This window comes from Cnephaeus nilssonii (genome assembly GCF_951640355.1).
Source record: "Cnephaeus nilssonii genome assembly, chromosome: X".
NCBI classification, from domain to species: domain Eukaryota; kingdom Metazoa; phylum Chordata; class Mammalia; order Chiroptera; family Vespertilionidae; genus Cnephaeus; species Cnephaeus nilssonii.
This window is the reverse complement of record NC_137071.1, coordinates 124,796,628-124,905,359: the sequence shown is the minus strand read 5'-3', so window position 1 is coordinate 124,905,359 and position 108,732 is coordinate 124,796,628. Positions and strand designations below refer to the sequence as shown.

The window sequence follows — 108,732 nt, the reverse complement described above, 5'->3', positions numbered from 1 at the left end:
GGAAGAACTAAATGGAATACAAACAAAATAAATGAGACTATTTCAAATGAATAACATTACACTGAAAGGGAAAAACAAAAAGGACTATAAACAAATATTAAACCCTAGTTAGTACCTTTATTTTTCACAGTGGTATGGGCTGGCAGTTCTGAAACTACTGAATGCATATGAACAAATAAGTAAATATATTGTGGATAATGATAATCCGGTTTCTCACTGTCAGAGAAGGGAAAGGGGGAAGGCTAGAATGAACCTTGTGGTTTGGGATTAAAATTGGAGTACCAGTATGAACTCATTTTTAAGATGATACAGAGATTAGGTAGATGATAGATAGATAGATAGATAGATAGATAGATAGATAGATAGATAGATAATGTGTCTATATGTGTATGTAGAAATGCATATAAGCGCCCTAAGCGGTTTGTCTCAGTGGATAGAGCATCAGCCTGTGGACTGAAAGGTCCCTGGTTCGATTCCGGTCAAGGGCATGTACCTTGGTTGCGGGCACATCCCCAGTAGGAGGTGTGCAGGAGGCAGCTGATTGATGTTCCTCTCTCATCGATGTTTCTAACTCTCTATCCCTCTCCCTTCCTCTCTGTAAAAAATCAATAAAATACACTTAAAAAAAAAAAGAAATGCATATAAGCTTTGCCCACTGAGGTCGCCTAGAAACAATGACCTCCTGGTTGTAGCATTTGAACACACCTAGTGCCTATATCTTGGTATCTCTACCAAAAGGAACCAAGGCTGGATTCTCAGAGAAATGGCTGATTCCAGAGCTGGGGCAGGAAAAGTACAAGATGAACCTGGAATAACTCACTGTTCCAGAAAGTAAGGAAGTGCTCAAAGAACGGTGGGCATATGAAAAGGACACAAAAGTGAGCTTGAAAGACACCACTTGTCAAATTCTGGGACAATTTTGGCATCAAAATAAGTAATGAGTGTAGCAGTTTATAACCCATTAAATAAAGGAAGAATCCACAAACCCACATGACAAAAATAAATATATAAATGAATGAATGAATAAATAAATAAATGGAGGAGAAGAGAAAGCTCTTCTTTATTGTAGATGAAGTAATGTAGAAGGAATAATGGAATTAGAAAATCACCATTTGGCAGCCACCAAAAGAATAATTGCTTCAGTCAAGTGCGGTGGGATTGGGCGAGAGAGAAGGCAAGCCATGGCTTGTTATTCCACACACTTCTGTGTCGTTCAGGCATCTCACAATATGCATGCTTTCATGCATTACTTGTGTAATTAAAAATATGTTTATTCTTTTGACATGCTGAGGGACAAGTGTTTGTCACTGTCAGTGCTCACTGCAAGATAGTGGGAGATAGATAACTTGCACTGAAGCGACACCCAGGAGCACTGTCTCCTGAGAGACAGAGATAAGAGCAGCAGCCCTAATTAACTGTAATACCGAAAAACACACTAGAACATGGTGATAAGTGGAATTGCTCTTGCCTGAGTACCTTAGCACAGTGCTGGGAACATAATAAGCACTCGATAGAGGCTTGCAGAAAGTATAAAACAGCATATCCAGTCCACTAACTCTGAGTAAGAAAGGGAGAATGCAAAGTATAAGTATTATGTAGAAGTATATATAGCCCTAGCTGGTTTGGCTCAATGGATAGAGCACCAGCCTGCGGACACAAGGGTCCCAGGTTCAATTCCGGTCAAAGGCACGTACCTGGTTGGGGCTCGTGCAGGAGGCAACCAATCGATGTGAGAGACACATTGATATTTTTCTCTGTCTTTCCCTCTCTCTAAAAATCAATGGAAACATATCCTCAGGTGAGGATTTTAAAAAACAAAAAATAAAACAAACAAAAAACCATGAGTTCATAATGACACTAAGAACAAGAAGAACCTCATTTGAAACTTTGGACCCATAGGGCATCAATTTCATCCTCTAATATTGGCATTTGTAATGACAGCATTACATCTTTACCTTGTCTTTCCGGTATGAACTGTATTTTGGGTAGCCTGAATTGATGAAGGAAAGTTTTTACTTATATAAGAATTTTGGTTAATAAATGTAGGAAAGTGAGAAAATTTTAGAAAAATTACCACTTTGCAAGTCCTAATAAAATAACTGATTCAGGCAATAATCATCAATAGATGAAAGGTGTATGGGGAAATTTTCCATGAAGGGATCAGGAGATTACCACCATAACCCGCTGATGAATCTGAACATCATTAAAAACAGAACCACAAGATATTATATGCTTCCTGGTGTGAAGAAATAGGAATGTCACAGCACCACCTATGAAGTGTTCTTGCAAAATATATACATACATACATACATACATACATACACATATACACACATAAATAAATAAATAACCTGAAGGCAATAGAGTCCTCAGAACTAACTTCCATATCCAGGAAAGATGGGGGAGTAAAGAACATGTTAAATGATACCACAAGGGAGCAAACAGACAAATTCAGGAGATGAGTTCTTCTGTAGCATAACTGCAACAAGTCAAGGGCATGACACAAAAACCGAGAGGAAAGGACCTGCTCTAGATTAAGGGACCCTTAACAGACATCAAACAATGCAGTGTGTGTATATATATATATATATATATATATATATATATATATATATGACATTTAATTATGAAGACAACTGGGTAATTGTGGACTTGCTTATTATTAAACACTAGAGGCCCAGTGCACGAAATTCATGCACGGAGGGGGGTTGTCCCTCAGCCCAGCCTGTACCCTCTCCAATCTGGGACCCCTCAAGGGATGTCCGACTGCCCATTTAGGCCCGATCCCTCTCACAATCCAGGACTGTGTAATGTCATAGTGGTTTTATTAAATTATGTTCTTTTTAAGAAATGCATGTTTGATTATATAGGAACGCAATATGGTGACTGGGATTTGCTTCGAAATACTGCAACAAAAGGAAAAATGGAATAGATGAAACAAACATGGTAGAATCTTATTTCTTGTCCAATCATGGTGGTGGTGGATGTGTTTGTTCATGCTACTACTCTCTGCTTTGTGTGTTTGAAATGTTTATAATTAAAAAAAAATAGTTTGTTGAGAGAATGACAGGGCCGACTAAGAAAAATTCCAGAATAAGTTGGAAAGAAGCATTTTTATTCAAGCTTAAAGTAAAAGCCTTGTTTAGATTCAGTAACTAGGACAGTTAAACATGGGTGAGAAGTGTACCAAACATTCTCAGCTGTTTAGACACCAATCTGGGACATTCGTTATGATCGAAATGTAGTCTTTTGTTTTTTTTTAAATAAAAGAATCTTTAATCTATGAGCTTCTGGATATTGTTAATATCTATTTCTTGAGCTTGTAACAGCAGAGAATTGTAACCCACCCCGCCATCTTTTGACATTGTTTCTGTAAATGCTGACTGAGAGTAATACATAGCTTGTAGATAAACAGCATTTTGTATAAGAATATTAGGAACTAACTTTAGAAAATACAGACTCTGACCTTCAGTCATTCCAGCTCTAAGAGAATTGCTGACCTTCAACCATAAAACCAGAATGACAAAGACCAGGATGATGCACAGCAGACCAGCACTTGAGATCCTTATCAGAATGGATTGTGCTGGCCTGCACGTAGAGAACTTTTCAACCCCTTTCCCTTGATTCCTTTGTTCTGTTTTCCCTCTCCCTTCTCATAAAATCCTCTGCCTGCACCGTGGAGAGGGGCTTTTTGACAAGAGTTCCCCATTCCTCAGGTGTCCAACATTTGAATAAATCTCTTTCCTTTTTCTCTAGCATCTGTCTCATGAGTTTGGTTTTTGTGGTGGCAGGCAGCTGAACTTGAGTTCCAGTTACAAGCTGAACAGTGGTTACATGGGTGTATAGTTTATAACTATTTGTTAATCTGCATGTATAAATCTTATGCACATTTCTATCTGTATATTACATTTCACACTTGAAAATGTTCTGGTGTGTGTTTTTTTTAAAGCCTAATTGAATGCTAAAACATGGCACGCTTCCTCCCAATTCAGTGCAACCTGGACTGGTTAAGTAGAACACAGTAGCCCCACAAAGGTGGTGCAGTGCTGTCATTTCAGAGAAAGAAACAAGAAGAAATAAGAAACTTTTAAAATCCTCTAAATGGGCTTATCTCCCCACTGTACAGGGGGGTAAATAGAGGGGCAGAGGCAAAAGGGAAACAAGGATTTCCCATTCCTAGAATGTTGGTTCAAAATAAGGGACTGCCCTAGCTGGTTTGGCTCAGTGGATAGAGCGTCCGCCTGTGGACTGAAGGGTCCCGGGTTCGATTCCAGTCAAGGGCACATGCCTGGGTTGTGGGCTTGATCCTCAGTGTGGGGTGTGCAGGAGGCAGCCGAGCAATGATTCTCTCTCATCATTGATGTTTCTATCTCTCTCTCCCTCTCCCTTCCTCTCTGAAATCAATAAAAATATATTTTAAAAAAATAAGGGACTGTGGCTACAAATGCATGACTCAGTTTCCCCTCTCTTCTCCTGCTGCAGCTCTGCCTATTGGTTCCTATGTGCTCATCTCATAGAGACAAGCCTTTTTGGAGAACCCTTTCTTCCCCCTGCCAGGGAAGAAGGTTGCTTCAGGGTGGAGGGTAGGGTGACGGGCTTGAGTCTAGCTGGCCTCTGCTGCCCTCCTTTCCTCATTGCTATTCCTTGCCATTCCAAGGTTCTCACCAGAACAATCCTTTCTCCCAAGGGCTTTAGAAAGACGTGGGTTGGAAGCTAACCGAGGGTAAACCAAGATAGCAGGAATCTCAAAGATAGAAAAATAGTCTGAGATCCTTAGCCTGTCATTCAGGGTCTGGCCTGTACTGGAGGAGCATTCCTCACCCAGACCACAACAAATTGCCAGAAACATCTGGCTTTCTGGAACCCTCACCCCACCCCCAAGCTTTTGTCTGAGCTGTTTCACTCACGTAGGCATCATTTTTATTTAATCAAGATGTGCATGGTACTCATTATATGGCTTGACATTATTATGAACACTTTACAAAGATTACCTCATATATCCTCACAGCTCTACACTGTAAGCACTATTATGACCTCATTTAATAGAGAAGGAACTTGAGGGGAAAGGAGAGGAAGAGGCATGAATTCAAAACCAAAGCAGCCTGGAGCCAGAGTCCATGTTCTTAACCACTACACTATATTGCCTCTTAAACATCTTCTAATTCACTTCCACTTCCCCCTACCTCTGCCCATATGGCCCCTGACATCCCCAAGCTCCCACAGCTCCCAGTTGCCACTTTTGCCTCCCGTTATAATGAAACAATCTACTTATTTGACTTTTTCACTAAATTTTTTTTCTTGCAGTATAATACACATAAAGAAAAGTATACCAGGCCTAAGCGCACAGCTCTCAACGAATTGTTACTAAGTAACCACCTGTTGAAATGATCGCATAATTTTTCTCCAATTCCCTGGAAAATTTTGTGCAAAATTAGAAAATCAGTGTTCTCTTTTTCTTTAAATATTTTGTAGAGTGCACCATTGGCAGCCTCTGGAGGTTTCTTTGTGGAAAACTTTTTAATTATAAATTCAATAACTTAATAGTTAGTGTTGTGGGGTCGAACCCTGGAGTCAAAAATAAGACCACCGGAGGCTGCTAATTGATTAAAAAAGCAGGCAAGGATTTATTGAAACTGGCCAGGACGGCCGCGAGGGCACCACACACAGGTGGCCACACTCACGACCGCGCTGTCCCAGGTGTAGGCAGTCCTTTTAAAGGTCCAAACCACAAGAATTTTCCTTTGTTCTAAATGCTAAATTCTAAATTCTAGACATTGGAATGCAGACTTATCTTGCGAAAGCAGATTGTACAAAAGCAGGACTGAGCAGGGTTAATAATCTCTAAATGTAGTCAACTCCTGGAGCCACTGAGTCAGTGTGAATCAATCTCCTGTGGTTCTGGTCCATAGGCACAGGAAAATTACCTTTGTGATGTGGTATAGATTAATGTAAGTTTCCAGGTCTCGATCTGGGGGCTGAGGTAGCTACCCTATTGTTTAAGCAAGTAAGTATGTGCAGACGTCAAAATAGCAGGGTTAAAGTTTAAACAGCAGTTTTTACCTGAGATGGATGTATGAATGTTCTCAAAGCCTTATTTCAGTTAGGACTGTTCTGATTTAATTTTTTTCTTATGTTTTAGTGAATTGCATTTCCCCCATTTTATCAAAATTTTCAGAAATCAAGAAATAGAACATTTTTAGCATTCTGGAAAGTCTCTTAGACCTCCTACTCAGACCCCAAAGACAATTCTCATGTCTATCACCCTAGATTAGTTTTACCTGGTATAGAACTTTATCTCAGTGGAACTATATAGTTATGTGCTCTTCTGTGTCTGGTTTATCTTGCTCAGTACAATATTTATGGAATTCATCCTTATGGTTGTATGTAGTTGTGAGGCATTTCTTCTAGTCAATGTGTAGTATTCCACTATGCAACTATACCACAATTTATTTAGCATTCTTCTGTTGATAGCATTTGGGTCGTTTCCAGTTTGGACTATTACAAATAATGCTTTTATGAACATTATTGCATATGTTTTGATAAACACAAGCTTTTCTGTTGGGCATATACCTAGGAGTAGGATTGCTGGGTTATGAGGCGTATATACCATCACCTTTTGTAGATATAGCTAAACAGTTTCCAAAGGGTTATATCAATTTATACTCTCATCAGCATTGTATGAGAGTTCCAGCCACTCCACATTCTCACCAACATTCAGTATTGTCTTTTCCTTTTTAGTCACTCTAGTGAGTGTGATTTTATATCATATTTCATTGCCTACAAATGAAGTTGCATGTTTATATCTTCCTTTCTAATCATCATGTCTTTTAGTTATTTGTCTTGCTTTAGTGCACTAGCCAGGACGTCTAGTATAATTTAAATAAAAGTCATTATAGTGAGCATCCTGGCCTCATTTCCAATCATAAATGAAAAGTATTCAACATTTCCCCACTAGATCTGATATTTGCTATAGGTTTTTTGTAGATAATGTATGTTAAATTAAGGACTTTCCCATATATTTATTGCAAGTTTAAGTTTGCTAAGTTTTTTGTCATGATGCGTTTTTTTGCACCTGTTGAAATGATCGCATAATTTTTCTCCAACTCCCTGGAAAATGTGCAAAATTAGAAAATTGGTGTTATCTTTTTCTTTAAATATTTTGTAGAGTGCACCATTGACAGCCTCTGGAGGTTTCTTTGTGGGAAACTTTTTAATTCTAAATTCAATAACTTAATAGTTAGGACTGTTCTGATTTAATTTTTTTCTTATGTTTTAGTGAATTGCATTTTCCCCATTTTATCAAAATTTTCAAAATTGAAGGTATAAAGTTCTTCATAATACTGTCTTCATATATTTTAATGTATCTGTGACCTATATTGTAGTACCCCCTATAGTGTTCCTCATACTAGTTATGTGCTTTCTACGTATTTTTTTCTGGATCAGTCTCAGGGATTTATCATTTTTTCTATTTTTTTCAAAGAAAAACTTTTAGATTTGTTGAGTCTCTCTGCTATAGTTCTATTTTTCTATTTCATTGATTTCTGTTCTTATCTCTGTTATTTTTTCTCCTCTACTTTCTTTAAGTTTAATTTGTTGTTTCTAACTTCTTGAGATAGATTTTCATATAAAAAATAATATATAGCCCGGCCAGTGTGGTTCAGTGGTTGAGCATCGTCCTATGGACCAAGAGGTTCTCAGTTTGATTCCTGGTCAGGGCACATGACTGGGTTGCAGGCTCAATCCCCAGTAGGGGGCGTGCACGAGACAACCAATCACTAATTCTCTCTCATGGATATTTCTATCTTTCCCTCTCCCTTACTCTCTATCTAAAAATCGATAAAAACATATATTTTTAAAGTAATAATATATAAATGTAAGCCTATAAATGTCTCTCTAAGCATAGCCTGAGGAGTATCCACAGGATTTCAGATGTAATATTTTTATTAACTGCCAATTCAAAATAAATTTTAATTTCCATTGTGAATTTATCTTTGACTCATAGGTTTTCCCCCCTCTTCCAAGTAAGGTGTCCAAACTTCAGTGGGCATAAAAGCTACTACCTGAGGACCTTGTCAAAATAGGGTTTCATCCCAAACCTCCTAGATTAGTACTTCTGGGAGGTAGGCCTGGGGATCGACATTCACAAGCTCTCCAAGGGATTTAGATGCAGTTGGACTGCAGGACCACAGTTGGGTAGCAAAGCAAGGGTTTCCTGAGGGCAGAGAGCAAGTCTGATTCACCCGTTTGTCAGTAGCCACCCCGGGGCCTAGCATAAAGCATGTTTAAAAAGTGGGTGAACCAATGGGTGCGGGGAGAAAGGAAGTAAAATTGCTTATATTGAGAGAATTGGGATTATTGAAAGCTATAAATTAGGGGACCCACTATGGCATCATTTGGTCCCAATTTAGTCCATTCAGGACAGAAATATTTTTTTTTTTTTGTCTTCAAATCTCTGCCTACCAGGCGGTCTCTTCACCTGTCCCGTTCTGCTGTCCTGGAACATGGACTTAAGTACGGGTGCCAGGCAGTCTAGCGGCCCCAAGAAGGTAAGGGTGGTACCAGAGATTTCCTGAGAGGGGTTGTTCAGAGCTGGGCAGCATTCCCTGCCCTGCCCACCCCCACCCCACCCCCAGCCCACCTCCAGGTCTTGGCTGGGAAAATGCCCATAGAACCCATTCTAAATAAGGTTATCTACCCCACCTCTCAAGAGCTCTAAGCATCCCTCCCATCCCCACGCCTTTGAAAAACTTCCACAGGACCTTTCTGCCCCACCCCAACCCCAGAGCCCCCACCCCTGTCTCCTCTGCACTTGTAGCCCCTGTGAGTTCCTCTCTCAGCAGCCTCTTGGCTACCTCTCCCCACCTCCACGCATGGCTCTCTCGAGCATCTCAGAAAAGCCCGAGTCTGACTTCCCCAGCCAGCTATTGTCCTGGCAGCACAGCCGCCACGCCAGCATCCCCACCCAGTCGGCCAGCCAGCCAGCCGGCTGCTCCCGGCCTCCCCAGCCCCCCCTCCCCGCCCCGCCCCAGGGAGGACCAGGCTGGCGGCTGGGAGTCTCCCTGCCGGCTCAGCCTCCCTCCTTCCCTCCTTCTCTCTCCTTGCCTCCCTCCCTCCTCCCTCCTCCGCCCGCCCCTGAGGTAGGGACCGTGCAAATCGAGGAGAGGGGGGACGGACAGTCAGAATGGGGTCCAGCTGAGGGCCCTTGGCTCCCCGTTGATGCTCTATTCAGGCTGAGTGTCCCGGAATCTTAGAACCTGGATTTGTGTGTGCCGCGGTGGTTCCTAGACCTGGAGGGTCCCTCCGGCAGGCCCGTGGTGCCCCCGTTTTGCACCAGGACCCCCCCTCGGATGCTCTGAGCCACCCTCCTCAACCCGGATCTAAAACCCGGGACACAGCTCTCAGGCCAGCCTCTCTCTCCACCCCAACCCCCCTTTCTGGCGTCCATCCCCTCCCCAACACCACCTTTGCTGCTGCCTCTGGCTGTGGACCTGCACCTCTTCCCCATCCCCGCCAGGCCCAGGGAGCAGGGGGAACCTGGATGAGAGCCCCCTCAACCTGGGGCTCTCCCAGGCCATGGCCCAAGTGCTCCCAGGGAGGAGCCCCGGACCCTGAGCATCTGCTAGAGGCTTGGCAGAGGCTCCGCGGGGACCGTGTCTTCTGAGGACAAAAGGCGGCGGCCAGCAGGCAGACAGGGGGGGTTGGGGGGGGGGGCGGAGGGACCGGCAGCCAGACGGGCAGACGGGTAGCAGGGGCCAGCGCTGGCCCCCTCCCAGCTTGGCGGTGGCATGAAGATGGGGGTGGGAGTGTGTAGTGGGGGAAGCACCTGCCGGGACCCCCACCTGCCAGCTAGCTGGGCACCCCAAGGCTGTGTGCTGCCCACCTGGTGTTCCCCAACACCCCCAGCCCTGCTCAGTGCACCCCTCCGGTGCCTGCTTCCCCTGATGTCTGCGATTTAGACCAGCCCAGCTGTATCCACGGCAACAGAAGCAGGAGTGTCACTGGCCGCCAGATCACGGAGGGTCCCACAATGTGGCCTGGGATGTGATTTATCCTGGGTGACACAGCTTGAGCTCCCTCCCTGGATTCCAAGACAGCCCTGCTGAGAGGAGCCCAGGTAAGTAGTCAGCATCCCTCCACCAAGGATGGGGGCTGGGACTTCTCTTCTGTCTCCCCACACAGATTTCAGAGTCTCCATCACTGCATGTTCTCTGTCTCTCTCTCTGACTGTTAGTCTCTCTCTCTCTCTCTCTTTCTGCTCCATCACAAGGGCTACTTGGACACCCAAGCCTGGAGATTCCTCTAGCCATCCCCATCTTTTCCGATCCCAAATGTCCCATGAGAAAGGGTACCACCACCTGTTTCCCCCGCACGGGGTCTGTTATCATCATGGTCGCATTTGGACAAGAGGCTGTGCTGACATTTCCTTGTGTGCTAGCTGTGGAAGGCATGCCTGGGAGCCGGTGGTGCTCTCCTCACAATGCCTGCACCCTGAGCAGGCTCAGCCTCCTGCAGCTGCCTCCTCTCCCTCTCCCTCCTCTTCCACTCTCCTCCAGGTTCCTTGGCCTGCATGCAGGGTGTGTGTCTGTCTGTGTGAGCAGGCAAGTGGGTAGACATGATAGGGAAGCTGCTCCCAGCCCAGACCACCCCCCACTCCTTCTTTCCTACTTCTCTCCCTCCCTCCCTCCCTCCATTCCTTCCTTCCCTTCTTCCCCTGTTTCTCCCCACAGGTAGTAGACTTTTGCTCACTCACACCGAAGATATTGCTCCGATCCCAAGATAGGGGGAGGAAGCCACACTGTAGGGCTAAAAGGAAGGTGAGGTGGGGGTGGGGAGCATTTCCAGACCCTAGGCTGTCTAATGGCTCTGTGGGCACAAGGACCACACCACACATCAACCTGCAGAGGCCAGACACAACGTGGTTGTCCCCACAGTGTGGACCCCAGCCTCCATCACAAGGCTGTCTGTCTTTGTTTCAGACATGCATGTTGTGTCTGAGACCCCAAGATCTTATAGCCTTGTGCATAGTGGCCAGTGTTCTCTATGTCTGGAGGGGCAAAAAGAGTATGGATTCTCCAGGGACACTTCCCCAAACTGCAACTTTAGTGAAAGCGGGCCCCTTACTAAACCTCAGTTTTCCCATCTGACAAAGAGACTGGTAACCCTTCCATCATGGGTGTGTGTAGTGACTAAATGAGTTGGTGCATGGAAAGAAAAGATGTGTATAGAAGTGGCTCTGAAGCAATGTCAGCAAAGCTCATAGTCAATACTGTTGCTGATTATTCATGATTAATATTGTTATTGATTATTCAGGGGAGACACTGACCCCTCTTCTCCAGGGTCTTGGTAGAGATCTGGAGAGGGCAGCAGGTAGGCATATGGGGAGTAGTAGAGTAGAGGCAGATCAGCTCTGTGTTATAGCTCCTCATTTGTAGGGAGTGATAAGTGGTAGCTGTGGGCAAAGCCTCCTGTCCCCACCCCACTCCAGGCTCCTTTTCTTGCACATGCCCCGTCCCCTGTCTGTGCAGAAACACACACACACAGACACACACACACACACACACAGGCTTGAGCTGCCCCCTCCCCCCTATGATCTAGCAGAGGCCTGGCTTGCAGCCTGCAGCATTCCTGGCCCTGGTGATGTATGCGTCTCCCTGTTGAGGGGAGACTTGGCAAGAGTTTGGCCTGTGGTCAGTGGTTGGCATGGCCTATAGACAAGGCTGAAGCTTCTGAGATCTCAGGGCTTTGGGTAGAGCTGGGGTGTGGCCCATGCAGCAGTCAGACCTGTGGGGGACGGGTCCCAGAGAGTTGCTAACCTAGAGCCTGGGCTGGGGAAACAGTGGGGTCTGCTGGCTGGTTTCTGGGTGTGGAGATGTGGTGGAACACTGGGTGATGGGGTGGTGGCTGGAGAAGGGTCCTCAAGGCTGGGGAGGAGGAGGATGGGAAAGACTGAGGCCCAGAAAATGCCCTATGTGGGGGCAGGGAAGGGTGGGGCTTTGAGGTCTGGAGTAGACTTTTCTGAAGATGCATTTGGTGCAGAAGGGAAAGGACCCAGCTTGCGGTCCGGCGGCATCTGGCCCTCAGTGTGGGTGTGTATGTGCAACTGAAAATGTGGCTGTGTGTGCAGTCTGTTTGTGTTTGTGTGTCTGTTCACGAGCACTGTGAATGTGTATGAGTCTGTATCTGTGAGCAGGCCACGTGAAGGTGTGTGCAATTGTGTGCATGTTTGGGTAGGCTTGTGTGTGTGTGTATAGGGGAGTGGGTATGACTTTGCATGTCTGTCTGGGTAAGCAAATGGGCATGTTTGATTCTGAGTCTGGATGAGGGTGTGTTGCTCTGAGTCAATAAGCCTGTTGAATGTCTGGTTGTGTGTGTGTGGTATCAATTTGTCTTTGAGTGTGCGTGTGTGAGTGTGAGGGTTTCAGAATGCCTGGGACTACATGTCCAAATAGGTGAATGCCTAGTTGTATCTGATCGTGTTTATCTGTATGTGCCCATGTGTGCATATGTGTGTAGGTGCATCTAAATGGTATGTTTGTGAGTGTAAGGCATGTGTATATGTCCATGCATGTATGGCAGGGTATGTGTGTACACATGCTTCTATATGGGTGTGTCTGTCATGTATATGTATGAGTAGGCCTCATGTGTATGTATGTGAATGTCCATGTGGATTCTCCAGTATTTTTAATTGTGTATATGTCTCTGTGCCTGCTTTAGTACATTTTGTTTGTAGACAACCCTATGGGTTTACATCTGATTGGGGAGATGTTAGTGTAGATGGCCACATTAGTATAAGGAGAGCTAATTGTGTGGGTAAGGGAGAGTGTGTGAATACATGTTTTGTGCATGGAAATATATTTTGTTTGTGCACATTTGATTATGTATATGGATGGGTAGGGCTGGGGGAGGTGTGCACCTGTATGTATATGCACAAAAGGCTGTGTGCAAGGTGAATAGTTGAATTTGTGTATATATCTCATTGTTTGTGGGTACGCTGTTATGCGTGAGTGCATGTCTGATTGTGGTATGCTTGAATAACTACATTTCATAATACTTGAGTGCACATGTCTCATGTTTTGTTTGAATTTCTAAGTGTAAATGTGGATATGTGACTGAATGTATATATGTGTCTATGTTAGTACGTGTGAACATCTGGCTGTGTGTGCATTTGAGTGAATATTTTGTACATTAAATATTTCCTGTGTCCATGCACATTTCCTGTGTCCATGCACATCTAAGTATATGCATGTGTGTGAATATGCCTGTATGTGTACCTAGCTGAATGTACAGATATGTGAATGTACCAGTTTTCACAGTTCCAATTATTTGCATATGTGTGTTGTGCTTATATACCATCATTTGTTCTGGAACATATGTTGTGGAACAGTGTAAATGAATGTGTGTCCATGCCACTATTGGCCTATAAGTGTGTTTGTGTGTGTGTATGTATGAGGACGACTTTGCATGTGTGTGTCGTGATGAGTGTTACCAATTCTTCTTTTGCAGCTGTACAAGTATGTGAGAATATGTGATTGTTCTTCCCTGTGGGCGTGTGTGTGGACATACCTTTGTGTCCAAGTCTATCTGGGAATGTAAGTGTAAATGAATCTTCTTTTGTTTACATACTTCTCATATGGATGTATGAACATGTGGGACCATACATGGTGTGCACATCTGTTATTTGTGTGTGTTTTTAAGTATATTTAGGTCTCCATGTCTGATTGTATACATAGAGAAATGAATGCTGTACAAGTCTGTGTGCATGTGAATATGCTCACAGGTGTACATGCTCAGTTGTGTGTATAAGTCTATGCGTGTTAGAATGTCTGTATATGAATACATCATCTCATTGACAAGCTTGTACACACCTGGGTATTTATATGTGTGAGTACACTCATGCATGAATGTGTGTGAATATACTTATCTATATAAATGATTTTCACAGAGAGCACCCAAATTATGCCATCTAGGCAGAAATCTAGATGTGAATGTGAATGTGTATGTTTAAGTGAAAGTATATCTGGGGAAAGCAGGGAGGCAGAAGGAGAGGGAGAAAGTATTTGCATTGTGTGTATGTAAGAGAGAGCCTTGGTGTTTCTGGTTAGAGTGTGTATGTGTGATATTTGGTCGTATAGGTATACCCCGCTTTCTATACGTTCTCATTAAGCCATTTCCCTTTCATGAAAGACCTATTTCAGTAAGGTAATAGCTTTTTTCATGAAAGCAAAGTGACATAACACAAACTTTCAGAAAGTGGGAGGTACTTCTGACTTTACACCATTTTGGCTTACAAAAGGTTTCATAGGAATGCTCTAGTTTTGGATAGAGGGGAAACCTTTATTTGGGAAGGATGAGTGTGAGTGTGGATGTATGTAAATGGTGTGTTTGTGAGGTACTATGAGAGTATCAGCCTATTTGGGTAGAGGATCATATGAGTAAGAGATTGGGTGTGGCTGGGTGGGAACATGTGTGAGGATGTGTATATTTGTGGGGTATGTGAGGATGGATGTATCTGGATGATGCAAGAGAGTGGGAGTATCTGAATGATGTATATGTGGATATATCTGTGTTGTATGTGTAAGAGGATGTGGGTATTTCTGGGTAGAGTATGTGTATGAGAGAGTATGGGTATAACAGGATGGGGGCATTCAAGTGAGAGCATACCTGGATGGTGTGTAGGTGGGTGAGAGCACAAGTGTATCTAGGCAATGGAAGTGTATGATGTAGTATATCTAGATGGTGTATGTGTGTCAGAGAGAGAATTTGGGCACATCTTGGTGAGGATGGGGGCGTATGTGAATGTGTATATAATTGGAGGGTACTATGGATGGTGTGTGGGGGTGTATTGAGAGAATATGGGTGTAACTGCATTGTGTGTATGGACTGTGAGTATTCTAGATGATGGTGATTAAGAGGAGGAGGAGGATCTGGATTGTGTGTATGTGTAAGAGAGAGTAGGTGTTTCTGAGTGTGGTGGGGGTCTGAGAGCACAGATGTGTTTGGTAGGAGGAGTGTGTGAGTGTATCTGGATGGGGTGTAAGTGTTTGGGTTTAATTGGGTTGGAGTGAGTGTGGGTATATTGGGGTGTGAGTGGGTGTATCTGGATGATGGGGGGGTACGCCTGGGCTGTGTGTGAGATAGTATGTGGGTGTATTTTGAGGGAACATGTCTGAATGTGAGTGTATCTGGATGATGGGTGGTTGAGAGCACAGGTATGTTTGGGTGGCAGGGTGTGTGCTAAGGTAATCTAGATGGTGTGCTGTGAGAGCTTTGGTTTTGTATCTGGGTGTGTATGTACTTGGGTATGTATGTGAGTGTGTGTATAACTGGATGGTGTGTGTGAAAGAGAGTTTGGGGGCATATCTGGGTGGGAAGCTTGTGTTTGGAGAGTGTGTGGGTGGTGTTGAGGGGTTGAGAGCATTGGATGTATCTAGGCAGTGGAGTGTCTGGAGAGGTGCACCTGGATGGCATGTGTGAGAGTTGGATACATCTCAGTGGGATATGTGTGTGAATGCAGATGTATCTAGACAGTAGTGGAGTGTATCTACATGATGTGTGTGGGGAGTGATTATATCTCAATGGTCCATATGGGAGGAATCTGGATGGTGTGTGAGAGGGTGGATGGATCTGGGTAGAGCCATGTGACTGGAGCTGTGTTGGGGGAGGGGTGAGAGAAAGACAGACAGACAGAAACATAGAGACAAAGAAAGACAGAGAAAGAACATGAGAAAGTCTGGATGTATATGGATAGGATTTGTGTGTGAGTAGGTGTCTCTGGATTATATGTAGGTGGGTATCTGTGTGTGGATGTATTTGGGTTGGGAATTTGTGAATGTGAGTATCTGGGTGGGGTGTGTGTAAGTGTAGTGACTTTGAATGGTGTGTGTCTCGTTTTGGGTGTGTCTTGATAATGTCTGTAAGAGATTGTAGGTGTGCTTGGGGCGGATATGAGGGCTCTGGGTTGGGGGGTGCATTTGAGTGTATCTTAATGTTGTATGTGAGAGTGTGGCTATACTGAGTTTGGAGTTTGCGTAAGTGTGGCTGTATCTGGGTGGAGTGCCTGTAACTGTAGGTGTATTTGAGGTGTGTATGTGTATAAGAGTGGGTGTGTTGAGATGGGATGTGTGCAAGAGTGTAGCTGTGTCAGTATTGAGTATGTGTGTGAAAGGGAGTGCATCTGAATAGTGTGTGTGAGAAAGAGAATGTGCAACTAGCTGGATCAGGGTGTATGAGAGTGGGTATATTTAAGCAGGATATGTGGGGTTCTCTCTAGATGGTGTACAAGAAGGAGATCAGGTTATCTGGTGAAAGAGAAAGTGTATCATGTGAAAGAGAGAGTGTATAGCTAAATCTGTGCAGGGTGTGTGAGTGTGAGTGTAACTAGGTCAGGGGGTGTGCTTGTGAGCAAATATGGTTAGTTTGTATAAGAGTGTTTAGTGTACTTGGGTGGGGAAGTACCTGAGAATGCGGGTGTATCTGTATGTGAGTGTGGACTTATCTGGATGCTGTGTAGGTGGTGTATCTGGGTATTTTGTGTGTTTGATAGTGTGTGTGTCTGTGTGTGTGATTGTGAATGTGTGTGTGTGTATGTGTGTGTGTGTATATATATATATATATATATATACACACACACATACACACATTATATATATATATATATATATATATATATATATATATATATATATATATATCCTAGGGCATCTATACCTCTGCTGGAGTGTCTGTGAGCACATACATGTGTATGTGTGAACGTCTGTACCTGAGCACGTTGGTACATGGCTTGTGTGTGCACATGCTTGTGCTAGGATGGTGTGTGTATATGTATATGTACATGAGGTGAATGCGTTTCTACACATGAATAAGTTGAATCTGCAAGGTCTCTGGAGCCAGACTCTGGGTTTGAATCCTAGTTCTGCCATTTTTTAGCTGTGCAGCTCTGGGCAAGTCACCTAACCTCAACTAAGCTCGTTTCTTATTTGTAAGTAAGGGTAATAATACAGCCTGTCTCTGAGGGGGAGGATTGGTTGTGTTAGTATTTGAAAAGTGCTTAGGACAATGCCTGGCACATAACGAGTCCTCTGTGCCAAATAAGGTGTTATCCTGTGCTGTAATTATTACATGTGCTGATGTGTAAGTAACATTATGTGTCCACCTGGGAGTGTGAATGGGATTGTTTCTGCGTGCACATTTACTACATCTGTATCCATGTGTATGTATGACAGAATGAGCAGATCCTGTGTATATGTGAGAGTGTTTGTACATAAAACTAGGTTTGTATTTTATGTGTCCCAGTATGTGTATACAACTGTGGATGTATGAGGAAGGAAGTGTGTGTCTAGTAGGTTAATGGCGGGGGTCAGTGCACAGACATCTGGTGTATGAGTACACACACCTGTATTTGTGGCAGTGTTGTGTCCATGTGAGTGCAGGTGTTACCTTCATTTCTGACGTGCCTGCATATGTGTGTGTGCATGTGTGAGAGTGTCTTTTTATCTGAATATGTAAACACGTTTGTAGTGGTTAGGATATAAATGTGTGCTTGTGAATCTCTGTTGTGAGTGTCTGTAAATGTAAGAATGTTGGTATCCACGCTTATATGTGATGATGTAGGTGTGTGTGTGTGTGTGTGTGTGTATAAAAGATTTGTGCCTATCTGGCCATGTGCTAGGATATGTGTATCTGTGTTGTATGAGTGTATGTGTAGGTGTGAATGGGTGTGTGCATCAGAGTGTTTGTTCCTATCTGTGTTTATAAGCATCAGTGGCTCTGTGGGTGTAAATGCATGAGTCTGCACTGCTCCCCATGCCTGCCTGCTTCTGTGTGTGTAGCAGTGAGCCTGAGCGATGTGCCTGTATGTGCAAGTATGCCTGTACTGTGCATATATGTGCCAGGGCTGATTTTTATACTGTGTGTATGTGTATGTGTATGTGTGGGAGGGCAGGGTTTGTATAATAGAGTGGGTTTTAATCCCTTAGCGTAAGAGCATAAGGTGGGGGAAGGCCTGGATCTGGAGGATGTGAGCAGGACTTGCCTGTGTCTGAATGTCAGTTCTGTGCATTCATGACTGTGTCTGACAGCGTGTGGGTCCATACAATTTGGTTTGTAGGTGTATGTGTCTGCATGTGTGTCCATGTGAATGGTGAATGTGTCTCTGCCTAGGCCTATATTTCTATGGAAGGGTGTGTGTATGTGAGAGCACTTCACTGCACTTATCGGCTCATATAAGTCTGAATGGGAATGCAAATTTGAATCTCCGTGTGTGTATGTGCCTGTGTGAATGTATCTATCTGTGTATGCTAGTGTGTCTATGCAATGTGACTCGATGTAATGTGCTAGGGCATTAGTAACCCACCACACAGAGAAGGTGAAATAGGTGTATGGCACACTGGAGTAAACTGAAGAGGATTTAATTTAGGGGTACTGGGGTTTGATGAAAAGAAAATCCTTACATTTTCTTGATATTATACAAATTGGTAAGAAAAACAAAAATGCAAAGTTTTAGGGAATTTATAAAATTTGATTACAACTTTGAAATGAAATTTTCTCATAGCACACTTGGCTCACTTCTGGAACTATAACTTTTTTATTCCCTCATGCAAATTAGTAGTGGTCAACATTCTTCTGAGACTTTGGTCATGATGGCCTTGATTTATTTTACGGTCATTTAATTCATTTATGGTCATTTTTATCATGACTGGTAAATCACTTGGTGCTGAGCATAGATCATCTACATCAAGTTATTTTGTTTCTTGGTAAACACACACACACACACACACACACACACACACGAAATAAATTAAAATGACTAGTTTTGACATGGATATAAGCTTCCATCATGGCCTGCCACTCCTTGATCTTGGAAGGCATATTGTTGAAGGTAAGATTCATTCCATGGAGGATGCTCAGGCACAATTTGCCCCAATGCCCTCAATAATTAGCTTGAATGTCTGAAACATAGATGCATAGTTCCGCAGGTCAGCAAAGCTCACCTCAAAGGCATGAGCTTTGGAGTCATCAAGTACCATTTTTGAAGCATCAGATGTAGTTTCTAGTGTTGAATATGGCTGATGATACCAATCTTTCTAAAGAAATGGAACAATTGTTTGTTCGTGCCTCCTCTTTTCACCTCCCTTTGATAACTCACTTGTTCTTGCCATGGCCAGGCAGAGACCCAGGTTTTATGCCCGAAATAGCTACATGATCGCTTCTATCTCTTTGTAGTCACCAACAACAGGAAACTGCTTGCATTAAGTAGGTGGCAGCAAATGGTCAAATAGTATTTTCTTTCTTTCTTTCTTTCTTTCTTTCTTTCTTTCTTTCTTTCTTTCTTTCTTTCTCTATTTTTTTGAAGAGTATGTTTTTAATTGGTAAAACTTTCTCATCAATAAGCAGAACTTGGATAATTCGTAGTATTTGAATTTTGTGCTTCAAAGGTGGGATCCTTCTTTAAATCTAATGCATTTTTTTTCTTTCAGTCAAATGTAATGTTGAAATTTCTTTCAACGAATGCTCATAAGTTTTGAATCCAACAGAAAATTTTCATTTTGAGTATTTCAAAATAATCATGAAGCTTTCCCCCTAAGTAGACCCAGACATTACTCCACTCATCTTAATAAATCTTTTTTTTTAGTATTCAGCTTCTAATGCTAACTAACCATCACCCAGGGAGCCATACTTGACCTTACTGCTTCTAACTTGAAGTTTGGCTTCGAATCCATAAACCTTGTCATTGTACTTAAAAAAAGCAACCTTGTCAGTACACCTTTACATATTTTTTAGCATCTTAAAATTTTTTTATGTAATTTTATTCATGTGCTCAAAGAGCCATTTGTTTAAACCAGTAAGCATCCAATATGCAAAGTGATAATCGTTCACAAAGAAATGCTGAAACTTCTTTTGGCTCATAAATCTTTTACCAGATCCTTACACACTTAGGTTTAAAGCAACAGAGAAGGGTGTACTGATCCCGCTGCTTCACAGAAAGCTGACATGCAGGTGGGTGGTGCTTTGAATTTAATTAAATTCACCTAGGATCATTTACTGTGGACATTAAACCTATAGGCAACTTTTAAAAAATATACACTGAGTGGCCAGATTATTATGATCTCTGAACGCACTCAGTGTATATCCTATATAATAAAAGGCTAATGTGCAAATTGTCCCCTCGACCAGGAGTTCGACCAGCAGGCAGGCCGGCCAACCGCCCATGTCCCCTCCCCCTGGCCAGGCTGGCCGGACCCCACCCATGCACGAATTCATGCACCAGGTCTCCAATATATTATATATACACACTGAGTGGCCATATTATTATGCATTCAGAGATCATAATAATCTGGCCACTCAGTGTATATTTCTATTGATTTCAGAGAGGAAGGGAGAGGGAAAGAGAGAGATAGAAACATCAATGATGAGAGAGAATCATTGATTGGCTGCCTCCTGCACACACCCCACCGGGGATCAAGCCTGCAACGCAGGCATGTGCCCTGACCGGGAATCGAACCCTAACCTCCTGATTCAAAGGTCGACGCTCAACCACTGACCCACACCAGCGGGCTACAGGCAAGCATTATAAGGTAAGGGCTCCTCGGTGAATGAATCTCGGTGTTTTCAGAACAAATTCCAGATATAAATTTCCTGCCATCACAAAAACAGCACCAGTCCACAGACTTATGCAGTTCCCACAATCTTTCAAAATATGTATCACTTTGAATATTTCAACCTTAGTTTTCTCAGTGCTTCTTGCATTTCTCTTCAGGGTTTCTGACTAATCCTATGAACCAAGACAGTTAATTAACATCCAGAGATGCATCAATGTAAAATGAAAATTCTTTGTTTCAATAGTCTTCTGGGTTAATGTCATCTTGATGTCCTTTGACCTGTCCATACTATCTCCTTATAGCAATTGAAAGTGGCCCCTTTCCTATTTTTACCTCCTGGGTTTCAAATATAGTGTGGACAATTTCCTGGCAGACTGCTAACATGTGAGATTCTACTGGGAGGGGCATCTTAGGTTTACTTGTTAATCATGTAATCCTGTCACTAGCTGGTTGAGCTCTATCTAAAAATGTTCTAATCCATCTCATACAATGAGTGGCCAGATTATTATGATCTCTGAACACATAATAATCTGGCCACTCAGTGTATATCCTATATAATAAAAGGCTAATATGCAAATTGTCCCCTCGACCAGGAGTTTGACCAGCAGGCAGGCCGGCCAAACGCCCATGTCCCCTCCCCCTGGCCAAGCTGGCCGTACCCCACCCATGCACGAATTCATGCACCGGGCCTCTAATATATATACATGCATACACACACTGAGTGGCCAGATTATTATGCATTCAGAGATCATAAATGAGCCTGGTTTCTTAATTTGCACTTCCAGTTGCTTTAAGAAGTCCAGATCTTTCTCTGTGTGATAATGTTTTGTGGTCAGTTGACCAACATAGCCTACTGAGAAATGAAGTTTCTTTTGATAACTTTTCCACACAAATCAGACATTTAGGCTGAGAAAGAAAGGACTAATTGGGCAGCTAAATGCAAATTTGAGACAATCTTCAGTAGATTTTTTAAATTAGGGACATCCCGGATATTTTTGGGACAGGAAATTCCTGTGTTTGTCCTATGAGTCTCCTGGTTTTCCAGCTTTACTAAAAAAGTCCATCACGATGGGGGGGAAATCTTAACAATTAAATTTACTTGAATATAAAACATTGAAGAGCCCCAGCCGGTTTGGCTCAGTGGATAGAGTGTTGGCCCGCAGACGGAAGGATCTTTGGTTTGATTCCCAGTCAAGGGCATGTACCTCAGTTGCAGGCTTGATCCTGGTCCAGTCAGGCCTATGCATGAGGCAACCAATCCATGTGTCTCTCTCACTTTGATGTCTCTCTCTGTCTGTCTCTCCCCTTCCCTTCCACTCTCTCTCAAAAAAAAAAAATATTGAAGGGGTCAGCTGAGCTTTGTGACTTCTGAAAACTGAGTTTTTCAATAAATAAATTTTAGGTCTTCTGCATTCTTAAGAAAGCAGCACTCTGAAACAGCCATAAAAGCCTAGCTTTCCCTTTAATGAATCAATTCCATTCAACTACAGTCAAGCTTCATTCATTTACTGACAAATATTTTTACCTAAAAACAAAAGATAATAACTAATTATGAAATCCCACCAAGAATCAGATTTGGCTAATTGTTAGTATTAAAAGCCAATAGCAAGTAAATGAATACTCTAAGAAATAATAAAAACTTATATTATTTTAATGTTTTTAAATGTGTTCTTTTAGAAATACTAAAATGCTTATGAATGAAATGGTATAATAGATATGCTTCAGAATATTCTGTAAGCGGGGGCAGTGTATGAGGTTATAGGTGAAATAAGGCCCTATGAGTTGATCATTGGTGAATCTGGATGATAGGTGCACTGAGGTTCATTACAGGATTCTTCCTACTTTTTTCTGTTTCAAATGTTCTAGAAGAAAACAGTTTCTTTTATAACAAAGCAATGATGAAGGAAATTAACAAGCTAATTATATTCCTCTTAGGAACACCTAATACCATATAATAGTAATAACAGCAACAACCACACAAACCTTCTGAAAAAGAGTTGTGAAACAATAAAAATGAGATCAAATTAAAAGAAAAACATTGTACACTTAGGGGAAAACCAAAATAACCTCAGTGAAGATGAACGAGAGCCCCATCTTGTTCTGGCCCCCTGCTGTGGCAAGTACCCACCAGCCTGGCAGATCTGCTAATGTTTCCACTTGTGTGTGCAGGGTTTGGCTTGTCTACACATGCGCAGGACTACCTCTTGGTGCATACCTGTTGCAGGATGTGTATATCATTTAAGTGCATCTGTATCGTGAGCAAGTTTGTGTGTGTACACATGTCTGTGAGTATTATTGTATACATGGGCTGTTTTTCTCTTTGTGTGTATGTGTATAGCAAGGTTCAAGTGCATGTGAGCATGGTGGCCTGTGTAAGTGACTTTGAAGTTGAATGTTAATGTGTGTAATAGTGGTTGTATATGAGATGATATAGGTATGCCACTGTTTGCATACCTGTGTTGCAAGAGCTTGTCTGAATATGTGAGAGGAGCTGGTCCGGAGGTAGTGACTTATCACAATTGATTGTACACAGTCAGTTACAGATTGAATATGTGAGAGGATTTGAATAATCAGGTATATTGATACAAAGGGGATATATGAGTCTATGTGTGACAGTGAGTAGGTTTACAGGTGTGTATCTGTCAGGATTTGAGAGTTCACGTGTGTGTGTGTGTGTGTGTGTGTGTGTGTGTGTGTGTATTGGGGGGTTTATAATTGTGGGTTTATGAACCATTGCATAAGTATGTGTGTGAGTGTGTCTGACTGTGTTTGTAATTCTCAGCCCTCATACCCAACACCCTCTTTTATGTAACATTTTGCAACGCCCCTTTACTATCTGTAACGAAGTTCTTAAATAATATAATCTTTCTCCACATATAATTTCAAAACAAAATCCATATAGCATTTTATACAATAGTCATATTGTATTAACTCTAGTACAAATAAATAAGGAATAAAAGGAAAGTGGTTTATAAGAAAATAATTTGTATTTCAGTATGTAAGTGCTTGGCTATAACCCTCCCCAGGAGATTCAATGAAGTAGTTAGAGGCATGTAACATCTTACACTGATTACGTGGATTAAGGAGAAGGGGGAAATCAGAAGCTGCCCTTTGCAGAAACTGCAGGAAAATGACAGGCAAAGGCTTAGGGCTGAGATTTTTCTGAACTAGTGAACAGCTCAAGGGAAGTGCTCCACAAAACAAAATACAGTCTCCTGTGAACTTAGCCCCACTCCTGGATAATTCCGGGTATAGTAAATCCTCGCTTAACGTCATCAATGGGTTCTTGAAACTGCGGCAAAATGACGTATAACCAAACCAGTTTTACCACAGGCTGATTGATGTCAACAAGAGTTAAGTTCCTAAACACTAAACACATCTGATCAACGTTACAACCAGACGACATTGAATGAAACCTTATTCGAGGACCTACTGTACATTAAAAACTAGGGAAATTGTGTTTCTCTCTGAAATAGCTAGGTTCAGTTCATTACAAATCCAAAGTCCCAGGGGATGCGGGACAATATGTTGGCTGCGTGGGACTGCCATGCACTTCGCTGGAATGCCAGTATCCTTACCTGGGACCCCTAAATGTTAGAATAACACCCTACACCCCAGCATGGTGACAACCAAAAATGCACCTACAAATTTCGAAAATGTCCCCTAGGGGGCAGTAACGCCTTAATTGAGGACGAAGCACGAAGCCTTAATTGAGGACGAAGCACTGGCGTTTAGGCCGGGTACACTGTACCTGTGCGACTGAGGCAGCGTACATGGTACGCCCTCCGTGTGTGTGTGTGTGTGTGTGTGTGTGTGTGTGTGTGCAGGCACAATGTCCCTATGTGTGAGCTGGTTGCTGTCCATGGGTCTCCATTGCAGTAGGCTGTGTGTCAGTGTGAGTGTGCAGGTGTCTTGTGTATTTGTGTCTAAAGGCGTCTGGGCACCAGGCTGAGCTTGTGCTCAGAAGAACTCTCTCCTCGGTGATTTATACAATTGCCCCAGCTTTCCAAGCAACACCAGGGTTTTGTTTCTTTGCTGCTATTGTTTTTTTCTTTTTGATTTAGTTTAGCATTTGCTTTTGTTTTCATTCTGGACTATGTACACATTATCCACCTTCTTGGTCTTAGTCTATCTCCCTGTCTCCCTCTCTGTATCTGTATCTTTATTTCTGCCTCTCTGCCTCTATCTCCACCCCCTCTCTTCATCTGTCTCTCACTCCCCACCCCATCTTTATTTCTCTAAATCTTTCCTTGTTTCCTGGTTTTATCCCTCCCCTGCTATCTCTCTACCTCAATATCTACCTATCTCCCTCCCTCCCTTCCTACATCCCTCCGTTCCCGGCTCTGTTTCTGGTTTTGTTTTTTTTTCTATCTCTTTCTGTCTATCTCTGTCTCTCTCCCTCTATTTTTGTATCTCTATCTCTGTCTCCATTTTTGTCTCTCTCTCCTCTGTCTCTCCCGCTCTTTCCTTTTCTCTCTGTGCACCTCTGTTTCTGTTGTCTCACTCTCCTTTTCTCTTCTTTCCCTTTCTGTTTCTATTTTTATCTCTTCCTCTCTGTGTGTAAGGCTGTCTTCCCCTCTCTTTGTCTCTGGCTCTCTCCCCCCACCTTTCGCTATCTCTGTCTGTCTCTCTCTGCTCCTATCTCTTTCTCTTCTCTGTTAACTCCGTGTGTCTCTTTGACTCTCTCTTACACTCCAGTTCTGTCTCTTTAACTTCCTACCCTGTCTCCTCTCAAGGCTAAGGTGTGTGTGTGTGTGTGTGTGTGTGTGTGTGTGTGTGTGTGCATTTACACAGAGCCAGCTGTCTGTTGGCTGGTCCACAGTTCTATGGGAACTATCAGGCTCTGAGGGCCTGCTGAAAGGGACCTGTCAACCCACTTCCCCTGTGTCCCTGCCCCAGCACCTTCTTGTGGCTTATTGCCACTGGCTCTGAGATTTCCAGGCGCCCTCAAAAAAGCCTGGCCCCGGGTAGCTGTGGCAAGCCAGGTTGGATTGAGCTGGAAAACAGTGCAGATGGGAGACTTTTTCCTGGGAGAGGAGGGGTTAGAAAGACACCCACTCAAACCCCGCCTTCCCCAACCTCAAGCTCATCCCAGCCTCAAAAGTAACTCTGATCTTTTCCGGTGTCTGCCTTGTCACCTTCCCTCTTGAACTTTCCCTGTTATCTTATCATACCCCACATCCTCTGCCCCAGCCAGGATTCTTCCTGTTTCCTGCCCAGTGTTGCCTGTGCCCTCCCACGCAGGCACTGCCCTGCTTTAGTTCTTTTCCTAGAATGTATCACTTTTAAAAAAATAAATATATTTTTGTTAATTTCCGGGGGGGAGAGGGAGAGAGAAATAGAAACATCAATGATAAGAGGGAATCATTGATCGGCTGCTCTTTCAGCAAATCCCACCAGGATGCTTCCAGGCAGCCCTCCCTGAGCCACCAGCCCATTTCGTCCCTCAGTCAATTGGAGAGTGTGTGAGTCTATAAGCCCTGCCATGTGGAGCTTTTGTTCTCATAGGGAGAGACAGGCAATAAAGCAAAATCTAAAGGTAAATTAAGCCCGGCCAGCGTGGCTCAGTGGTTGAGCATCGACCTATGAACCAGGAGGTCACGGTTTGATTCCCAGGCAGGGCACATGCCTGAGTTGCAGGCTCAAGCCCCAGTGTGGGATGTGCAGGAGGCCGCTGATCAATAATTCTCTTTCATCATTGATGCTTCTGTATTTCTGTCCCTTCCGCTCTGAAATTAATAAAAAGATATAAAGAAATTTTTTAAGTAAATTAATACAGTGTGTTAAAAGAGATAAATCCTAGCCTGACCAGCGTGGCTCAGTGGTTGAGTGTCGACCTAGGAACCAAGAGGTCCTGGTTAGATTCCTGTTCAGAGCATATGCCCGGGTTGTGGTCTCAATCCCCAGTAGGGGGCATGCAGGAGGCAGCCGATCTATGATTCTCTTTCATCATTGATGTTTCTATCTCTCTCCCTCTCCCTTCCTCTCTGAAATCAATAAAAATATATTTATTTTAAAAAAAGAGATAAATTCTAGGAAAAGAACTAAAGCAGGGCAAAAGGCACGGGGGTGCTCTTATTTTTTCACCCAGATTACTGCAAGAGCCTCCTAACTAGGCTCCCAACTTCCACACTTGTCCTCATGGTCTGTGCTCCTCATAGCAGCAAGCAGGATCCTGTTCAATCTCTAGTCATCGCATATCTGACCTCTGCTCACAGCCCCTCCTATGGCTCCGATCTCACTCAGAATAAAAGTCAAAGTCCTCACCATGCCTACATGATCTGGCCTTGCCATCATTCGGTCCGCACCTCACATCACTTGCCCCTTACTCTGTTCCACCCACAGTGGCCGCCTGTGCTTCTTCAAACGTACCATCTGTGGTCCCACCTCAGGGCTTTGCTCTGGCTGTTCCCTCTGCCTGGACTTCTCTTTCCCCAGATACCCACAAAAGTAACTCTCTCACCTCCTTCGGATCTTTGTTCAGATGACACCTCTATAAAACCTTCCCTGTCCACCTCATCAAAAATTGCATTTCCCCCACCCCTAACACTTCCTATCCCCCTTTCCTCCTTTTTTGTTTGTAGGAATTTATCATCATCTGACCTACTATACTTCATCCATGTATCTTCTTCTTTTTTTATATATATAGAATGTCAGCTCGCCGAAACCGGTTTGGCTCAGTGGATAGAGCGTCGGCCTGCGGACTCAAGAGTCCCAGGTTCGATTCCGGTCAAGGGCATGTACCTTGGTTGCGGGCACATCCCCAGTAGGGGGTGTGCAAGAGGCAGCTGATCGATGTTTCTCTCTCATCGATGTTTCTAACTCTCTATCCCTCTCTCTTCCTCTCTGTAAAAAATCAATAAAATATATATTTTTAAAAAACTGAAAAAAAATAGAATGTCAGCTCCACAAGGGCAGGGATCTTTTTCTCATTCACAGCTGCATCCACCATGCCTGGCATACAATAGATACTCAATAAATGGTTTCTCTTTTTTATAAAAACATTTTATTTATGAGAGAGAGAGATTTGTTGTTCCACTTATGTATGCCTTCATTTGTTGCTTCTTATATGTGCTGTGACTGGGAATCAAACCCGCAACCTTGGCATATTGGGATGTTGCTCTAACCAACTGAGCTACCCAGCCAGGGCAATAAATGTTTTTTTCAATGAAGGAATACACACAAGCATATCTACATCTTTATATTCACACACTCTCTGCCTTACTTAAACTAAAAACCCAAGTCCTCGTCATCACCCACAGCCCTCCATGACCTGGCCTTGGACACCTCTACGACCTTACTTTCTATCACTGTCTCCCTCACCTGCTCTAGTCCAACCACACTGGTTTTCGCACTGCTCCTTAAGCAGGCTAAGCACTTCCTGATCATGAATAAATACACCTATTTAATGAGTGGCTACCAGTATTAACAAGAAAACAAAAACAACCAAAAGAATGAAATAGAGTAGAAACTAATGAGAGTATATTAGACATAGATTCAGTACTGTTCTGTGAAACTTTTGATTCAGCCATGTGTGCACGTGTGTGTGTGTGTGTGTGTGTGTGTGTGTGTGTGTGTGTGTGTGCTGCATTGCAATGTAAAATCTTACTATGGATGGCAATAAAAAAGGGAGAAGAGCCCGGCTGGCATGGCTGAGTGGTTGAGCATGGACCTATGAACCAGCAGGTCACAGTTTGCTTCCCGGTCAGGGCACATGCCTGGATTGCTGGCTCAATGCCCAGTGTGGGGCGTGCAGGAGGCAGCCGATCAATGATTCTCTCCCTCTCCCTTCCTCTCTGAAATGAATAATATTTTTTTTAAAAAAAGGGAAAAGAGCCACATCAACATCCCTGCCCCACACAACCACCAACATAGCAAACAGGTAACCAAGGACACCTAGAGATATGAAGTGCGCTCACTCAGCAAGGATGGGGTAGAAGCAGCAGTGGCCAGGGCCAGGGCCTGACACCAGCCGAGGAGTAAGCAGGGTGGGGACATGAGGGAGGGCCTACACAGACACGCTAACACTGCCCTTTCTGTTTCTTCCTCACTTTTTCTTTCCATCTGTTTCTCCCTGTCTGTCTTGTTTCTCTCCCTCCCTCTTCTTCCCTCTCTCCCCTTCTCCCTCTCTCCTCCTCTCCCCTATCTCCCTGTCCCTCTCCCTCTCTGTCCCTTTCCTTCTTTTCCCTTTTCTGTCTCTCTCTTTGCATCCCCTCCATTTCTGTCTCAATTTTTTATCCGTTTATATCTTTGTTGTCATTTTCCATCTCTTTGGTCTATCCTTTCTCACTCCTTCTCTGTACCTCTGTGTGTTTTTTCCTCTCTGTCTCTCTCTTACCCTCATCTCTCTGTCTCTATGTCTGTGTCTCTCCCACTACCCCCATTTGCAGGTGCAGCCCAGCAGGACAACTGATGGAGTCCCCCAGAACCCATCGAGTACCGGACTGGCTGACTCCATAGGGTTGGGAGCAGCCCCTGCCCTTCATTATGGCCAACACCACTGGAGAGCCCGAGGAGGTGAGCGGTGCTCTGTCCCCACCATCAGCATCGGCGTATGTCAAGCTGGTGCTGCTGGGACTGATCATGTGCGTGAGCCTGGCGGGCAACGCCATCTTGTCCCTGCTGGTGCTCAAGGAGCGTGCCCTGCACAAGGCTCCTTACTACTTTCTCCTGGACCTGTGCCTGGCCGACGGCATCCGCTCTGCCGTCTGCTTTCCCTTTGTGCTGGCTTCTGTGCGCCACGGCTCCTCATGGACCTTCAGTGCGCTCAGCTGCAAGATTGTGGCCTTTATGGCTGTGCTCTTTTGCTTCCATGCGGCCTTCATGCTGTTCTGCATCAGCGTCACCCGCTACATGGCCATCGCCCACCACCGCTTCTATGCCAAACGCATGACACTCTGGACATGTGCAGCCGTCATCTGCATGGCCTGGACCCTGTCTGTGGCCATGGCCTTCCCACCCGTCTTCGATGTGGGCACCTACAAGTTTATCCGTGAGGAGGACCAGTGCATCTTTGAGCATCGTTATTTCAAGGCCAATGACACGCTGGGTTTCATGCTTATGTTGGCTGTGCTCATGGCAGCCACACATGCTGTCTATGGCAAACTGCTCCTCTTTGAGTATCGTCACCGCAAGATGAAGCCAGTGCAGATGGTGCCAGCCATTAGCCAGAACTGGACATTCCATGGCCCTGGGGCCACCGGCCAGGCTGCTGCCAACTGGATCGCTGGCTTTGGCCGTGGGCCCATGCCACCAACCCTGCTGGGTATCCGGCAGAACGGGCATGCAGCCAGCCGGCGGCTGCTGGGCATGGACGAGGTCAAGGGTGAAAAGCAGCTGGGCCGCATGTTCTACGCGATCACACTGCTCTTCCTGCTCCTCTGGTCACCTTACATCGTGGCCTGCTACTGGCGAGTGTTTGTTAAGGCCTGCGCTGTGCCCCACCGTTACCTGGCCACTGCTGTTTGGATGAGCTTCGCCCAGGCTGCCGTCAACCCGATCGTCTGCTTCCTGCTCAACAAGGACCTCAAGAAGTGCCTGAGGACTCACGCCCCCTGCTGGGGCACAGGAGGTGCCCCGGCTCCCAGAGAACCCTACTGTGTCATGTGAAGCAGGCTGATAGGCAGACAGACAGGGAGAAGGTCATGGCCACCATGATGGGGCTAACAGAAAGGGAGGGGTAGGGCCCCATACAGGAGCCTTTCTTTCTGAGCTCCAGCCCCAGCCCCTCAAACCACCCGGAATCTAGGCACCTTTGCCAACACCTCCCCAGGGGTGGGGGACTGGGAAAGAGGTGTTTCTAGTTCTAGGGCCTGTCTCTGCTGCCTCCTTTTCCACTTCTACAATCTCTCTCCTCTCTCCTCATATTCTCTCTCTCTCTCTCTCTCTCTCTCTCTCTCTCTCTCTCTCTCTCTCTCTCTTCAGAAAAAGAAAACAAAAGTGAAAATGCAGGTTTTTCTACTATCAGCTGAGGAGTCAGGCTTCCTTGCTTTAATGTCTCTCCTTCTGACACTGTCTAGAATGCGGAAATTTGTCCTGTAAAATAGACTTCCAGAGCTCTTCTGGGCCCCTCTGCTCCCATGCACCCTCCCCTTCCAAGTCCTCTAGCAAGGCCTGGATATTTAGGGGGAAACTGATCTGTTGACAAGAGGGACCAAAGGGGGCGCAGGGTCCCCAGGGAGCAGGGATGTTTAATTGCTATGTTGTGTGCAATGTTGTTTTAGGCTAACTCTGGTCCCAAGCCCAGTCTCCTCTTGCTACCCATGTCCAGACATCCCAAGTGTTTCTTGAGCATCTGAGAAGCCAGGAGGGGAGGGAGAAGGGCCCTCGGGATGGGCACAGGCTAGTGAAGAGCAGGATGTGAGCTGCACGCCTGGAGCTGAAGAGACGTGAGCTTGACTGGATTCTCTAGAGCTGCCTCCTGGATCCCCAGCCCCCAACTCTTCTTTCTAAGGGTGGAAATCCACTCCAGCTCCACTAGGGCTATTGCGGGTGCCATACAGGCAGGAGCAACCCCCCAGGGAAATATAGGGAAAGAGCTGAACTCCCCAGAGTAGCTGGATCTGAGAGCCTGGCATCAGAGCAGAATTCAACCCCAGAATTGTCTCCTGGGGTCATGCTACTCTCCCAAAGATGAAAATTGGGCGGGGGGGAGGGGGGGCTTGGTATCTCATAGTGGATAAGCTCCAAGGCACTGTGGATTTGAATCCATCCCTATGTGACCTCTTTTTGTCCTCTTCAAGCCTCAGGGCCCTCAAGCCCTTCCGTGGTAGCCCTTGGTCTTCTGGGCCCTCAGCTCCCGACTTGCCACCCTCTACCCTTACCTCCTCCCAAAGTGGAACAGACTGTAGCCAGATTCCCCAGGTGGGTGATCCCAAGCTTCCCTCCCAGGGCAGAGTCCACTCTGGGATCACACCAAGGACAGTTCTTGTGGCCTGGGGATCCAAGCTGGCACTCCTTTGCCTGGTCTTGCCCAGGTTCTCTGTGGGCGGGGCAGATCTGTATTTATCCACCCCCTTTTCCTTCCCGATTGAAACCCTCGTCCTAAGCCTTGACCCCAGAAGACTGGGGAGGGCACTCTAGGCAGGAGAGACATTAATGAGCCTGGCTGTGGAGTTGTCCTGGAAAGGCAGGCCAGAGTGGCTGAGAGGCTGGGGGTGGGAGGGTACCTGTTCTCTCAGTGATAGTGATGGGGGTGCCTTTTCCAGGGGGTGGGGTGGGGGGGGCCACGGGGGTGGGGTAGATAGGGTACATTCAGGAGGGTTTTCCTCCATTTCTTTTTTCTAACTGCCTGGATTCACCATTGGATTTTGTAAATGGAAAACTGAAATGAACAATGCTATATTGGATGTTTTCTCTTTCTGACTGTGTGTGTGTGTCTGTCTGTGTGCGTCTGTGTGTCTGTGTGTCCTGTCTGCATGACCACATGTGGGGAGGTATGATTGAGTGAGACAGTGTGTTTGTGTGACTTTGTATGGGGAGGCACCCCTGCCTGGTACACATGCGTGAGTAAATGCCTGTATGTGGAGACATATATGGCATGCACACACACATACATGTATGCACCTAACTGAGAGGAGACAAACTACAGTATGTGCCTGCAGCAGGAAGTCGAGTGGCCAGAGAGATAGAACTTGAAAAGTACATATGTATATAGCAAGAGGGAGATTCCCATCTCATCAGATCTTCCTCCCTTGGCCCAGGTTCTGAACATGGCAGACCAAATACTTGAGAACCCCATTCTCTTCCCAAAGCCTGGAGCCCCCAGGTATCACTTTCAACCTCCCGGATCAGTCTCTTCTCCAAAACCCAAACAAGGTGTTCCTGAAACTGGACCGCCATGGAGAATGGGGACTGGGAACTAGGGATCCATCTTGGGGAGAGCCAATGGGTTTAGGAAATGCCCCCCAGAAAGTAATGGCCTGCTCAATCGGGGATGGGAGATCTTCTGAAGGGTCCATTTTATGCAGCTGGGACTTTGGTAAGCTTTGGCTAAATTCAGAGGGAGGGATGTCACAGGAGGGAACCCAAGCCTGGAAGTCTACCCAGCCAGACTGTTGCCTGGGGCACTCAATTATTTATTTATTCTCTCAGGTGCACAGAATTGAGTTGACCAATGCTCCTCAGTTCTTGGCACAGCTATATCATCATTGATCCATGCGAAGCCCTTTTATTCTTTATTTTGTTTTGTTTTGTCCCCTTCATCAGCCATCCCTGATCCCATCCTCCCTCCCACATAGGCACCCACTCTCGTGTATTTAACATACGTCTTTCCAATCCACCATTCATGTGTTTATTTACATATATGTGTATCTGTGAAAAAAAATATATGGTATTGTTATGTGTTTTAATTTACATAAACAGTATTGTACTATAAATCTTGTTCTGTTTCTTTTTTCACTCAACATTCTGTTTTTGAGAGATCCAGCCATGTTGCCGTATGTAGATCTAATTCATTCTAGTGGTCATCTTATACACATATATCACATTTTCCTTACCCATTCCCCTGGAGATGGGGCTCTAGGTTGCTCCCAGTTCGCTACTACAACAAGGCTGCAATGGGTAGTTTCCTCCACTTCTCTTTAAGGACACCTCATTTAGAGGAGAGGAAGCTGAAGCTCAGAGAGTTACAAAGTGGAGGAATAAACCCCTGATTTGAATCTCTACCAGAGCCAGAACCCACCACCATGCCTCATCAGAGACCTGTCCGTCTGGCCCAAAAAATATTTTTTTTCCAAATACAATTAAATACCGTATATACTGAGGAAGGGAGGGGAAGAAGTATTGAGTACATGAAGAGAAAGACCTAGAAAAATCTAGCATACGGACTGAATCACATCATTTTAATGACGCATAGATGTTACCTTTTTTTTTTTTTTTTGCGTGATTATTTCTAGAGCCATTTTACAGAGATGGAAAACGCCACGTCAAAACCTGGCCTCAAATCAAAGTCCCTAGGTCTCCATTGAGGTCCCGGCTCGGGGTTAGAGCAACCTGAGCCCCCAGGGGTCTCATTGGAGCCTGCTGCCTGGCAAAAGCTGGGGGCAGGGACTGGAGACGAGGCAGATTTAAGAAGTGCGTAGTTAGTTGCGGCAGGGAAAAGGAGGGGAGGGGAGGGAAGCGGGGTGGGGGGGAGGGATGGATGAACGACAGCGAGGCTCTCCAATTTGATTTGAGCACGTCGTGCTCAGCGCCTGCCTTCATTTTTTGTTTTGATTTTCTTCGATCTTCAGAACCACTGGTAACATTGATTAATAAAATTACATCGGTTTCAGGGGTACGGTTTTATAATATATCTGTATAACGTATGGCGTTCACTACCACAAGCCCAGTCTCCTTCTATCACCATTTATTTCCCCCTCCCCCCTCCTCAGATTCAATAAAAAAAAAAAAAAAGAACCACTGGTACTTTTCCCATTGGACAAAACGTTGAAAGGGAGAGGGAAAGGGGTTTCTTCCCGAGGCTTTTCTCTCAGCCAATTGCCCCTCAGCTTTCTCTCCGGTCGCGCGGGGGCGGCAGCCCAATGATTGGCCGAGCTGAGGGCAGCCAATGGGAACGCGGCGAGGTGGGGTGTTGGCAAGCAGATTGCGTGAGAGCGGGCCGTGGTCTCGCGAACGCCAGCGCCGCCTCGGCAGCGGGCAGCCAATGGCGAGGCAGAACAGGCCCCTGACGTCAGGGAGGGGCGGGACCTGAGCGCTTGGCGCGGAGGGAATAGGACGTGCGTCGTGGGAGGGAGCGCAGAGCGGAGCTGCGAGCGGAGCTGGTGGCGTCCAGGCGCGGCCGCTCCGCCTCAGGTGTGACTGGAAGCAGCGGCCTGACTGAGAGGGAAGCGGTGAGCGCCGGTGCCCTGAGCGCGGTCACCATGGACCGCCCTGACGAGGGGCCTCCTGCCAAGGCCCGCCGCCTCAGCAGCTCCGAGCCCTCTCAGGATGACGCGCCGCCGCCGCCGCCACCTCCGCCGCCGCCGCCGCTCATGCGACTGCCCCTGCCTCCGCCGGAGCAGCGCCCTAGGCTCCGGGAGGAAACGGAGGCGGCACAGGTGCTGGCTGACATGAGGGGGGTGGGATTGGGCCCCACTCTGCCCCCGCCGCCCCCCTATGTCATTCTGGAGGAGGGGGGAGTGCGCGCGTACTTCACCCTGGGCGCCGGGTGTTCCTATTGGGATCCGGATTTCGAGTCTGGGTACGGGGAGGCGCCCCCTCCCTCAGAGAACCTGGAAACGTTCTCTCCTGAGGAGGTGGCGGGGGGAAGCCTGGAAATTGATATTCAGGTTACGGAGCCCGAGCCCGAGCCTGAGCCGGAGCCCGAACCCGAGCCCAGCGGCTTTAGTGGGGAGGCCATCGATACCTGTGGCTTAGGGGTACAGGAGTACCAGGTGTTAGCCGGCCTCCAGGGGAAGGAAGAGGCCATTATTATAGTGGAGGATGATGAGGAGGAGGTGAAGGAGAATGTGAGGAAAAAGAGGAGGAGGAGGAGGAGGAAGCAGAGGAAGGTGAAGAAGCCAAGCAAAGAGATAAATCCCGAGAAGATCCAGTACGTCCTGCAGGCACTGGAAAGCATTCAGCTAGACCTGGAGGCGGTGAACATTAAGGCAGGCAAGGCCTTCCTCCGTCTCAAGCGCAAGTTCATCCAGATGCGGAGACCCTACCTGGAGCGCAGAGACCTTATCATCCAGCACATCCCAGGCTTCTGGGTCAAAGCAGTATCCTTGATACCTAAACCCATGGGCTACAGGCCCATGACAGAAAGGGGGGAGGTGGGGAGGGGGAGGGAGACGGGGTGAAAGTGTGGGGGCGGGCCTCTATTGAAAGAATGACTACGTGTGGTGGAGGAGGGACGGAAGGAGGGGGGCGAGACATCAGCGAAGCTGGATTGGAGATGGGGAGGGGGGGCGAGGGCGGGGGCGGGAGGAGGAGGAGCCACACAACATACAAACTGAATCACAGATGGGAAAGGGTGAAGAAGCACGTAACATAAATGGATCATACATATGTAATACTTTAAAAAAATAATTAAAAAATAGAGAGAGATGGATCACAGGCAGTGAAAAGGGGTGGGTAGTAGAGGGGCACATAGCAGGAAAATTGGACCATAGATGGTGAAGAGAGGAGGGAGGGGCACACAGAAAATAAACGGACTCTGAGACAGTAATGGGCACCATAATGGGGAAATTGCCCAGAATGGGTGCCTAACTCACACATGGCTCTCCAGGCCTGGGTGTCTGCTTAGATGCTATGGAGAGCCTAATCCTGGCTGGAGGAAAGGGGGCTAGAAAGGGACTGGAGCTCCTAAAGGATCAGGAGAAGCAATACCTAGGAATGGATATCAAGGAGTTAAATGAAGGAAAGGGGAGTAAAAAAAATCCCATTCACTACTGGTGATAACCCCATCTCTGGGGGACACACATATAGACATGCAACATGTTAGGAACACATGGATTTAACATACTAACAGAATTACATAGCTACAGATCCTTGACACTCCCATACAAAGTATTCATGATCACAGACCCTCAGTACCCAGTTTAATTTGGACAGAACCCCTCACATCTAGACACATAACATCATGTGAATAAAGACCCATAACAACCAGATATAGCATTACTTGGACATGGGCCTTCAGCCCCCTGACACACAATGTTTTGTGAACACAAGCCCTCAGCATCCAGAGACACATCACATGGACATAGACCCTCAGCACCCAGACACAACAAGTAAGAACCATGGCAAGGCCACCTAATACAGAGGTTTTACAAAGCATAAACACGAGCTCTCACCACATAGTATCATGGAAATAAAGTACCCACTTGTTCCACACATATCAAATGCACACAGAAAAATTTCTGCTCCAGCTTCTCTTTTGCTTCGCCCTGCCTGACCTGACTTGCCTGGCCTTCCCTCCCTCCTCTCAAAGAGTAGTCACTCCTTAACCTAAACCGCTCCCTCCCGCAGTTCCTCAACCACCCCAAAATTTCAGTCTTGATCAGTCAACGCGATGAAGACATCTTCCGCTACTTGACCAATCTGCAGGTCAGGCCAAAGATGTTTTTACTAAGACCAGTCAAGGAATCTGGTCCTCCTTGAAGGTGAGGCGGGGGGTGGGGGGGTGGTGATTCCATCATTACCCCCACCCTGAGCAGGTACAGGACCTCAGACATATCTCCATGGGCTACAAAATGAAGCTGTACTTCCAGACAAACCCCTATTTCACAAATATGGTGATTGTCAAGGAGTTCCAGTGCAACCGATCAGGTAAGAGACAGTCCCCAGGGCAAATCCATGGGACCCGCAACTACCCTTGCCCAGTGCCTTCTCCACAGCCTCCTTTTTCCCCAGGCCGGCTGGTGTCTCACTCCACCCCAATCCGCTGGCACCGGGGCCAGGAACCCCAAGCTTACAAGGAAAGAAACCAGGACACCAACTACAGCTTCTTCAGCTGGTTCTCGAATCACAGCCTTCCAGAGGCCGACAGGATTGCTGAGGTGGAGTCCCTCCTGGGAAGGCCTTGCTGGGCTTGCCTCTAAGTGCCTGAAGTAGATTCTGGGGCTTCATAGCTCTGTTTTCTCCTTTCTCCCCTCTCTTTCAACAGATTATCAAGAATGACCTCTGGGTCAACCCTGTGCGCTACTACATGATGGGAGAAGGCGGCTACAGAGCAAAAAGAAAGAAGCAAGAAAAGAAAGAAAGGTGATGGGGGGGGGGGGTTAGAGACTGAGAGGTGATGTTTTAGTGTCACACAGGGTTTATAAAGCCAAAAGGGACCTTTAAGACAATTCAGTCCAATATGTTTTACAAGTGGTGAATGATGCCCAGAAATGGGGTGTGATTGGCCTTAGGTTATACAGTCAGGGGCAGAAATGGGACTCTCCCCACCCTAGCTTCGTCCCTGGGAGCCCTTGTAGCCTACTGCCTCCCCAGTTACTTCCCATCTTTCAGTGTCTTATCTTGTACCTCCCCCCAAACTTATATTCAACCAACAGGTTTTCCCACATTAAAAAGAGGGACAGATATGAGTTGGTGATCATGGATGACTTCGATGACTATCAACTGATGCAAGACATTATTGGCGAGACCTCAGACAGTGATTTTATCACTGACGACAATGAGACTGTTCACGACATCAAGATCTCTGACTTCATGGAGACCACCGACTGCTTCGAGACCTCGGACGAGATAACTGACTTCAGTGAGAGTTTCTGTGACAGTGAGAGCGTCTATGACTGTGAAAGCCCAGACCGCCACCTCACCACCGAAAACAATGACAGCGCTGATGAGCACACTTATGGTGGTGAGAACTCCAAAGGTGGCGGCTGTGGCAACAACCTCGACAGCAGCGACAGTGACTACGGAGACAATGAGACCAGCGATGATGAAGATAATGATGGCAACGAAGGTGACAATGAAGGCAGTGACGATGACGGCAATGAAGGTGACAACGAAGGCAGTGATGATGATGACAGAGACATTGATTACTATGAGAATGCCATTGAAGAGCCTGAGAAGGGTCAGCTTAACATCAACAACCTGGGCTACTATGAAGGTGAGATCGAGAACATCTTCGAAGAAGAATCATCAATGGAGGAAGAAGATGAGGAGGGCAGTGAGGAAGGTGAGCGGGACCCCCTCTTGTCCTCCCTCCTTTCTCTTTCCTCAGGGCAAAGCTGGCCAGGACCAGGGAATCGAGACATGAGCACAACCTGCTCTTGTGGTGAAAAGAAAAAAGCATCGGTGCAACTTGTAAAACAAAGCAAGGCCAGGAACATTTAACTTACCAATGTAACAAAACCAACGAAATACGTTTCAGTTCTAGCTGATGGGTAGATAGGTTGCAACAGCAAAATACAAAGGGGAGGGCAGGTATAGGAGAGAGTCGGTGGGAAATTAAGGACTGGCAGAGAGGGAGAGAGAGAAGAGAGAGAAATAAAGCAGCAAACACATTACAATTCAGTACACTCTGTACCCAGCCCTAGCCTTCTGGGAACTCCCAGTCCTGTTCGGGGAGCTGGGGGCAAAGTGAACATTATGCTCTGTGAGCCCAGAGGAGGTTGTGCTCTGTGAGCCCCAGAGGAGGGAACAGCTTAATTGTACCTCAAGAATGAGGAAGGGGAGAACTAGAAAAGGAACTGACACATTTGAATTGGAGGCTGCATTTGTCTTAAGGGGTGTTATGGGGCATTCTCAGTAAAAGGGATCACATGAACAAGGACCTGGAAGGGTGAAAATGCATATGTTGGGCACAGTTTCCCAAATTGTCTTCTGAGGACCCTTCACCAGTTCTGAAAGCTGCTTCTCACAAAAAGGTTCAATGGTTGCATATGTCGGGGAAAATACTGCATACATGAATATCTTCATGTAGTCACATGTACATTAACACCTTAAAGGCTCTGAGAAGTCCTGCTGTAAGAAACCTATTTAAACTTCGTGGAACGAAGCATTTTTCAAGCTTCTTGACCACAGAAGCCATTTTTTCTCATCAAAGAATGCCTTTTGAGAAATGAGTATGGGGTTTGAGGGAAAAGATGGTATTTCAGGTGACTCCCAGGTTTGGTTCTGGCCTCGAATGACTGGAGAATTGAGCCATTTCCTGGGAGGGAAAAGGACATGGTGGTGAGATTGATGGGATGCAGGGAGAAACACAGAGTTGGAAGGGTTATTGGACATAAGGCAGGCCTCTGGGGGAAGACCAAGCACTCCAGAGAATTTTTACCTCGAAGTCAAAAAGTTCCACTGAGGGCAGGGGACCAAGGAAGGAGGTATTGAGTGAGTGAGTACACTCAATCTCAACATTTGCAGCTTGACTAGGGAAATTGAGGGAGTTGCTGGCCCCATTCCCTCCCATCGGGTGACACCTGTTCTTTTGGAGAAGGAGAGGCAGTGCTCTCTGCCCAGCCCTAGGGTGGGAGCAGGGGTGGGGGGTTGGGCTGAAGAAGACAGACTGGGCCTGTTTGCAACAGACTATGGAGAAGGAGTGAGGGAGCTGCTGGGGATGAATAGGTTTATTCAGCTGAAGTCGCAACTCAGGAAGAGACACACATTGCTACATACAGGAGGAGGAGAAGCTGCTTTCAGATATGTATCCATTTTGATAGGACAGAGGCAAGGAGCCCACCCTACCTTCCCCCTCCCCGCCCTACACTTGGCTGCTTGCTCCAAGCAGAAGTGTTTGGCAAATGGTCCCTGGCCCCCAACCGCCCTAGTTAGGGGCTATGTTCCATTAGAATTGGCATGTACCTGCCCATCTAACCACCCTCCATTTTCCGTTTTTTTCCTATCTCCCCCCTGTGCTGCCAGAAGATGAGGACAGCGATGACGAGGAAGGAAGTGAGGAGGAAGAAGAGGAGGAGGAGGAAGGAATGGGCGAAGACTGGGAAGACTCTGACGTGGAGGAGGTGCTTCAGGTCCAGAACGCTTGGGCCAACCCCCGGAAGAGGGGCAAAACCGGATAAACAAATGTTTCACCCTTGCCCTTGTGGCTACTGCCTCTGTGTCCCTCTCCCTCTGTCCCATTTGCCCTCCCCCTCAGCTAGGGCCTTGAGGCTCCACATTGCACTTCTGGGGGGTGACCAAGTTCGTACACGGGTTTGAAGTTTATTTTTATGGTTTAGTAATCGCAGAGTTCTTATTTTGGGGGGAGGGAAAGGGGGACTCCCCCCTTCCTTTCGGCCCTCCTCCCTCGCAGGCTTCTGTGTGCTGCTACGTATTTATTGTGATGCCTTGGCCACGGCCCCTCTATCCCCCTCCTCGTGCTGTATGGAGTGAACACCCCTGATCCCAAAGCGGGGAGGGCTGCTGTGGCCTTGGGGTGGCTGCTGCCTCCCAGTTGTCCTAAGTCTCTTCCCCTCACTCTTCAACCTGCTGTGCCCGCTAGCCCGCATCGGTGTCTATGCAAGGCCGCTTTGCCATTGCGGTATTCCTGTCCCCCACCCCCAGAAGCCCTGCTCATTCCCTGTGAACCCTGGTAATCCTAATAAAGTTCTCAGCAAATTCAAAGTGCTGCTTTGAGTCTTTTGTTCCGCCCGGCGCCCAGTTCCCAGCAGCAGTCTCCCTTGCTATAGGCCCATCTACGCACTGGCCTGCAAGATGGTAGTTGCGAGTTGTTAGGGTGGGGGGATTTGGCGGGCAGGGGGTCGAGCTCTGCAGGACTGCAGATCTGTGGCGTCAGGCCAATGCGGACCATTCTGACCAATGGCAAGGCGAGGCTGAGGAAGCCCCTCCCTCTCCTGGCTGCTGCAGTGGCCTCAGCCAGGTATCAAACAGCTTCCCACGCCTTCCCCTCGCGCATGCGCGCAGAAAAGCTCTGCGCCCTAGAACATCCATTTATTCAGTGATTCATCTTTTAATTTAACTTGCGTCAAACCTTTCTTCGGGCCTAGTGTGAGCTGAGCGGGGGCGGAATGAGCCAGAGGAATCCATTTTTCTCACTCGCATGTAGTAGAAAAAACAGTTGGATAATGCAGGGGTGCTCTCTCGTCTTAGGGAGGGGGTGCAGGGTCCCTGGAGCTGGGTCTGGGAGAGAAGGCAAGAAAAGATGGCTCAGGTCGAGGAGTTTGCAAAGCAAAGAGAAATTACTATGTAGCTGTGTGATTGGGGGCGGGAGGAGTCGTGAGTTGGGAGTCTGAAAGGCAGGGAGATGTTTTAAATTTTGGATACAGTAATTTTATTTCAGGAGACACCGGAAATAACGCCCAGATTCTTTCTGGATCAAAATGACAACTAATGTAACAATCAGGGTCAGTGTTCTGCAAGATACCTCCAGAACTTTCCATCCAACGCCCTTATTTTGCTGGGAGGATTCAGATTTGTGTTTTAGAGAATGCCCTCTGCTGGCTGCCAGCAGAATGGATTGGAGGAAGGGAGAGCAGTGAACAAAGCTGTAACTCAAGTTGAGAGGTGTGATGGGGTGGTTTTTAATTTTTTTAATTTATTTTAGAAATCTTAGATTTACAGAATTATTGCTAAGGTAATACAGAGAGTTCCCATATACCCTACAGCCAGTTTCTGCTAGTGTTAACATCTCACATTGGTATGGTACATCTGTCACAATTAATAAACCAGTGTTAATACTATATTGTTAACTGAAGTCCATACTTTAGTCATATTTAATTAGTTTTTACCTAATTTCCTTTGTCTGTTCCAGGATGCCACCTTACATTTAGTCATCATGTCCCTGTAGGCTCCTATTGGCTGTGACAGTTTCTCAGACTTTCCTTGTTTTTAATGACCTGGGGTCATCAACATTTGAGGAGTACTGGTCAGGTATTTTGTATAATTTTCTCAATTAGGATTTGTCTGATGTTTTCTTCATGATTAGAGTGGGGTTGTGGGGTTGGGGAAGGAAGACCACAGAAATACAGTCCTGTTCTCATTGCGTCATATCAAGGGTACGTGCTATCAATATGCCTTATTACTGTCCATGTTAACCTTGCTGTCATGGCTGAGGTAGTGTATGTCAGGTTTCTCTGCTGTAAAATTACTCCTCCTCTCCACACTGCTTTGGAAGGAAGCCACTAAGTGTAGCTCATGCTTAGGGAGTGGAGGGTTATGCTCCATAACCTCGAGGGCCAAGTGTTTGCATAAACTAATTGGCATTGTCCCACACTAGAAACGTGTCTGTTCTATGAGAGTTTTTAAGATGCTGGAACTGACTGGCTTTATTTTTTCCATTTTATTTATTTATTTAGAGTGTCAGCCTATTTTTTTTATTGATTTTTTACAGAGAGGAAGGGAGAGGAATAGAGAGCCAGAAACATCAATGAGAGAGAAACATCGATCAGCCACCCCCTGCACACCCCCCACTGGGGATGTGCCTGCAACCAAGATACATGCCCTTGACCGGAATCGAACCTGGGACCCTTCAGTCCGCAGGCCGACGCTCCATCCACCGAGCCAAACCGGTTTCAGCTATTTTTTCCATTTTAAACAAGAAGTTTATTTAAACAACAAAATGCTGGCCATGAAGGAGGAACTATCTAGGATTCATTTCTTTCAGAGTAATTTACCTCTACTTAAAGACAGATTGCCCTACATGTAACAACTATGTATAAGAAAGTTATAAAAGCTGTCCTTGAGTTTACAGTGATAAATGAAAAACATTAAAATTCTCCAATGGAACGAGGTATGCAAGGACTTTTGTGTTGTTTTTGTTGTTGTTAAACAGAAGTAAAATAACTTACTTGAGTAGGAGATAAGAACTGAATGAGCTTCCACTAAAGAAAGGGGGTATTTTCACAGAACCAGTCTTTCCCCCCATCTCATCTCCATTTGATGTCAATCAAAACATACCACTGGCCATTTAGTTTAAAACATGCAAGTGCTTGTGCACATACATCAGTTCCTTTATGTACAATAAAGGAGCAGGGAAGGGGAAAATGAAAGAACAGAGAAAACTGTACTGTAATAGTCAGGATGCACTGGATCCAAATTGCAGTTTTCTAACTGAGAATGTCTTCTTGGTCTGGAGCAGTGGTCGGCAAACTCATTAGTCAACAGAGCCAAATATCAAAAGTACAACGATTAAAATTTCTTTGGAGAGCCAAATGTTTTAAACTTAAACTTTTTCTAACGCCACTTCTTCAAAATAGACTCGCCCAGGCCGAGGTATTGTGTGGAAGAGCCACATTCAAGGGGCCAAAGAGCCGCATGTGGCTCGCGAGCCGCAGTTTGCCGACCACGGGTCTGGAGGAACAGAGTTCTGGAGTACAATAGCAGGTTCTCTTTTTAGCAGACACCTCCTGTCTGCTGCTGGAACACATCAATTGTATCCTCATCCTCCATTTCCAGCTGTGTAGGTATGTCTGTTTCATTGATTGGCTGCCTGTCAAATCGGAATCTGATCTGCCTCATTGACAAACCCTGGCGTTCACAATAGGCTTTCATTAGTTTACTAAGTGTGTATGTCTCTTAGTCTAAACCACAGAGCCATCCTACCCCACCACCTTCAAATTAATATGATCATTGTTCTCAGTCTTTTTAAAAAAAATATATTTTATTGATTTACAGAGAGGAAGGGAGAGGGAGAGAGAGTTAGAAACACTGATGAGAAACACCAATCAGCTGCCTCCTGCACACCCCCTACTGGGGATGTGCCCGCAACCAAGGTACATGCCCTTGACCGGAATCGAACCTGGGACCCTTGAGTCCAAAGGCCGACGCTCTATCCACTGAGCCAAACCGGTCAGGGCTGTTCTCAGTCTTGACTCCTTCCTTGGGCTTTTTGTCAGTCATGGTGAGCACTGGAGTCTTCTCAGCTGCAGCTTCACAAAAGAGGTACCAGGTCCGCACCAAAGGAGCACACAAGCAGCACCAGGACTGGCAGAAGCTAACAGGCTTTAGATATGGGAAAAGAAGGCTTGAGAGCTGAAATCGGTTTGGCTCAGTGGATAGAGCGTCGGCCTGCGGACTGAAGGGTCCCAGGTTCGATTCCGGTCAAGGGCATGTACCTTGGTTGCGGGCACATACCCGGTGAGGGGTTTGCAGGAAGCAGCTGATCAATGTTTCTCTCTCATCAATGTTTCTAACTCTCTGTCCCTCTCCCTTCCTCTCTGTAAAAAATCAATAAAATATATTTTTTTTAAAAAGAAGGATTGAGAGAAGTCAGGGATCACCACCAGGTTGCTGTGGAACCTTTGGCAAGGCCCCTTCCTCTCTGGGCCTCTTCTGTGAAATGGTTGGAACACCTGATCTGGAACATACTCCGTGATTCTGATAAATATTTTGGGGCCGAAACCGGTTTGGCTCAGTGGATGGGGCGTCGGCCTGCGGACTGAGGGGTCCCAGGTTCGATTCCGGTCAAGGGCATGTACCTTGGTTGCGGGCACATCCCCGGTAGGGGGTGTGCAGGAGGCAGCTGGTCGATGTTTCTCTCTCATGGATGTTTCTAGCTCTCTATCCCTCTCCCTTCCTCTCTGTAAAAAAAAAAAAATATTTTGGGGCCGAAACCGGTTTGGCTCAGTGGATAGAGCGTCGGCCTGCGGACTGAAAGGTCCCAGGTTCGATTCCGGTCAAGGGCATGTACCTTGGTTGCGGGCACATCCCCAGTAGGGAGTGTGCAGGAGGCAGCTGATCAATGTTTCTCTCTCATCGATGTTTCTAACTCTCTATCCCTCTCCCTTCCTCTCTGTAAAAAAAAAAAAATATTTTGGGGAGAGCATGGGGTCTTGGATGCCTCTAGTTCTGACCTGGGACCGCACTGTCAGCAGTGGGGAAGGGAAACTCTGACCCAGAAAAGGGAACATCTTGCCTCAGGGCCAGAGCTGAGAGTGTAGGATTCTGAGTCGAGACAAAGACTATATTTTAGAGTTGGATGTGGCCTTAAAGACCTTCTAGAACAGTCCATTCCTTTTGTGCACAGGGAAGAGACAACTGCGTGCAATATCTGCAGCCAGTCCCAATGAGCAGGTGGTGAAGTGCAGGGGAGGAGAAAGCAGCAGGGGCAAAGGCCTGGAGTGGGCCAGGAAGAGGTCAGCCTGGCAAGAAGATCCCAGCCAGTCTGAGTGACAGACGGCCTGGGTACCCTTGCCTCAATCTGCTCTGCCTCACATGGCTCCCTCACCCTCTGTAGAGGGCCTCCGTTTTCCCATCTGCAAGCTTAGGCATCAGCCCAGGAGAAGCAACCTGCCTAAGTTCTCAAGATGGAATCCAGCCCCAGAGTAGACCTCTGAAGCCTGGCCTTCGTCATACACTTCTCTGATTCCTCTCTGTCTTCCTAATGGAATCCATAGGCCCTCATTTAGGAATTTGAGGCTCTGCTTCACCCACCCTGTCAGAGAGGGCCTCTGGCTTGAGAGGCACTATTAGGAGCCAAGTATGGGATTCTAATGTAGTTAGCCAGGGTGCTCATGCCCTGGCCTGAGGCATGGGAGGAGAGGATGTTCTTTGCCTAGAGCCGTGGTCAGCAAACTGTGGCTCGCGAGCCACATGCGGCTCTTTGGCCCCTTGAGTGTGGCTCTTCCACAAAATACCACGGCCTGGGCGAGTCTATTTTGAAGAAGTGGCGTTAGAAGAAGTTTAAGTTTAAAAAATTTGGCTCTCCAAAGAAATTTCAATCGTTGTACTGTTGATATTTGGCTCTGTTGACTAATGAGTTTGCCGACCACTGGTAGAGTGACATCTTGTTGTTCCTTGAGCCCTCACTCCTTGGTGTATGGTATGGCTTCAGGTCCTGCCCAATCTCGGCCTCCAAAATGAATGGACTGTTCTAGAAGGTCTTTAAGGCCACATCCAACTCCAAAGTATGGTCTTTGCTAAAGACCAGAGAATACAGGCCCCATTTGCTGGGACCCTAAACAGAAACCAGGAGGAGAAGGAGGAGTTGTGGACCCAGTGTACTCCAGGGCCTGTTCCCATGCTAAAGCTAATTGTCTTTGTGTCCTTCACAGCTCACTTCATTCCTCTGCAGTAGAGGGCCCTGCTCCTGGGTGTGAAGTCCCCAGAATCTCCTGGGGCCAGACCTTTAAAATGCCACTCACTGCCCTAACTGGTTTGGCTCAGTGGATAGAGCGTCGGCCTGCGGACTGAAGGGTCCCAGGTTCAATTCCGGTCAAGGGCATGTACCCTGGTTGCGGGCACATCCCCAGTAGGGGGTGTGCAGGAGGCAGCTAGTCGATGTTTCTCTCTCATAGATGTTTCTGGTTCTCTATCCCTCTCCCTTCCTCTCGGTAAGAAATCAATAAAATATTTTTTTAAATGCCACTCACTGCTATGAACCAAAGATTGGCAAAATTTAACCAAAATAGATTCAGGAATATCCCTCCTTCTTAGGTCATCAAAAAGGCCAGCACTGGCTCCCTCATTTGGGTGTGTGCAGGATGGTTAGGAAGGAATCCTATTATTCATCCAGTAAACATTTATTGAGCACCTATTATATGCCTGATACTAAAATGGATGATAGAGATATAACAAGGAGACATGACAGACTGAGTCTTTGTTCTCCTGGAGCCGAGAGTTTAAAACAAGGTTTTTTTGTGGTTTGTTTGTTGGTTGGTTTTGTGTCCTTTACTGTAATTTTTTACTTTTATTTAAAATTTTCTTTTACTTTTTCAATTACATTTGACATACAATATTATATTAGTTTCAGATGTATAACCTAGTGATTGGACTAAGTGAGCACCCCAATAAATCTTTTTTTTAAGATTTTAAAATAGATTTTTAGAGAAAGAGGAAGTGAGAGGGAGATAGAGAAACTTCAATGTGACAGGGAAACATTAATCAGCTGCCTCCTTCATGCCCCCTACCAGGGACCAAACCCACAATTGGGCATGTGCCCTGATCAGAATCAAACCAGCAACCTTTTGGTGCACGGGATGACACCCAATCAACCAACTGAGCCACACCGACCAGGGCAACCCCAATATATCTTGTATCCATCTGACACCATATATAGTTAATTACAATATTGTTGACTACATTTTTTATGCCCCCCTCCCATCTTTCAAAAACCCAGTCCTCCACCCCCACCCCCGCAACCACCAGTCTCTCTGTGTAAGACAAGTATTCTTAACTCTTTTTATGCCATGGATCGGTTTGATGGTCTGGTGAAGCCTACAGAACTTACCTCATAAAATAGTATCTTTTTTTTTAATATATATTTTATTGATTTTTTACAGAGAGGAAAGGAGAGGGATAGAAAGCTAGAAACATCGATGAGAGAGAAACATCGACCAGCTGCCTCCTGCACATCCCCTACCGGGGGATGTGCCCGCAACCAAGGTACATGCCCTTGACCGGAATCGAACCTGGGACCTTTCAGTCCGCAGACCGACGCTCTATCCATCGAGCCAAACCGGTTTCGGCTAAAATAGTATCTTTTAATGCATAAAATAAAATACCTTTGGTTACAAAAGAAACTGATTATATTGAAATATAGTTATTAAAACATGGAAAAAGCAAATATGTGCTATAGTAATATATGGGCTCCTCATTAATTCACTAAATCATAAGATCCATTGGAGGGTCTAATGACAATCATGATTTTAAAATAGAAATTACGTGATATTTCAAAAGATCTGCGACATCATTTTGAACTGCAACATCTATAATGTGATATGGAAAGCTCTGTGATTTCTGTTGGTGACAGTCACAAGTAATACTACTGTGGCTAATTACATTCTTTGCTGAAAAAAAAAAAGCTAAATTTCAACAAGAGGAGAGTGAAAAATAAAGATGTAATTTTTTTCCCCATACAAATTCATAGGCCACTCCAAACTCTGTCCCCAGACTCAATTGGAGGCCTGTGAACCCAAATTAAGAACCTTCCTGTCTTTCCTTCCTTCTTAAACAGCTATCATTTTGGGTCTTACTGCTGTGTAACATCATGCCAACCAGTTTGCCTCTCTGGGCCATAGTTCCCTCAGTCTGAAACTATGGGAAAAGCAAGAATTGGGACAGGAGACCTTAACTATTAATGTTCTGGGCGATTACTTTATATTCTCTCATTTAATCCTCACAATGATAGTGTCAGTTGAGATTTTGACTTATTTATTTTTATTTTTTTAATATATTTTATTGATTTTTTTTTTTTTTTACAGAGAGGAAGGGAGAGGAATAAAGAGTTAGAAACATCGATGACAGAGAAACATCGATCAGCTGCCTCCTTCACACCCCCCACTGGGGATGTGCCTGCAACCAAGGTACGTGCCCTTGACCGGAATTGAACCTGGGACCCTTGAGTCCGCAGGCCGACACTCTAGCCACTGAGCCAAACTGGTCAGGGCTACTTATTTATTTTTAAATAATTCTTTATTATTGAAAGTATTCCATATGCCCCCTTTTTGCCCCCACTGACGCCCTCCAGCCAGCTCCCCACACCCAGGCCCTCACCACTCGATTTTCTGTGTCCATAGGCCATGCATATATACATACAAGGTTCAGGTGAGATTTTTAAAGAATATATTTTATTGATTTTTTACAGAGAGGAAGGGAGAGGGAGAGAGAGTTTAGAAATATCGATGAGTGAGAAACATCAATCAGCTGCCTCCTGCACACCCCCTACTGGGGATGTGCCCGCAACCAAGGTACATGCCCTTGGCTGGGATGGAACCTGGGACCCTTCAGTCCGAAGGCCAATGCTCTATCCACTGAGCCAAACCGGTCAGGGCCAGGTGAGATTTTCTTAAAAATTTAAATTCTTTATTGTTGAAAGTATTACACATGTTTCCTTTTTCCCCTTTGACCTCTCCCGGCAGCTCCTACCCCCAGCCCTCACCCTCCTACTGTCTGTGTCCATTGGTTACGCTCACAAGCATGCATACAAGTCCTTTGGTTGATCTCTTACTCCCCCTGCCGTTCAGGCGAGATTTTTAAACTGTCTTCCCATTTCACAGATGAACTGAGGCTCCTAGTGAGGTTGTCACTTGACCAATGTCCCAGTAAGTAGCAGGGGCTGATGGGTAACTGGCCACACCCTCATAACCCCTTCGTCCTCCACGGATGAAATTAGGAGCTACACTCATTTTGAGGGAGAGAAACCTAACTCGGAAATCCCTGCAATGAGGGTAGAGCTATAGGAAATTCGGGGCAGTGTCGTGTCTCTTAACGGGGCAGTGGTTTATACAAAAGGACTTACAGAGTAAGATGTCAAGAAGCAGGATCACCAGGCTGGTGTGGCTCAGTGATTGAGCATCGACCTATGAACCAAGAGGTCACAGTTAGATTCCCAGTAGGGGACATGCAGGTGGCAGCTGATCAATGATTCTCTCTCATCATTGATGTTTCTCTCTCTCTCTCTCTCTCTCTCTCTCTCTCTCTCTCTCTCTCTCTCTCTCTCTCTCTCTCTCCCTCCCTCTCTGAAATCAATAAAAAATATTTTTTAAAAACAAGTCAGGATCTCTGATCTTTGGGTGACTCGCACCAGGCCCCACTTTGGGCTTAGAGTCTGAGTGTTTCCAGCTTGGCTCATCAGCCAATCAAAGACCCCCGAAGGGGCGGAGTTTTCTTCCTCCTGGATCCGGGCCTGGGGGGGAGGGGTTAAAAAAAAGTGTTTCCATCTCCAGCCAATCCCAGGGCCGACAGGAGGGCGCTCCTCCAATGGGAGCCCGAGGCTGTAGGTAGCGGTGGAGCTAGCGATCCTGCTCGTGCTTCAGCCTGCGGGAGGGACACCTCCTGGGTATTCTCGAGATCCAGCTCTCGGTTCCTGGAATCTGCTCACGCGTGGCGTGTACGGCGGAGGGTGTCCGGTGAGAGGCTATAACGACCGGGGTGGGAGGGGGGGCGTGGGGGAAAGAGGCCGGGCGGGAGCGCGTGAGGGGTGGGGCCTGGGTGAGCTTTTACCTGGGCGGCCTCTCAACCCTAGGTCAGCGGGTTGCGGAGGATCCCGCAGGTAGCAAAGGGAGGGCGAGGGCCCCTGCGACCCCAGACTGCGACTAGGTGAGTACCCTGTGTAGCCCACTGCCTGTGCCCGCCTTCCCGCGGCCCTCCCCCCCCCCAATCTCTTGGAAAACCGTTCTGTGCGGGTCTGCAGCTCACATGACCGTCTGCGTGCGTGTCTGTAAGTCTCCTCTCTTTCTGCCCCGCCTTTCCCTCTCGCAGTCTGTCTCTATCTCCACCTTTCTGTCTGTCTCTATCTTCTGTTTCTCTCCCTCTCTAAACAACATACTGAACAACCCAGACCTAGAAGGCTGAATTCTGTTAAAGCTAGCCATGAGACCTTGAGCCATCTACTTCACGGATGTGGGCCTCAGTTTTCCTCATCTGTCAAATGGAAGTCTAATAATCTCCACCCGAGACAATACATGTGCATCACTTTGCCCAATACCCAGCCCCTAGAAAATATTCAATAAATGACGGTCGTGATTGAGAAGAATATTCTCTCTCTTGGTCTTTGGCTTTGTTTACTCCCTGTCTGTCTCTGACCCTACCCTCATTGGTTCTTTTTTTCTGTTATTGTGTTTCCTCTTTCTACCTGTCTCTTTTCCATCCTTGAATAGGTTAAAGGTGCATTGTTTATAGCAATGAGGTTGGCCTAAGAGCAACTGTGAACTTAGCTGAGGGCTCTAGACCAGTGGTCGGCAAACTGCGGCTCACGAGCCACATGCGGCTCTTGGGCCCCTTGGGTGTGGCTCTTCCACAAAATACCACGGCCTGGGCGAGTCTATTTTGAAGAAGTGGCGTTAGAAGGAGTTTAAGTGTAAAAAATTTGGCTCTCAAAAGAAATTTCAATCGTTGTACTGTTGATATTTGGCTCTGTTGACTAATGAGTTTGCCGACCACTGGCCTAGACTGTTCTGGGGGGGGGGGGGTGTGGGGAGAGCCTGGACTTGGGCCGCTTCTGGCTTCATGGAAGAGAGATCCATCCTCTTTGTTCCCCAGCCTCCTGTGTTAATCAGGGAGAGATCCCCAGGGTGAGGAGCAACTTAAATGAAAAAAGTGGATCAGGCCCTTTATTCTATATTGTGTTAGTCAACACAAGAAGACCAAGCGTCTCCTAGTTACATCCCCATACAGCTCTTCTGCCCCCTCCCTGAAATCCCTTGACCAGGCCTTCTGGACCTCACCTTCAAGCATCAGCAAAATCCCCTCCATTCTCACCCTGGCTTCTGAATAGTCTTAGTTTTCTTTCCATCCCTTAGAGACTCTCATGCCTGTTGGACCCAACACTCCATTTTTACAGTGTATGTTTTGAAATGCCCCCTCACTATTCTGAAATGAAGTGCATAGATAATAGAATCTATCTACACACATCATTCCCCCAAGCCAATATAATGTCCTAACTAATATCAGTGAGAAGTAAAGGAAGAGCAATTTATGATAAAACAATATGTATTGTAGTATGTAAAGCCGGGGATGTAATTCTATTAGGGAGTCATAATGAGATGGTCTTGCATTTAATGATGCTTAAACCTGGGAATGTGACAGCTACATGGGTGTTGATTGGTGACTCGGAAACCGCAGGTAGAATGATGCAATTTTCCTAGATGATGAGCAATTCTTCATAAAGTTCTAAACAAAACAGTGCAATCTTCCCTCAATTTATGTAGTTGTAGAATTTCTGGAACAGTCAGTATATATATATTAGAATCCATGATGTGGCCTTCATAACCTCCCTGGGCTTATATCCCTACCACTCTCCCCACTTGCTCTCTCTGTGCCACCCATCCTTGCCTCCTTTACGCTACTTGAACATATTAGGCACACTTCCACCTCAGGGGTTTGTACTGGGCCATCACCTGTACCTAGATTGCTTTTTTTGCACAAGACTCATGCCCTCACTTCCTTCAGGCCTCTACTCAGATGTCACTTTTTAAAAAATATATATTTTATTGATTTTTTTTACAGAGAGGACGGGAAAGGGATAGAGAGTTAGAAACATCGATCAGCTGCCTCCTGCACACCCCCCTACTGGGGATGTGCCCACAACCAAGGTACATGCCCTTGACCAGAATCGAACCCAGGACCCTTCAGTCCGCAGGCCGACGCTCTATCCCCTGAGCCAAACCAGTCAGGGCAGATGTCACTTTCTTAATGAGGCCTACCCTGACCATCCTTTTTATTTTATATATATATTTTGATATATCTTTATTGATTTCAGAGAGGAAGGGAGAAGGGACAGAGAGATAGAAACATCAATGATGAAAGAGAATCATTGATTGGCTGCCTCCTGCATGCCCCCCACTGGGGATCGAGCCCGAAACCCAGGCATGTGTCCTTGACTGGAATCGAACCCGGGACCCTTCAGTGCGCAGGCCAATGCTCCATCCACTGAGCCAAACCAGCCAGTGCTATTTTATCATTTTAAAAAATATATATGCTTTTTTGATTTTAGAGAGAGAGAGAGGAAGGGAGAGAGAGATAGAAACATCAATGAGAGAGAAACATCGATCGGCTGCCACCTGTATGCCCCATACTGGGGATCAAGCCTGCAACCTGGGCATGTGCTCTGACAGGGAATCGAACCGAGACTTCTTCATTCATGGGTGGACGACACTCAACCCCTGAGCCACACCGGCCGGGCCTGACCATCCTTTTAAAAATTGCAGCTCTCCACTAGCACATACCCTGATCTGTTTTTCTCATAGTGTTCCTCACCCTCTTACAGAATATAAAATTCACATTTTTATTATGTCTGACTCTCCCACTCAATTGTAAACTCTAGAAGGGCAGACATTTGTGTGTGTGTGTGTGTGTGTGTGTGTGTGCGCGCGCACGCGCACGCATGCCCTGACGCATCCCTATTACCTTAAACAGTGCCTGGCACATAGTAGGCTCCCTCAGTAAATGTTGAATGACTAAGTAAATGAATGAATAACCAGGCTTTTTACCTACATGGTTGTCTGGTGAGATATTCTAAAGTTGTATGGAATGTGGTTCAATTCTTTGCTGTGTGGAGCTATCTTGTGCAGCTGAACATCCCTGGTCCATGCCCACTAAATGTCACCAGTGATCTCCAACTATCGTGACAATAAAAAATGCCCCCAAACACCCCTTGATTGTCCACCCCGCCCTACTGCTCCCCCAGCAGCTCCGAATATCCCTCTTACCAGGAGGCCAGGAGATGGGGGTAGGTGTCCTCACTCTAATTGCCCTTCCCAGACACTTTCTTTTCCTCCTCCTTAAACTACTTATTTTAAATCCTCACTTGACGATATTTTTTTCCATTGATTTTTAGAGAGAGTGGAAGGGGTGGTCTTATTGTTGAGTTGTAAGAATTCTTTTTTTTAAAATATTTTTTTATTGATTTCAGAGAGGAAGGGAAAGAAACCGGTTTGGCTCAGTGGATAGAGCCCTGTGGACTCAGGGGTCCCAGGTTCGATTCCGGTCAAGGGCACGTACATTGGTTGTGGGCACATCCCCAGTGGGAGGTGTGCAGGAGGCAGCTGATCAATGTTTCTCTCTCATCGATGTTTCTAGCTTTCTATCCCTCTCCCTTCCTCTCTATAAAAAATCAATGAAATATATTTTTTAAAAAGAGAGAGATAGAAGCATCAATGATTAGAGAGAACCACTGATCGGCTGCTTCCTACATGCCCCCCACACGCCCCCAACTGGGGGCCGAGCCCAAAACCAGGGCATGTGCCCTGACCGGGGATTGAACTGTGACCTCCTGGTTCATAGGTTGGTGCTCAACCACTGAGCCATTCCAGCCGGGCAAGTTGTAAGAATTCTTTATGTATTTTAGATACAAGTCCCTTATCGGATATATAAAATGCAAATCTTTTCTCTTTCTCTGGGTTGACTTTTCACCTTCTTGATGGAGTTCTTTGATGCATAAAAGTTTAAATTTTCAAGTCAAGTTTATGTATTTTTTCTTCCTTTTTTAATCCTTACCCGAGGACCTGATTAGAGAGAGGAAGGGAAAGAGAGGAACCTCAATATTAGAAACATCAATCAGTTGCCTTCCCTAAGCCCCCCAACTGGGGATCAAACCCGCAATGCCCTGACCAGGAATTGAACTGGCAACCTTTTGGTGCACAGGACGATGCTCAACCAACGGAGCCACTCCGGTCAGGCCATATCTATTTTTCTTTTGTCACTTGACTTTTTCATGTCATATCGAAGGAACCAGTCAATAACCCAAGGTCACAAAGATTTATTCCTGTGTTTTCTTCCAGGATTAATATGATTTTTAGCTCTTACATTTAGGTTGATGATGCATTTTGAGTTAATTTTTGTGTGTGGTGAGGTAGGGGTCCAAGTTTTATTCTTCTGCATGCGAATATCTAGTTGTCCCAGTACCTTTTGTTGAAAAGAGTATTTTATCCCCCATTGAATTGTCTTGGCAACCTTGTGAAAAATCAATTGACCATAAATAATAAATTTAAAGATTCATTTCTGGACTCTGAATTCTATTCTATTGATCTATGTCTGTCATTATGCCAGACTGCACTGTGTTGATTACTATAGTTGCATATAGTAAAACAGGAAATGGAATCTTCAACCTTTGTTCTTTTTCAAGATTGTTTTGGCTCTTCTAAGTCCCTTTCATTTCTATATGGATTTTAGGATCAGTTTGCCAAGTTTCTGCAGAAATCAGCTAGAATTTTTATAGGGATTGTGTTGAATCTATATATCAATTAGGAATTATTGCCATTTAACAATATTGTGTCTTCCTGTTCGTGAACATGAGAAGTCTTTCCCTTTAGATTGTCTTTAATTTCTTTTGGAAGTGTTTTGTTGTTTTCAGTATACAAGTTTTTCACTTTTGTTAAATTTATTCCTACGTGTTTTACTTTTGCTGCTATTATAAATAGGATTATTTTCTTAATTTCACTTGCTGATTACTCATTGCTAGTGTATAGAAATACAATTGATTTTTATTTATTGATCTTCTATTCTGCCACATTGCTGAACTTGTTTATTAGTTCAAATAGTTTTTTAGTGGATTCCTGAGGATTCATTTTATATTAGATCATGTGATCTACAAATATAGTTTTACTTTTTCTTTCCAATCTGGATACTTTTTTTAAAAAAAATTTTATTGATTGATTTTATTTTTTAAATATATTTTTGTTGATTTCAGAGAGGAAGGGAGAGGGAGAGAGAGATAGAAACATCAATGATGAGAGAGAATCATTGATTGGCTGCCCCCTGCACGCCCCACACTGGGGATTGAGCCCGCAACCCGGGGTGTGTGTCCTTGACCAGAATTGAACCTGGGACCCTTCAATCCCCAGGCCACCACTCTATCTACTGAGCCAAACCAGCTAGGGCTATTTATTGATTTTAAAGAGTGAGGAAGGGAGAGAGAGAAGGAAAGAGGGAAGGATGGGGGTGGGGGAGAGAGAGAGAAACATCGATTTGTTGTTACACTTATTTATGCATTCATTGGTTGATTCTTGCATGTGCCCTGACTGGGGATCGAACCTGCAACCTTGGCCTATCTGGATGACGCTATAACCAACTGAGCTACCTGGCCAGAATGTGGGTGGGCTTTGTTTGTTTGTTTGTTTGTTTTTTCTTGACTAATTGCCCTGCCTGGACTTCCCAGTACAGTGCTGACTGGAAGTAATGACAGCAAGTATCCTTATCTTGTTCCTGATCTTAGGGGTAAAGTATTGAGTCTTTCTGTATTAAGTATGATGTTAGCTGTGGGTTTTACCTTTTACCAAGTTGAAGAAGTTCCCTTCTACTTCTAGTTCTCTGAGTGCTTTTGCCATGAATGGGCTTTGTCAAATGCCTTTTCTGCATCTATAGAGATGATCGTGTGGAGTTTATGCTTTATTCTGTTAATATGGTGTTAATCATTTTGTAATCATTTTGATTACTTTTCAGATGATAAGCTAACCTTACATTTCTGAAATAGATCCTAATTCATCATGTTATATATTACTTTTTCTATGTTGCTCGACTTGGTTTGCTAGTATTTTCCTGAAGATTTTCACATCTACTGTATATTCATAAGGGATATTGGTCTGTAGTTTTCTTGTGATGTCTTTGGTTTAGGTGTTAGTGTAATACTGGCTGCATAGAATGAATTGGGAAGTGTTTTCTCTGTTTGTTTTTTTTGGCTGAGTTTGTGAAGGATTGATATTTGCCTTGTGTATGTCTTATGTCTTTTCTGTTCCGTGTTCTTTAATTCCTCTCTTCTTTTGTGTTAAGTAGATATTTTCTACTTTAACTTTTTAATTTCCTTATCAACTATATATTTTTTGAGTTACTTTCTTAGTGGTTGCTCTGGGGATTACAATTAACATCTTAATTTGAAACATTCTACTTTGGATTAATTCTAACTTACTTTCAATAGTGTGTAAGTAACTCCACACTATATTGCTCCAGTATACCTCTGTTTCCTCTCCCCTCCTTTGTAGTATTTTTATGCAAATTACTTCTTTATAGATTATAAGCCCATCACCAAATTTTATTATTATTGCTTTATGCAGTTATCTTTTACAACAGATAGGAAAATAAAGCGTTATAAAAATTATTTTTCATACCCATGTAGTTACCTTCAAGTTACCATTTAGTGTCCTCTAATTTCAGCCTAACGCTAGCAACAAATTCTTTTGGTTTTGTTTATCTTAAGTTCTCTTTCATGTTTGAAGGACAGTTTAGTTAGATGTGGAATTCTCCTTTGACAGTCTTTTTCTTTCAACATTTTGAAGATGCTGTGACACAGTCTTATGTCCGCTGGTTTCTGATGAGAAATCAGCTACTAATGTTATTGAGGATCCCTTATACGCAATAAGTCATTTTCCTGTTGCTGCATTTGAGATTTTCTTCTTGTCTTTGATTTTGACCAGTTTCATTATGTATCTAGGTATGGATCTCTTTGAGTTTATTCTACTTGAGGTTGTTGAATGTATAGATTAATATTTTACATCAAATTTGTGATGTTTTGGCTCCTTTGTCTTCCTCTTGTCCTTCTGAGACTCCTGTTATACTTATGTTGGTACACTGATGTAGTGTCACAGGTCTGTGAGGCTTTGTTTCTTTCTCTTCATTCTTTTTTCTTTCTGCTTTTCATAATGGATAATCTCTATTTACCTATCATCAACTTCACCCTTCTCTTCTGCCAGCTCATATCTGTTGTTGAACCCCTCAAAATGTACTTTCATTTCAGTTGTTATACTTTTCACTCCAGATTTTCTGTTTGATTCTTCTTTATGATTTTTATCTCTATTGATAGTCTCTATTTTATAAGACATTGTTCTCATACTTTAATTCTATATATATATGGTTTCCTTTAGTTCTTTGAAAATGTTTATAATAGCTAATTTAAAGTCTTTGTCTATTAAGTCCCAAATATTAGCCCCCTTGGGGACATGTTCTTTTGGCTGCTGTTTTCCCTGTATATGTAATATAATTTACTGTTTCTTTGCATGTCTCACAGTTGTTTTTTTTGTAAAAAACTGGTCATTTTAGATACTCTACTGTAACAACTCTGGTATCAGACTCTTCCACCCTCAAAGTTTGTTGTTGTTCTGGGTTGTACATGTGTGGTTGTTGTTATTGTTATTTTCCTTGTTGCCCTTTACTTGTGAATTCTGTATTCCCTGTATTACAGAATGGGGCAAGAGCAGGTCACAGTTCTTCATATGGAAAAGAATAATACACAAATAAACTTTTGCGTACTTAAAATTCTAAACCTACTTTTGCCCCACCCTGTATGTGGACCCTGAGTTCTCTGCCAACTTTTTTTAAGTTCTTGTTGTAATTACTTATTTTTTAATCTTGTCTGAGGATATATTTAGAGAAAGGAAGGAGGAGAGAGAGAAAAAAACATTGATGTCCTAGAATCTAGAGGAACATCAATCATTCGCCCCCCACACCTGCCCCCACTAGGGATTGAACCCACAACTCAGGTATGTGCCTTGACTGGGAGTCTTTCCAGATTTTTAAATGAGAAATTTGAAAACTGCTTGCATAAAGTGTTTATTTTATATTAGGTTTTATGCTTGAAATGGATACACCCAAATTCTGATCAAGACTTTTTAATGATGTGTTCTTTCAAATTTTCAGTAGTCACGATCAAGAAAAATTTATGTACAAGTAGCTGATAAAGTAATTAAAACCAATTTTTAAAGTCTTCAAAAATGTTTAACAACTGAAATGGTATCTGACAGCTTTTCTTTTTGTTTTATTGACAAATATATTGTTAAAATTTCTTGTGATAATGTGATTAGATTTCAAAACAATTGAACTCTTTCATATAAATTATTTCAAAATAATGATGAAGCTCTTATTTGCAGAACATCCATCATTGTTAGCCCCGCAGCTAGCTTGGACACCATTAAAAGGGCTCATCAGCTGCAAATGAATAAAAGTATCTGATATTCGTGAAGACAGAGTTTCAGGGCTTCTACCAGGAGCTACACTCTCTAGAAGCCCCTGCTTGGCCTTCCTGCACCCAACCCCACCCCAACTAGTCACAACTTGGCTGTGTATGGTGTTTCTTGGCAACTGGAACACAGATTCCTCCAGCAGCTCCACAGGTCCCTTGTCCTCAGTGAGCAGAAGACTACAGAAACTGTCTACTGAAGAGGCTGTCCATGTGATTGAGCTCCTCGGCTCTGCTTAACACACTTACCACAGAGCAGTAACTGAGTGCTGGATGTTACTCATTCATGCTCACCACCTGCAGGTACGGGAGAGGGATTTGTCAGACCACATTTCACTAAGGGTCACCCTCTAAGGATCTCCAGGAGGCTGCCCATAGAGAGAGACAGCCTGCCTAGGGTCTCCACTGCCTTAGGTTCTACATGGACACCTTTAGGGCTGAGGGAATCAGTATCTCTTTACTTACCTGTAATCTACATATCAACTAGAAAATTTTGCCTTCTGCTATTTGTTTGTTTATTAATTTATTTATTCATTTGTTCATTTATTTTTGGTAGAGAGTTTTAACTGCTGTTTCAATTCCTTTAATAGAGGACTATTCAGGATTTCTTTTTCTTCTTGAGTCAGTTTTGGTAAGTTAAAGTTTTCTAGGAATTGGTCTATTTTGTCTGCATTCTCAAATTTATTGGCATCAACTTCCCTTACTTTTGATTCTCTGCTGTATATAATCTGTAGTTATGTCTCCTTTTTCATTGCTGTTATTGGTTATTTGTGCCTTCTCACTTTTTTTCATGATCAATCTCTCCAGAGGTTTGTCTATTTTATTAGTCTTTTCAAAGAACCAACTTTTGGCTTTGTTGCTTCTCTCTATTATGTCTTTGTTTTCTATTTCTTTGATTTCTGCTCTTATCTTTTTTGATCTCCTTCCTTCCACATTTTTTGGATTTATTCTGTTGTTCTTTTTCTAATTTCTTATATTGGATACTGAGCTCATTAATCTTCAGCCTTCCTTGTTTTTTGATTTGTGCATTTAAGGATATAAATTGCCCTCTAAATACTGCTTTTCTATAAGTTCAGACATGTCCTATTTCATTATTGTTCGGTTCCGAGTACTTTAACATTTTCATCATGGTTACTTCTTTGACCTGTGAGTTGTACAGAAGTGTGTTTTCAAATTTCTCAATGTTTGGTGATTTTTAAATTTTATCTCTTTGTTATTGAAATCTATCTTAATTGCATTATGGTCAGAGGATGTTGTCTGTGTGATAACAATTCTGAAATTTATTGAGACTTGATTATGGCTTAGTACGTGATCAATATTTTTGAATGTTTCCTATGTGCTTTATAAGAATGTATGTTCTCTAATTGTTGATTACAGAGTTCTACATATGTCTATTATCAAGCTTGTTAGTTGTATTGTTCAAATTTTCTATATCTATACTGATTTTTTGGTGTCACTATATAGCAGTAATTGTAAGAGGTGTATTAATATTCAACTATGATGGTGGATTTGTCTATTTCTCCTTGCAGTTCTTTTTAAAAATTTTATATATTTTGAGAATATTAAATTAGGAATATTCAAATTAATAATTGTTATATATTCCTGATAAATATGTAATGACCCTCTCTATTCTTGATAATGCATTTTTCCTTAAAGTCTATTTTACCTTATATTAATATAACAACACAAGCTTTTCTTCTTGTTAGGATTTATGTGGCATATAATTTTCCAACCTTTTACTTTACAACATTTTCATGCTTTTAAGCTTTAATTATACCTCTTGAAAATGGCATACAGCTGGACCTTTTTTTTAAAAAGGTAATCTGATGATCTCTGTTTTTTAATGGGCAAGTTTAATCTGTTTACATTTACTGTGATATATCTGGGCTTGTTTCTACCATCATACTTTTAAAAAATATATATTGTGTTGATTTTTTACAGAGAAGAAGGGAGAGGGATAGAGGGTTAGAGACATCAATGAGAGAGAAACATCAATCAGCTGCCTCCTGCACACCCCCCACTGGGGATATGCCCGAAACCAAGGTACACGCCCTTGACCGGAATCAAACCTGGGACCCTTGAGTCCGCAGGCCGATGCTCTATCCACTGAGCCAAACCGGTTAGGGCACCATCATACTTTTTTATTTCTGTTTCCTACCAACATCTTTTCTATGCTTTATTTTTATTTATTTATTTTGCTTGCTTTTTTAGCTTTAAGATTTATAGTGTTTGCTTTCTTTTTTTTTTTTTTAGTGTTTGCTTTCTTATTCAATTTTTTCCTCCCTACTGTTTGGAGTTTACATTTTTTCTATTCTTTTTGTGGTTATCCTTGACATTTTACCACACATGTTTAATTTATAAGGTTTAAAGTTAAACAGTATTTTAGCCTCCCTCTTCAAGAACACAGGAACCTTCAACTGTAGGCATTTCTTTCTTGTGTTGAGTTTGTTCTTTTTTTCTAATCTCATAAATCCTACGTCATCAGTAGTATTATTTTATATGCATAGTGTTTGGATCTACATGCATACATTCTTGCATCTCAGACCATCATTCTTGGATCATTTTCCTTCATTATGAATACAGTGTTTAGATGCTCTTTTAGTACAGGTCTTTTGGTGTTAAATTTTCCCAGTCTTTGTTATATGTAAATGTAATTTTATCCTCATCTTAAAAGACAGTGTTATAGGTATTTAGAGGTCTGCTATCAGTCTAATTGCTGTTTTTGTAGGTGTTTTTGTTTTCTTATATTCTAGCTACCTTTAAGATTTTCTCTCTCTCTCTCTCTCCCTCTCTCTCTCTCCCTCTCCCTCTCCCTCTCCCTCTCCCCCCCTCTCTCTCTCTCCCTCTCTCTCTCTCTCTCAGAGGGATATGTACAGGGGGCTCTTCAGTGTCATTCTAAGATGTTTAGGCATGTATTGCTTTTTTATTTATTCTACTTTAGAAATGCACTTGCTTTATGCCTCTGGATTTATTTTTTTCATAATTTCTAGAAAATTCTCAGCCATTATTTCTTCAAATGTTGCTCTCTCCCATTATTTATATATTTTCTTTGTCAGAATCCAGTTACTAACATTTTTTACCTCTTCATTATATCTTCCATATCTCATAACATCTTTTTTTTAATGTTTTCTGTCTTCTTGTCTTCCTGCACTTCATTCTGGGCAGTTTCTCCAGATTTTTACCAATTAACTCTTCAGCTATGTCTGATCTGCTGTTTAATCTGTCCACTGAGTTTTTTGTTTCAACAGTTGCATTATTCATTTATATACGCTCCATACATTTCATGTTCTAATTCACTCCTAATAATCTTTGTTGCTTGCTCATCTTTGTGGTTGCATCTCCTATTTTTTTAAAAAGATTTTTGTTCAACCAATAATCACTGTTTGTATAAGTATGACATTGTAAATATTGTTCATATCTAAACCACACAGTATACTCTGATTATATATCCTTTGTTGTATATCTTTTTGTTTTCCTAGTAGTTGTCTGTTTTTTTTCTTTGCCTAGTGTTGTAATACCTATTACTAATTCTTATCTGAAATTCTTTTTAAAATCTCTATCAGATGATGTCCCTCCTCTGCTCAAAACTCTCCCATGGCTCCCAGCTCCTCAGAATAAAAGCCATAGCCCCCACCATGGCCCAAAAGTCTCTACACATTCTGGACCTCAGCCCCTCTATGACTTCAGTTCCTGTCATTCTCTCCATTACTCACTCTTCAGCCACACTGGCCTACTTGCTGTTACTCAAACTGACAAGTACCCTCCCTCTTCATTGGCTTTGTACTTGTTCTCACTGCCTGGAACATTCTTCTACCCAGATAATCTGATGACTTGCCCACCCACATCCAGTTTTCTCAAGTGTTACCTTCTTAGAGAAGAATTCCCTGACCAGCATATCTAAATTGGTCTCATTCACCAGCACTGTCTATCCCCTTATCTTACTTTTTGTCTTATGTTTTTCTACAAAACACCGATCACCACCTGAAATATCTCGTATTTATTTATTGTGATTAGTGTCTGTCTCTCCCCAATAGACTGTAAGCTCCACAAAGCAGGGCCTTTTGTTTTGTTCACTGTTGTATCCCCAGTGCCAAGAACAGTGCATAGTAATATTTAGTAGATGCTCAATAAATATTTGTGGAATAAACACATTCAAAGACATACCTATATGGCAGGGCTTGGGGAGGGATGGGAGTGTGGATAATACGGAATAAACAAGAAAAGGAGTAAGAAAAAATAAAGTGTATATTCCCTTGTCTTAGGTCACCCACTCCATGACATTCATCCTTTAGTATCTGCTCTTCGCTAAGGAGAAAACACCACCACCTGTCGTCTGTTAACCCGAGGACAGAATGCCCAGGTGAGCCTGCCTCACAGTACCTGTTCTTAGCTAACCTTGACCACGTGCTGCCAAAGCTCCTGCAAGCCCTCCCTCCAAGCACAGCAGCAGCCCAGCTCCAGAGCAGACAGGCATTCCACCCCACAGAAGTGATCTGCTGTCACCTACTCTTGGGGGGCAAAGGGGGTTATGGGGAGATTAGAAGAAGATAGATGGGCCCACTCCCTGTCAACCCATATTGTTACCAGACAACTCATTCTGGTCCACACAACAGCCCCACTGATGCACTGACTGAGGGGAGCCACGTGGTTAGTTCCCTGGACTCCCGCGTGACCTCACCCACTGACTTTGCCAGAAGGGGCTCTTGTAAACCCTTCTCGAAGCTGAAGCCAGACAGTGACTGAGGGGTTCTGTTCAGCTCCTCCTCTCCTGAGCAGCTTCACCTATAGGAGTAACTTCAGTAACCAGTGGGGCGTGTGCTTGCCACTCAGGTTTTCAAAACAAAACCATGTATTGTTTAGGGATACTTACACAGGAAGCAAAACTTTCAACAAAAGCCAAAAAAAGAGAGAGAGAACATCAAGGTCAGGATAATGGTTTCCTCTGGGGCAGGGGAAGAGGTATGTGAAGGGAAATAGGAGGGTTCAAAAATACTTTAACGTTCTAGTTCTTGGCATGGTTGGTAGGTAGATGGGCGTTTTATTATTCTTCCTTAAACTGTAAAAGTTTTAGAAACTGTTCAGTGCATTTAAAATTTTAACAGAAACACAGTCTTCAAACCAAATAATATGTACAACACATAGAATAAAAAATAATCTCCATAAACACACCAGAATACCTGCCTATGGAGGGAGAGGGTTGGAAATGGGAGTGGAGAATGAGAAAATGGGATGTACGAATAAATAAATAAATAACATATACATTCTACTTACCAAAGATAATGATGTGACCATGGAGTACAGTTTCCTCTACCTCCTGCACCAGAATATTGAATATGATAAAGAAGATGAACCTTATTAAATCTGATTGGTCCAAAATCAATCCGTACAAAACCAAATCACATGAATATTGCAAAGAGTATTATAATCAAGTAAATGGTTGCTACAGGAGGTTTTCCCAGGTGGAGGATTTTGATGGCCCCCTGAGTGGTCATTTCTCCAAAGTTTCATCTGTGTTCTCTGTCCAGCATTCCTGAAGGATTTCGAATGCAGCCCTTGGCTTATCAGCCCATTTCACAATAAAACTTGAAAACCGCCCTAACCGGTTTGGCTCAGTGGATAGAGCATTGGCCTGCGGACTGAAAGGTCCCAGGTTCGATTCCGGTCAAGGGCATGTACCTTGGTTGCGGGCACATCCCCAGTAGGGGGTGTGCAGGAGGCAGCTGATCGATGTTTCTCTCTCATCGATGTTTCTAACTCTCTCTCCCTCTCCCTTCCTCTCTGTAAAAAAATCAATAAAATATATTAAAAAAAAGAAAAAAGAAAAAGAAAAAAAAAACTTGAAAACCAATAGAGAGGTTCCCAAAGGGGAAGGGAGTCAGGGGAGGTCAAATATATGACCCCCTTTATCCTTGAAAAGGGTAAAGGGGCTCAAATATATGGTGACAGAAAAAGACTAAACTTTGGGTGATGAGCACACAGTGCAATATACAGATGATGTATTATAATATTGTACACTTGAAGCTAATATTGTCTTATAACCAATGTCACCCCAATAAATTTAATTTTTTAAAAAAGAGAAAGCAGGAGACTAAACTGGTATCCCTACAAGAGGAAAAGACCAAACCCTCATACCTCAAAAAGAAATACAGTCCCATGTTGGACTGTGTCTTGGAAATTGCCTCTATGGTTTAAAAAGAACGTGTATGCTTATCTCATGGACACGGACAATAGTTTATTGAAGGTCAAGGGAGGGAGGGTGGAAGTGGTCAAAGGAGGGGAAACACGTACAATGTCAATATTAAAAAAATGTTTTTAAAAAAGATTCACTTGTTCTTTTTAAAAAATTTAGTTTGTCTATAGTTATTACTACCTTTTCAGTCTGTATGTTGGGTCTTAAATTTTCTCTGTTTTTTTCTTGTTCACTCTTGTCAGAGGTCTGTCTCCCTTATTAGTCTTTTCAAAGACCAGCTTTGGTTTGGTCAGTTTTCCCTGTTGCTTTTCTTTATAATGGTGGTGGTATAATTTGGATCATAAAAATATTAAAGGATTAGAGTATCATCTGTGTATATCCCGGGGAAAAGAATAGCCATCCAAAAACTTAAAGTGTTCACCTGGATTTAAATGATTTTAAGAATGAAATAGAAATTCTGGCTAATGGGGAAAAAAACATAAATTATCTTTATCCTTTTACCACCACCTACTTGAGAGAGAGAGAAAAAAAGCATTTCTCTTTAATAGCCAGAATCAAGATTTTGAAGAGGTCATTAATGAAAAGTCCAGATAAAATCTTAAGCTAAAATGTACATTCACAGAAGATGCTCACATATGTCATTAAAATGTGAAAATAGTTTAGTTATACAAATTAAAGGTTTGCTAACTTTCCGTCACCCTCACAGTACCCCCATACTTCCTCCAAATCAGAGCCAGAGCCACTGCTAGGATCTACTTATCTCCTCTGAGATGTAGGTAGTTTTGCTCCAGCTCTGGGAGCCCAAGAACCAGGACTGAGAACATCTATATATATAAAAGCCTAAGTGACTGTTTGACTGTCCAACCCATAGCTATGACACACAATGACCACCAGGGGGCAGATGCTCAATGCAGGAGCTGCTGAGCTGTGGTGATTTGGCAGCTTCAGTTCTTGGGTGATGCACCCGGAAACAGAGAGGAGGGAGCTCGATTTTGGGGTGTGTTACCCGAGAACCACTCTCTTGCAATCGCGACCCCTCAAGGGGATGTCAGAGAGCCGGTTTTGGCCCGACCCCTGCAGGCCAGGCCAAGGGACCCCACTGGTGCAGCATCCGTGCACCGGGCCTCTAGTCCTATGTAATAACAGCCTAATATGCTAAGTGTCCAGTCGACTGGTCGGCTGTTCAATCAAAGTGTAATATGCTAATGATATGCTATGGCCGCTCAACTGCTCTCTATGACGTGCACTGACCACCAGGGGGCATATGCTCTGACCAGTAGGTGAGCTTGTTGCTGGGTCTGGCCAATCCAAACTGAACGAGATGATCTGGACACACCCTTGAGCCCTCCAGCAGTCCTTCCCCAGCTGGCCAACCTCCTACATCCCTCCCTGGCTCTGATCATGTACCGGTGGGGTCCTTTGACCTGGCCTGCGCCCTCTTGCAATCTGGGACCCCTTAGGGGATGTCTGAGAGCCGGTTTCAGCCTGATCCCGCAGGCCAGGCCAAGGGACCCCACTGGTGCATGATTTTGTGCACTGGGCCTCTAGTGAAGTAATAATAATGGCAGCTAATGTTTATTGAGAAGTTAATTTATTCCAGACACTAAATGTATAATCTCATTTAATTATCATAATAACCATCTGTGGTAAGTACTATTATTCTATTATCCTTCAATATAAAGATGAGGGAACTGAGACTATAAGAGATTAAGTAATTTGCCAAAAACCACAGAGTGGGCAATTGATGGAGGCAGGATTTGCACCCAGGCAGTTCAGCAGCCCCTGAGTAGGTAGCTCCTCCCCCCCGAGTACCCTCAATGTGCCCACTCCTTCTGAGTCCCTTTCTGCTCCCCTTGGAATCAGCTTTTCATCTGCAGTGGTAGGTTGTGTGGAGGCTACCAGGGTTGTCCCAGGCCAAACTACAGGTTGACCAGGTGACCACACCAGTCACACAGCAGGACAGCCCAGATGGTGATGCTGACTACAGTTGGGGAAAAGAGAGAGTAATGGAGGCATCAGCCCCTGGTCCAGCCTGACCCTAAGCCTAGTCGAGAGGAAAGGTCTAGCCTTTTACCTACCCTCCTGTCTGGAGCTGATTACAGGACAACACAGCAGATGCCATCGTCCAGGGGTCAGGGAGGTCCTTAGAAGAGAATTAGGCCCCCAAACCAGGTAAAGGGCAGGAAAGGGCTCAATCTCAACAGTGCACCCTGGCAGTAGTTGAGGGGATAGAATAGCCTGAGAGGAGACTGGCCCGAAGGCATCTTGAGTCCCTCTACAGCCAGCCTCAAGTCCCAACCCTCTGGACTAGTCAGTTCCTTCTGGTTAGACCAAGGCAGACTCTTGGCACTACCTCCAAGCCCCATCTAACTCTCTCCCACATTTTGTCATTATTAGCTCTTCAGACCACCCTTAACTCCTCCAAGTCCCTCCACTCTCCTGCAAAGTCCAAATCCAATCTCACTTCCTCCAGAAAAAACTTCTAGGGTCCATTTTAGGTTTCTTCATGTGATCATTTGACTAGTTGGTTGATTCCCTTTTTTCCCATTTGCCATTCTCAGGGGATCAAGCTAATATTAAAATATATAACCTTTGTATGTGTTATGGCAAAACATTTTGTTTGCATGTATTTGTAATGTATCTAAGGGTGTTGTATATTTTCTCTTTCCTACTTGTGTGACACAGCAATATGTGCTTTTAATTTTAAAAAATTTTTAAACCTTTTGTTTTGCAATGATTTCAGACTTATAAAAAGTTACAAAACTATTCCCTACCTGGTTTAGCTCAGTGGATAGAGAGAGCATCAGCCTGCAGACTGAAGGGTCCCGGGTTCAATTCCAGTCTGGGGCATATGCCTGGTGCAGGCTTGATCCCCAGCAGGGGGCATGCAGGAGGCAGCCGATCAATGATTCTCTCTCATCATTGATGTTTCTATCCCTTTCTCTCCCTCTCCCTTCCTCTCTGAAATCAATTATAAAAAAAGTTACAAAACTAATAAAGAATTCTCATATACCTGTCACCCAGCTTCCCCAAATGTTACTGTTGTACATAATCATAGTACAATTATCAGAACTAAGAAATTAACATTGATACAATACTATTAATTAATCTATTCAGATTTCACCAGATTTTCCACTAATGTCCTTTTTCTGTTCTAGAATTCCACGTTACAATTAGTTGTCATGTCTCCTTACTATCTTCTCATCTGTTACAGTTCCTCAGTCCTTCCGTCTTTCATGACCTTGATACTTTTGAAGAGGACTGGTCAGTTATTTTGTAGAATATCCCTCAATTGGGCTTTTCCGATGTTCTCTCATGTTTACATTTAGGCTATGCATATTGGGCAAGAAACCACAAAAGCAGTGCAATGCATACTTCTCAGTCCATCATAACGGGTTATATGATGTCTATATGTCTTATTGATGATAATGTTAATCCTTGTCACTTGGTTAGGTGGTGTCGCCACTGTCAAGTTCTATTTTTACCTTTGTGATGAACTAAATTATGAGGAGATAGTCAAAGTAAGTAAACATCCTGTTATTCATCAAGCTTCTACCCACTAATTTTAGCACCCACTGATGATTCATGCTTCACACAATTATTACTGTGGGTGTTTGCCAAATAGTGATTTTCTGTTTCCACCATTTCTTCTACATTTATTAGACTTTATTAGTTAGACTTTGACTGTAATGAAGACTTTAAATTCTCCCGCATTCATTCATTCGTTTATAGCTGTATGTGCTCATGAATTATTATTTCATTTTATGGGTATAATTTATTACATCCATTAATTATTTTGTTGCTCAAGTTGTTCCAGATTTGGCCATTGGGGGATCCTTTAAGTTGGCTCCTGTGTGCTTTTGACATGTTTCTCTCATTTTTAAGCCTTTCCTAACTCTCTGGTCCCATCCCTGGAATCATCTGTTTCTCCAAAGAGGCAGCAACATGTTTAGATAGATGACTGGTGATGTTTTATATATCAGCAATATGTTTATATGTATATCAACTTTATTGAGATATACATACATCCTATATAATAAAAGGCTAATAAGCAAATAGACTGAATGGCAGAACAACCAAACAATTGAACAATTGAACAATCAGTCGCTATGACGTGCGCTGACCACCAGAGGATGTGTGCGGAACATGGTAGGTGTTGCCACTGCAGGATGGTGGAGCAGGTGAGTGGGGGCTCCAGACCAAGGCAGAGTGCTGGTCACTCGCTGTCATGGGGGAGAGCCTCTGGTGGTTACTGAAAATTCTTTGCTCCTGCACACCACAGTCCCACCCGGCACTCGCACCCGTAGCCAGCGCCAGAGCCACCGCTCACCCACTGCTGGTGCCCAGTGCTGGTCCTGAACACTTGGCGCCATCAGCGGGTACGAGCGGTGGCTGCTGGCCCTGATTGACCCTGAGGGCTTCTCCACCTCCCCCTGCTCCTGAGGGGTGATCGGGGCAGCAGCCACCAATGCTCGCACCTGCTGAGCACCAGCCCCAAGACAGGGACGGCGGGGGGGGGGGGGGGCGCGCTGCAGCGGGAGGGGCCAGGCTGGGTCATGGGCTGAGACCTGCCCCTGTGCCTACTGCAGCCTCTCAGGCCCACAGTTCCTTTCAAGGTGCACGAATTTGTACACTGGGCCCCTAGTAATATATATATATAACAGCTTTATTGAAATACAATTTATATATCCCACAAGTCACCCATTTAAAGTGTACAATTCAGTGTCTTTTAGCATATTCACAGATTGTTCAACCATTATCACAATTTAAGTTTAAAATATTTTCATCAACCTGCCCAGTGGTATAACTCAGTGGATTAAGTGTCATCCCATGCACCAAGAGGTCACCAGTTTGATTCCTGGTCAGGGTACACGCATGGGGTTATGGGCTCAATCCACAGTAGGGGGCATGCAGGAGGCAGTCTGTCAATATTTCTATCTCTCCTTTCCTCTCTAAAATCAATAAAAAAAACGTATCCTATATAATAAAGAGCTAATATGCAAACGGTCATCATGCCTTAACGGCTCCAACATTCAACACTGGGGAGAGAGGAATGGGGACCAGTCAGGCTGCGGCCCGTGAGAGGGACAAGCCACCTGCCCTGTGGTCCCAGGTGCCAGCTTCTGCGGCTGTGGTTCAGGAAGGGACAAGCCACCCGCCCCGCGGTCCCGGGCACCAGCGCCTGTGGCCCGGGCGAAGCTGCTCGCCCACGGTCCCCTCTGGCTGTGGCCGGCCCAAGTCCTGGGTACCTGCAACTGGCCAGAGAAGGGAATCCTGGGTCCCGGGTGCGGGGTGAGGCAGAGGTAGTTAGGGGCGATCAGGCCAGCAGGGGAGCAGTTAGGGGCGATCAGCCAGGCAAGCAGAGGTGGTTAGGGGCCATCAGGCAGGCTTAGGTGGTTAGGGGCCATCAGGCAGGCAGGCAGAGGAGTCAGGGGCAATCAGGCGGGCAGGCAGGCGAGTGTTTAGGAGCCAGCTATCATGGATTGCGTGACACAGTTGGTCATCCCCTAAGGGGTCCCAGATTGGAGAGGGGAGGGTGCAGGCCGGGTGGAGGGACTGCCCCCTCCCTGCATGCACGAATTTCATGCACAAGGCCTCTAGTTTTAAAATAAAAATAAAATATTTCCATCACCCCAAAAAGGAAACCTGTACTCATTAGCAGTCACTCTCCATTTCCCTCCAGTCTCCCCCCACCCCCCAATGCCTTCCTAGGCAACCACTAATCTACTTTCTGTCTCTGTAGATTTGCCTACACTGGACAGTCATATAAATGGAATCATACAATATGTGGTCTTTTGTGTCCGACTTCTCTCATTTAGCATAATGTTTTCAACTTTCATTAATGTTATTGCATGGGTCAGTACTTCACCCCCTTTATTGCTAAATAATAATCCATTGTATGGATTTACCACCTTTTATTTACCCATTTATCAGTTTTGGACATTTGGGCTGTTCTCACTTTTTGGCTATCATGAATAATGGCAGCACTATATTGTAAGATATATTCAAGAGGCTATGTGTAGATCTTCCATCAACCTCAACTACCTCATAGCACTCCACAGTGTGAAAGCTTCTCATTTTTCTTATCTACTCACCAAGGATGGTCACCCAGATTGCTTCCAATTCTTTGCCATCACAGATTTTTTAATTTTTATTTTTCAATTACAGTTGATATACAATATTATACTAGTTACAGGTGTACAACCCAGTGATCAGACATGTATATAACCTCCTCCCCCAGCTCCTGGTAACTTTTAAACTACTTTCTGTATACACTGAGTGGCCAGATTATCATGATCTCTGAACGCATAATAATCTGGCCACTCAGTGTATATCCTATATAATAAAAGGCTAATATGCAAATTGTCCCCTCGACCAGGAGTTCGACCAGCAGGCAGGCCAGCCAACCGCCCATGTCCCCTCCCCCTGGCCAGGCTGGCCGGACCCCACCCATGCACGAATTCATGCACCGGGCCTCTAATATATATATATACACACACTGAGTGGCCAGATTATTATGCGTTCAGAGTTCATAATCTGGCCACTCAGTGTATATGAACTTGCCTATTCTAGATATTTCATATAAGTGGAATCATTATTTGTCCTCTTGTGCCTGGATTATTTCACTTAGAATAATGTTTTCAAGGTTTATCCATGTTGTAACATGTGTCTGAACTTTATTCCTTTTCATGGCTGAATATTTCAGTATATGTATATACCATATTTTGTTTACTGATCTATTGATGAACACGTTGTTTCCACCTTTTGGCTATTTGTAGATAATGCTGCAATGACAATTGCTGTACAAGTATCTGTTTGAGTACTTGTTTTCAGTTCTCTTGGGTGTATACCTAGGAGTGGAATTGCTGGTTCATATGGTAGTTCTCTGTTTAACTTTTTGGGAAACTGCCGAAATGTTTACACAGTGGTTGCACCATTTTACATTCCCATCATCAATGTACAAAGGTTCCAATTTCTTCACATCCTTTTCAGTGTTGTATTGGTTGTTATTGCCATCTAGTGGTGTGAAGTGGTATCTCATTGTGGTTTTGATTTTTATTTTCCTAATAACTAATGACGTTGAGCAATTTTTCATTTGCTTGTTGGTCATTTGTATATTTTCTTTAGAGAAATGTCTTTTCAAATCTTTTGTCCATTTTTTAATTGGGTTATTAGTCTTTTTGTCATTGACTTGTAGTTTTTTTAAAAATATATTCTGGATTGTAAACCCTCATCAGATATATGATTTGCAATATTTTCTTCCATTCTGTGGGCTGTTTTTTTTTTTTTTTTTTTTTTTTTACTTTCTTGATAATGTTCTTTGGTACACAGAGTTTTTCATTTTGATGAAGTGCAATATATCTATTTTTTTCTTTTGTTGCTTATGCTTTTGGTGTCATACTTAAGTATCTCTTGCCAAATCCAAGGTCATGAAGACTTACCACTATGTTTTCTTCTAAGAGTTTTATAATAATCACAATTTGAAGATGGCAGATCTTCTAGACCAGTGGTTCTCAACCTTTTTAATGCTGCGACCCTTTAATACAGCCCAGGTTTCAGGTTTGATCCCCAATAGGGGGCATGCAGGAGGCAGCCTATCAATGATTCTCTCTCATCTTTAATGTTTCTATCTCTCTCCCCTCTCTCCCTCCCTCTCTAAAATCAATCTATAATAATAAAAGCATAATATGCAAATCGACTGACTGGCTGAATAGCAGAACGACCGTCCAGACGACCATGCTATGACACCCACTGATGCCAGGCCATCCAAGGCAGGTGCGATGTGATTGGTTGGGGGGGGTGGGGGCGCCATTGCCCCACAATTGCCCCACAGAGAAAGGCCCAGGCCACCAGTCGGTGGGGCAATCAATGCGGGCGAGGGGGGCTCCATGATTGCCCCAAAGAGGGAGGCCCAGGCCACCCTCTATGGGGTGATCAATCAGGGGGGCGGGGTGCCAGGCCACTGACGGGCAGGCTGTAGCAGGTGGGCAGGGCCTACCTCTTTGGGGCAATTGATTGTGAGGCTCCCGGACTGTGAGAGGGTGCAGGCCAGGCTGAGGGACCCCCCCACCCCCACCCCCCAGTGCACGAATTTTGTGCACCAGGCCTCTACTAAAAATATATTTTTTTAAAAAAAGAAAGAAAGGAAGATACTGAGGGTGGAACCAAGAGCCCAGAAAGCAGAGCCAAGAGCCATGGAGAATTATCCCCAGCTTTGAAACCTAATCAAGGAACATCATTTGCCAAATTGGGTTTCAGAATTGCTATAGACCAGCAACTCCTTTGTGTCTCCCTCCCATTTCCCGCCTTTTAAACTGGAATGCCTATAGCAGCTATCCTGTGCCTGTTCCATCATTGTATGTTGTGTGTGTTGGGGACAGCTAATTTTTTTAAGTTTCATAGATCTACAGATGGAGAAAAATAGTACATAAGGAGCCATACTTAAGGAATACACCCAAGAAGCCTTGTTCACCCCTGAGATTCTGGACTTTGAGGCAATGCTGGAATAGAATGAGATTTTTACAGACCTTGAGAAGGGGTGAATGTATTTTGCATGTGGAAGGAACATGAATCATTGGAGGTCAGAGAATGAACAATAGTAGTCAGTTTCCAAGTTGGCCCCCAATGATCCTCAACTCCTGGTATTCACAGCCATGTGTAATCAATCCCCTCCCCTTGAATGTGCTCTGGAGATAGTGACTTGCTTCTAATGAGTAGAATATTGCAAAAGTGATGGGATGTCAATGCGATTGACCCACTGTCCTGGACCACTGGGGTCCACGGGGATGTGGCAGGGCTGGAGTGGACAGAGGGGACTGGGCCATCCAGAATGACTGCCCAGGTGAGGTGCCTGTGGGTTTTTGGCCCTCCATCACCCCGTGCTTCCTCGCACAGCACTTCTCTGTGGAACGAGCATGTTCCCGCTTTCCTGTTTCTTGTGCTGCAAGGAAACAGCGCCTGGCCCAGAGAACAACTCATAGGTGCCCAGTGGGGTAGAACAGGCGGGGGCAGGCCAGCCACGCTGAGCCTGGAAAGGTTAAGGTTAGGGTTAGGGTTAGGGTTAGGGTTAGGGACAGAGTTAGAGGTTAGGGTTAGGGGGTAGGGTTAGGGTTAGGGTTAGAGCTTTGGGTTAGGGTTAGGGTTAGGGTTAGAGCTTAGGTTTAGGATTAGGTTTAGGGTTAGACATTAGGGTTAAAGTTCAAGGTTAGGTTTAGTGTTAGAGTTTAGGTTAGGATTAGGGTTAGAACAGGGTTAGGGTTATAGCTTAGAGTTAGGGTTCGGGTTAGGGTTCAGGTTAGAGCTTAGGGTTAGGGTTACAACTTAGAGTTAGGGTCAGGGTTCGCGGTTAGAGCTCAGGATTAGCGTTAGAGTTTAGGCTTAGCATTAGGGTTAGGGTTAGAGCTTAGAGTTAGGGTTAATGCTAGGGTTAGGGTTAGAGCTTAGGGTTAGGGTTAGTGTTAGAGGTTAGGATTAGGTTTAGAGTTTAGGGTTAGGGTTAGAGTTTGAGGTTAGGGTTAGGGTTAAAGCTTAGTGTTAGGGTTAGAGTTAGAGCTTAGGGTTAGCGGTTAGGGTTAGGGTTAGAGTTTGAGGTTAGTTTTAGTGTTAGAGTTTACAGTTAGGATTAGAGTGAGAGCTTAGGGTTAGGGTTAGAGCTTCGGGTTAGCGTTAGGGTTAAGGTTAGGGTTAGAGCTTAGATTTAGCGTTAGGGTTAGAGTTAGGGTTAGGGTAAAAAACAAAGTGATCGGAGCTCACTTCAGTGATTGGGTTATAAAAACTGTGACTTCCACCTTGCAGATGCACAATTCACTTTCCCCTCCCCACTCTCCTCTTTCTCTCTCCTCACTTGTTTGGTCTGATGAAGCAAGCAGCCATGCTATCAGGTGCCTTATGGAAAGGTCCACTTTTAAGGAAACTGAGGGTGACCTCCCACCAACAGCTATAAAGAAACTGAGGTTATCCGTCCAACCACCCATAAGGAACTGAATTCTGTGAGAGCCAGGTAAGCTTGGAAGCAGATCCATCCCCAGTCAAGCCTTGAGATACACGACTGCAGCAGAGTTGACACCTTGATTACAGAATGTGAGAAACCCCGAAATAGAAACCCAGCTATGTTGTGCCCAGATTTGTGACCTACAGGAACTGTGGGATACTCATTGTTTGGTGCCACTAAGGTTTTGGAATAATCTGTTACACAGCAGTACATAAGGAGTATAGGCCGGCATGGAGGTTATGCACAAATTCAACAATATGGACTTTTGCCTATCAAGGCCAACCTGGCTATAGCACCAGAGTTGCCACCTGCTGCAGCAGAGAGCAGCACTGAGCCCCGCTGTGAATGACTTCCTGGGGGGCAGGATGATTACCTTGGACCCCTTCTGTCATGCAGCACAGGCTGTAGGTTCACCGAGACTTGCTGGGAATCCCAGCTCTGCCAGGCCGATCTGCCTGGGCCAGGCCTGTTTTTCGAGGAGTCTGTTTCCTGCATGTCTGACAGGAACTTCATCAAATAGCTCACGTGGAAATTGGCACCCAGGAGGGCTTCAAAGGGGCTGCTCCCTTCCCTTTCCTGAAATCGGAGTGTCCCAGGAGCAGGAACCCTGTCTCTCTGCCTCGATACCCCTCTTCCATCACAATAATCTTAGGACTTCTGGGAAGCATGGTCATTGTCTCCCCTTCAGGACCCCAGTGACCATGGACCTCAGACCTATACCCCACTCCCATGGGGTAGCACCCTTACCAATGAGCTTTATGCAACCAACAGAGTTCACATGCACAGTGTGGGGTTCCAACTGCTCTGGTCTGCCCCTCCTTAGCCCAGACTCTGCAGGCCCCTGACGGGAAGTGGGGACAGAGGACGAAGGCCCAGCCAGGCCTTGCTTTCCCTTTAGCAGCTCCCACTATGGGGAGCTTGGGGATGGGAGAGACAGACCTGTTAATCCTAGTGTTTCAGATGCCACAAGACACAGTGGAGGCATTAGGGAGGGGGAAGGAAGGGGTTGGTTGGGCCTGAGAGAAGGCATTGGGGTTAATCGTTACAAGTGATGTCTCTTCCCATCCCCTTGTCATCTGCGGACTCAGGAGCTGTTCTGGGGGGATGTGCAACTTGGAAGAACATAGCAGCAAGGTGGTGTCTGTGATAGAAAATGACTGAAGATACCCTCTGCTTCCCGATCCTTTCTCCTCACCTCCCACTCATCTGCTCCCCGCCACCCCTACCCCAGGAGTCACTCGGGAAGCGTCTGGGAAAGAGGAACAGATCTGCAACCAGAGCAAGCTCTCTGGAAGGGGTCACATTTTTATTATTGATTTTAGAGAGAAACATCAATTGGTTGCCTCCTGTATGCGCCCTGACTGGGGATTGAACCCGTAACCTTTTGGTGTATAGGATGATGCTTCAACCAACTGAGCCAAATGGCCAGGGCTGGAAGGGGTCACATGTGATCTGGGTCTTGCACAATGGGGGCTAGGCCTCTCCTGCAGAGCTCATGGGGTGCATATCCCGAGGCGACGGCCGTGATAAGATGGGAAAGGCTGGAAACTGCTGAGGGCTGGGTCCACACCCAGCAGGCACCCTCTTCCTCCCGCTTCTTGTCCCGGTCTCAGCTCTCATGCCTGTCTCTTCTGAAGTCATCTCCTCCAACCCTCTTTTCAGAGTCAATCCCATATAGGTGGGCAAAAGGGCAGCCTTTTCCCCTGAATTGGGGTCTGGGGTCAAACTGGGTCCAGGACAGAACTGTCCAGGGGTCCCTGCCTCCCTTACTTGTCCAGCCCAGGGCCCCCCTATTACAAGATGAAGGGAGGCAGCCCTGAGCCCAACCCTCCCATCAATCGAAGCTGCCAGAAGAGATGGGCTTTTGCTACCAGGTTCCTATCAACAGACAAGTGGAGCAGAGAGCGCCCACTGAGCATTCCCATGAGAAAGGCCAGAGTGGCAGTGTGCTGGGCTCCTGGGCTAGGCAGGCATCAAACTTTAGCCTTTAAGCCCTTGATGCAGCGCCCAGCCCCCAAGGAGGAACACCCTTGTGGAAGCAGGCCTGACAGGAAGCTCGGGGGCTGCCCCACTGAAGCAGCCCCAATGCTCTGGCTTCCTCTTCTGTATCCGCATGGGCAGAGCGAACACAGAATATTCAGGACCAAAGTGGTTCTTGCCTTTGGAGGGACAAGGATCCCTTTATAAAAGGGATGCAAGCTTAGAGACATCAATTGGTTGCCTTCTGTATGCGCCCTGACTGGGGATCGAACCCGTAACCTTTTGGTGTACAGGATGAGGCTTCAACCAACTGAGCCAAATGGCCAGGGCTGGAAGGGGTCACATGTGATCTGGGTCTTGCACGATGGGGGCTAGGGCCTCTCCTGCAGAAGACATGCATGCAAAGCCCCACATAAACATGCAAACACCCTCCTGTGATGATCCCTGACCCAGCCCACCACCTTCACTTTTGGGGCCCCAAATAAAGACGCCATCAATATCTACATTCAAAAGTGAATTCGGCTCGAATATGCTGAGTGAAAGAACAGTCACAAAGGATCACATATTGTATGATTCCGTTTATATAAAATGTTCAAAATAGGCAAATCCATAGATATTACTGGTGGCCTAGGAATGGGAAACCGGGGGTGGGGGGGGGGGGGTGGATGCCCAAGGAGTGTGGAATTCCTTTTTAGAATGATGAAACAATTCTAAAATCTCTTGCGATGATGGTTGCACAACTGGAATGTAAGCCACTGAACTGTCAAGTTTAAGTGGGTGAACGGCACAGTATGTAAATTACATTGCAATAAAGCTGTTTTTCAAAAGTGCATTCAGGTTGCAAATGACCACACATCTGAGCTTTAGTCCCATTCAAGGGGCAGAAACAACCCTTGAGGGCGGAGAAAAAGCAGGGCAGGGCCCCTGACTGGCGTATGGATTGGCCAGGAAGCATTCCAGAAAGAATGAGATTATATATATAATCTTGGTCTTCAGGGCAATGAAGCATCACGGACAGTTTTAAGCAGTAGAGTGACATGACCAGATCTGCGCTTTAGGAACATCCCTCTGATCTACTGAATTGTACATTTAAAGCAGGTACATTTTAGGGTGTGTAAAGGAGACCTCAATAAAGCCAAAAAATCACTCTGGGGCTTGAGGAGGGCAGACAACGGCAGGAGTTAAGCGAGAGGTGCAGGGCCGTCTGCGGGGAGATGGGGAAACTGGCTTGGGGATGTGGGGAGACTCGGGATGTCCTGCCTCCAGGTAAGGAGAACCTGGTGGAACTCGGTTCCCGAGCCCGCCAGCCAGCCCGGCAGCTGCTCCACTGACGGGCGATGGAGGACTCACTGCTCTCCCCTTCGAAGAGAAATGCACTTCAGAAACACGTTTCCAAAAAACGTTGCTAAGGGTTTTATTTCTAACAAGAGGAAAATAATAAAATAAAATTAAAACAGGCTTCAGCTGGAACCAGGTTGCTTGTTTTGCTTTTTGTTTTCTTTTGAACAAATTAATTACACGCCAACAATCTTGTTTTATTACAACAGGAACCCAGGAGGAGGAAAGGAGACGGGGCGGGGCAGGGAGGGAAGGTCCGGTGGCTGTGAGGACAAGCACCAAAAGCTTTCTTCAGATTGCGGGGAGCCCTGCGAGCTCCCCGCCCGAATCATTTAAAAGACACTGTGAGCACAGCTATGTGGTTTCCTCCTCCTGGGTGGATCAGTCAGGAGAAGGGAGGAGAAGGGGGAGGAAGGCGAGGGGAGAGTGAGGAAGGGCAAGGGGAGAGTGAGGGGGGGGGGGAGGTTAGTGTAGCCTGGCCTGGCCAGGGCTGGAACTGGGGTGAGGGAGAGGAGAGTCCCCCAGTTTGCATATGCACTGGCCTTGTCTCTGGAATGGTGCTGGCCCAGCCTCAGCCACCCCCGGTCCCCCTGCCCATCCATCTGTCCATCTGCCTCAGGTGTCTGGGAATGCTGGTTAGAGGCTACCAGGGAGGGGGACTCCAGGGGCCGGCCCCCAGGAGCTGAGGTCTGAACAATACCTTGGAGTCAGAATATAAAAGTCAAGGAACTCAGGGGTGGGCTGGGGTGGGGGGTGGCCATCCCCCCTACTCGCCCACCTCCCAAGAAGCAGGCTTGATGGTCAGAAAGAGGATCCTTGAGGCCAAGGGGGGTCTCTGTCGGGGTCTGTGCCAGGCTCAGCCACTGTCACGACTGTTGCTGAGGCGGCTGCTGTGGGCAGGGCACGGGCAGCCGTGGAGTCAGAGTGGAGAACGGGGCTGAGGGGCCCGAACTGGCCCCTGGGGCCGACTCCAAGCCATTCTGGTTCTCTTGGGTGCTGGGGCTGCCAGTGGTGGGCAGGGGTTGGGGAGGACCCTCAGCCCCCGTCTCCTCCTCCAGCTCCTCCTCCTCCTGGGCCTCCTCGGCCTCTGGCCCTGAGCTCCGGACCCTCTTTGGCTCTAGCTCCTCTCGGGCTGGGTCATCACCCTCCCCACCCCGATCCACCTTCCGCCGCCGCCGCCTCTCCAACGCCCGGCCCCGGCCCCGGCTCCCATGGCGCTCTGCCTTCTCCAGCTGTGATCACAGATGGGCAGAAAGAGGTGTGGGCCAGTGGTCAGGCCTGGGCTCCCTGGCTGATTGGCCTGACCTCCTGGCCCTGCCCACAGTCCCTTCCTCACCTCCAGAAGTGTGCGGATCCGCTCCAGGTCTGGAGGCTGCCCAGCCTGCAGCAGCTGCCAGATGCTGTGGTTCTCATCCAGGGTCACCTCAAGCAGGTCCCCCTCCAACATGAGCTCCTCCAGGGGGGCCCGGGTGGCCTCAGGCAGCTCCAACACGGGGCCAGTCAACTGTGGCAACAGCGAGGACAGCAGCTCCAGGTCTGGGGTGGTTGTGGAGACAGGCTGGGTTAGAGGCTGCCCCTGATCGCCCCCCCTCCCCCCCCCCACCACAGAGCCCAGGACCATGTGGGTTCAGCCTGCTGACATGCAGTACACAGCCTGCCCGCATCTACACCTACCTCTCTTACCTGAGCCTTCCCCCGGGGCTACCTTCTCAGGACTGGTCACGCTGTCTCCGTTCTCCAACCCCTGGGCCTGGCAGGGAGAGCAAGAGTGGGGAATGGTAACTGAAGAACCAGGCTGTTCTTCCCCACAACCCGTGGCCACCTAGCTCTGCCCTCCTGGACTGGAAGGGCAGACACGGGCTGCCAGCAGCGAACAGTCCAGGAATCTGGACAGAATATAAAATGGGGCGGAGGGGGTGGGCCAAGGGAGGTGGAAGGTCAGAGCTTACCTTAGGCATATCCTTGCCACCGCCTTCTCTGAGAGGGTCAGAGGCAGGGGCTGAAGGGAGGAGGGTAGGGGGCTCCTGGGGCCTGGGTTCAGCCTGTAGCCGCTGGCGCAGTTCAGTCAGCCGTCCCAACAGAGCAGAAACGTCCTCAGAGGCCAGAGCCTGCCTGGCACGGCCCTGCCAGCTGATGGCCCTCTCTGTGAGGCACTGCAAGGCCTCGCCCTCAGGCAGCCGCACGGGCAGTCTCTGCAGGGCTACCAGCAGGGCCAGGATGGTCTCCAGGCGCGGCCGCCGGGAGCGCATACACAGCGGACATAAGAATTTGGTGTCCCACTCCCACCAGGCCAGCAGTGGGGATGAGGGGGGACTGGGCCTCAGGGAGTTGAGGAGGCGGGGTACCGACACACATCGCCCGTGGAACCAGTCCTGACACAAGTCACACCGCAGAGCTCCCGCCCCGGCTGGCACCTGCCCACACACACAGATGGAGTTTGCCGAGGCGGCCGTGGTCGATGACGCCAGGGGACCGGGCTTGGCCGAGTTAGTGCGTCGCAGCTGCAGGATGCCCTCCTTCTCCTTCTGTTCCCCCTCCTTGAAGGCCACGATCTGCAGTGCCGGGCCCAGGACCGGGGAGAGCAGGTCAGCAGCCCAGCCCTTCCCTTGTCTGATGCCATCAACACCCCACCCCCAACCGGGAGAACTACGCCCAGGGTACAAGTGGTCTACCCGTGGCCACCCAGCTCTCCCCATCCGGCCCAAGCTCCTTACCACAGAGCCTGGGTCCCTGAGGTCCTGCGCAGACAGCCCCAGCAGCTCTGTGTCAGACTTGTACAACCCCAGCTCCTTCTCCATCCACCGGCTGCGCTTGGTGCTGTCCGAGCCGGCGTCTGCACATGGGCAGAGCACCTGAGGCAGGCAGAGGGGGCATGATGGGCTTCCCCTGCCCCCCCCTCTCCTTCCCTCCCCAGAACCCCCCAACCCCCCATGTTCTTCTCAGGCCAGAGGTGGGGAAGCTGGGGCCAGGTCCCGCCTCACCTCCAGCAGCGTGTAGCAGGAATTCTTCTTGAGGAAGGTCTTCGAGGCCTTCTCCCGCCAGGAGTGTGCCGTCAGCACCTGCAGCTCGAGCTGCCTCAGCTCCTCCAACCCCACGGGCAGGTCCCGGCCCACGGCCACCAGGCCCTCCAAGTCATCCAAGCAGGGGTAGTGGTCACCGTTCTGGGACAGGGGCAAGGCAAAGCTCAATTCAACGTGCCAACAGCTACTGATGCTGCCCTGTGCCCGGCCCTGAGCTGGGAAGACGGAGCGGACTTCGCAATGTAGAGGCAGAATAAAACAGGGCTCGTCCGAAGACAAGCATACCCACGTGGCTCTCCCTCGAAACTCCTACGGCCAGTGGCTCAGCCCCCACATATCCAGTCCGCCCCCAGGCCCCTTTTATTGCACTTTGCCTCTTCTACCCGCCCTGCCCCCACCATTCTCACCCTCATCAGCCTCCTCTCTTCTCTCGGGCCAGCCTCGCAACCCCTCCTCAGGCTGCTCACTAAGCACATTTAGCCTCTTCACAATGTGCCAGCTGTTCCTCTCTCTAGCCAAGCCAACCCCACCCACAGCCCAATATATAGCATCTCTCCTGGTTGGCTTGAAGGTCTGGGGTAGAGGGAGAGGGAGGCGACAGGGTCCTCACTTGGATCTCATCCACATCAGCAATCCAGGCCCGGGCCTTAGCAAGAGCCTCCTTGAGAGCCTGGATGTTGGGCAGGTGAACAGGGATGTTTTCTGCCTCATGGATTATGGCCTCGAGTGTGGCTGGTGGATGCTTCTGCCTGAAGGTAGGGAAAGAAGAGGCCTCAGTCTGGGGTGGTCTGTCTGACCAAGAAGCCCAGCCTGACCACCAGATACAGCGGCGTGAGCCCCTGGGGCTGCCACGTGGGCCTACTTGCATGTATTGTGCCTACGGGTGGCTGCCAGTCACTGCTGGCAGCGCCTACACACACAACCTTGGGCTGCACCTTGTCAGGTTGCCCTGTGGGTGATGGTTTTCTACCAATGTGTGTGCATCTGCCTGTCGGCGCGTGTGCCCGTGTGCACCGTCAGCCTGCAGAGGGAGTCCTCGTACATGCGACTGTCCACCTCTGCTTCCCCACAAGACTGTCTGCCTCTATGTGTATACGGAGTTTTTTTTTAAAAATAAGACAGGGAACGAAAAAGGGAAGGAGAGTCAATACACCAACACAGGAGCCTGGCACCCAAGGCCACCCACAGGAATCATCTTCAGCTTCTCTACTCACTCCGAAGGTGGGGAAGGGCAGAGAGGGGAAGAGGCTGGTCCCAGCACCAGAAACTCACCTGGCCTCCAGGCAGAGGTGGGCCTTCTCCTCCCAGCGTTCCGCGATGGTCAGCAGCTCCTGCAGCTCGGCCCGGGCCTTATCCACAGCAGGGCTGGGGGCTACACTGGCCCCCGCCACCAGCAGTCCTCGCATGACAGCCAGGGTGCCCCTTCGGGCTGAGGGGGCCAGCGTGCGCTTCACCTCATCCAGCCACCGCGCCTGTTCCACCTGCCGCTGGAGCTGCTGGGCCTCAGGCACCTCCACTCCCAGCTGCCGCCCTCTCTCCAACAGGGCCTGCAGGAGCCCGGGGCTGGAGGGCAGTGAGGCCAGGGCCTCGCGGGCCTCAGCCTGGTAGGCCTCCACCTGTTCCAGAACACCCTGCCAGGACGCAGATGAAGAACACACCCTTCAGCTGGGCTCGCTTCCAGGTCCCGCCCACCTACCTTCTCACCCTTCCGTACTGGGAAGACCTAACACGGGCTGGGCTCCCCTCCCTCGCCGTGGCCGGAGACACTGGTCCCTAACACTCACTGCCTATTTGAATACCCTCGGGGATTTAAAATGCAGATTCCTGGGCCCCACCCCAAGATTCGTACTATTTAAGTCCCCAGAGGGCTCTGAGGTACGGCACCAGGACACCCTCCTCGCTCTGTTGTGCTTGGCCCTCTCACGAGCCCCTCCATTCACTCCAGTGCCCAGGGCCTTCTCTATCCCACTCTCTACCTTCCTGAACTTGACGCAGCTCCCCAGGCTCACACACACCCTCGTACTTCCTCCTTTTCCTCTTTTACCTCCACCAGGACACCTTCCCTTGACTTTGCATCCTGTGCTCATGCCTTTGCCGAAGAGGCAGCCACAAGAGCTCTGGCCTCCTACCTCCCATTGTTTGCTCACACGTCTAGCCTAAATATTGACGCTTCTTAAGGGAGCCAAGCGTGGCCAGGTCCCCCAGCCCGCCTGAGCATTCAGCGGCACTCCAAGACCTCCTCCACTTACCTTAACATCCCCAATCTGGTGCATGGCGCACGGCAGGTTGCTCATCTGGTCCAGAAAGGCCCGGAGCTCGGCCAGGGTCATCTGTACATCAGCTACCCTGTGGGGACTGTGAAGTTTCACATGTGGGGTTTCAAGTCCCCTCCTTCCATGCCTGTGCTGAGACCTAACACTTTCCCTCCCAACATCCCACCGTGATCTCTCATGCTTCAGCTTGCCCAGGGGGGAGGGAGGGTTCTCAGATACAAATGCGTGCATATGACGAGAACGCGTGCTGCCTCATCTTCTAAAATGGAGATAACGGTACCATCCTCACTAGGCTGTTCTGAGGATTAACAACGATGAGAGGAATATAGGATGTATTTGGGAAGGGGGTGCTTAGACATTCACTGATGGTCACCGAAGCTGGACTTTTCAATACACCCTCTACTGTGAGCTGTCAGCTTTATGCTTCAAGGCCCCTAACCCTTCCACAAGTCCTCCCTGCCCACCCGTTCCCTCAGCCTGTCGGAGATCTCCCCCAGGTACTGAAAAAAAAGGAACATTTCTAGCTTTCTTGGGACCGAGATACTCTTCTCCATTCTAATTGCCTGGTCTCTCTGCCCCCGCCTCCCCCCCGCCCCCCCCATCACCTCCCAGACCACCTCGAACTTGTCAGTTTCCTGCTGTCGCCTGCCCAGTGGCACTCAGAGTCCATCCCTCGCAGCACTTCTCCTAGGTGCCACACGCGCCCAATACCTCGTGATGCCATACCCAGCTTCCTGGCCGCTGACCAGGCCCAGCGCCCGGGACACGCAAGCCTCTGCCTCACTCAGGCAGTTCTTTAGTCGCTGCAGCAGCTCGCTGTTCGGGAACCTCCGCTCGCGGGCCTCTGACTCCAGGGCTCTCAGCTCTTCAAGGCCTGGAGAGAGAAGGAGAGCAGCAAGGAGTAGGCAGCATTGAGTGACGGCAGAGCAAGAGGGTGGGGGCACAGAAGAAAAGGGAGTAGAACTTGCCTGTGGAGTCCCTCCGACCCCCCCATCACTCACTGCGCTTCCGCCCATCCTCCACCTCCAGGGCCACTCGCACTTTGTTGGCCCAGGTGTCAAAGGACTCAGCCCGAACCTTCAGCTTATGTAGCATGGCAGGGAGCTCATCCAAGGTGTAGCGATACCTGGAGGAAGAGGGCAGAGAAGAGCACCTCTCGCCCCGCTCTGCATCTCCCTCCTCGGCCCACTTCCTCCAGGTAGGCCCCCCTGCTCACCGCAGGTACTGCCGGCTACTGGAGCACTTGCAGAGGTCATTGATGTGGGAAAGGCAGACAAGGCCGTCTGGGCAGTCGTAGCAGGCCAGGGCTGATAGGAAGCACGTGGTCTTACACTTGATGCACTGGCGCTCATCATCCGGGAGCAGCTCGAAAGCCTCTCGCTCAGCTTCAGTGATGCCCTGGGGGCAGTTCGACCCACGCATATTATATGGAACCAGAACAGGGCCCACATCTCAGCCACCACTGAGCCCCACGTTAGAAGCCAAGCTATGCTGAGAGCCGGGGGAGGGAGCACCCTGCCTCTGTGAAGTCTAGACTCTCACAGCTGGGGGAATCAGAGGACCGAGGGGAAGATCAGTGTGGGCTGAGCGGAAAAATTAGGTACGATGGGCATCAGTTTTAAGGGCTTTTGGGTTGGGGAACATAAGGAAAGGGGTAACCAAGGCACCTGAGAGGTGGCAAGGTGTGGGAGTAGGCAGGAGAAAGGCCGGGCACTGGGGAACGAGGCTGGCTTCTAGTCACTCAGCGCCCACTATGTTCTAGGCACTGTGCTGGCTGCTTAGCAGGCAGGACTCACTGCGTGCACATACAAAAGTTCCAGAAATAAAACCTGTGCCCGTCTCCACTGTTTAAAGATACAATTTTTATTTAAAACAACATGGCTTCCAAACCTAATAAGCAATGACTTCATCTGTTGCTCAGATGAAGAAAAAGCAATCCATTCCAAAATATGGAGGACAAGCTGGCTTTGTGGGAGGAATTGAAAGATAATTGCCATTATGGGCAATTTTAGGGATTTTAAAGGGACATTTGGATTCTTAAACAGTTTTTATCTTCTATTTCTTTAACACCTAATCTTTACATAAAATATGATGTCCAGTGCATATTACAAATCCCACTTGGCCACTTATTAGCTGTGTGATCTTGAATAAATTATTTAAACCTCTTTAGGTTTTAGTTTCCTTATCTTATAAAATGGAGATAATGGTACCAGCCTCATTGGGTTGTTAAGAGGATTAACAAAGATAAAGCAACTAATGACTTAGAAAAGTATCTTAACACTTAGAATAAGTGGAACCATATAAGAGCCAAATAGCCAAAGCAATCTTGTGAAACAAGAACAAAGCTGGAGGTAACACAGTTCCTGATTTCAAACTATACTACAAGGCTATAGTAATCAAAACAGCATGGTACTGGCATAAAAACAAACACATAGATCAATGAAACAGAATTGAGCGCCCCGAAATAAACCCCTACATATACATTGTCAACTAATATTTTTGACAAGGGAGCCCAGACTATTCAATGGGGTAGGAATAGTCTCTTCAATAAATGGTGCTGGGAATAGTAGATAATCACATGCAAAAGAATGAAACTGGACCCTATCTTACACCACTCACAAAAAGTAACTTGAAATAGATTAAAGACATATATAGAAGACGCAAAACCATAAAACTCCTAGAAGAAAACATAAGAAAAACATCTCTCTGACATTGGTCTTGGCAACAATTTTTTTGCATGCCACCAAAAGCACAAATAAAAAGCAAAAATAAGTGGGACTAAACCAAACTAGAAAGGTTCTGCACAGCAAAAAATAAATAAAACATAATCAACAAAATGAAAAGCCAACATATGGGAGAAAATATTTGCAAACCATATATCTGATAAAGGGTTAATATTCAAAATATACAAAGATATAAATATACAACTCAATGGCAAAAAACAAACAATTCAACTGGGCAAGTGTGGCGCTTTAAGAAGGCAGCTGAACTACACTCATCTACACACACAACTGACACATGCTTATGAGAAATCTATTCAAGGAGGACTACCTTCCACTTGGTGATTTTTCCTTAGTGTGAGCTATTAAAGCACCTGAATGTAATAAAATGGCACTTCCTAAGAAGTGTTCCATATTTCAACCATTTTCTTCATATATTAATATTACCAATAATAGCAGCTGCTACTGCAAATGCTACAGATGCTATTACTACAGATGCTTTGACATAAATCACCTTACTCATGCTTTACCACCTTGTAAGTTAAGTATTTATTTCCCTTTTACAGAGTGGGAAAGTGAGACTATGAGAGGTTAAGTGACTTGAAAAGGTCATCCAGCCAATCCGAATATGTCAGTCTTCCTTGCTGTATTATTTAAATAATAATGAAGAGCAGCTATACTAGCACCTGCTATGACTCAGTTACTTAATATACATCTTAATCTACACAGCTTTCACAAAGGTAAGCACTGAGCTGGTGTGGCTCAGTGGTTAAGTGCCGACCCATGAACTGAGAGGTTGTTGGTTTAATTCCCTCCTGGTCAGGGCACATGCCTGGGGTTGTGGGCTCAATCCCCAGTAGAGGGTGTGCAGGAGGCAGCCAATCAATGATTCTCTCTCATCATTGATGTTTCTCTCTCTGAAATCAATAAAAACATCCTATATAATAAAAGGCTAATATGCAAATTAACCAAACAGTGGAACAACCAGTCACTATGACATGCACTGACCACCAGGGGGCAGATGCTCAGCGCAGGAGCTGCCGCCTGGTGGTCAGTGCGCTCCCACAGGGGGAGTGCCGCTCAGCCAGAAGCCCTGAGCCAGGCTCAAGGATGGTGAGTGCAGCGGCAGTGGCGGGAGGCTCTCCCACCTCTGCAGCAGCGCTAAGGCCTAAGCCGTCAGTCGGACATCCTCCGAGGGCTCCCGGACTGTGAAGGGGCACAGACGGGACTGAGGGGGACCGCCCAGCGCCCCCCCCCCCGCCCCCAGTGCATGAATTTCGTGCACCAGGCCTCTAGTTAAAAATAAAAACAAACCAAAAAGATAAGCACTGTTATAATCCTCGTTTTTCAGACAGGGATTCTGATATTTAGTGAAGTAAATTAACTTGCTCGTGGTTGTTGATAAATGGTAGAGCAGGGAATGGGATGTAATTCCCCATCCACACGCACCTAGCTCTTTTTACCACTCCAAGAATAGAAGCTACAGTTACTTCTTAGGGCCACCCCTCCCTCCCCCGACTCTGCCATGCTAGGGTGTCTGATCCAGGGCACTCTCCCCATCACTCACTTTCTCCAGCAGAGCCTTTCGTAGACGTCGCTCCTCCTGAACCATGATGAACATCTCCTTATGCACAGCGGCTGCCAGGTTCAGGTCCAGCTTCTCTGGGCAGGCAGCCATCTTGCATATGAGTTCCTCATGGGAGAAGACACAGTATCTACGGAGCCGGCGGTAGTGCTCAATGCACTGGCGCCCAGCTGGCAACTGTGGACAGGTTCAAAGTTGAGTTTGGCTAAGTGTGGAGACCGTGGTGCCTCAGCTTCCCCATAACCCTCCTCCTGCTTCTCCCTTCCAGCCTACCACACTCCGGACTCACCCAGTCAGCAGTGCAAAAGTTGACAGCCTCAGCAAAATTGTAGCCTTGGTTGAAGCCACTGTGGTAAGCGCGAGGGAAGGTAATGACGAATTCTCCTGCACACTGGTTTGTGCGGACAACCTGAGGCAGGAAGGCCAAAGTCACTGAGACAGAGGTTTTCCACATCTGCAGAAACCTGATCTAAGCGCAGGGTACTTATGGAGACAAAGGAAAGCCTCAGGAAACACAGTCCGACAACAGATTCCCAGACCCTCAGACTCTGAAAGGACCGACCATTGGTCTCTAGGCTCTCAAGGTTTTGTGTTGACAGATGACAGGAAAATTGGAGTCAAAAGTAAGAATTGAAAAAAAAAAAAAGTAAGAATTGCACACACCAAAATATTTCAACCTCACTAGTAATTTTTATAAAAATGTAAAATATCACCTTTCATTAAGCTAGTCAAGGTTTTTTCATTAATTATTTTTATCAGTCATAATATATGCAGCTTCAAGAGCCAAATGGTTGTACGATGTTCGTTATAAAACCAGCAGACCCTGCCATTCTCCACTCCCCAGAGCCAACCACTTTCACCTCTTCTTATTTAGGCATTTACTTTAATACTGAACAACATGCCTCTAGACTATATCAAAAACAGCCTACATCTCAATTTGCTTAATTTTCTACGCATGTATTAGTAATTTAATCCCTACCTTTTGGACAAGTGTCCAACTCTGCTCTCTATCAGTTTTCACATTTCTGTAAGTCTCTCATGGAGACTTATGATCTGTTCCAATCTGGACCAGCTGTCCTTCCTGGATTATCACTCTCCTGTGAAGGATCACCTGTGTTCCCAGATCCCACGTTTTCCTCTTTCTTGGTTTTTGGTTGATTCCTTTGCTGTGCTTGAGCACATTCTCTTCTCTAGCTTACTGAGAAATGATGGGAAGAGCTTTTTTTTTAAATTGCATATAGAATCCTAAGTTGAAAATCATTTGAAGGCATGGCTCTAGTCTTCTAGATTCCAGTATTACTTTTGAAAAGTCTGGTGCCATTCTGATTACTAATGCTTTAATTACACCTGTTTTCTCTCTCAGAAAGCTTGTAGGATTTTTCTAGTCCCAGTGTTTAATATGAAAATCCACCAGATATACCTTGGTGTGGGTCCATTTTCATTCATGTACTGGGTAGGCCCTTTGATTCCAAAAACTCAGTCGTTCAGTTCAGGGACATTTTCTTCAATGATTTAATTAACAATTTGACCCTTTCAGTTTTTCTGTATTTTCTTTTCAGAACTCCTATTATTTAATTATTGAGCCTCCTAAATAAATTCTGTAATTTTCTCTACATTTTTCCATATTTATCTTTTTATCCTACTCCCCCCCCCCCCCCCCGGGAGATTTCCTTAACTATTCATCTTCTAACATTTTTTTATTTCTAAAAAAATTTTTCAGTTTTCTAGCATGATTTTAATTTCCAAGAGCTCTTTTTTGTTCTCTGTATGCTCTTTTAAAATAGTAATTGTTCTTATTTCATGTTTGCAATATATGCTCATCCCTAAAGTTACTAATGATGTTTATTTTCTTTTCCTTTTTAAAGTTTACTTCTCCCTGCCTATGCTGTTTCTCTAAGTTGCTTTTTTCCCGTTTGGTTCCATTTTGTTTTCTACAGTTTCCTTGATTGTATGTTAATTTGTGGCTACTTATATTTAAGAGTAAGAAATGAAAAAAATGAATCAAAACTCTGAAAACATAGTTGTTAAGTTTGTCAACTGTGAGCTTCATTGTAGGGTGATCTGGCTGAGCCATTTAGATTGGGAAACTCTAGGTCTTTCCTTTTGGGCCAGATTCCTGAAGGAAAAAAGTGTGACTGCCAGTGTTCTGCGAGCCAAGTAGAGGAAAATGGCTGGGACCCTCAGCATCCAGGCTGTATACAATAAGGACTCCTATCGTTTTCACTGTACCTCCACCCTCAACTGTACCTAGAATATCTCAATCCAGAGATCTTCTATTTTAACCTCTTCAAAATTAAATTTCCAGTCTGTTGCTGGAGTGAGGGAGGGTCGTATTTCCAGCTGCCCAGAATGGAAGGGTATATCACAGCTTCTTGTATAGACATGAACCAATCCTTATTTTCACCTCATTCTCTTTATTCCGAGAATGCCTGGTGCCATCAACTATTAAACTTTTGGGGGATTGTGAGGTATAAATCAGGTTGGTTCTTAGATGTACCAATACTGACTTAAGAATGAATTTTCTCATTTTCTAGTTTCAAGCATTTTGTTTTATCATTGTCTTCTCTCTTGTTTTTCCACGTTGTTTTTTTTTTACCTTAAATAAAAACCCTCTGTGCCATTTTAGTGGAGTTTCAGTATAGAATGGAAGTATCCATCTTTATGTTTAATTCACCATCTTTACCGAGAAGTCTCATAAAGTTTTCTAAGATGAATATTCAATGCTGATAAAGACAAAGTGAAATAGGTACAGTGTCAATGAGGGGACAAATAACCTCTACTCTTTAGAAAGCAAAACTGCTAATATAAAAAACCTAAGATATTTATATCCTTCAATCCAACGATTCCTCTGCTAGGATTCTAGATTAATGTGGAGAGAATTAATATCCTAACAATACTAAATCTACCCATTAGTGAAAACACCTACATATTTATTCAGGTCACGCATCAAGCTCCGCCCCGCCACCTCCAATACATTTTCTTCTCAAATCTATTCCTACTTAGAGGCAACATTAGCATTTCTTGCCTGTATTATAGTACTGGGCCCCATTACCAACCACTAGAATTTTCCAAAAAATGCCAATATGACCCTACTGAGAAGAAGCCCTCACTTGAATCCCTGTGTCCACGTGATAGAGCCATGGCCAGACAGGCAAACTCTTCCTCTTTCTTCCAGAGTAATTTCTTTTGTGCTTTTGTGACCACCTTCTTAAGGACCCAGTCTGTTGTTCTTTTGTAGCACCTCTAACATTTTATTCCTACTTGTTACTCACCTCCACCCATCTGTGCATACCCATAGGGTAGGGACTGGTTTATCTACCTTCGGGATAATGACCAGAGGCCTTGCACACTGAGGGAGTTCTAGCAATATTTGTTGAATGATCTACTTCCAGCCTTAATTTTAAAGATGTGAAAAACTGAGTCCCAGAGAAGTCTCAAACAGCAGAGCCAAAAATAGAACCTAACGCTCCCGACTCTTTGTCTCAACCTACCCTCTCATTTTGGCAATGTCCATCAACTGGTGAATGATAAACAAAACATGGTATACCCCTACAATGGAAAATTATCTGTATAATAAAAGCCTAAGCGATCGTTACAGTGGAACGACCAGAACAACTGGTCACTATGACACGCACTGACCACCAGGGGGCAGACGCTCAATGCAGGAGCTGCACCCTGGTGGTCAGTGCGCTTCCATAGGGAGAGTGCCGCTCAGCCAGAAGCCGGGCTCACGGCTGGCAAGAGCAGCAGCAGTGGCAGGAGCCTCTCCCGCCTCCACAGCAGCACTAAGGATGTCCGACTGCCGGCTTAGGTAAGGAGCGAGGGGTCCCGGACTGCGAGAGGGCACAGGTCAGGCTGAGGGGACCCCCTCTCCCCCGCCCCCGTGCATGAATTTCGTGCACCGGGCCTCTAGTTCCATTATAAAAAGAAACGAAGTTCTGACATAGGCTATAATATGAACTCTGAAAAGATTATGCTAAGTGAAAGAAGCCAGACACAAAAGACCACATATTATATTTATATGAACTGTCTACAAAAGGCAAATCTGTAGAAATAGAAGGCAGATTAGTGGTTGTCTGGGACTAGGGGTTGGAATGGAGATTGACTGCAAAAAGGCATGGGCATGAAGTTCCTTTTTGGGGTGATAAAAATGTTCTAAAACTGGATTGTGGTGATGGTGTAACACAACTCTGTAAATTTGCTCAAATGTACACTTAAAATGTGTGAATTTTTGGTATGTAAATTGTACTGCAAGAAAGCTATTTTTTAAAAAGATGGTATTTTTTATTGATTGATTGATTTTTAGAGAGAGAGGAAGGGAAGGGGAGAGAAACATCGATTGGCTACCTCCTACATGCCCACTACCGCGGATGAGCCTGCAACCCAGGCGTGTGTCCTGATCAGAAATTGAACTGGTAACCTTTTGGTGCACTGGATGAGGCCCAACCAACTGAGCCACACCGGCCAGGGCAAGACTTGCTATTTTTAAAAAGGTGGTTATAAACAGTTCATAGTAAGGAAGCAAAAATTATTCTAGTCCAGCACTGTCCAATATAATACCAGCCGCATATGCTCTTCTAAATTCTCTAGTAGCCACATTAAAAAGTAAAACAGATGTAATTAATTTCAATATATTTTATTTAACTTAATATAGCTGCAATATTATCATTTCAATGTGTAACTGGTATACAAAAGTATTAGTGAGATATTGTTTGTTTTGTACTAAGTCTTGAAATCCAACGTGCTTTAACTTCAGCACATTACAGTTAGGACTAGTCATGCTTCCAGTGCTTAGTAGCCACATGTGGCTAGTAGCTACCAAACTGGACAGTGCCATTCTAGGTCGTTAAACTTACAAAAAAAGATTATAAAATCTACACACTTATTATTGCTAAGTCAAAATTTACATAGAAAAAAAACAACAGATGGAAACATAAAATGTGAAGGAAATAAGGATGGCCTCTCTATTTCCATTTTTTGGGAAGAGGGCATGTTTCTTTTATAATGAAAATAATAGTTATACTATATATCTATAAATAATAGTTATACTATATATCTATAAAAAGAAATGGCCTTTTCTCACCAAAGAGGAAGGAGGAGGCAGGCTAAAGATAGCTCTGGGGGAGCTCCAACTGGCTAAACTGCAGCCTGCCAACACGAGAATATGAAAATCATCAATGCCTTGGATTGAGGGATACTGCCATGAGCAAGAAAAAATGCCGTGGAAGCAAAGAGCACATATTTAAAAGTCTGTGATAAAGTTTTTTAAAAAGAGGTAAGAAATAAACAGCTACTTATATATGCATCTTTTTAAGATTTTTTTAATTGATTTTTTTTTAGAGGGGAAAGAAGAGGGAAAGAGAAACATCGATGTGAGAACACAACATCAAATGGCTACCTCACGCACCCTATCAGGATTGAGTCCACAACTCGGGCATGTGCTCTGATCAGGAATCAAATTAGCAACCTTTTGGTGCAAGGGACGATACACAATCCACTGACCAACACGGGCCAGGGCTATATGTGTATCTTAGCTGTCTGAATCCTTAAGGAGAATCCACCTCTACTTTTACTGTAGGCCAGGTTTGAGGAAAGGTCAGACGCAATGTCTAGTTGTGAAGAGAACTGGAAGGGACTTTGATCATCTGGACATCTCAACTCCAGTAATTCTTAAATGGGGCGAGGTGGAGACGGAAAAGAATACTCCACCTCTAAGTAGAGGAAAGTTGCCTGAACTGTTGTAGAATGCTTCCTCTAATTCGCTAGATATCTCAATCCTGGTTAAAGATCACTACAATGTATAATAAAAAATATTACTCAAAGGGTATGAAGTATATCAAAACAAGGTGAAGGCAAGAAGAAATTGGGTGAAAACCACTGACCCAGTCCAAAGCCCTACTGTACTAATGTCCAGGGATCTCAAGGAGACGTTGATTCAATACGTACTGATTGCCTACCATACCTCATGCATTAGACTAAGTGGCAAGGCAGGTAAGGGTGGGGGATACAAGGGAGAAGGGAGTATAGAATAAAACCCAAAGCAAAGGTGGTGAATGTACGAATCCCTGTTCCTACAGGACTATTCATCAGGCTGATTTAAGATCAACACCAGAAAACTAGCTGATGCTAATTAATGCTGGAAATTCCCAGGAATATAAAGTCTCTTATAGGTAAGCCAGGCTTACACCTAGCAAAACGTTTGATAGGATAGGAGAGGCCCACAGGAGGATAGTATAAGCCAGGACTCTGGGTTCAATTTTTTTTTTTTAATGTTGAAAGATATTAGCCACTTTTTAAAAAAAGGTTACCTTACACCCCAGCTTTATTGAGATATAAAACACTGTGTAAGCTTAAGGTGTACAACATATTGATTTGATAAGACTTATATATTGCAAAATAATTGCCACCACTGAACCTCAGACCTGTTAAATAAATAAAAAGACCGACCCACTACTCCAAGGGTTACGACAGTATGGAAAGTACGGCAGAGAACTGCTAGTTGTCCCCTGATATTCTCTCACCTTCTTTCAGAGTAACACGACCTCCAATTTGTAGCTGGTATGTAACCATCCAGAACAAAAATCGCATTTTCCAGTTTTCCCTGCAGCTAAATGTGGCCATGTGACTAAGTTGTGACTAACAGGAAATGAACAGAAATTGTGTCTGCCCTTAAAAGTAAAGAGACCTGTCTTGCCCTGTCCTTCTCCCATTTCCCTCCAGCACTGGCTGGAATGCAGATGTCATAAGAAGCCAGCCCTAAGGTGTTGCCCTCAAACACATGGCCCAGAAGGCTCACCATCACATTGTATATCTAACCGTTATTCTGGGTCTCTATTAGAACCGTCAAACCGATAGCCCAATGAAGATACAACAGGAATGAGAAAGGGGGAGGGGTAGATTCCAGACAATGACCACCACCACTAAAGGACATCGCTAAACCATTCCTACCCCTTGTCCCTGTTTCCTGGACACTCACCGGCACGCCATGGGACATGAGGGTATTGGGATTCATGAGGGTGACAAGTTGGTGGAGGAGGTCAGGCTGGCTATCAAAGAGCTCAGGTGTCAGCTTCTTCATCACCTCTTCTAAATGTTCTGCTGCGAGCGAGGGTACCCCATACCAAGTCTTCGGTTCACCCCTGTCCAATTGGAAAGGGGATATAGAGAGTGGTCACATCCATGGTCCTGAGGGCGTCCATCCTGTTTTCCCGGGTCCCTGGGCCCCCACTCACCAGTGGAGGTAGTTAATGGAGTAACTCCAGTGATCCTCAATGTGCCAGCAAAAGGCTGAGAAGACCATGCCTACATAGAGCCAGGGCACCTTCATGCCGGAGATGTCTGCATTGATGTGGCACAGTACGGACTGCTCCAACACTGGCATCACATTCAGGTTCCAGCCACTGGTAGCATACTCCTGTCAGGGTAAGTATTTGTGGGAAGGGGATGAGGGTTATGATAAGGACCTGAGATCTTTAGCCCAGGGAATGTTAATTTTGAGGTCACAGACCTTTTTGAAACATCTAAGAAATAGTATAGGTATTCTCCTGCAAGTTAGAAGCCCCTGTTCTGAACCAAAATGCACCCTTCCCTGGATGCAGGGTCTGGGCCCGCATTTTTTTCTGCACATGCAATCCTACTCCCTGAGCTTTTTATGAACAAGTCAGGCACCCATTTCACACATCTTCTCACTTAATTCTTATAACAGATGTGTAATGTAGATACTATTCCCGTTCCACGGACAAGGAATTAGCCAATCTCATGACTGGAGAGGCCATGCCAGTTACCAGGCTATGATCTTTCCACACATCTCATCTCATGTAAACCCCACAGAGCCACCGAGTCTTTCCAAGACACTAAAGGACTTGCCTAAGCTCACAGAGCTGACATATAGCCATGAGTCATCCACTCACCTCCTCCTCAGGGGTTAGGTGACGCTTACTGTCGCTGACAGGGAAACCGCTGCCAAATTCTTTGGAATGGATGTCAGCCCCATACTCAACCGTCACATCTTCCTCAATGCTGTTCACCAGCCGCCAGAACTCCTTCTCCACAAGTTCTGTGGGTACCATCTGGGGGACAGGGGGAGCGAATGACTGGGGCCCGTCATATCCTAGCCCCACTGACCCGGGAGAGTTAAGACCGTCACACCCCAGCACCCCTGACACTACCCCAGTCCTCCATCACCTACGTGCACGGGCATGTTGAAGTAATCGGCTTTAAAGGAGTCGGCCATCTCGCCAAAGCTCTGCAGAGTGTATTCCCGGGTAGCCTGCTCAAAGCCAAAGGCTTCGGGGGGACGCTTACACTCCTGAAACCCAAAGGAGAACCTGTCACCAAGGGAGGGGCAAAGAGGTGGAGAAGCCTCCAAATCGGAGCTGGAATATGGGTAGAGGCAGGGAGGGAGAATAGCCCTAGATCTGCACTCAAGGCTCCTGCGGCAGCTTCATTTGATAGCTCCGCCTTTCCTCCTAGCACCTCAGCTTAACGAGTCTTTTCACTCCTCACCTGCTCACTGCCATGCTTTTGCTCCTCTCTTGCTTGAGGACTTGACTATCTAAACCACGGGCTCTGACCTCAATATGCTATCTATGCTCTTCTGCCACCATTTTTTTCTCAAGAGCTAAAATATGGGTTTAGCCCGGCCCGCATGGCTCAGTGGCTGATCGTTGACCTATGAACCAGGAGGTCATGGTTCGATTCCCAGTCAGAGCACATGCCAGGGTTGCGGGCTTGATCCCCAGTGAGGGGGCGTGCAGGAGGCAGCCGATCAATGATTCTCTCTCATCATTGACGTTTCTGTCTCTCCCTCTCCCTTCCTCTCTGAAATCAATACAAATATTTAAAAATAAATAAATAAATAAAATACGGCTTTACACAGCATGTTTAGGAAAGCTTTTTTTAATGCCCAGATTGGAACTCAAGGCCTGGGAAATGAGCGGTGAATATTCTAGTAGCTTGGAGGACGGAAAACAAAGGCACTAGCTTTCACAGTGCCCAAACCTACACCGTTCCTGTTCTTTAGATTTTCTTAGAAGATTGGATGCCGGTCGGCCTCACTTTGTACCTCCCGTCCTGGTTTTAGATGAGAGGTGTGTGTATCCCAGAATCAGACACATACTCTTCTCGAGTCTGAGGAGTAAATGTCAATCTGGTCCACTGGCCCACAACCACTGATAGAGCCAAGCCGAGCTGAGAATCTTGGCCGTCTGGGATACTGTTGGTATCCAAACTCCTCCCCAAAGGGATCTCCACCACTACCAAGGCCATTCATTTCGCACTGCCCTGGTCATCTGGGTGGGTGCGTGTGTGCGCACTTGCACACCTGGTCTCTGCGACCTCAGCTGAGTCCCCGCGATAAGGCTAGAGAGACTATCAGCATCTGCTCTCCAGACAGCCAGAGAGAAATGGAGAGGAGCGGACAATTTGGATGAGGGTAGGAAGCTCGTGGAACAGGCCTGGTGGACTTTTTAGGCTGCTTAGCCCTCACTGCTGCTTCAGCCGCTCTCCTTACTGCCCTCTTGCACTAGGTACATTCTCCCCATACACTCTTGCTTCGGCATTTCCTCCACTCCCCAGTCTAGAACTCCTGCCCACCTTTTCTACCGAAAGTCTGTATCACTGCAAATTGATTGTACTATCACAACAGAAGGAAAACAAGTATTATACCCACATGATGGGCCCCCTATAAGAAAAACAAATCATACCTATGAATAAATTTAATAATACAGAAAAGTGATTAAAAGTAACATGAAAATATACAGTAAGATCCCTAATGCAACCACAAAAAGACGAGAAGAAAATATATCAGCCTATTAACAATGGTTGTGTCTAAGTGATGAAATGATAGGTAATTTGTCTATTTTCCACACTTTCTAAAAAAACAAAGAATAAAATACTTGGAAATCAAAAGAACAATCTTTGCTTCATATTCATCTTCCATATGTCAATCCTGACATCTACCCTTAGTCATTTTCCTCTCTTTAGAATTTCTACGCCTCCGAGTTTCTAACACACAATTTAGCATTTGATTACACGCCATTACATACAATCTGTCTAATCAGGACTCTCCCCACGTGGCCCGGGAGCTCCCAGAGGACACAAGCGAAGGCTGTCTCCACCTCCTCTTTTTGCCAAAGCTCTGCCCAGCCTAGCCCCCACCCCAGGGACCCAAATCAGAAGCCTGTGGCTCAGCTAGGACGCTGCTCACAATAAAGCCAGATGAAGGTAGGCAAAGCTACCCTATGAGGCAGACAGACATGGGCTGCGGCTGGGAAGGCCTTACCGCCATGACACACTTTGGGCACCGCCAGACACCCTTGGGAATCTCAGGCAGAGGAGGCAGCAGGCAAAAGATGTGGTAGTTGTCATCACAGCCATCACACAGCAGGAGTTTGTCGTCCTCATCCCCTCGGGAACACATCCGACATACATACGACTCAATCTGCCAGGGGAGGGAGGCAGCAGTTCATCCACCTAAGCCCTGTCCAGCCTGTACACAGCAGACTCCTCCAGAAGGGACCCAGGTCCAGCAGTCTCCATCAGAAAGCTGCACTGCACCCTAGTCGGTTTGGGTCAGGGGACAGAACATTGGCCCGCGCACTGAAGGGTCCTAGGTTTGATTCTGGTCAAGGGGAATCGGCTGGAGGCTCAATGTGTGTGTGGGGGGGGGAGGGTGCATGTGCAGAAGGCAACCAATTGATGTCTCTCTCTCACATTGATGTTTCTTCCCCACCCCCACCCCCCTCCAATCTTGCTAAAAATAGAAAAGCTGCAGCGCTCGATAGCTGGATCATTCATGGCCCTGTACAGGCTAGTCATACTCAGTCTGGAATTTAACTGTATGCATGCACCATCTCCCCAAATACACTGGTCGAGTAGTGAAAGCAGAGTCTTTCTCATTCAATCCCACCCACCTCCCCCTTTTTTCATTCAATCAACACTTGTGTGTTCTCCAGTAAGACCGACTCTGCAGGTCAGTGATGAATATGACATGGCATCTGCCCTCTAGAGGCATACAGTACCCCAGAGATACGGGTTCATAAAAATTCAAGGGCAAAAAAAAACAAAAACAAAAAACCCAACAAAAAAAATAAAAAATTCAAGGGCAGTGCAGAAACTGCCAAGAGTGGCCCATAGAGGGTACTGTGGGAACCTAGAGAAGGAAGCACTCAAATCAGCTAGAGATAAGGAGGCACTTCGCTGCAAAGGTAACACCTGAAACCGAAACTTGAAGGCCAACTGCAACGGGCAGAGTGCAAGGGGAAATTTTCCAGGCGGAAGGAACGGCATGTGCAATGGATGGGAAAGGAGACAGCATGGTGTGTCAGGGGGAAAAACGAACATGCCTACAAGCAGTTCGGTGTGGCTGTAACAGAGTGAGGGAGCAGTGTTGGGGAACGAGGCTAGACGTCAGCAGGGACTGGCTCACGCATGGTAATGAGCTTAGCCTTTCTCTTGGAACAATGGAGAGGGGAGCAGCCTTCTCTGGACCCTTTCTGTACTTCATGTTGACAGTATTTGATCACCTTTTCTGGTTCTTTGTTCCATGTGAGTTGGCTCTATTTCCCCAATTAAGTGAGCAACCTGAAGGCAGGGCCCACCACACCCACTTTTCTGCTTAGTGCAGCCCGGTCCAGCGCCATGGTGGGGAAATGCTTGTTGAAGGGACAAGAAGCAAAGCATTAGGAAGTCAGGGCTGGGGCCTTACAAACTGGGCATTGCTGTGGTTCCTCCGTAGCCTCATAGTCATTTTGGTGCAGGGCTCTGGGCTGTGACTCAGCTCCTCCTTGCTCTCCAGGTAGGTCTTGGGTGAGGACGGCTCCACCTTCATGTCCCCGCCTGACTCCTCCTTTACCACTACCGTCGGGGGACACTCAGGCCCTTCCTTATCTGGGAGAGAGCAGAGCAGCTCTAAAGAACAGGTGTGAGCAATCAGGCCCTACCTTCTCTCCCAGGGGAGGCCATCCTGCACACTGCCCCTGTCAGGCCTCACCTTTCTTCCGCAGGGTTTTGTCCTTGGCCATGAGGCCTAGGCCCATCATCTTGGGGCCTGCCCCATAGATCTGCAGCTTCTTCAGCTCCGGATTCTTTTCAATGTCTTCTTCTGTGGGTTCCGGCTGGAAGAAAGAAGGAAATGAATCAAGACTGCCCAATCCTAACAGAACAATAGCTTAGAGCAACAGTCGCCCACTGGTGGCCCGCGGACCACTGGTGGTCCGTGAGGTCCGAAAGGTTGGCGACCACTGGCTTAGAGGATACATCATCTGAGCTTATGCCCGGGGCTGAAGCATGGGCAGGCCAGGGCACGGATTCAGAGGTACTTTTTGGAGACAGGGATTAAGTGAGCTCTCTCCTCAGCCCTCTCTTGGAAATGAATTAACACAGGACCCCAATTTTCCCACCTCTAAAATTGAGAATGTTAACTCCTACCTTAAAGTTACAAGGTTTGGGGATTGCATAAAGAAAGAAATCTAAAAGTGTCTGGCACTACCAATAAATAGCAGTGACTAATATGATTCTAAAGTATGTGCCTTGGTGAGTCCAGGGACAGTGCCTCTCTTGTTCTTCGTTGTAGTCCCAGTGTCTAGAAGAACACCTGGCATATAAGCTTCAGCCTGAAGCTGGGATATAGATATAAGGAGAAAGAAACTCTGCCCCTATGAGCGGAGTGACTCAGGAAAAGGACCAAGAAGGGCAGAAATAGAAAAGATACTGTATGAACAGATCAAGACCCAACTCGGCGGCTCAGCGGAGAGGGGAGGGAAAAGCAAGAGTGAATTCAAAGAGAGACACACTACTGCTCAGAACTGGAGAACTGAGAAAGGGGACAGTGGAACAGGGAACAGAGGCGTGGCCAGAGGAAAGGAGAGGACTCTCTCCGCTCCAAAGCCCTAATCAGAAGGGAAGTACTCACATCAGGCTGCAGTCTCTTGGCCCGCCGGCCATAGCTGTTGAACTTGGAAGGCTGCACAGACTGTCGCAGGGGGATGCTGTGGGGTTTGTATTCTTTGTCCTTCTCCTCATTATCAAATGGACGTGTGTTGCACTGCTGGTGAGAAGTAAGGGGTAGAGGTCAGGGCACGGGGTCCCAGCCCTCAACAGCAAGGACTCCCTCTACCCTTACCCAGTGGCAACCGATGCTGTGGTTGCACCTCCCTGACCCGCATGCTAGGCCCTGCTCCACTGGTGTTTACCACGGGCACCAGCATACCTTCTGGGAATTCTTCTCATTCTTTGCTTATGCTATTCTTCCTTCTAGCCACCTCCCCACAACCATCTCCCCAACGAAATCAGACTCCATCTTTTCCCAGACCTCTCCAGCCCCGAAGATCTCTCCCTCCTCTGAATTCCTTTATCTGTTAAAACCTTGTCACATAACAGATAGCAGGCTGGCCATGCGGATAACTCCAGGACCTTGACCCTGGGCAGTGTGGAAAGAACGGGCACCGCTGGAAAAGAGTGGAGTCTAGCTTCCAGGTCTCTAGTCCACTGAACCAGTTTCATTAAGAGCAAGTGTGAAAATCTGTGTCTGAGGGGGAAGCCTCCTTCCACCCCGGCCTGGCATCCTTACCACCAGGTTGGCTCCAGACTGGTACATCTCATAGGGGTAAACGATGCGTTCATAGTGGGAGCGTAGCAGGGAGCCAATGTTTTTGCCTGGTGGGTAGTTGAGGCGCTGGGCCACCCGGGCCCACCGACGGTCCTTGCAAATGGCTTCATAGCCACCTTCCTCCACCACGATCTGCAGGGACAAGCAGGAAGGGACGTGGAGGTGCTGTGTGTATGTACATGAGGGAGCAGGCCCGCAGGAAGGGCGAGGAGGACAACTCCAGCCCCTCACTGCGTTGGGGGCTACCCCTCCTCCTACCACCACCACGAAGACTCAAACTGCGGCAAGAGGTGCCCAGAAGTTCTGCTGATAGCTTATGTGTTACCAGGCTGTGACCCTTCCATTGCAGCCTAGAGCTCCAATATCCAAACCAAGGGAGTCCCCAGAATACCAAGGATATTAAGGTGTGGGGTAAGGAGGGGGTCTGAGAAAAACCTGTTCTTACTTTGCTGAGGCTGTAGAGGTCCAAGATCCGCCGTTCCACATTGGGAATCTTCAAGGAGGAGCCCTGGATTTCCCAGAATTTGGCAATCTGGTCCAAGTAGTTCAGTTTCACTCTCGTCTGGGCCTGGAAAAGAAATGGCTCAAAGAGGCTGACCCTTCACTTGACTCCTGTCTTCTGGCCTAATCTTAGGGGAGGGAGGGTACAGAGCAGCCCACTACCCAGGGCCCAGTGGATCTCAAACTCTAAGCACTGGTGAGCCCACCACTCTCTCATCTCTGCCACCGTCTAGTCAATAAGATAAGCCCCACATCCCAAAACGGAGAGGGCCGGGTCACAACAGCCAAAGCTTTACATACACTCTTTTTCAATGTACTTGACAGGGCTGGATGAGTAGCATCATCTCTTCTACAGAGAACCCGTGTCCTCAAGTCACACAGCAGGTACCAAGAGATTGTAATGTCAGTATGATGATAAAGCACTCTAATACAGTGGTTCCCAACATGGGACACAATGGAGAAGGGGCAATTTGATTTTTAAGGGGGGCAATTCGAGAATGAGTTATCAACAGTGAATTTTTTTGCATTTCTTATTGTTCTAGGGGCCTCATATAGAGTATCTACACTAATAAAATAGAAATATGCAAATTGACCATCACTTCGCAACGCCCACCAGCCAATCAGGAGTATGCAAATTAACCTGACAAAGATGGCAGCGGCCCTGCCCCCCCAGCCACTCCGGGCCTCTCGGCAGCACGCATGCAGGCATGGAGTGGCCAGGCTGCACGGGACGCCGTCTATGAGGGAGAGGGCGGGGGGGTGTGGAGGGAGCTACAGGAGCAGCACTCCGGCTGGAGCAAAGATGGAAGGCGGTGGCCAGAGCGAAGGCCTGGGTCCCGGAGGAAAACCGGTGCCAGCAGCCAGGGGAAGGAAGGTCTATTGCACGAATCTTCGTGCAACGGGCCTCTAGTATAAATATATATTGTGACATATTTATGCATTTCAGTTCTCTATTATGTTTTGAAACTTTATTTGCTATTTTTTCATATCACTTCATATTATTATTTTTAAACTATTTCTTAGTGATTTCTTCCTCAGTACTTCAACTACCCTTTCGTTCTTTTATTTTTCCTCTTTCATGGATGCCATTTCTTTGGAAGCTTGTTTAGACCAAGTTAATGGCCTTTTAGGCTTCCTCCACGTGAATAGGAGTTTGTTATTGTTGTTGTTGTTAATCCTCACTTAAGGATACTTTTCCATTGATTTTTAGGGAGAGTGGAAGAGAGAGGGAAAGACGGAGAGAAGCATCGATGTGAGAGAAACACATCGATTGGTTGCTTCCTGCATGCGCCCCAACAAGGGCCTGGGCCAGGAAGGGGCCTGCAACCAAGGTATGTGCCCTTGACCAGAATCGAACCTGGGACCCTTTGGTCTGCAGGCCGACACTCTATCCACTGAGCCAAACTGGCCAGGGCAGGAGTTCACTGGCGGGGGGCTGGGGGGGGGGGGAGCAGGCATCAGGATTTTAGAGATGTTTAAGGTGGGGCATGGCCAAAAAAAGGTTGGGAACCACTGCTCTAATATGTAATGTGATAAACACCGCTACATTAGTAATCATATTGCAATATATAAATGTATCAAAATAACAGCAATCATATTGCAATATATAAATGTATCAAAGTAATGCACTGTATGTTACTTTAATCTTGCACAATGCTACAATGTCATATTTACTAAGAGAGGTCTAAATGTCAAATAACAAGTTTCAGCTTTTCCTTTGCTACTAATCTGCTAAACAGCCTTGAGCAAATCAATTTTACTCTCTGGATCCCCATTTTCTAATTATAAAAGGGGAATAAAATAAGTGCCCAGTCCACTCACCCCAGAAGGATGGACAATGAGGCCCTCTGGAAACTCCAGAATTTCATCTAAGCTCCAGGCATGTTCAGAGAATGAAGGCTCCAAAAGAGCAACTCACATTTTCTTATGCACCATGAAACTTGTTCCATGGTAGCTTAAGGGTCAGAGTGCACGCCAGAGACAGAATGGCCTAAAGAACCAAGAGATGCCGGCCAGCGTGGCTCAGTGGTTGAGTGTCGATCTATAAACCAGGAGGTCACAGTTTGACTCCTGTTCAGGGCACATGCCCAAGTTGCAGGCTCATTCCCCAGAGGGAGGCGTGCAGGAGGCAGCCGATCAATGTGTCTCTCTCATCGATGTTTCTATTTCTCTATCCCTCTCTCTCTCTCTCAAATCAATAAAAACATTTTTTTTTTTAAATGTTATCTGGGCCAAAATGTCAATAGAACCAAGGCTGAGGAACCATGGTCTAGGTCATGGGTATTCAGTTGGGTCTAATACCGCCCCCCAGGACATTTAGTAAGGCCTATGGATATACAATAATGAAGGAGAGGGGCGGTAGCATATTTCTCACCTCTGTCCTCCATGGGCAACTCCAGGATCTTACCTGGAACTGGCTTCAGGGCAGCCATTCTCATTTATCCTTGGACAGTCTCAAGCCCTTAGTGGAAAACCTCACCTACCATACAAAGGGCCTGGACTTGCTGAACAGAGCAAAAGGCAGAGGGAAAAGACTACCTGCCTGCCCCACTGCCCCAATCTGTAACCATTCTGGCCTCCACACAGACAAGTTTTTGTGTTGTTCCCACCCATCGCCTCATCAGGCGCCATGGAAGGAAAGCATGAAGCACAGGGCTGTGAATGAATTGGACAATGAAACCACATTTCAGCTGTCCAAGCAGGAAAGGGTCTCAGCCAGCCCCACACTTCCCTTTTGTTGAGCCCAGGTAGGGTAGGGGATTGGCAGGGGAACTTCAGAAGGAGCAAACCCTTATGAGAAAGGGATATCCCCAGCCTTGGGGCCACCAGATCAGAAATGCTCAATGCCCATGTTCTTGAGTATATTCCAAGCCCTAAAGCTTCCGCCACGCAACTTCCCAGGAGAGAAAAGAAAGGCCTAGTCGGTAATGTATCTTAGCCAGAGGAGGTATGAGGGAAGAGGGGCAGAGCTCAGGTATCCCTTCTGCCAACCCCACTCACCTCTAGTTCATTCAGCCTCTGGATTCGGGGAGTAAATCTGAAGTTGTCCACTTCTACCGCAAAGGGTGGCTGCCAGTCCTGAGGGGGCACAGAGGGGAAAGGGAGTTGGGTTATTGCAGCAAGACCAGAGGGCACCAAAAGCAGCTCAACACCCCATTCGCACCTTCCCAGACCTTTTAACCTGCAAACACCTAACCCACTACACCACACACAGAACTGACAGCAGGGCCACTCCGTCTGAAAGTACTAGAAAGCACACAGGATTTGCAGTCAGAAGACCTAGGTTCATGTTCTAGCTCCACTACTTACTGGCTATAGGATTTTACTTTTCTGTACATGTTTTCCCATCTGTAAGGCAGGAATATGAACTCTTGCCCTAGCTTCCTCACAAGACCAATATGGCAAATTAAACTGGCTTTCAAATGAAAATGTTCTTCAAAGGTGCCATCATGAAGATCTGACATCTAAGGCTGACGCCGCCACCCAGTACACATTCAGGGTAGATCGGCTCTGATTCGGGCAGGATTTAAAGGTCTGGGCTTTAATGCCTGTTCTCTCAGTTTAAAGGGCCTGAGACAGGCACTGCAAGGAACAGGGAGCAAGAATGTGCATCACTCACCTAGAAGGTTCCTTGGGTCCTCTATCAAACACCTGCCAGGTCCAGGAAGAGGCAGGGGAGGAAGCCCAGGGGTGAGAGAGGGTGTAAGGGCAGGGATGCCCAACTCTGGTGGCTGGGTGTGGGAGGTGTTAGGGAGGAGGGAAGCCAGAGAAAGATAATAAAAGTGGGGAAGGCTCTGCCCTGCCAAGTTGGAGCTTGTTGTGTCCTGCCCAAAGAGTGGCGGTGGAGAGCCCTCTCCCCAATGCCCTCCCATACAGTCCTCTCCTCCCCAAAGAACCCAGAGGAGCCTAGACCAATGCCCTCATTTTAGGAATGGCAAAGAAATGTGATTGCTCCAAAATCACGTGCTGGGTTAGTGGTAGACGCGAGACTAGAATCCGTGTCTTCTGACTGCCAGTCCAAGGACCTTTGCACTCCACCAGCCTACCAGTGTTCACATATACATACAGGGGCCTCCTACTTGCATCCACACATATCCCCCCCCCCCCCCCCACTCCCCAAGCAGGTAGTAAACACCTGGGGCTCAGTAAAGCAGGGGCAAAAAAAAAAATAGGTAACTCAGGTAGAAAGGCGCTCAAAGCCCCCACTCCAGGCACCCTTCTTTCCTGCTGAATTGAGTTCTAGATAAGAAAGAGCACCATCAAGCAAACTGACAGGAAATGGCAGAACCGAAATTCTAGAGCAGGAGCTGTGGGTGCAACAGATAGCTGGGGGAGGTCCAGCAAACCTCTCTGCCTGGCTCTTCCTGGGACCTATGAGCTCCCTCGCTCTGCTTTCAGTCCCACACTCCCGTATGCCAAACACCCAGTGTGTCAGTATTATCAGGAGGGTGCTAAAAAGGCTGGCTCCCCGATGCAGTAAGCAATGCCCTTTCAAGCTCGCCTGGGCCTACTCCAGGGCACCCACACTCTCCTCCAACCCATCTTCCCCCAAAGTAGTGGCTACCTGTCTAGCAATTCAGAACCCAGATCACCCTTCCTCAGGCAAACCTCCACTTCCAAGCGCCCACCCGTACACAGGTTCCCACCCTGGGCCCAAGCACCACTTGGGTGAGTGCTTCAAATTCCAGCCAGAAGGCTTGGCTGCCTAAAGATGGCCTAGGAGCAGCCCTAGAGGAAGGAAAACAAAAACAAAAACAAAAACAACAAAACAAACAAAACCAGAGAGTCAGGTCTCCTGAATTGGAGAGAAGCATAACAAAGGACACCCCCATGTCACACACACACTAGGGACATGTCACTTTCCCCCTTCCTAGTCTCCCCCCTGCCCCCCAAGGAAGGATAACAACACCTGCACAAGGCCAGGCTGCCCAGATAAATCCAAGACAGAAAAACGGAAATTCAGGCCTCACCTACCCCCTACGTCAGACATTGCCTCCTTGAGGCTGCCCACGACTCCCGCTTCTCCTTTCTGCTAGCCCTCCTGACCTTTCCCTCCTCATGGCCACTCCCTCACCACGGGCAAGGATACCTCAGAGATCTGTGGCCAGGCTCCAACAAGGAAGAAATTCGTTTACCCAACACCTCCCAGAGGATCCATTTGAAACCAGCCTAGATCGGTGGCAGAGCACCAGAGAACACCCGAGTTGAATAAGGCGGCCTGTGGTGCCCTCCTCAGGTGGCAGGGCGACTTCCCAACCCGTTCCAGCCAGAGACACCTACTCAAAAAAACACCCTCTTCCAGACCAACTCAATTCCTGCCCTTAGAATCCCAGCGGGTGACTGCACACACACATCATCACTTCTCCTCCATGCCAGACGAGCCCGGCCCCTGGGGGACCTCTCCTGGCCTGAAGCCAGGCCTAGGAGCAAAGATATGCCCTTTGTCGCTTGACCTCTGGGAATCAAGTGTTCCAAAGGGGGCAGGCTTCCGTAGTTCCATTCGGTGCGGGAGTCCAAGAATACCCTATCCTCTGGGACCTCTTACATCCTGGGACACAGCAGGGTAGAAATCCTCTGAGGAGGAGGACTCATACCCCACCCCCAAGCCGACTGGTCCAAGCCTCTCTCCATAGAAGTCAAGTATGGGGAGGGGTGATGTGCAGGAAAGGCCCGGATAGTGTTGTCAACTAGGAAAAGGAGACAATTCCCTGAATCCACCTCAGGGGAGCCAGAGAGAGCATCCCCCCATGAGACCCAGGCCTGACTGGACTACCAGGCTGGGATATGATCATAGATGGATCTGCCTAGCAGGGTGTGAGTAAATATGAGTCAACTCACATAGGAGGAAACCAATGACTACATCAAACACCTTCGCAGGCACAGTAATTACCACTTAGGTAGTGCCTACTACACACAGACGCTATCTAGTTTAATTGAATTTCTGAAATAACTACTCCTAGGACTCCTTTCACAGGCTTGGAGAGATTATGTTACTTGTCCAAGGTCACACAGCTGGGAAGCTGCGGAGTGGGGTTTTGAACTTCGGTCTGTCTCCTTTCAGACCTGTGATCTTCCCACTACGACACACCGCCTGCCTTAGGAGAAGTGATGACAGTAGATGGCAGAAAGGCCTTAGAGCAACCTTGACCTGGGTGGTCCGGGGTAACTAAAAGATGTGCGTGGGCCTCCCTGTGAACTCTCCCGGCCGCCTAGGCATCCCTGTCTGGACCCTCACCAGGGGGATTCTGAAAGGCGAGCTGGGAGTGGGTGTGGGTTCCTGAGCCCAGGTCACTGGGGGGGCCTCCCATCACGAGGACCCCTGGCCCCAGCATCCTTTCTCCGACCCGCGCCGCATCCACAACGGTCCCAGCCACCCCATTTCTCCACATCTCCGGTTGCCCTGCGCCCAAGACTCCCCCGCCGGCTACCCTAGTTTCTCAACCCCGGCCACGCCGCCGGGGACCACCGACTCCGAGCCTTACCGCGGGTGGGCGGATCTTGCAAATGCCGGACTTCTCGGCGATGGGCCTGATTTTCGCGATGTAGCCAAGAGGGTCTCGGAACTCGGCCCAGCTAGGTTCGAACACCGGGCACTCCGGCGGCGGGAGGAAGTCGTCAGACCCCGGCTCCATGGTGGACCCTAGGACTGGGGGGCTCGGGCAGCCCTTAAGGACTCATGGCGGATGCCGCTGATTGAAACCGAGGCACTGCTCGGAGACTAGGCCCTAAGCGGGGCAGCCGCCGCCCGCCGGGGGCCAAGGGGGCGTGTTGAGTGCCGCGCTCTGAGAGGTAAAGGCTGACCCTCCTGCGGCCGCCTCTCAATCCTGCTCCGTTCCTTCCAAACTCTGCTGCTGCCTCCCAACTCCCGCAGCCTTCACCACCACAGTTACCTCCCAGCCGCCGCGGCCTTCACCGCCGCCGCCGCCATCTTGGTTTGTCAGCGTCCTCCCCCTTCCCACACCACAACAAACCGGATCCCTCCGCGGGGTGTTCTTCCGAGCCTCGGATATCTGGTGTGAGGCCGAGCCCCAGGAAGCCTTCAGCCCGTGAGGACCAAGCAGAATCGCCAGGCGTGGGTTCCCTATTTGGAAGCGGGAACTCAAAAGTAGCTCCCAGACTGAGATCAAATAGTTCTTCCCAGCGGCGGAGGAGCAAAATTGTAATTAACTTGCCGGATCCTTTTTCCGGATGGACCAGCGGTGCACGTTTAAAGGCCAGTG

At 46.3% G+C, this 108,732-nt stretch overlaps 4 protein-coding genes and 1 pseudogene across 17 annotated transcripts; 3 read left to right on the top strand and 2 right to left on the bottom strand.

Moving 5' to 3' along the window:
• The first annotated feature begins 9,727 nt into the window (after positions 1 to 9,727).
• Positions 9,728 to 31,231, top strand: GPR173 (G protein-coupled receptor 173). The gene is made up of 2 exons (XM_079765483.1): positions 9,728 to 10,114; positions 28,988 to 31,231. The coding sequence occupies exon 2, from the start codon at positions 29,085 to 29,087 to the stop codon at positions 30,204 to 30,206; it is 1,122 nt and encodes a 373-aa protein (XP_079621609.1). The 5' UTR covers positions 9,728 to 10,114; positions 28,988 to 29,084; the 3' UTR covers positions 30,207 to 31,231.
• A 3,079-nt stretch (positions 31,232 to 34,310) lies between these two features.
• Positions 34,311 to 40,579, top strand: TSPYL2 (TSPY like 2). Of its 2 annotated transcripts, none has more exons than XM_079765055.1 (7): positions 34,311 to 35,299; positions 36,549 to 36,626; positions 36,737 to 36,848; positions 36,933 to 37,078; positions 37,186 to 37,283; positions 37,577 to 38,205; positions 39,888 to 40,579. In XM_079765055.1, exons 1-7 carry the CDS (start codon positions 34,460 to 34,462, stop codon positions 40,040 to 40,042), a joined length of 2,058 nt encoding a protein of 685 aa, XP_079621181.1. In that variant the 5' UTR covers positions 34,311 to 34,459; the 3' UTR covers positions 40,043 to 40,579. The 2 variants fall into 2 exon arrangements, with proteins under 2 accessions (XP_079621181.1, XP_079621180.1); XM_079765054.1 differs by having other exon boundaries at positions 34,377 to 35,299; positions 39,891 to 40,579.
• A 2,734-nt stretch (positions 40,580 to 43,313) lies between these two features.
• On the bottom strand, positions 43,314 to 43,820 carry LOC307095453 (small ubiquitin-related modifier 3-like; annotated as a pseudogene). The gene is made up of 2 exons: positions 43,785 to 43,820; positions 43,314 to 43,555 (listed from the first exon to the last, which is right to left on the bottom strand). The product of its transcript is annotated as a small ubiquitin-related modifier 3-like (transcript).
• A 5,811-nt stretch (positions 43,821 to 49,631) lies between these two features.
• On the top strand, positions 49,632 to 64,677 carry KANTR (KANTR integral membrane protein). Of its 3 annotated transcripts, none has more exons than XR_013813256.1 (4): positions 49,632 to 49,768; positions 49,885 to 49,958; positions 58,217 to 58,608; positions 62,568 to 64,677. XR_013813256.1 is itself a non-coding variant. In XM_079765891.1 (4 exons), exon 4 carries the CDS (start codon positions 59,042 to 59,044, stop codon positions 59,270 to 59,272), a length of 231 nt encoding a protein of 76 aa, XP_079622017.1. In that variant the 5' UTR covers positions 49,632 to 49,768; positions 49,885 to 49,958; positions 58,217 to 58,608; positions 58,896 to 59,041; the 3' UTR covers positions 59,273 to 61,177. The 3 variants fall into 3 exon arrangements, 1 of the variants encoding a protein (XP_079622017.1); XM_079765891.1 differs by lacking the exon at positions 62,568 to 64,677 and adding an exon at positions 58,896 to 61,177; XR_013813255.1 differs by lacking the exon at positions 58,217 to 58,608.
• Positions 64,678 to 77,851: 13,174 nt separating this feature from the next.
• KDM5C (lysine demethylase 5C) lies at positions 77,852 to 108,485 on the bottom strand. Of its 10 annotated transcripts, none has more exons than XM_079764821.1 (26): positions 107,995 to 108,485; positions 104,513 to 104,590; positions 101,457 to 101,579; positions 100,973 to 101,143; positions 100,316 to 100,447; positions 99,395 to 99,518; positions 99,110 to 99,312; positions 97,685 to 97,843; positions 95,591 to 95,710; positions 95,313 to 95,471; positions 94,635 to 94,816; positions 94,379 to 94,541; positions 87,692 to 87,811; positions 87,385 to 87,579; positions 84,314 to 84,495; positions 84,099 to 84,223; positions 83,824 to 83,971; positions 83,074 to 83,179; positions 82,097 to 82,455; positions 81,435 to 81,573; positions 80,786 to 80,965; positions 80,519 to 80,656; positions 79,754 to 80,356; positions 79,479 to 79,554; positions 79,141 to 79,340; positions 77,852 to 79,036 (listed from the first exon to the last, which is right to left on the bottom strand). In XM_079764821.1, exons 1-26 carry the CDS (start codon positions 108,142 to 108,144, stop codon positions 78,671 to 78,673), a joined length of 4,701 nt encoding a protein of 1,566 aa, XP_079620947.1. In that variant the 5' UTR covers positions 108,145 to 108,485; the 3' UTR covers positions 77,852 to 78,670. The 10 variants fall into 10 exon arrangements, with proteins under 10 accessions (XP_079620947.1, XP_079620950.1, XP_079620954.1 ...); XM_079764824.1 differs by having other exon boundaries at positions 99,110 to 99,291; XM_079764828.1 differs by having other exon boundaries at positions 77,852 to 77,886; positions 100,316 to 100,450; positions 107,995 to 108,484.
• Between the last annotated feature and the right edge of the window lie 247 nt (positions 108,486 to 108,732).

Bases quoted from the DNA above. Each gene is read 5' to 3' on its own strand.
- KDM5C (XM_079764819.1), bottom strand. From the start codon at position 108,144: ATGGAGCCGGGGTCTGACGACTTCCTCCCGCCGCCGGAGTGCCCGGTG. The intron at 97,844-99,109 runs GTAAGGCCCCAG...CTCCCCTGGCAG, and splicing joins ACCACAGCAATGCCCAGTTT to ATTGAGTCGTATGTATGTCG. The intron at 79,037-79,140 runs GTGAGGAAGGGA...CTGTGATCACAG, and splicing joins GGATCCGCACACTTCTGGAG to CTGGAGAAGGCAGAGCGCCA.
- TSPYL2 (XM_079765055.1), top strand. From the start codon at position 34,460: ATGGACCGCCCTGACGAGGGGCCTCCTGCCAAGGCCCGCCGCCTCAGC. The intron at 36,627-36,736 runs GTCAGGCCAAAG...CACCCTGAGCAG, and splicing joins GCTACTTGACCAATCTGCAG to GTACAGGACCTCAGACATAT. The intron at 37,079-37,185 runs GTGGAGTCCCTC...CTCTTTCAACAG, and splicing joins AGGCCGACAGGATTGCTGAG to ATTATCAAGAATGACCTCTG.
- KANTR (XM_079765891.1), top strand. From the start codon at position 59,042: ATGTCTCCTTTTTCATTGCTGTTATTGGTTATTTGTGCCTTCTCACTT.
- GPR173 (XM_079765483.1), top strand. From the start codon at position 29,085: ATGGCCAACACCACTGGAGAGCCCGAGGAGGTGAGCGGTGCTCTGTCC.